At 39.1% G+C, this 142,902-nt stretch overlaps 10 protein-coding genes, 1 long non-coding RNA gene and 1 other non-coding gene across 20 annotated transcripts; 4 read left to right on the top strand and 8 right to left on the bottom strand.

Annotated features, from left to right (window-relative positions):
- The first annotated feature begins 10,290 nt into the window (after window positions 1-10,290).
- On the top strand, window positions 10,291-11,144 carry LOC130101178 (putative N-acetylated-alpha-linked acidic dipeptidase). Its single transcript, XM_056266765.1, has 3 exons — window positions 10,291-10,395; window positions 10,494-10,584; window positions 10,701-11,144. Exons 1-3 carry the CDS (start codon window positions 10,346-10,348, stop codon window positions 11,142-11,144), a joined length of 585 nt encoding a protein of 194 aa, XP_056122740.1. The 5' UTR covers window positions 10,291-10,345.
- Window positions 11,145-16,193: 5,049 nt separating this feature from the next.
- LOC130101182 (NACHT, LRR and PYD domains-containing protein 3-like) lies at window positions 16,194-34,072 on the bottom strand. 5 transcript variants are annotated; one of them, XM_056266772.1, is made up of 11 exons: window positions 33,899-34,071; window positions 33,510-33,603; window positions 33,218-33,328; window positions 32,812-32,925; window positions 30,490-32,286; window positions 29,238-29,408; window positions 21,192-21,362; window positions 20,334-20,504; window positions 18,852-19,022; window positions 17,985-18,163; window positions 16,194-16,699 (listed from the first exon to the last, which is right to left on the bottom strand). In XM_056266772.1, coding segments are annotated over exons 2-11 (2,937 nt in total). In that variant the 5' UTR covers window positions 33,560-33,603; window positions 33,899-34,071; the 3' UTR covers window positions 16,194-16,697. The 5 variants fall into 5 exon arrangements, with proteins under 5 accessions (XP_056122747.1, XP_056122748.1, XP_056122750.1 ...); XM_056266773.1 differs by lacking the exon at window positions 18,852-19,022; XM_056266775.1 differs by lacking the exons at window positions 18,852-19,022; window positions 20,334-20,504 and having other exon boundaries at window positions 33,899-34,072.
- Window positions 34,073-38,820: 4,748 nt separating this feature from the next.
- chordc1a (cysteine and histidine-rich domain (CHORD) containing 1a) lies at window positions 38,821-51,144 on the bottom strand. The gene is made up of 11 exons (XM_056266785.1): window positions 51,000-51,144; window positions 43,793-43,842; window positions 42,609-42,665; window positions 42,166-42,326; window positions 41,963-42,066; window positions 41,793-41,851; window positions 40,801-40,871; window positions 40,617-40,719; window positions 40,409-40,528; window positions 40,219-40,281; window positions 38,821-39,035 (listed from the first exon to the last, which is right to left on the bottom strand). Exons 1-11 carry the CDS (start codon window positions 51,061-51,063, stop codon window positions 38,868-38,870), a joined length of 1,020 nt encoding a protein of 339 aa, XP_056122760.1. The 5' UTR covers window positions 51,064-51,144; the 3' UTR covers window positions 38,821-38,867.
- A 2,478-nt stretch (window positions 51,145-53,622) lies between these two features.
- On the bottom strand, window positions 53,623-62,621 carry nlrc3l (NLR family, CARD domain containing 3-like). Its single transcript, XM_056266783.1, has 6 exons — window positions 62,580-62,621; window positions 61,392-61,493; window positions 60,400-60,540; window positions 60,041-60,320; window positions 58,026-58,272; window positions 53,623-55,287 (listed from the first exon to the last, which is right to left on the bottom strand). The coding sequence occupies exons 1-6, from the start codon at window positions 62,609-62,611 to the stop codon at window positions 53,699-53,701; spliced, it is 2,391 nt and encodes a 796-aa protein (XP_056122758.1). The 5' UTR covers window positions 62,612-62,621; the 3' UTR covers window positions 53,623-53,698.
- A 7,273-nt stretch (window positions 62,622-69,894) lies between these two features.
- LOC130101177 (nuclear mitotic apparatus protein 1-like) lies at window positions 69,895-77,436 on the bottom strand. The gene is made up of 10 exons (XM_056266764.1): window positions 77,282-77,436; window positions 75,784-75,869; window positions 75,289-75,357; window positions 75,116-75,206; window positions 72,429-72,576; window positions 72,184-72,317; window positions 71,995-72,106; window positions 70,349-70,466; window positions 70,124-70,264; window positions 69,895-70,014 (listed from the first exon to the last, which is right to left on the bottom strand). The coding sequence occupies exons 1-10, from the start codon at window positions 77,394-77,396 to the stop codon at window positions 69,895-69,897; spliced, it is 1,134 nt and encodes a 377-aa protein (XP_056122739.1). The 5' UTR covers window positions 77,397-77,436.
- LOC130101190 (small Cajal body-specific RNA 14) lies at window positions 75,921-76,049 on the bottom strand. Its single transcript, XR_008808956.1, has one exon. It is a non-coding gene; the product is annotated as a small Cajal body-specific RNA 14 (non-coding RNA).
- Window positions 77,437-77,688: 252 nt separating the features above from the next.
- On the bottom strand, window positions 77,689-79,333 carry LOC130101189 (uncharacterized). Its single transcript, XR_008808955.1, has 3 exons — window positions 79,268-79,333; window positions 77,913-77,962; window positions 77,689-77,829 (listed from the first exon to the last, which is right to left on the bottom strand). It is a non-coding gene; the product is annotated as an uncharacterized LOC130101189 (long non-coding RNA).
- A 2,748-nt stretch (window positions 79,334-82,081) lies between these two features.
- On the bottom strand, window positions 82,082-104,550 carry numa1 (nuclear mitotic apparatus protein 1). 4 transcript variants are annotated; one of them, XM_056266769.1, is made up of 24 exons: window positions 104,438-104,550; window positions 103,915-103,964; window positions 103,331-103,416; window positions 103,173-103,252; window positions 102,672-102,757; window positions 101,153-101,224; window positions 100,916-101,006; window positions 98,578-98,725; window positions 97,824-97,960; window positions 97,635-97,746; window positions 96,762-96,879; window positions 96,537-96,677; window positions 96,314-96,427; window positions 91,393-95,838; window positions 91,039-91,248; window positions 90,772-90,935; window positions 90,404-90,689; window positions 89,673-89,868; window positions 89,336-89,472; window positions 88,918-89,259; window positions 88,708-88,794; window positions 84,108-84,338; window positions 82,782-82,821; window positions 82,082-82,290 (listed from the first exon to the last, which is right to left on the bottom strand). In XM_056266769.1, the coding sequence occupies exons 2-23, from the start codon at window positions 103,954-103,956 to the stop codon at window positions 82,810-82,812; spliced, it is 7,338 nt and encodes a 2,445-aa protein (XP_056122744.1). In that variant the 5' UTR covers window positions 103,957-103,964; window positions 104,438-104,550; the 3' UTR covers window positions 82,082-82,290; window positions 82,782-82,809. The 4 variants fall into 4 exon arrangements, with proteins under 4 accessions (XP_056122744.1, XP_056122745.1, XP_056122743.1 ...); XM_056266770.1 differs by lacking the exon at window positions 82,782-82,821 and having other exon boundaries at window positions 96,537-96,563; window positions 96,597-96,677; XM_056266768.1 differs by lacking the exon at window positions 82,782-82,821.
- A 374-nt stretch (window positions 104,551-104,924) lies between these two features.
- Window positions 104,925-109,243, top strand: lrrc51 (leucine rich repeat containing 51). The gene is made up of 4 exons (XM_056266786.1): window positions 104,925-105,005; window positions 105,866-106,071; window positions 106,189-106,337; window positions 108,750-109,243. Exons 1-4 carry the CDS (start codon window positions 104,954-104,956, stop codon window positions 108,886-108,888), a joined length of 546 nt encoding a protein of 181 aa, XP_056122761.1. The 5' UTR covers window positions 104,925-104,953; the 3' UTR covers window positions 108,889-109,243.
- Window positions 109,244-110,950: 1,707 nt separating this feature from the next.
- lamtor1 (late endosomal/lysosomal adaptor, MAPK and MTOR activator 1) lies at window positions 110,951-122,275 on the bottom strand. Of its 2 annotated transcripts, none has more exons than XM_056266767.1 (5): window positions 122,084-122,275; window positions 119,821-119,963; window positions 117,965-118,042; window positions 112,341-112,464; window positions 110,951-111,139 (listed from the first exon to the last, which is right to left on the bottom strand). In XM_056266767.1, the coding sequence occupies exons 1-5, from the start codon at window positions 122,123-122,125 to the stop codon at window positions 111,047-111,049; spliced, it is 480 nt and encodes a 159-aa protein (XP_056122742.1). In that variant the 5' UTR covers window positions 122,126-122,275; the 3' UTR covers window positions 110,951-111,046. The 2 variants fall into 2 exon arrangements, with proteins under 2 accessions (XP_056122742.1, XP_056122741.1); XM_056266766.1 differs by having other exon boundaries at window positions 119,821-119,966; window positions 122,084-122,274.
- A 2,076-nt stretch (window positions 122,276-124,351) lies between these two features.
- On the top strand, window positions 124,352-131,142 carry LOC130101139 (zinc finger protein 239-like). Its single transcript, XM_056266725.1, has 3 exons — window positions 124,352-124,473; window positions 125,910-126,158; window positions 130,103-131,142. The coding sequence occupies exons 2-3, from the start codon at window positions 126,074-126,076 to the stop codon at window positions 131,122-131,124; spliced, it is 1,107 nt and encodes a 368-aa protein (XP_056122700.1). The 5' UTR covers window positions 124,352-124,473; window positions 125,910-126,073; the 3' UTR covers window positions 131,125-131,142.
- A 6,296-nt stretch (window positions 131,143-137,438) lies between these two features.
- LOC130101140 (gastrula zinc finger protein XlCGF8.2DB-like) lies at window positions 137,439-138,969 on the top strand. Its single transcript, XM_056266727.1, has 2 exons — window positions 137,439-137,512; window positions 137,769-138,969. Exons 1-2 carry the CDS (start codon window positions 137,458-137,460, stop codon window positions 138,794-138,796), a joined length of 1,083 nt encoding a protein of 360 aa, XP_056122702.1. The 5' UTR covers window positions 137,439-137,457; the 3' UTR covers window positions 138,797-138,969.
- The last annotated feature ends 3,933 nt before the right edge of the window (window positions 138,970-142,902 follow it).

Below are 142,902 nucleotides of genomic sequence, written 5' to 3'. Positions count from 1 at the left end.
GCCTTTGGAATTCGTCTTGGGCTGAGTTGATTCCAAACGGCAGCCTCAGGAACCTGTATCTGCCGAAGGGGGTATTAAATGTCGTTAACAGGGAAGACGTTGTACTCAGCTTTATGGCCCAATAGCCTGATCTGGCGTCGAGGACGCTGAAGTACTGCGCTCCGGCGAGCTTTGTGGTGACATCTTCTAGAGTCGGCAAGGGGTAGTGGGGCCTTTTTATTGCCTTGTTGAGGTCTCTGGGGTCCAGGCAGACTCTCAGCTTGCCAGTCTGGGGTTTTTCGACGACTACGAGGGCGTTAACCCATTCTGTGGGCTCTGTCACTTTGCAAATTACGTTGTTCTCTTCCATCTTGTCGAGCTCTTTTTTCAGTCTGTCTCGCAGAGCGATCGGTACTCTTCGTGGTGGGTATACTACTGGTGTGGCGAGTGGGTCGACATGGAGGTTGCACTCCCCTGGAAACTCTCCTATGCCCTGGAAGACGTCTGTGTATTCTTTAAGGAGGCTGTCTGTGTCTGTACATGGTTTCGCTTCTTCCTCGGCCACAGCCAGTATCAGTTTGATTAACTTGAGGTCTAGACTAGCTCTCATCCCTAGGATGGGAGGTGCTTTGGTGTCTACTATGTAGAATTCGAGCACGATGGAGGTGTTTTTATACTTAAACTTTAGACGACAGGTGCCCTTTACTTTCAGGAACTCACCACCATAGCCGGAGATCTTTTGGGTGGTTGGTTTTACGGCAGTATCTCTAAACAGTCTTTCAAATGTGTGTATGGGAATTGCATTGGTCTGTGCGCCAGAGTCAATTTTGAATTTAACTTTCTGGGTCCGATTTCAATTTCAGCATAAGCTTGTTCGTTACATTTTACTGTGTTTTCACTTGTAAGTCCGTCAATAAAAAGTTCTACCTGCTCATCTTCAGTGTCTTCATCCATGGTGTGAATTACTTTTCTTGTGTGTGTGTTTGTGTGTAGTTTTGACTTACAGACTTTTGCAAAGTGATTGAATTTTTTGCACTTCATGCATTGCTTTCCTTTTGCTGGACAGGCGCCTTCTTTGGTGGTATGCAGGCCGCCACATCTATCACATTCTCTATGAGCTGTGGCGGGCTCTCTCGGCCTGGCTTTGTAACTCGTGCGCGTTTGTCTGTGTTCCGGTCTTCGGGCTATGGCGTGTACTGCGTCGTTGTTGGGGTATTTGCTTCCCACCATCTCTTTGAGTTGGACTTGTGCTAGCTCATGTGATCGCGCAATGTCGATAGCTTGATCTAGCGTTAGCTCCGCGCCGTGGCTGAGTAACTTCTCCCGCACTCGCGGTGAATTTATAGCAAAAACAATGCGGTCTCGCACCATCTCGTCACTGTATCCACAGTCCTTTACTAACAGCTTCAATTCTGTGACAAATTGTTCGAAGGTTTCCCCATCACCTTGCGTTTTCTCGTGGAAACGATATCTTGCGTATATCGGGTTAGACTTTGGTGTGAGATACGCAGTGTACTTATCGTAGTATGTTTGTAGTTTCTTCGCGTCTTCGTCTGTTAGCGTCCATGTGTTGAAAATGTCGCGCCCTTTTTCCCCGATCCATAAGAGGAGATAGCTGCATTTGTCCTGTTCACGTTTTTCCCGTAGAGGTCCGGAGAATATTAGCTCCGCGTGCTGCTTGAAACGTCGCCATGCTTCAGGTAAGTTAGCTGACTCCCAATCCATCTTGGGTGCTGGGACGCCGAAACTATCCATGTTTCTGTGTCGGACGTGGGTGCTAGCCTCTACTCTGACACCATGTAATGTTTGCTCACTGGCTAAATCATATTTTACATATAATAACTGGACCAGACACGGACCACTCGAACTGTGCGCTTTTATTATTATTCCACCACCTTCGACATACAGTCTCGCGAGACTTACCCGAGGGCTACGGTGTCCTTTTTTGGACATATAGTCAGGATGTTACACCCCGGACTTTTCAAACGTCCCTTTAGGTCCGCATTACGTCAGCTTGTATTTGGTCCGCTTTGTAACGTTCATTGACGGACATTCTGAGGACATTCGTCCGGGTCAGTTTGCAAAAGTCTCTATTTATTCGTCCCTCACCTGCGGCAGGGGCGAGTGGCCACAAAGGTGGCACGGGTTGGCCTTTTAAAAAAATAATTAACGCAATTGGATAAATATAAAAAACATGCAATTTCGCAGATGTAAAAGCTAATAGAACACTGATGAGGATATTGCTTTAGAATAAATTATATTTACACCACCAAAAATCATTTCCCCCCCACAGAAAAGTAACTTTTTTACTCGGACAAGTGAATGACCGATTTACTTGTCCAAAGGACAAGCACATGACAAGGCTTAATCAAGAGTATAGAAGAACAAGAGGCGAAACTCTGATGCTTTTTTGGTAACAGCCACTAGGTGGCGCTTCGGTAGCGCGGCCGCCATTTTGGGGTGAAGATTCCAATGGGAGTTACTGGACAACAGTAGCCTGACTTCGTCATACTCATATTCTAGTCAGAGTCTAGTCTAGTCACTCAATTGGATAGACCTACAACCAATCAGAGCAACGCAGTAAGTCAGCTACTAGTTGCATAGCATAGTTTCAACAGAACTCAACTGCACGCATGCTGGAAGAAGTAGTAAAATAATGTGTGTTGCTTCTTTTACTTGGTCCTCCATGAGTGCAAGTGTGCGACCAAAGGAGAAACCACAATGACCACAGGGCTTTCATTGCGTCCCTTCTTCTTAGCGACCATCGGAGCCAGCTGATAAAATAAACTTTTGCCAAATCCCGTAGGAAGGACGGCAAACACATCTTTCCGATTGACAAATGCCTTGATTGCAGTTCTCTGTTCGTCTTTTAAAATGAATGCGCTGTCGATTTCTTTTACAACAGACGCGATAGCGGAATCTCTACATCTCAATTCTCCAGCTGCAGTCATCTCTGAGGGAAACCAGTTCAAGCCAAGCGCTCTTTGATAACGTGATGATTACGTAACTGCAGATCATCTGTCCATCATCGTATAAAGCCCGCCCTGGCAATTTGATTGGCCCGAGTAATTTTGAACCGATCATAATTACTCCTCAATGGATCGAGCCAAGACCGAACTTCTCGACCAAAAAATGTTGTGGGCGGGGTTCGGGCTGGCATCCAGGCTAGGACAACAGCACAGATAACAGTTTTTTTAGGTAGTTTTTTCTTGCATTATTGAGTATTTCCATTTTATGCAACTTTACACATTTACTACTATTATTAGTTACAACTCCACTAGGCCTGAAATATATTTTGTACGTTTTAATCCCCTGGATCATGCTACAAACTTGATGAAACTCGAGAACATGATGCATTGCTGTGTCCACGTTATCCTATAATTGCCACTTTTGTACAGTGACTGTGTTTTTGTTTACATAGTCTTGCTTTAATGGTCATTAATATAAGATAGTACTGCAAAAAAAAGTTTACTGTAAAGCTATTCTATTGCTGTTATATATTTATTGTCCTACATTTACATTTTAGTACAATTACATTTATTTGCTGAATTCATTTATTTGATTGATAACTTATGTTTGTATGTAACGTTATGTGTACCTCCTGGGAAACGGTCTAACATTATTATAATGTTATGAACTCATATCACTTTATTCTTACCTGTCGTACTTAATGTAGAGAGTAATATAATTAATTAAATCCTTGAACTTCCCTGTCTCAAGTTATGTGGGGGAAAAAGCCTGGTTAGCAACTTCTTTTGAACTGCTATAACGTTAACTGTTGTGTGTTAAAATAATCACCTAATTATTTCAACCTAAAAATGACCTCTGCACTGGACTAAATATATGTATAATATATGACTAGCGCTGCTGCTGGGCGCTGGTGTTGCAATGGAACGTTTTATTGGCTTTCACTTCTTGTCAATATACGTTCTTTGGCTTAATGTAATAGTCATCCTTAATGTGTTTTTATGTGACTGTTTCCTGTTTTGTGTGACAGAATATCCAAATGAAGAGGAAGTGAGACAAATATGTATATGATATATAGATATGCCATTTTTTTTCCAAAAATCTAAGAACGAAGCAGGAGAACAGGAGCTAAGAGCTTAGACAAGAGATGATGCAGTGGAGGGACAGAAAGGCACAGTGGAGGGAGGGAAGGATGTGCTGGAAGAAGATGATGATGCAGAAGAAGAGGAAGAACAAAGCAAAGACATTGAATGCAGCATTAGGAAGACAGAAACAGCTTCTGCATGTCCAGTAGGTCCTCAGGGTACGTTCATTGTCAGCAACAGTGTTGTCATAATCTTTCATTTAGGTTAGATCATCGTTATAGTTAACCTAAACATTAAGATGATGTCATCATTTACACACTCTTATGTTGTTCTAATGTATTATGTAGTAGATTAGGGTTTAGAGTTGATTACAGTCAGATCTATTTGTAGCCCTTCAGGAGCAGAGTGAGATAACCTTTTGTAGTGCAATCAAACAAATGCTGATGTAATGAGTGCCCAGCAATTCTTAGTTATTGTATTGTGTTAGGAATTAAAAAACAATATATCTCATTCTTAGATATATCCAGATTCAGAAGTGAGGGGCCCAACCAGCCAAACTTGCAGACATTCCCAAAAACTTTTCAAGGAGCTGCAAAGAGAAGTTTTCACAGTGAGTGGAACAAGGCATACAAAGTCGGATGTCCATGTTAGTGCAATGACTGCCTGGCTTGAGAACAAAAGAATGGGGGAGAACAACTCGTCACTGTTTGCACTGATGGATCATGACCATAAAAAAAAGGTTACTGAAAATCAGAATTATGTGAAAACCTTAGCTGAAGTTCTTCTCCGGACAGCTACACAGAACATTGCCCAGCGAGCCCACAATGAATCAGCTGCTTCATCAAACAGAGGGAATTTTTTAGAGATTTTACATGTAATCGACAAACATGGTGCAAATGTGAACAAGCAATTGACACAACGTGCAAAAAATGCTAAATACACTAGCAACACAATTCAAAATGAAATCCTTGAATGTTTAGCAGGAATAGTGCGTGATGAAATTATTGAAGAGGTAAAGAAGAGTGAACAATTGCTGTTATAGCTGATGAGACAAAGGACCTGAAAAAAAAGAACAGATGGCATATGTGCTGAGGTACTATTATATTGGCATTGTACATGAAAGTTTTTTGGAATTCCAAGAAGTAGAGCAGTTCGATGCTGCGGGATTAACACAAATAATAATTGAAAGTTTAGAGAAATGTGGATTGGAATACAGGAAAAATCTTGTTGGACAAGGGTACGATGGAGCATCTGTCATGAGTGGTCAGCACACAGGAGTACAAGCAAGAATCAGAGAGACGGCCAAACATGCGTTCTATGTACATTGTAGTGCACACTCCGATTTTATCCTCAACTGATCCGCACTGATCCTCAACAACTCGTCTCCATACCGGCGTGATTACTTCGACTTCCAAACAGATGGAAATGGATAAATACTCTAAATGTTCCGATCCAATCTGACTTGTAATGCTGCCCGAATCATACACTGTTCCTTTGTTGGCCAGAGGAGAACTGGCCCTCCGACTGAGTCAAGGTTTTTTTCTCCATTCTGTCTCCTGATGGAGTTTTGGTTCCTTGCCACTGTTGCCTTGGCTTTTGGCTTGCTTAGTTGGGGACATTTAATATTCAATAATATTATTGATCTGCCTTACTTAAGGTGGACATTGACGCAATTTTCTTCTAGAAACAAACTTTGTTGTATTATTCTCATGTTATCACTGTGAAGCTGCTTTGATACAATCTGTATTGTAAAAAGCGCTATATAAATAAAGGTGACTTGACTTGACTTGACACACAGTTTAAACCTTGATCTTGTAGACTGTGTGAAGTCAGTTCCGGATGCTGCACGTTTCTTTTCCTTACTGGAGAGGCTGTATGTTTTCTTTTCCAGTTCATACGTTCACCACAAATGGCTAGAAGTGCAAAGTGAGTTGTTCGAGGGAGCACCAAGAGAACTCCAGAGATTGAGTGATACCAGGTGGGTTTGCAGGTATATAACTTGTCGAAATCTAATGGGTCGATTGTCAGCTGTCAAGAGTGCTTGAGGATATTTCAGAGGAAGGCCTTCCTGATAGGGCTGTAGATGCTAGGGGTTACTTGGTCAGATTGATTTAAATTTCATTTTGTCTGTCTTCAAAAAAGTTCTTGGTAGCACAACATTTTTATCAGGCATGCTTCAGTCTCCCAAGTTAGAGATGTAAAAAGCAGTAGATCTCATTGGAGCACTGAAACAAACCTTTAAAGAGGACCATAGTGAGACTTCCTTCAACAATCTCTGGGATGAGATTATCAAGACATGACAATTGCAGCATTTTCTCTGACTTGCCACTTCCTAAGCAAAAACGACAGTTATCTTGAACACTGCAGGGTTGTGTCATAACATCTACAGTTGGACAGCATGTGGAGATGGACAGTAAGGAAGCCTTTAAATCACGTTTACTACCCAATCATTGACTGTATGATTGGAGAAATAGAGAGGCGTTTCTCAAAATTAAACTGTGGGATCATGAAAGGAATACAAGCACTTAACCCCTCAAACAGCAACTTTTTGGATGAAGAAAGCATTGCACCCTTAGCCAAGGCTTATGATGCAGATATGGAGGACCTAAAACACGAGCTACATCAGACCAGACGAATTTTAAGCAGGAAAAAGTCTGATGGACAGATGATTCCTGTTACTTTGATGGAATTCACCAGGTTTCTTGAACCTTTTAAAGGAGTCTTCTTTGAGCTTTTCCGTCTTGCAAAAATAGCTGTTGTACTACCTGTAAGTAGTGCCTCATGTGAGCGCAGTTTCTCTACGCTGAAACTTGTAAAAACTCACTTGCACTCCACTATGTCATATAATGACATCAGCAATTTGTCAATACTTAGTATTGAGTCTGAGCGTTCAAAGGCAATAGACATGGATGTTTTCATTAAACGTTTTTGTGCACAGCATGGTAACCGGCGAATTCAGCTCTTCTGATTTTTTGGGTTCTCATGTTTGACTATTTGTCTGACTAGTGTAACTAGGTTCACATAATCAGTTACAGTAGTATATCTACTTCTCTGTGTCATATTCTGATTTTTTGTACAGATAATGAGTTAATAGCTGCTGTCTTACATGTTTGACAATTTCATATTTGAGTCTGATACTGGCTTGCCACTTCTGTTTTACTATTTCATATTTGAGTCTGATACTGGCTTGCTACTCTGGTTGCTCTTAGCTTTGCTGCTTTTATTTGTGTTTTATGTGTTGTTATGCAGGTATTATTTTCATATGATTTAGGCTATCTGGTTGTTCTTTAAAGCACTTTGGTCAGGCAAGTGGCTGTTGTAAATTGGCTATATAAATGAAGTGAACTTGAACTTGATGTTTGACTATTTGTCTGACTAGTGTAACGGTGACACTTTACAATACGGGTGTCCTAATAAGCATTAATTCATACTTAACTAATGCACAGATAATCATGATTTAATGTATGACTCATAAAGAACTAAAAAAAGAAGTGTGAAGTCCGCACACTGAAAAGGCTGCTCCAAAGAATTTATTAGCAAGGCTTATAAATTCTTTGGAGCAGCCTTTTCAGTGTGCGGACTTCACACTTCTTTTTTTGTTTGTATTACTCAGTTGTCCTGCACCTGCGCCCAATCTGGGTGTTTGGGATGTGCACACCAGTTGTGTATTTTTTGATTCTTCATAAAGAACTAAACCATTAATTAATTATTACTGCATCAGCAACTAATAAAGAGTCTATATGATTAATAGATTAAGTAATACATGAATTGCTATTAATTAAACGTCTCATCATGTATTAATTCCTTAATAACATATTTTATTAACTAATAGTGTAAATTAATGTGTTAATTACCACAATTAGTCAAAGCTTTGCACTTCAACTACCAGTTGTCTGCTTTAATTAATCATTAGCTAATGATTTGCAAAGGTTCATTATGTTATGACTTTACTTGTTGAGGCACATCATTATTAACTAATTGTTAAGTAATATGTCATTATGGTTATGGGTTTTGTCATCCCCACTAAAGGTCTGTGGAGCAGTTGCACATGCAGTGAGTGTAATGTCAGAGAGTGTTTGAAGGATGGGTAAGTTGGGCCGCACACAAATATCAGCACACCAGAATCTGAAATACTGACGCTATTACACCGTGTTTAAACTGTACGAGACCATTACAGCTGTCTACACTGGACATGACAGACCATTGCAAGTCCATTTGTCCTTCATAACAGAAGTAGCGCAAGAGCTCGGAGTACGTCAGAAATAGAGTGGCATCAGTTTACTGTCGGGGTTTTGTTGTGTCGTGTAGCATTGTGTCGCATCCAGTGTTGTATCATTGATTATAATGGGTTCTAGTTTCTTTGTCCGGTCTAGACAGTGTTATGAAATAGCAGATTCTCAGTGTTCTTCCTTTAAATCCTAGAGCTCAAGTTTAACCTGACACACTCCTGTGCCATGAACTGTTGGACGCGGCGGTTCATCTGTCACACACTGGAATCCCGGTTGTAGAAGGCGGGAAATTGAAATCCATAGTGTCGATGTCAAAACCAAAATTACATATTACTTAACAATTAGTAATAGTCATGTGCCTCAACAAGTAAAGTCATAACATAATGATACCTTTGCAAATCATTAGCTAATGATTAATTAAAGCAGGCAACTGGTAGTTAAAGTGCATAGCGTTGACTAATTGTGGTAATTAACACATTAATTTACACTATTAGTTAATAAAATATGTTAAGGAATTAATACATGATGACACGTTTAATTAATAGCAATTCATGTATTACTTAATTTATTAATCATATAGACTCTTTATTAGTTGCTGATGCAGTAATCATTAATTAATGGTTTAGTTCTTCATGAGTTATACATTAACTCATGATTATCTGTGCATTAGTTAAGTATGAATTAATGCTTATTAGTGCACCCGTATTGTAAAGTGTTACTGTGTAACTAGGTTCACATAATCAGTTACAGTAGTAAACTGCATCTTACAGAATATGCATAATTTATTTTGGGGCTGTTGTGGCTTTTTCTTTCCAACAAACATCATCACTGAGTAAGAGACACTCTGAATCCAATTTAATAGTTTATAAAGTATTTATTCTCTTGCAAGAGAGATCCTCGTCACCAATACACATACATGAGTCAGTGAGGAGAGATAAAGAGAAGCAGTGTCTGTCTTTCTTATATCTTGTGTCCTCCAAGGCCTTATTTCTGCCCTCCCCTCACAGGAGAGATATACTTTGTTTTTTTCCTCTATTTCTCCCTGGCCCTGAGAGGTAAATGCCCCCTTAACCCTTTAGGCTATAACGTACAAATGCACTCAAGATGACCCCTTGACCACCTGCTTTTCCTTACCTCCACTGACTCCCAACCACAGTAAATTATCACAAAGCCCCCTCTCACTACAAGTGAGAGAACAAATGAGGCCATCATTAGGAATCACTGAAATTTAAGTAATAATGGAAAATTCCATAACAGGGCTCAGTATTTCTTGGACTTTTTCCCAAAATGCATTGTTTAATTGTTTGGTAATCAAAATATTCTGGATTCTTTATCTTTTTGATCAATATTAATAAATAAATGCACTTTGAGTACAAATTAAGGAATCAATTTATTCTATTTTAAAAGTATTTGTTTCTACCAGTAATCCCCACTACAGCAAGGGCATTTTTCCATGATTACTCCATTAATATGCTTACACACACATGATCATGCACACACATTATCACACATACAGACATACACACTCTCACACATACTCTCTCTCTCTCTCTCTCTCTCTCTCTCTCTCTCTCTCTCTCTCTCTCTCTCTCTCTCTCTCTCTCTCTCTCTCTCTCTCTCTCTCTCTCTCTCTCTCTCTCTCTCTCTCTCTCTCTCTCTCTCTCTCTCTCTCTCTCTCTCTCTCTCTCTCTCTCTCTCTCTCTCTCACACACACACACACACACAGAGTATCTGAACAAGAGACTTAAATTGTAACACATGAGATTAACACTGCTTCTCCAGAACATAGATACACTCATAATGGTGTGTGTGTGTGTGTGTGTGTGTGTGCGTGTGTGCGTAGGTATGTACACACTGAGGGTCGTCTGCACCCCCTCCCTACACACTCTTGTTTATGACATCACCAAGAAGGTGAGAATCAGTTTAGAAAACTTCATTAAGATCTGTTTAATATTTTACTGTTTTATTTTTCTATCAATATTTCTCACTATATAAATGCAAGTGATGTTAATATGTGATAGTGTAAATAAGTGATGTTTCTGAAGGTTTTGAGTCCAGAGGAAGGAGAGGAGGGCATGAGTCTGTATGAGAGCATGGCACAAGCGAGACAACTCCACAGACAGAGACGCACCATGGTCCTGACGTCATCATCATCATCTATAAGACCATCTGATTGATTATAGATATTGGAGATCCATGACATGCATCTCAAATGTGTGTGTTGTCCCTGCAGGATCAGTAAACTGGGCTCTGGAAGTGATTTTGAAGCGTATTTCATCAGATTAGGGATTGCGTCTGGAAGGGCGAGATACACCAAAAACCGGGTGAGTGTGTTTGTGTGCAACACTGTATTTTTGTAAGTCCTGTCAGTGTTTACATCTACGCAAAATAGATTTTAAATTTGCAGCATTTAAATAGTTTTGTACCACCTTTCCCCCAGAAAACCGAGCGCTACAGCAGTTACCCGGTTTACCACAGCGTGTACGAGACCTATGAGATCGTGGAGCGCTTCTACGACCCGAGTTTCCGGCGGCTGGAGGCGGTGTCCCGTGTTCGAGGTGGACTGATCTTCAGTTTGGCTGATTCTCTGATCTTACCTCTGGACTGTACAGAATACGCCTCGTCTCTCAGCAAATACGCTAACAGCATTCACCAGCTAGCGCTGAAGCATCCTGCCGCCATGCAGCAGTTCGGCATCTCATTCGGTACACACACTATCCATCATTTAATATGCAAGATTAGTATGTTCAAATCATGCACTCTAGCCGCGTTTCCACCGGAATTACCCGGAACAATTTGTCCAAGGAACTTTTTTCCCCCCCGGACCTGTTGCTGTCTGTGTGTCCACCGCGGTCTAGAGTACCGTGAGGATCAGGCAAATTAGTTCGGTGACGTAGGACTTTGCACGACTTTACCGCTCCCGTTGGATTTCATCCTCTGAATTTAAGCTTAATAAAGCCTGAACCTCGTCGTCTGTCCATCGGTTGTATTTTTAAAACTTCAGTGTTGATTCAAATAGCAAACAACTGTTACTGCACGGCACGCACCGCAACAGACTTTTAAAAATGGTGGTTGAAATAAAATGCGGCGTGAACTCAACCAATACGCATGTTCAGCGCCCAAAACCAACCCCTAAAGTTCCCTGAGGGGGAAATAGTCAAGTCAAATATATTTACATAGCGCCGCTTTTCACAACAAAGATTGTATCAAAGCTGCTTCACAGTATCAATCAAAACAACTTAACAGTGTTTGTTTATTACTGGAAAAGACATCCAAGTTTGGTAGAGCCGATCACTGGTATGATGGGTCATTTAATTTGAATATCCCTGGGTAAATATTTACCCAGAACTTTATTTAGACCCTGTTCCTGCAGTCGAAACACACCGACTAACACCCAAAGTCCTCAGTTCCTGGGGAAAGTTCCTGCGCTGGAAACACGGCTTCTGAAAAATAAAGGCTCTTTATTGGCAATGAGTTCCATGAAGCAACTTTAACATCCATGTAATCTTTCCATTACACAAAAGATTCTTTTTAGTGGAAACCGTTTCTTAAGATGATTCAAATGTTATTCACAATCAGAAATATATATATTTTTTATATTATGCTTTTTTCCCCATGTTCATCTTTCTTTAGTGTGTAATAATGCTGTTTGGGCCTGGTTGAGTTAGTTAGTAGTGTGTTGAAACTGGTGGTTATGGTAAAGGGCGGGACATTTCCCAAACACACTTGACCAATCACAACACACTGGTCCTCCAGCCGACCAATCAGAGAACAGTGTGCTTTTCAGAAGGAGGGGCTTCACAGAGACAGCAACTAAACAGAGCGTTACTGACAGACTGAGAAAGAGAGGAGCTGCAACAATGGAGAATATGAGAAAAATATTTTATGAACATTCACACATTAAAAACCTATTTTAGTAGAGCCAAAAACAAAACCAAGAATGTGAAAAGGACATGATAAGTCCCCTTTAAGAACTGATCACTGAAAGTTTCTTTGAAGAACCAAAACTGGTTCTTCTGTGCCATCGCTGCAAAAACAGTCTTCGTTTTATTTTAAGGATCTGAGGTGAATTATTACATTTACATTTATTTATTTGGCAGACGCTTTTATCCAAAGCGACTTGCATTGCATTTCAAGCTACACATTTACATTCTTATCAGTTCTTCTGATTATCCATTCTGTTATCCAGCTGTCAGTGTGTGTATAAAGGTCACCCAAACTGATATTCAAACACTCATTAGACGCTTTTAACATTAAGTAAAGCACATAAACAATACCCGAGATATTTTCATCGTCATGTATATATATATAACTTATCATATATAAAACATTAATGTGACAATGGGATTGTTAATAAACAATTTCCAGAAAAGTTCTTCCTAATAAACCACTGTTTTACAAAAATAAAATATAGAGAATGCATGTAATTTGAAAATTAGATTTAGTAAAATCTCCTGAAGAACATTTGAGAGTACAGTACAATATTTAATGTTTACAGTAACATGATAGAGTCTCAAACATTTGATCCACATTAATATTTCATTCTAGTCTATTTCTATCTTCCAATCCATGACAAGCAAACCTAATCCAAGCTAAATTGAGACTTAAACTCAAACTCAGCTGAGAGGAAGCGAATGTGCATGAATATTAAGGCTGTAAATCATCAGAAACAACATGGAATGATAAAACAACAAAAAGGCAACAACGAGTATATTTGCTTGTGTAAATGTTGACAGCACTAACATAAGAGGAAATATCATAAGTATAGACATAACTTTTTACTTAAATTTTGTTAGATATTTTGATGCGCATTCTTTGGACCCGGCTTAAACCTCGACAGTAAAGCTAGAAGTACTGGACCAAATCTGTTATTGCCATATCGAAATTTTGGAAAGACTTAATATGCCATATTGAATCTGACACCAATGAAAACAAGGCTGTGAGAGATATTAAACTAATTGTTCACCCAATGAAATTAGAATTTCAATAAATTAAGTGAATAAAATATGCAGGGGGGACAAAAAGAAAAAATGATGCTTCATTGATGTTATATTAGAATTACCGTAATTATGAGTTCCTGATTATTAAAACCAAATGGTAACATTACTTGTTGACTGTTGACTGTAATGTCATACAAAAATACCCAAAATTGCAGCAGCTCCAAGAGATATAGTTAGTTAGGTATTTGGATCCATTAGTTTGATATTTACTATATTTTGATAAAGTTTTAATATTATTATAATATTAATATAAAGATGGTGTAAATGTACTTCTATCCCTCACAGCTTCATTTTCATTCACATCTAAACTGATTAGAGTGTAAAGCAAGAACAGTCATGATGTGCTGACTGAAAATGAAATATAAACATTACAATTTTTTACTTATTTTATTTCAGTAATTTCTGCAACATTTTTGTTTAATTTGAAGTACTAAAATATCAAACTAAAACTGAAATAAAAAGTAAACTAATAAAAAAAATCCAAAACTAACAAAAACATTCCTACAAAATTAACTCAAATTAAAATTCAAAATATATAAAAATAAAAGCTAGCTCAAGATATGAATAAATCAATAATGTTATCTCAAAGACACTAAATGTGTTTTAACGCAGATAAACGTTTCTTTTCTTCTGAAGCAGCATGCGTATTTAGACACCATCCAACACAAAAACACATTTATTTGCGTGTAAGATGTTCTGCTGAGATCTGAGAATGAGACACTTACCGCAATACTAAGAGAATCCGAGAAGTCTGTTGTGCGTCTCTTACAACACGACCAACCCTGAAGAAAGCAAGAGATAAAGAAAGAAAGAGGGTTTGTTGGAATGTCTTTTAAAGGAAAAACATGCATTATTGCACCCAGAACAATACAAAAACATTTCTCAGAAGAATGACATCAATAAGTACCAGTAAACAGTAAAAAATAAAAGCGATGTGCACTTAAGTTGCAATTCTGCAATACGGGCACTATAGCCACGTTTACAGCTGGTGTTAAGATGCATTTTGGTCACAAGTGGACAACACTAAATACACGTGTAAACGGGGTTTTGAGCTTGTTCACTTTCGATCACTTCTAGAGGTAGTTGAAAACGCATTTAACCGGATTGCTTTCGTAGTGTAAACATCCATGTGGTCAAATGTGAAAGATCTGAAAAAGCCAATATATTTCCCCCGCCTATAGACCCTCACCTCAAAGACATCAGGACAGAAGTGGTTTAAAGAGGACAAAAGTGACGGATTAAAACATCAGGTGTAAACGGGTGTGTGTCTCCCTCATCCACTTATGATCCGATCGACCAAAACACATCTTAATACCAGATGTAAACAGGGCCTAGAATGAAAAGAATAAATACTTAATATATCCACGATCTTCAGACACTCACCTTCAGAGCATCATGAAACACAGGAACTCCAGGATGGTTCGTACACGCATCTGCAAAACTCATCAGTCATGAAACTCTAGAGGGCGCAGGCTGATGGTCTTTTACATGCAATCTGCAAGCAATCACATCACTACTGCATGGCACAAGCTGATTGGCCTCTGCTGATCCTGCAGCCGATGAGATCGCTTGCTCAACATTTAAAAGTCTGGTTGTTTGTTTGCTGTAAGCTGGTCCTGAAGTTCCTCTGAACCCCTCCTCCTCCCCAGCTCCACCTGTCTAGATCTGCTACAGGATTTATGTATATTATTTATGCAGAAAGAGCATATCTTACATGATCTGTGTATCTATTAGCAGTAGCGAGTCCATACTTGCTCTGTAACAGTAATAATCAACAGCAGTGTAGCAGATCTAATCCACCAAGACCAAATACATTAACATTACCATAATTACATGCTAAAACTATCCAAGAGTTGTCATGATTGAAATTATTTAACACTTTTAAACACTTAATAATGTTACACGTGATTCTATTCAATCAATTATTTTAACGTTTGTAAATGATATAATCATTATTAGTGGCAGTGGTAGCCTAAATTATTGGTAATACATTTTTTACATTATTGTTCTTATTAAATTATTTTTTTCTTTTTCTTTTCATGAATACATTTTTCTTGAATCAGTGTAACTGAAACTGAATGACGGAGCAAAAACCATGTAAAACAATGTTTCAAGGATTTTCTGTAAATTGTTCATTTAAAAGTTCAAGAAAAAGCTCTATTATAATTAGGTGTAAACTTGGGTAACACTTAAAATAATATTAACAAACATTATATGCATGTTTGTCAAGCAGTGTCAGCGTGGCATATGATCACAAATATCAGTTTAATATATTTATTATTATTATTTAATAATAATAATTAATATAAAAATATACAATCTAAATTATTTTAAAGTTAATGCTTCAAGTAAAAAAATAAGGCAAACAAATTAAATTAAATGATGTGACATTTTCCTTTACAAATGCATGATCTTTTATACATTAAATGTTTGATGATCTTTTATTATTAAGGAGGATAGCACATAATTCATTGAGCTCTATAGTATGCAGTGCTGGCCAGTTCACAATAACACACACATGATATTCTACAAAGCAAGCTTATATATTTCTATTAACAACACTGCATATTTCTGACTCTGTTGTGTTTCTTACAGAAACAGAGCCATGCATGCTCTCGTTTGGCCATTGAAATGTAAGAGTAAGAAGGTAAATAATAGATAACAAAATAATAAGTAATATACAAAATACATCGCGATATACAAAATAATAAGTAACACTTTCGATCATGAATAAACTTTGTAACTAGATTAGTGTAACACACACTCACCCTCTGGATTGATTTCTGGATCTAATCGCTGCCCGCTCTCATATCACTGTTTTTAGTTGTTGGTTTGAGAAAAACTTGCCATCAAGAGGAATATGACAGAAATTAACATTGCAATTAGTAATTAACTGTGTTCAGAGACAGGAGGGGAAAAAAACAAGAAACCAGTAAAAGAATGTGAAGATTTATTTGGAAACATTAATAGATCATCATATAAAAAAATAGATTAATAATAAAAAACATATTTGACAGAAATAAATGTTCAGTGAAATTATTTGCATAATCTTTGTCTTCCTCGCTGGTATAATTTACAGTATCTCTTCTGTAGACAGACTCTTGATAAAACTTATAACACTTTTCCCAGCGCTGTCTGTATTGCACAATAAATCTATTGTCTAAGGCTTGTTTTCACTTTAACCGTTTGACACGTATTTTGAGTGTTTCACCTTCTACATTGTAATCAATATCTAATAAACTTGAAACAATTCAAAGCTGCTATTTTCAGCACTCATTTTCATGAGCCATTACTATTATAAAACAAGAAAGTGGTGTGAAGTCACACACACACGTCAGTGTGATCGCTGTGTGTTTCTGTGTCTTCAGTCTCTGTAGCGGCTCTTTATTCACCATCAGCTGATCCTGAGGAAACTGAACTGACGTCTAAACACAGAGTCCTACAATAAAACACACAGACACACACATATGAGTATGAGACATTACTGAGTCACATCACATCTGGAGATCATTTCAGGAAAACAGCCAGAGATATTAGTATATTCATATTACAGCCAGAGATATTAGTATATTCATATTACAGCCAGAGATATTAGTATATTCATATAACAGCCAGAGATATTAGTATATTCATTACAGCCAGAGATATTAGTATATTCATTACAGCCAGAGATATTAGTATATTCATTACAGCCAGAGATATTAGTATATTCATTACAGCCAGAGATATTAGTATATTCATTACAGCCAGAGATATTAGTATATTCAAATTACAGCCAGAGATATTAATGAAAAACTGGAAAAGATTAAGAACATAAAATGATAAACAACTCTCACTTCATCACACACACACACACACACACACACCACGTTTACATGCAAACAAATAATCTGTTAGTAATCAGATTGACGGCTCGGACTGAAAAGTCTTCATGTAAACTCCTTAATCGAATGAGCTCGATCTGAATGAAATCTCGATCTGATTGGGTGTTTTATTCCTTTTCTAATCCGATCGAGAGGACATGTAAACACTTGATCAGATTGAAAACCCAAACTGGAAAGTTCTGTGTGTGTGCAATGGCGTAATGACGTGTGATGCGTACGAGCTGTTGTAGTTGTTGAATGAAGTGTCATGAATGACCAACACAATCTCACGGCCTTCAGTCCTTCTCTCAGACTCTCATCCACAGGCTGTTTCGGGTGCAGGTACGGGTGTTTTTACTGTGTGATAAATATAAGCAGCGCGGCACAACGGTTCATGTGCTCATCGTCTCCTAACGAGGACCTGACTCGTAATATATTAATATTAAGTCTGCTGTTTAAAACAAACAAAGTAGGAGAATAGTATGTGCAAACAGTGGGAAATATTCGTGCAGTGTGTGTATGTCAAAAACTCAATTTGAACCTTGTGACATAAACACACACATCAACCCGATCACTTTATTTATCGTTCATGTAAACACTACGCTTGGATTCATCAATCAGAATGAATTAATTCCAATTTAAACAAAAGTTGTGCATGTAAACATGTAAGGGATGAAAATATTCATATAGACCTAGCCTATTCATAGATCATATTCACATCACAGAATTAAACTCTTATTAAAAACAGTTTACAGAGACTAAAGTGGAGCTGAATTATTATCTTATATTCTCCAGTTTCACACATATGAGACCTGTTACTGAGATTGGGTTAATTTAAAGACTTGGAGAAAATATACTCACAGTAGAGTAATGTCTTCAGTTTATAATGTGGATCATCCTTCAGTTCAGAGAGCAGCTTCAGTCCTGAATGTCCAATATTATTCCCAGTCAGATCCAGTTCTCTCAGGTGTTCAGGGTTTGATCTCAGAGCTGAAGTCAGAGCAGCAAAACCTTCATCTGTGACGCCACAATCCCACAACCTGTAGAGAACAACGACACACACTTCACTCTCTCAGTTCAGATCAGATCAGTTTAGCAGTGAATCCATTATTAAAGAGAAAGTTCAAACTTAAAGCACAAATTAATATGTTTGATGGATCATTAGATTGAGATCTAAAATGTCACAGAACATGATCATAAAACATCTAAAGTATTATTCAATCAGGAAAAATAATCTCTTATTTGCACTATATTAAAATTCGGTCTTGTCTTCAATTTGCTTTAATAAATGAGACTATTCACTACATAGGTCAGTTTTACTGTTACTAGATCTGTACTATGTAATATGCATGGAGTGTCAATTAGTGTGTGTGTGTGTGCGTGTGTGTTTTCATTTTACAAAATTAAAAACAATACTTTAGAAAGAGTCGATGCAGAAAGATGAACATAATTAACAGCAAGAATGAATCCAGCATGTTCTTCATCTCTCAGTTCTGACGGTGTTGAGCTCGAGTCTGTTTAAAGTCAAGAGACTGAAATGTTGATTGTGTGTGAAAGTGTGTATTTCAGTGTGACTCTCAGTCCTGCAGTTTCATGTTATTGAGGATCAGCTCATGTGTTCAATCATTTACAGCTCAATAATCTGAACTCACAGCAGCAGAAAGAGGCTGAACACTTCAAATATACTTTACATTGTGATTCATGTGTGAGAGTCAAATATGATCTTACCACAGTTTCTCCAGTTTACAGTGAGGATTCTGTAGTACACCAGACAGCAGATTCACTGATTCTCCTATTTTATTAAATGACAGATCCAGTTCTCTCAGGTGTTCAGGGTTTGATCTCAGAGCTGAAGTCAGAGCAGCAAAACCTTCATCTGTGACGCCACAATTCCTCAACCTGTAGAGAACAATGACACACACTTCACTCTCTCAGTTCAGATCAGATCAGTTTAGCAGTGAATCCATTATTAAAGAGAAAGTTCAAACTTAAAGCACAAATTAATATGTTTGATGGATCATTAGATTGAGATCTAAAATGTCACAAAACATGATCATACAACATCTAAAGTATCATTCAATCAGGAAAAATAATCTCTTATTTGCACTATATTAAAATTAATTCTTATGCAAAATCTGCTTTAATAAATGACACTTTTCACTACATAGGTTAGTTTTACTGTTAAGCCGACTGCACACTGTGTGATTTTGGCCGTCTGAGACAAATTTTGCAAATCCTAAAAGTTTCCTCTGATCTTAGGCCAAACCTGAAGTGTTTGATGGTTAGTTTGATATTAGAGCTGCACGACTGATCGAAATGAAACCGCACGCGATCTGGTAAAGGCTGTGATTATTTTATGCACAGTTTGTCAGTGAAGTACGGCTCTGTGATCGGTAGTAAATGCTGCTCGATCTGAAAGCCAGAGGGCGTCTCACACACACACACACACACACACACACACACACTATTCCCCACCGCAGAAGAACGATAACACACATCATTCCAGGAAACCCCTATGGGCATCATACTATCTGTAGCTGAATAAACAGAAGATTGAAACGCTTTGATTGATTTATTAAATGTTGTCTTTTGTTGGACTAAAGGTTCATAAAAGCTTCTCATGTTTGGAAAGATGTTTGATGTGTGTTGCTTTTTCAAATGCACATTAAAAGTGACTCAAACTCGCAGTGCTTTCAGATGGAGCAGCGTTTACTCCTGATCAGAGCCGTACGTCACTGACACGCTGCACATAATAAATAATCAAGCTTTTGTGATTTCATAATAGCGATAAGCAAAATCGGTTTAAGTGCGATTTCATGTTAATTGTGATTAATCGTGCAGCTCTATTTGATATGTTCACCGACAGCCGATTAATGACCGTTGCGTTCATATTTTACCTCGACGAGATTCTGGCAGTGTCAGAAGATTTGACTCAGTCCTGCAGTGTGAATTCTCCAACGACAACCGTCAAAATGTCTTTGTTTTTCTAGACAAGCCATGACCAAAATAAACAGAGATTTCTATCTAGCGACCATTTCAATCTCTCGTGTAACGCAGCTCACATCACCAAACGTGTCACTGATTGATGATGTAAAACGTGTTCAATCATTTACAGCTCAATAATCTGAACTCACAGCAGCAGAAAGAGGCTGAACACTTCAAATATACTTTACATTGTGATTCATGAGTGAGAGTCTAATATGATCTTACCACAGTATCTCCAGTTTACAGTGAGGATTCTGTAGGACATCAGACAGCAGATTCACTGATTCTCCTATTTTATTAAATGACAGATTCAGATCTCTCAGGTGTTCAGGGTTTGATCTCAGAGCTGAAGTCAGAGCAGCAAAACCTTCATCTGTGACGCCACAATTCCTCAACCTGTAGAGAACAACGACACACACTTCACTCTCTCAGTTCAGATCAGATCAGTTTAGCAGTGAATCCATGATTAAAGAGAAAATTCAAACTTAAAGCACAAATTAATATGTTTGATGGATCATTAGATTGAGATCTAAAATGTCACAAAACATGATCATACAACATCTAAAGTATCATTCAATCAGGAAATATAATCTCTTATTTGCACTATATTAAAATTCAGTCTTGAACAAAATCTGCTTTAATAAATGACACTATTCACTACATAGGTTAGTTTTACTGTTACTTAGATCTGTACTATGTAATATACATGGAGTGTGAATTAGTGTGTGTGTGTGTGTGTGTGTTTTCATTTTACAAAATTAAAAACAATACTTTAGAAAGTGTCAATGCAGAAAGATGAACATAATTAACAGTAAGAATGAATCCAGCATGTTCTTCATTTCTCAGTTCTGACGGCGTTGAGCTCGAGTCTGTTTAAAGTCAAGAGACTGAAATGTTGATTGTGTGTGAAAGTGTGTATTTCAGTGTGACTCTCAGTCCTGCAGTTTCATGTTATTGAGGATCAGCTCATGTGTTCAATCATTTACAGCTCAATAATCTGAACTCACAGCAGCAGAAAGAGGCTGAACACTTCAAATATACTTTACATTGTGATTCATGTGTGAGAGTCAAATATGATCTTACCACAGTTTCTCCAGTTTACAGTGAGGATTCTGTAGTACATCAGACAGCAGATTCACTGATTCTCCTATTTTATTCCATGACAGATTCAGTTCTCTCAGGTGTTCAGGGTTTGATCTCAGAGCTGAAGTCAGAGCAGCAAAACCTTCATCTGTGAGATAACAATCCCATAACCTGTAGAGAACAATGACACACACTTCACTCTCTCAGTTCAGATCAGATCAGTTTAGCAGTGAATCCATTATTAAAGAGAAAGTTCAAACTTAAAGCCCAAATTAATATGTTTGAGGGATCATTAGATTGAGATCTAAAATGTCACAAAACATGATCATACAACATCTAAAGTATCATTCAATCAGGAAAAATAATCTCTTATTTGCACTATATTAACAGGGTAGTAGCAGCACTACTGAATTTCAGTCAAATGTAAGGCTTTTTAAGACCTGAAGAAATCAAATTAATACCGTACATTAGGGGTTACGCAATATTGACAAAATTATATATTGATATTTTCAAAGTTTTGTTGATAATAATTAGATGATATTTTACTGATTGTGTTTTTGTACTGGTACCATGGCTGGTTTAGGCCTTTTGTTGACAGCTGACTCACAAAGATATTCATATTTTTCATATTCTATGCAGTGGTCAGTTCACAGCAGTGACAGAATTTTTTATTTTTTTATTAAGGGGGAATATTTGCCACTTTAAATTGATTTCCAGGGGCCTTTTCACCAATGTATGTACATGTTTTTCTAAACATATTAGAGGTAGGTATGCATCACCTGTTATGTCAAAATCTAACATTTAAATTAAATTCTATTAGAATAATAACACAGTCCAACGGTTACCAGTCAAATAAAATTATTAAATCAAAATCCATCTTTGCAGTGCAGAGGCGACACAGAAACTGCATCAAAACTGCCATTAATATATTTACATTACATTTACAATTGCATAAATACAGCTATGAGATTTTTTTATGCAGTATTTAAATATAAAATAATTTATCATTTTAATTAAAGGGTAGACTACTTTTAAATGTGTAACTAAAACCGTCAGTATGTGGCGGCAAGTGTCTTAAGTGAGTTGAGGGAGTCATTCATTCAACCGATTCGTTCAAACGGCTGATTCATTTGGGAAAGAAGCAAGTGACTGTTCATTGAATCATTAAAGTGATTCGTTCAAGACGCGCCCTGCTGAATTTCAGTCAAAAAAAATCATCGCTGTCTGTTGCATTGAGACTCTGCCACCGTTTCATTTCGAAATTTTCGTCGGCGAAATAAATGGAAAACAAACCATATTGAAAAGATTGTGTCTAAAAAGTAACTCACAATGTTAATTGTTAATTTAACGGTAACAGTATCACATTTGCAATTGTGCACAGGAAAACGGCACTCATATGATATATTTTAATATAACATAGGCTTATGATATAAATATAAGACAAAAACACATTGGGGACAGCTGGCTACCTATAACTGCACAGATCACGCTGTGAAAGCACAGGAGACAAAAGCGATGTCAGCTCGCAAGTGCTTCGTACATAGTTAAAACAATGATTACAATATCATCATAGACAATACGAATAGCTCACCCTTATGCACATAAAGAATGAACTTATTGAACATTACTAATTTTCTACGCCTTCTCTCCTCCTTTCGCGTGCAGGAGACATACGTAATATGCTGCCGCGAATGACAAATTGTCACGTGAACTAGCAAATCCACAAGAAAAAATATATATGTATGTGTTACGACCCTATGGTTTGTATTTTGTTATCTCTGTTGTTTTGTCAGTCTCTCAGTGTGTCTGTTTAGGAACGTCATCTGATTGGTTCCTGCAGGATGATTGGAACGCCCATCTGATGATTGCTGCTCGATCCTGATTGGTGCAGCGTGTTTTAAAAAGAGACATCACTTCCTTTACAGGAAGTCAGGAAATATTGGCCGTTTCTCAATATGCGTTCTTGTCTGTACTTGTGTTCTTGGGGACTTGTGAAACGTCATCAGTCACTGCCCAAGTACTGTTCCAATTCAAAGTTCACATCTAGCCAAGTCCAGTTCAAATCCCCGGATGTGTTCTTGATCCGCCCCGTTTACCGAGGATGCATCGAGAGGTGACTTGTGCGGACTTGAGACAGCCAGGTATCCCAGAATGCATCTCGCACCAACCAGCAAGCGTCAATAGCAGAGGAGAAAACCCGCGTAATATCAAAATACTACTGTTATTGTGTCATGAAATGTAATTTTAAGAGTGTTTCAGGCGAGAATGTGGTTATTTAAAACTCAAATCTGTGGTTTATTTATAAAGATAGCGCCTATTTGAAAAATGTCTCTGACGTTTTCGGAGTTGTGACATCCAGGCGTTCACCGGGTGTTCAACGCTCATCAACCCCGACTGGAACAGCTTTTCCTCGGCTAGTGCTTGACGTTTGCCGCTGGCTCTGATGTCTCTAGTCTAGTGGATAAACTTGACGTATAATTCGTCTTGTGTATAAGTCGATCTTCGGTCTCATTAAACTATTGTTTGTTCCTTGGCAAAAAATCGTTTTGGCTGAGGGCAAAGTGAAGTTTCATAACTTTATATATAGGCTATTTAACTTTAACTTTGTAGCCTATTAGAGGGCTTAGTTATGTTTTGAATTGTTTGCCTTATTTATCATTGTAGATATTATTAATCATTAAAACTGACATTTAACAAAAAGAGACAGGGTTGTGTAATTTTATTTTATATACTTTAAAATATATATATTTTTAAATTTATTTTAACATTCTCTTCACTATATGTACAATAAAATAAAATTACACAACCCTGTCTCTGTTTGTTAAATGTCAATAAAATAAATAATGTTTCATATTTTTAAACTGAAAACAAAAAGATCATGTTCATGTTTGCAGTGAAGGTAATACGCGTTACCTGAACCACATGGTCATTAGGCTACTATGTTTAAGATTTTTAAATGAAAAGAGACAGAGTGGTGTTTTATAACATATTTCGTTTTATTGTTGACGAAAAGAGGCAGAGTTGTAGCATTTCGTTTTATTGTTGCCTAAAATATACATAAAGAGATAACCGGAGTAGCCAGAGCGAGCTGAGTGACGCGATCAAGAACGCACTGTTCCATTTGCAGAATAACTGGACTCGCGTCCTCTCGTCCTCGGGAGTTCGTTCTCCTGAGTCGAACTTGGCAAGTCCGAACTACCAAGGACGCAAGTTCGAGGTTTGCGTACTTGGTATTGAGAAACGGCCATTGTGTTTTGAGCAGAGAGATTGTGATTTGAGTGTTAAGAGTTTTGAGACTGAGTAGCCTTTTTGTTTGTTTGTTTGTTTGTTTTGAAAGAGAGAGTTTGTGATTTGAGACTGTTAAAAGTATTTGAGTGTTAAGAGTATTGAGACTGTGAGTACTGTTTGTTTATTTGTTTTGAAAGCTGTTTGTATCTGAATATCCTCATTGGTATATTTGACCCTTTGCCTGTTTTCTGACACTGATTTGGTCTGCCCTTTTCAGTTTGTTTGCCTGGCTGTATATATTGTAAATACTGATTGATTTTTGGGAAAGTAGGGAGCTCGACGCCATGTAAACTGTTTAATCTCTGTTTTTGGTTAGGGAGATATGGTTTATTGATTGTATCTTCATTTTCTTTTCTTTTGGGTTAAGGTTTAGGAAAGAGGTTTAAATTTAAGGTTGTTTTGTTTGTTATTTTGGCTTTGTCAGCTCCTGAATCGTAAGTCCCAAACATAGACTGTAAAAAATATGGACAAAGCGTCTGTGACGTCACCCATAGACTTTCTGAAGAACGGTTTTGAGGCTGTTTATGGGTGGTATGGGCGGTGCCATCTTGGAAAATCTTACGATATTTCAAATACAAATGTTCATAAAGGATACAGAGGTGGTATGATGTGTTGTGTCAGATCATGGCCGAGACGTCAAATTTCAGGAATTCCACTCGGCGCTGCCCGTTATCAGCTGTCAATCACGCGCTTATTTGTCATACATTTTATATCTAAATACGATCTAAACTAACGAGTTAGAAAAAAATTCACCCCCCTCACAGTTGTCAGGCACTCGGTACCTATCGAAAAATACAATAAAAGTCCATGGGACCAACCTGTAAAAACATGAATTTATGCTGTGAAAACTGACATTTTAACATGCGGGTCTATGGAGATTTGCTCCCTTTTGGGACCTCCCTCGGGGGTTTTCGATGTATTGCAGTTTTTCGCACTTCCGGGTAGGCTTCATTTTTCAGATTAGAATGTTGCCGCTTAGTCCCAAATTAAGAAAATAAATAACTTCCAATTCCTCGCTTTTCGTTGACTCTTTCATGTTGCCCCTTTCCCCCTAGACCAGTGGTTCTCAACCTTTTTTTTCAGTGGGCCACACTATGTCTAAGTTCAAGTTTCACGGGCCGCATATCATTTACATTTGGCGTCACCAATGCAAACTAAGATATTGAGCATTAAGGTATCTAAATGATTACAGTTAGATTTATTATTATTATTAGAGAGTATAATTCTACTTACCATTAATGAGACACCTGATGTTGTCGGGAGCAGACCAATTTGGTGAAATTTGGCTCAAAAGGAGTAACAGCACAATGAAGTTGTGACTGTAAGTTGCAGTCTGTAAGACGTGCACGGAAACGTGACTTGATGCGCGTCATTGCAGAAAATGTGCGTTCGCAAATGTATGTCGACCCAAATATGGAAAGCACTTTTGAACTTAATAATCTGAGGTTTTGTCCAGAGATGTTTCGCCACATTTCTGTAACTGAGGATGACTGTTGCGCGGTATGGCTGTGTCCTCTTGCCTGAACATCCATCAGTTCATCTTCGAGTGCGCGGCGGGACAAACCGAAAGTTGCAGCCAAGTCCTTGATTTTTTCCACAGGGAAAGTCAATGGCTCTCTGATGAAATGTCCTGCAGATTTTATTTTCTCAAAATCAGAAAAACGTGAGGTGAATTTTTCCTGCATTTGACTGAGAGTTTTAACGAATCGTTCTTTCTGTTGTATGTCCAGTACACCCTCACACACGTCATTCAGAAGTGGAAAGTGAGTTAAATCATCATCTTTGAGTTGTGCCGTGTACAGCCCTAGCTTCATTTTGAAACTCTCAACACAGCTCAACAGGTCATCAACATGTTTTTCTTCACCTTGAAGTTGTAAGTTCAGCTTGTTTAGGTGAGCTGTGACGTCTGAAAGAAAAGCAACGTTTGTTTTCCACTCATTGTCTCTCAAGACTGGAAATCTTTCTCCCTCGCCAATGTCATTAAGAAAGTTTACTATCTCGGGGAGAACAGCCAGAAAGCGATGCAAGACTTTTCCACGACTTAGCCATCTCACTTCACTGTGCAGAATGAGGTCTCCGTAAGCACTGTCCAGTTCGCCCAACAACGTAATAAAACGGCGGTGCATAAGAGGCCGCGCTCGAATGAAATTGACCACCTTGACCACAGTGTTCATAACCTCCACGAAGTATCCATCAACGAGCTTGCTGCATAGTGCTTGTTGATGCACAATACAGTGAAATGCCAACAAGTCAGGGGAGATTTTTCGCATTTCAGCTACGAGACCCTTGTGTTTTCCCGTCATTGAGGGCGCACCGTCAGTAGTGATGGAGACAACTGAGGATTCCGGTACGTTCATGTCTTTGCATGCTTCACTAAGTGCTCTATAAATGTCCTCGCCCCTTGTTCGTTCATGTAGCGATTTCAATGCCAATAAATCTTCTGTAACCTCAAAAGTCTCAGAATTCACGCATCTCACCCAAATGCAAAGCTGAGCAACATCTCCGATGTCTGTCGATTCATCCGCAGCCAAACTGAGTGCTGAAGCAGTGGCTAGCTTAGTTTTTAGTTGTTCTGTCAAATTCTCAGACATTTCAGAAATTCGACGAGTAACTGTGTCATTGCTGAGCTGTAAACTTTTTATCCTGCGAATTATCTCGCTCTTGTTGCTCAGGTCATCAAACAGACATTGTGATTCCAGAAAACAGTTCTTAACTAGCTCTCCATCACTGAATGGTTTGCCGTGTTTGGCAAGGAGCCAGGAAATTTTGAACGTTGCTAATGTCACGGCCTGAGACACTTTTAAGCTAGCTCGCATTGTATTCTGTTCAACAATGGCATTTTTTTCAAGACTAGTTATCTTGAAAGCTCTTTCCTGAGATCCAGGTGGATATTTCGTGTCAAAAGTTGCATGGGTGGTATCAAAATGCCTTTTGACATTGTAAGTTTTACATACGCCCAGTATTTTATTACAGAGCAAGCAGAAAGGCTGTCCATCTCGCTCGTTGACAGCAAACTGATTCTTCCATTCTTCAAGCACTTTCCTACCTTCACTGCTGATGCTACGACTCTTCTTGTTTGCACGTGTTCCTTTATCAGTATTTTCCTCGCATCTTTTTTCTCCTCTAATAACAAATTTGTCCATTTTGATCGTTAATTGATGCGTTTAAAATCTGCCAGAGCGCGCGCTTGCAATTGTGTGCGTTAACTGTGTTATTGTGAGTTCATAGTTGCGTCAGTACTGCGCATATGTGAAACCAGTAGCCTACATGATCACCAAAATTATTTTGACAAAAAAATAAATATTGTTCAAACTTATATTGGTTTAATAAATAAAATAAAAACAATAATGAAATATGAATTGTAAAACAATACGTTTTTTTTTTTTTTTTTTTTTTCGTGATCAGCATCATGGGCCGCATCAGCATTTGCGACGGGCCGCATGCGGCCCGCGGGCCGCGGGTTGAGAACCACTGCCCTAGACGGTGTGTAACAGTATGCTAGTTAGAGAGTTTTAATTTAGATACGTCAAAGTGTCATCTAACATTTAAGACATTTCATAAGTAAAAATAAGACTTTAAGACTTTATGGCCTTAAATTTGAAAAATCTAATTTAAAACTTTTTAACGATCCGTGGGGACCCTGAATAAAGTAACACTAAGTAGTTTTTCAACCTTCATAATATATTTCCAAGACCCTTGTGATGGTACATCGACTTAAAATAAGTTAAATGACACGTCTGCCATAGCCTGACGTGGTCTGTATCGCTTTTACTGGCACTATGTAACTTCGGGTTTCGGGTAGGAACCCGTGCACAAAAAGAACTACAAAATTCGACTGCTTTACGGCATACGTCACTTCCTCCACCACTTCCTCAAATTGTCTGTGGCTATTGCAGACATCCCAAGTCTACCGGGAGTCTCCCGCATATTGATAGCGTCTCCCTGATGCCCGAAAATTAGTTCAAATCTGCCGGAATCTAGAGCGCGCATGCGAGACAAAACATACTGCGCGCATAACATACAGCAGAGAGGGAGGGAGCGAGAGACCTTGCGAGTGTGCCTCACGAAAGCTAGTCAACCCGCCACCCGTCGCCCCCCCCCCCCTCCCCCGTCAACAATCCAGTCACCAAGATAGACCTCACTGAAATGACTTCTTGCAGGTTGGGATGTCTGCCATTGTTGATTCCAAAGCCGGTGCTGGATAAACAGCGAGCGTGCGTTGCGACAGTAGGCTGCGGTAGGCTAAATTATTTACGACAGCGGTAATGGACAATACCGCTTCCAACCTGTAGGGCGACCGCAGAGGAAAAGTTCCTTGGTGTTGCTTTAAAAGTCAGTCTTGTGCAAAATCTGCTTTAACGAATGAGACTATTCACTAAATAGGTTAGTTTTACTGTTACTTACTAAATCTTACTAGTGTTTTCATTTTACAAAATTAAAAACGATACTTTAGAAAGAGTCAATGCAGAAAGATGAACATAATTAACAGCAAGAATGAATCCAGCATGTTCTTCATCTCTCAGATCTGACGGTGTTGAGCTCGAGTGTTTAAAGTCAAGAGACTGAAATGTTGATTGTGTGTGAAAGTGTGTATTTCAGTGTGACTCTCAGTCCTGCAGTTTCATGTTATTGAGGATCAGCTCATGTGTTCAATCATTTACAGCTCAATAATCTGAACTCACAGCAGCAGAAAGAGGCTGAACACTTCACATATACTTTACATTGTGATTCATGTGTGAGAGTCAAATATGATCTTACCACAGTTTCTCCAGTTTACAGTGAGGATTCTGTAGTACATCAGACAGCAGATTCACTGATTCTCCTATTTTATTCCATGTCAGATCCAGTTCTCTCAGGTGTTCAGGGTTTGATCTCAGAGCTGAAGTCAGAGCAGCAAAACCTTCATCTGTGAGATAACAATCCCACAAACTGTAGAGAGATGAAAATCAAATAGCATAATTTAAACACTATCAAATAGCTTTCCAATAAATTCCAATTCCAATATAATTTAACAAATGTAAAATTCTTATCCAAGGTTCATGGTCAAATGTTTCTATTTACAATGTGTTTTTTCAGCGGTAAGAAATGTAGCCAATCACAGACATGTTTGCTGATCTCTTTTTTGTTCAGTGCCGAGTTCTTCACGCTCACGAATCCTCTCATTAACAAAAAGACAGATTTTATTTTTCTATTGTTTATAATGTAACTTTGTGAGATTGTGAACTGAGATGAGTGACAGCTTTATAATGATTGTAAAGGGAGCGCTCTTCCGAGGTTATACATAATCCATTGAATAAAAGTTGTGTTTTTCTTGCTGCTGAGAGGACCGATGGCCAATTACACGCTGCAAAACGGCACGTCAAAATAGATACGCACAACAAATTAATAGATATATAGAAAAATATTCATATCAATATATTTTTGAAATTCCATTTCAAATATTTGTAAAAGTATTGACTTGTAAATAATCTTAAATGACTCATTGTACATTGCTATTCTTGTTATGTAAGAGTCGTTGCTACACATTAAATCTGCACTTTACTAGAGAACCATCACTAATTTCACACACTCAGTGATTTGATTCTTAATTGTCAATCTCACAGTAAAATTAAAATGTGAAGTTTGTCAACTTTAAGCTAAACATCAAGTTAATGTTTAATTGTCCATCTAATAGTCAAATATAAATGTATGACTCTGCTATGTAAACCTTACATCAAATGTTTTTTAGGAGATTTGAGCTACTTGATAAATGAGTTTCTCCAGTTGTTTACTTGGTCTTCATTTCTTTTATCATTTATTTTAAATATTTAAATTCTTTCTTTATGTGCAAGAACATTCAACTAGTAAACCTGAATTTATTTGCCTGAAGGAATTTTACATTGTCACGGTTTAAGAAACACATCAAATACTGACCACTGAACTCTACACAACATCTGCAGCACTGAAGATTTATGAACTTTTATTTTCCTAATGTTTTAACAGTGAACTGATTGTTCTGATTGATACTTACTGAACTGATCTGGATTCTTTAATCACAGGAAGCAGCTTCTGAAGAACCTTTAGTTTTTCAGTTTCATTGTCTATTCCAACAAAATCATTAATATCAAACTTGTCCAGCTTCTCCTCTGATGTCAACAACACAAAGACTACAGCTGACCACTGAGATGAAGAGAGTTTGGCTTTCTTTATTCTTCCAGATTTCAGATACTGTTGTATTTCCTCCACTAGTGAACGATCACCCAGTTCATTCAGACAGTGGAACAGATTGATGGATTTCTCTGGAGAGTCGATGGTCCTGATCTTCTTCTTGATGTACTCAACTGTTTCCTCATTGCTGTCAGATCTGCTTCTTGTCTGTTTCATTAGTGTTTGTAGAAGAATCTGATGAGACTCCACTGACAGACCCAGAAGAAACCGCAGGAAAAGATCCAGATGTCCATTTTTACTCTGTAGAGCCTCATCCACAGCTCTCTGATGCAGCGCAGATAATGACACATGTTTAAACATGAGCTGAAACCAGTCCTTAACTTTAGACAGTAAACTCTGTTTAGTGATTGAGTCAAACACATTTCTGTTGTTGATTGTACAGGAGAGATGCACATATAGAGCCGCTAGATGTTCCTGAACACTCAGATGAACAAAGCAGAAGACTTTCCCCTGATACCAGCCAGACTCCTCTCTGAAGATCTGAGTGCACAATCCTGAGTACACTGATGCTTCTGTCACATCAATGCCACACTCTCTCAGGTCTTCCTCATAGAAGATCACATTACCTTTCACAAGCTGCTGAAAAGCCAGTTTCCCCAGTTTGAGGATCATGTCATCTGTCACGTTCTTCTCATAGTCCTTCTCATGTGTGATGTTGGTCTGAAGGATCAGGAAGTGTGTGTACATCTGAGTGAGAGTCTTGGGAATCTCTCCTCTCTCTGCTTTGCTCAACATCTTCTCCAGAACAGCGGCTGAGATCCAGCAGAACACTGGGATGTGGCACATGATGTAGAGGCTCCTTGAGGACTTCAGGTGTGTGATGATTGTATTGGCCAGACTCTGATCACTGACTCTCTTCCTGAAGTATTCCTCCTTCTGTGGATCATTGAAGCCTCGTACCTCTGTCACTCGATGGACACACTCAGACGGGACGAGATCGGCTGCTGCTGGTCTGGAGGTGATCCAGATGAGAGCAGAGGGAAGCAGATTCCCCACAATGAGGTTTGTTAGCAGCACGTCCACTGATGTCTCTTTGCTCTGATCCCGTAGAGTCTCATTGTTGTGAAAGTTTAAGGGAAGACGACACTCATCCAGACCATCAAAGATGAACAACACTTCATATTTGTCACTGGATATTTCTTTAGTTTCAGGGAAAAAGACATGAAGAAGCTCTGAAAGACTGAGTGTTTTGTCCTTCATCAGATTGATCTCTCTGAAAGGAAGTGGAAATATGAGCTGGATGTCCTGATTCTCTCTCTCTTCAGCCCAGTCCAGGATGAACTTCTGCACAGAGACTGTTTTTCCAATGCCAGCGACTCCCTTTGTCAGCACAGTTCTGATGGGTTTGTCTTGTCCAGGTAAAGGTCTAAAGATGTCATTGCATTTGATCGGTGTGTCCTCTGTTGCTGCTCTCCTGGATTGTGTCTCAATCTGTCTCACCTCATGTTCATTACTGATGTCTCCACTCTCAGTCTCTGTGATGTAGAGCTCAGTGTAGATCTCATTCAGGAGTGTTGGGTTTCCCCGCTGTGCTGTTCCCTCATACAGACACTCAAACTTCTTCATCAGATTTGATCTAAACCTGTTGAGGACTTCATGGCTGTAAAATCAAAATACCACAGTATTAATAAGCACAATGTCTTTTTTTAATCATATATTTTGTTTTCAATGTAATACCTGAATGTATTTCCAATCTTAAAATCTACTGGCCGAATCATAGACCCGTCAATCCTCATAGACACACAGCTGGGCTCTGGTTCTGATCTCTTCTGATGAACTGAACTATAACAGTTTAAAGTTAAACATATTTGCCATTTTCAACATATTACATATTTATTTATCAATAAAACAATCACTTTTCATGATTATTTAATTTATTTAATTAAATTATTTAATTATTACAAAAATTGTACATTGATTATTTAATTATTACAAAAATTGTACATTGAAATGAGTTCTTTCACAGATGTGTCTCTGTGTGAGCAACACTATACTGTATGCATTAAAATATTACATTAAAACATTCTTCTTGTACATTTTTTATATCTTGTAGAATATATTACCAATAATGTTCTGATAATATAAAATGCCATACTATAATCATATTTTTATAGAAATGAAATACCTGAGATCAGTCTGTGTATCTTCACTCTTAAACTGTACTATATGATCCATAGACGCGTCACTCCTCATAGACACACAGCTGGGCTCTGGTTCTGATCTCTTCTGACGAACTGAACTATAACATAAATAGATTAAAGTTAATACATTGAATTGCTGTATTTAAAAATCACATATTCATTTATCCTTAACAATGTTGATAAAACAACCTGTAAAATGAAGTAAGTGCTCTCATATCCGTCTCTCATGAGTGAGTAACACTACATACATTAAAATATTAGCTACACATAATAAAATCACTGTAAGCAATGTACAAAAAAAACTCTCATATCTTGTAGAATATATTACTGATTATATTCTGATAATATAAAATGTCATACTATAATCATATTTGTATAGAAATCTAATACCTGAGATCAGTCTGTGTATCTTCACTCTTAAAATGTATTATAATATCCATAGACGCGTCACTCCTCATAGACACACAGCTGGGCTCTGGTTCTGATCTCTGATGAACTGAACTATAACAAAACAAAAAAATTATCATTGGTGATACAATTTTAATATAAGTTCTTAAAAGGTATTTTAATTAAAGGAGTGGCTGGTCTAATTGTTTTCAATCAAATTAAGTTTTTAACTTAATAAAAACATCTTCTTGACTATAATTTAAAGAGGATTTAATCTGTAGTTTATTCAAAATACCTGCATCCTGGATACAAATCTCCATCTCTGGATGTTTGAGTCTCATCCATGATGAAGCTGAACAGTTGAAACAGAATCTGATCTTCACCACTGACTCTGAATGGAAATGACAAACAAACACAATAATTCACAATAATTCAGCAGAACGGATCCTGAGATTCAGAAACAGGATCATGAGACAGTTCACTCAAATACACACCGTTAGTCGTATATTAACACAAATGCTAAATAAATCACAGACAACACGAAACAATGAAAGCATGTTTTACTCTAAAATGAAAAATATAAAACACATATAAAATAACTAGCATGTCCTTTAGGGGAAATAGGCTAATATTGGCCTAAATGCGGAAGTCACCTGTAAAACGTCTCGAGACCGGAACACTCACCTTGTTTATCACATTCAGATTCACAAAATCCACCGCCGTTTCTATCAAGCAGTTACACGTAAATTCGTGTATTATCTTTTGCGAAGGTTTCCATGAAACACTTTGGATTTGATACGCAGTAGAGAATTGATTCTGGATGTTCAAATGGCGAAACATCAACTCTGATAATGTCCTTTCACTTGCGCAAAAACAATGATGGTGTCAGTTTTATTTGTAGCTGTCAGTGTGTCTAAAGGTCACCCAAAATGATATTCACACACTCATTAGACGCTTTTAACATTAAGTTAAGCACATAAACACCTGAGATTTTCATTGTCATACTTTGTAAGTTTATATTCCAGCCGCGAGTTAGATCCGTCGACTTCGCAGAAATCGAAACCGAAAAAAAAAAAGAATCGTCACGTGGTCGCGGCATGATGCACGTGTTGCGGCGTCGTGTCTGGTTTGAACACAGTGTAAAAACTGACAGTCAATGTAGAATGAATGTAAAAATTGTTGATAAAACATTAATGTGATGGAATGGTTTTATATTTAAAAAAATTCTAGAGAAATTTTCCCTAATAAAGCACTATATTTTACACAAATAAAATCTCTAGAGAATGCATGCTCAAATGATTAAGCAAGTAAAATCTCCCGAAGTAAGACTGAAAGTCAAATTTGAGAGTACAGTACAATAATTTAATGTTTACAGTAACAGTTCATTAATAAAAAAACCAACTGGTAAAATTACTAGTTGACTGTTGTAATGTCAAACAAAAATAACCAAAATTGCAGCAGCTCCAACAGTTAAATATAGGCCTAGTTAGTTAGGTATTTGGATGCATTCGTTTGATATTTACTTTCTTTTGATAAAGTTTTAATATTATTATAATATTAATATAAAGAATGTTTTATAGGCTACTTCTATCCCTCACAGCTTCATTTTCATTCACATCTAAACTGATTAAAGTGTAAAGCAAGAACAGTCATGATGTGCTCTTCCTACACAATCTATATTATGAGATTATGAACTCCAATAAAATAAATCAATAATCTCACTGATTTGCCAGATCATACAGCGGGTGAGGATGCAGGTTTAGTTGATCACTGCTGTCTGAGAGCCTGAGCGAGTCGGCGGGAGTCAAGAGATAACTTTCTCTTGGTCTGGATTCTCTTTCTTCTCATTGGTCGGTTGAGACACGGTGTAAAAACTGACAATGTAGAATGAATGTAAAAATAGTTGATAAAACATTCATCTGATGGAATGGTTTTATAAAAAAAAATCCAGAGAAATTCTTCCTAATAAAGCACTATGTTTTACAAAAATAAAATTTGAGAATGAATGCTATTTGAGCATTTGGCAAGTACAATCTCCTGAAGTTAGACTGAATGATCAGACAGAAAGACAAATTTGAGAGTACAGTACAATCATTTAATGGGTGGTTCTTCAACAGGCACTTTTGGCCTTGTGAACTTGAGGGGGAAAAAAGTGTTCAAATCAAAATTGTTACAGTCTCAGTTAAAGGAGCTGTATGTAAGATTGTGGCCAAAACGGTACTGCAATCACTTTCAAATTACTGTAGAGCGGTGTATCCCCTCCCCCTCCCCCCTGACTCGAGGTTGCCAGATCGGCTGCATTTTTTTATCCGACACGTGTGTAGCTGCAGCTGTGGTAACTAGAGCAGAGCTGGCAACCCGGATGGCGCAACACTACTGACTTTGTGAATGGTCGATAGGTGGAGGGTGTAGCAACAGACCAAAACACAACATGACAACATCAACATCAGTTGAGGGCTGCAACTTCACTTTTTGAATGACAATATCCTGGCCGGACTACTGTTGTCAGTGATATAAGTATTTGAAATGAACATGATTTCTCAATGTCTAGTGACATATCAGGGCCATTTTATGATTAATTCAAATAAATTTCTTACATACAGCTCCTTTAAATATAACTAGTCTAGTTTAATGATCCATAAGCGAACGCACTTACATTATAAGACAAATTGGTGTTTTTTGACATATTTTCCGATCCGCACTGAACAAATGTCATTTCCATCACATGTAAATATTTGATTATTATTTTAAAATATTATGATATAGATAATTTCTTAACAGTGTAAGACCACTTTCACACATAGTATTACCAGTTTATACCTATATTGCAATTACCATAGATTTGTGGATTAAGTAAATTAATTGTCATGAAGCCCAAACACAAAGCTTACATCCACCACAACTTGAAATATAATATTGGATTGGTTAGATACATTTTAAAAAAATAACTACTAGTGTTATTACATTAAGTGGACCATTATCCCATAAACTATGCTGAAGTTTTTAATGAGTGATTAGAATTGTGTATATATTTTTTAAAAAGTTATGAGGGGGTGGAAATGACTGGTTGTTGTGGAAATGACAATGAATGGACGTCCATGTAGAAAAACAGAAGACTTTTATTTGAAACTTTCTGAAACAGACAATTCCATTTAACAAATCATTAATCTCATTAGTCATTAGTTTGTTTGGTTCTGTTTTGGTATAGGACTGAGACCTTTCTGCAGTTGACTTCCGCGGCATCTTAAAAATAGATGAAAAGGCATTTCAACAAATATATATTTGAATAAATACATTAGCATTGTACATTTCAATAAATAAAATATACATATGTAGCCCCACAATCTATGAATTGCACCTTGTAAGCATAAATGTCATTTCCACCTCACCTTTGTCATTTCCACCCAAGAAGGAATGTGTTGGAAATGACAGCGGTGGAAATGACAATCCTGCAGTATTTTGGAAAAAAATCCAAGCTAGTATTACAGATTAGCTATGAATTGGTAGCTAGCATTGCATGCACGCAAAATACATCTATTTATGTTAAAAAATCTATTTATTTATAAACTCAATTGATCTTACGCCATGTTTGGAAATGACATACAATAAAAATATTTTCATTTCAAGCAATATTTACCTTGAGTTTTCTTCTCCAAGTTGGTGAATAAATTAAAAGTCTCCTCCATGTCAGACATGTGCTGTGATGTCATTGTTCATCTCCATAGAAACTACCCAAACAATCTTTCAAAAAAGCCTTTTAAAAGGGACATTACATCGTTGTGGTGGAAATGACGGCAATACTGTGGGACAACTACATTTTGTATATAAAATCACATTAATAGTTGTCTGACCTTAAATACCACAATTATGTTTTGATTATTTTACTGATACTTTATACAGTCATATAAAAAAAAAACAGATAAATCATTTTTTTTACACTTCTTTTTCATTATTGAAGATCAGAAGTCTGGGTGTGGGACAAGCACAAAACAGCAATATTTGCATCTATAATGATATTTAAAAAGGTGAAAAAATCATCGTAGACTACCGGTAAAAAGTTTCTAAAGTACTTTCATTGTAAAGTTAACTGAAAGTGTGAATTTTTCAAAATTAAATGTTTTTTATAAAATATGATCAAAGGACATGAAAGTGCCCATAGTCTAAGAATTGCCCGTTTACAGTAACATGAGTCTCATTAACTCCATCAGATGCACATAAACACGTTTATATTTCATTCTAGTTTTCAGTGATTTACTGCAGTTTATTTCTAGAAAGCCAAACCCGAGTAAAGCCCCGTTCACACTACACGCGACCAAGCGACGCGATACCATTCATTTCAATGGTGAGTGGGCGACTTCCGGCGACACGCGCGACAGCGTCCGTTGGCGACCGGATGGGGCGTGTCTGGCGACGTGACAAAGTTGAGATCTGTTTAACTTTATGCAAATGGGGAGCGACTTTCGGGAGCGAAAACCAATAGGAGCGGAGCGCGTATAATCCTTCTCCACATCATTGGATGTCATTCATAAAGGCAACCAGTAGTGGGAACTCCCACTAGCGACCTCATCGCCAGCCACTGGCGACATGCAGCGACAAAGTCGCTTGTAGTGTGAACGGGGCTTAAGAGTCTGAAGGTGATTTATTTTCCTGTCGACTACATTCATGACACGACATTAACGAAAGATCCCAATCCATGACACAAGCAAACCTAATCCAAGCTGAATTAAGACTGTTAAACTTATACTCAGCTAAGACTGTTGTTTAGGAAGTGAATGTGCATGAATATTAAGGCTGTAAATCATCAAAACAACATTTAATGATAAAACAACAAAAAGGCAACAAATATATTTGCTTGTATAAATGTTGACAGCACTAACATAACAGAGGAAATAACCAAAATACAGATTTAATTTTTTTCATTTTGTTTGATATTTTGATGCGCATTAATGGGACTCATCTTACCCTCACCTCTACAGGAAAGCTATAATAAAAAAAAAAATCTGTTTTATTGCTATATTGAAATTTTATAATTCAGTGAAATCATTTTAGAAAGACTTTAGATGCCATATTGAATCTGACACCAATGAAAACAAGACTGTGAGAGATATTAAACGAATTGTTCACCCAATAAAATTAGCATTTCCACAAATTAAGTGGAAAAAATGTGCAGGGGGAGAAAAACAAACAAAAAGTGATGCTTCATTGATGTCATGTTAAAATTACCGTAATTAAGAGTTCCTGATTAATAAAACCATCTAGTTAAATGTGTTATTACCTGTTGACTGTTGTGATGTGATATAAAAATAACTGCAATTGCAGCAGCTCCAACAGTTAAATATAGTTAGTTAGGTATCGGTATGCATTAGTTTGATATTTACTATATTTTGATAAAGATTTAATATTACTATAATATTTATATAAAGATTGTTTAAACTTTCATCCCGGACCCTCACAGCTTCGTTTTCATTCACATCTAAACTGATTAGAGTGTAAAGCAAGAACAGTCATGATGTGCTCTTCCTACACAATCTATATTATCAGATTATTAAATCAATAAATCAATAATCTCACTGATTTGCCAGATCATACAGCGGGTGAAGATGCAGGTTTAGTTGATCACTGCTGTCTGAGAGCCTGAGCGAGTCGGTGGGAGTCAAGCGGTCATTTTCTCTTGGTCTGGATTGTCTTTCTTCTCATTGGTCGGTTGAGGCTTTGGAGGGGGCGTGTCCAGCCGCGCCCAGGTTATAGGCTCCGCCTTCTTCATGACCACCTCCACTTTAGAGGCCATCATGTTAACAACACTCTTACTGATGTCAATCACCTGTCAAACACACAATATATCAACAAAACGACACAAATACACTGCAAAATCATGAACTTTGAATTCTTCTTTTGTGATTAATATACAGGGACAAAACCATTCAATGGATTATGTCTAATAAACACACAGGTATTGTGCTTTTCCTCTTTTTTGTGCTGTAACGCTCATCTAATGGATGAAACTCACACTATAAATCATTGACTTGAAAGTGTTAAGTCTCTTTTTCTCACTTTTTAGTACTAATGTAATCCAATCAAATATGGCATAAATAAATGGAAGTATGAGAATTACATACAAATGAATACAAACAAATGTAATATTATAAGTAATTTATTTAATATATATATATTAAAATGTCACCTTTGAAAACAAGTTTGTATGTAGGCACAATTTATATTTGTCTACCAGTGTTGTTTATTATTTAAATACTATTATAGTATATTCATTATTTTGAATTAGGTTAAAAAAAAATATTTTCAGCTTTCATTTTAATTTCACTTTTAGTATCTTTGCTTTTTGTAATTTTTATTTATTTTAAACTTTAATATATTTTTATTTCAGCTTTAGTAATTTCAGCGCTTCAACTTTGAAATGATTTCTCACTTTTTTTTTTTACTTTTCATCTAATATTTAAATTTCATTTTATTTCAGCTTTATTTCAATAACACTGTTGTCCACAAAGTCATTTCATGCAGTTAAGATGATTTTAGAATAAAAGTTTAGGATCATAAATTCAAACTTTTCAATACAAAAGTGTAAAAAAAAAGAAAAAAAAAAAGTTGATCAAATTATCTGAACAAATAGTGTTATTATAGTTAACTAAAAGTAAAAAAAAAACCTTTTGTTACTTTAAATAAAATAAAACATCAACTGAAATAAAATGAAATATAAACATTACAAACATTTTTTTGACTTATTGTAGTTTGACTTATTCAGCCGTTTGCCAAGGTGACATTTTAGTTTAATTTGAAGTACTAAAATGTCAAACTAAAACTGAAATAAAAAGTAAACTAATAAAAAAAAAAATCAAAAACTAACAAAAACATACCTACAAAAAAAACTCAAATTAAAATTCAAAATATAAAAAATAAAAGCTAGTTCAAGATATGAATAAATCAATAATGTTATCTCAAAGACACTAAATGTGTTTTGACGCAGATAATGGATGGATACTGAAACTCACCCCCCACAGGCTCATCTTCAGCTCAAACTCTTTTTCTCCCTCAAAGATCAGACGGATTTTCAGCTGCCAAAAAAATCATTCATCAGACAACAAAAGTACAGACAATTAATAAATAACATCACCACACTGGACAATGGCAAAAACACATATATTGCACAGTATATCACTTTAAACAGTCGAACTCCCTCACCGAGATGCTGTTTGCTTCCACAGAACAAAGCTCAGGATTCGAGTTCTTTGCATAGATAGACATGGTCACATGACTTCCTGTCTGGTGCCAATCAAATCGACATGGAGCCACTTTGTTACCCTGCAGGCACAGAAAACACACGCGTTTGAGAATCATAGTAAATCATGTGATATTGACCTGATGGATGTGAAGCCATTGCTCGGCTCACCGTGTGTTTCCTCCACTGGTGTGATCCTTTATTACAGCCGTCCTGAGACAGGAATGAGTTAAAATCAGACGTCTTCCTCTTACAGCAGCTCCAGTACTTCATCCTGAAACCATGCATGCGCATAAAATACCATCTAAAAAGATGAAATAGTCGCTTTTCAGAGTCAGTTATAAACTCTCCTCACCCCTCGTGAAAGATGGGCACTCCGGGATGATATGAACACGTTTCTGCATCAGTCTTTGGTCCGTTGTATGTCTGATAATCATAATGGCATAATATTAGCACACATATTTCATAAAAAAAAAAAGGTTAATACTACGGAATACAATAAGGTTCCATCTGTTAACATTAAGTATATTAGTAAACTTGAACTAACACTGAAAAATACTTCTAAACAATTTATTAATCTTCATTTTAAAATATACTTATAGATAAAATAGATAAAATCTAAAATTTTACCTGTTAATATTATGTAATGGGCCTGAGCTGACATTAACTACCATTGAACAGTTGTATTTTTTTATTGACAAAGATTAAAAAATACTGTGACAGATGTATCACTCAGTGTTAGTTAATGCATTTAATGATGTTTAAGAGGCCATATTATGTCTTGATTTTGTTTTTGGGCTCTACAAGAATAGGTTTTCATGCTTTCATGTTCAAAAAACACATTATTTTCCCCATATTCTCCATTGTTGCAGCTCCTCTCTTCCCAGTCTGTCAGTAACGCTCTGTTTAGTTCCTGTCTCTGTGAAGCCCCTCCTTCTGAAAGCACAATGTGCTCTGATTGGTCGGCTGGATCAGTGTGTTGTGATTGGTCAAGGGCTTCGAGTGTGTTTGGGAAATGTCCCGCCCCTTACCATAACCTCAAGTTTCAACACACTACTAACTAACTCAACAGGCTCCGCCCCTTTATTCTGCGTATTAATTATTTAAATGAGGAATATTGTGAAGTGTTTGTTCCCAGAAGAAACTCAAGACTACAATGGAGGCGTTTCAGGGAGTTCAGAAACACTGACCCTGATATAGAGAATAACTTTCATGTTTTAACAGCTGCATGAAACAGATGAACATGGAACATCAACAGATGAATATGGAAAAAAGCATAATAGGTCCTCTTTAAACTAACAGGAGTTTATTGTAAAGTGTTACCATACAGAAGAAATGTTTTCTAACCTTCGAGCAGCCTCCATTTTTACACGCCGTCCCAAATTTGACCTCACTTCCTTCCTCTTCTGAAGGTCAAAAAGATGCACATTTCAGGTTTTGCATGAGATGGTCATGTGACTAAATAAAACGAGAATTAATCTAGAACCTCCTGCAAGTTTATAATGATGTAACGTCACCTTTCTCTTGGAGCGGAGCGGCGTCTGCGAGTCTGAGTTTCTCGAGCGTCTGGTTCAGAGACGAGGAGACTTTCCTCTGCAGCTTCACCAGCGGCTCCTCAGCGCTGAAACAACATTTATAAACCGCTTTATACAATACAGATCCTACAAAAGCAGCTTTAGCAGCCATTATAATGATGATGATGAAGATGAGGAAGAGTTACCTGGGTCTCTGGATGAACTCCAGTGGTTTGGGGGCCTGGATGATATACTCATTAAACCTGGGTTTCAGATCCTCCAGCTCTTTCTTCTCTCCTGAGACCTTCACGTCTGGTTTCACGGGTTCAAGCGGCTTCTCGCTGTTATGAGGACCTTTAGTGCAGCCCTGACAGAGAACCAGCCAGAAAACAGGAGACATGTGCATGCATTCGCTTTATCTTAGTGACAGAATTCAGGGATATCGAAGAGATAAAGGAATCTTACATGGTTGTGATATCGGTTAGTAACTGACAGTTTGAGAATTAAAGCACATCAATGCAAAATAGAAAATAGTTGTTCTGTTTCTTTTCTTCTGAAGCAGCAGGCTGTATTTAGACACCATCCAACACAAAAACACATTTATTTGCGTGTAAGATGTTCTGCTGAGATCTGAGAATGAGACACTTACCGCAATACTAAGAAAATCCGAGAAGTCTGTTGTCCGTCTCTTACAACACGACCAACCCTGAAGAAAGTGATAAAGAAAGAAAGAGGGTTTGTTGGAATGTCTTTTAAAGGAAAAACATGCATTATTGCAACCAGAACAATACAAAAACATTTCTCAGAAGAATGACATCAATAAGTACCAGCAAACAGTAAAAAATAAAAGCAATGTTCCTTTATTTGCAAAACGGCCCCGTGTACGCCTGGTGTTAAGATGCATTTTGGTCACAAGAAGACGAGGATGAATACAGGTGTAAACGGGTCTAAAACGCTTTGAGCTTGTCAACTTTTGACCACTTCCAGAGAGTTGAAAACACATTCAACCGGATTGTTTTAATAGTGTAAACGCTCATGTCGTTGAATGTTTTTCGAACACAAATAACGCCTATACTCTCCACCTTCTGACCGAACGTGTAAACATTATGGGAAAAGCTCTAGTCAGACGGGGTTTAAACTTTGTCAGCTGAAGACCCAAGTTTATGGAGGACCAGCTCTACCATATTTAAAAATAAATACAGAAATAAATAAATGCTCAATAAATAAATAAGGTAATTATTACAAAGATGAATAAATAAAGAAGCTAATTAAAAGAGATATATACATTTATGTCTCACTGTATAATTTAATTTCTACCTACATTTATTTGTTTATTGTATTTTTTGGGGTGATTAATTGTTTGCTTATTTATTTATTGAGCATTTATTTATTTCTGTATTTATTTTTAAATATGGTAGAGTTGGTCCTCCATACAAGTTTGGTTTGAAGATGAAAAACTCAAGTACAATGTCACCATTCCTGGTTTCTATCACACACTCACAGTGTTCGGCTGATCTTGAGTCTGTCAGATCAGAAACTAAAGCTGATGTTCTACGTATGTTTTCCCGTCATCTCCTGTCGCGTTCATATGTAAATTGTGTGAGCTTATTTTGTCCATTAGTTTGAAATATCTGAAAAAACCCATCCATAGACCCTCCCTTCGAAGAAATCAGGACAGAAGTGGTTTAAAGTGGACAAAAGTGACGGATTAAAACGGGAATGTGTCTCTCTCTTCTACTTGTGATCAGATCGACCAAAACACATCTTAATACCAGCTGTAAACGGCCTAGAATGAAAAGAATAAATACATATCCACGATCTTCAGGCACTCACCTTCAGAGCATCATGAAAAACAGGAACTCCAGGATGGTACGTACACGCATCTGCAAAACAGATCAGTCATGAAACTCTAGAGGGCGCAGCCAATGAGATCGCTTGCTCAACATTTAAATAGTCTGGTTCCCTTTCGAACGGTCACTTCGTATTGCGTAGCTATACGCATTGGGGAAACTCCTTTTCCTCGATTTACTGAAGCCTATATGTAAAACGCATTTGCAGCTGCACAGCTAGCACACTGAGCGTCTGGAACGCTCATAGGCTGTGCTGCAGCAACTGCACATCCAATGGCGCAGGCGACTCTGAAGCGCGACCAATGAGCTAGCCCAACGTCGCCGTCGAACAAGCCTTTTAGCCTGAGCGTGCTTCTCTTCAGCAGACTTCGCCTGCACGTCTATTGTCTCCTGACGCCGTCTCACCTGTGGCTATCCGGCGACAGCCTATATCCTTTTACAAGCATTGTGATTATTTTCAGATGCCTCGTTCATCCTGCGCCACGTGCGGAGGCCGTCTGCACGAGGCAGACCAACACCCGAGCTGCATTTCCTGCCTGGGGATCGACCACACGGAGAATGCACTCTCTGCCGGCGGATGTGCGGCCTGCAAAAGCATGCCTATCTCCGTGCTGCCCAATCGGCTAGCTCTCTCCCGAGACGGCAATGCCGCTTCAACTACGCTTTCTGTTCCAAGGAAGAAGAAGCGTCGCAGCCTTAGGCAACCGGAGGGTTTGGAAGTCAGTGAATGCACGCCGGACGCGTCCCCGCGTGCTTCACTTTCTCCTACTCACACGCCATCACCGGTCCTGTTCGTAGGAGACCAGCGCCCCCCCCCTCCCACGTGGCAGGCCTCGTCTCTTTCGGCGGGTCTCTCAAACGCGACGACAGCCTGTCCATTGCCGCTTCTGAGGATGAGTGGCCGGGCTCTCTCGACCCCGTCACCGCTTCTCAGTCTGTGGCCAGTGGTTTAGCGACCAGGACAAACTCCGATGCCGAAATGCTTCGGATCCTGACGAAGGCCGTCGCGGACCTCGAGCTAGAGTGGGCCACGCCCGAGGAGCCGCCTCGTAGTCGGCTGGATGGATGGTTCCTGTCGGGGCGCCAGCAGGCCCCTCGGCGAGTTTGGTCGTGCTCGAGCGCCATCTTTGGCTCAACCTCACCGAGATCAAGGAAGCCGACAGGACTAGATTCCTCGACGCCCCGGTTTCCAGCTCCGGTCTCTTCGGCCTGGCGGTGAAAGGATTCTCGGAGAGGTACACAGAGGCACAGAAAGCGTCCCAGGCTATGCGACACTTCTTGCCGAAACGCTCGAGCTCTTCGACCAGCAAGCCCAAACCACCGCCTTCGCCTCATCCAGCCAAACCGGTGAAGCAGGCCTCTCAGCCCCGCCCTGCGGCCGCTGATAGCCACCGCCAGTCAAGGCTCGCGAAGCGCTACCCGCTCCCCCGGCGTCAAGGCCCGTGAGCCAGCGTCGTGATTGACCAGGTACCACCGAAGTCGTCCTAGCAACAAGCGGGAAGAGAGAGGGCTCGTGTCTCGCACTAGCCGGACCACCCTCAAAAAAGCCAGCAAAACTTCTCACAGCTCCCTGTTCAGTTCAGGCGGCTGGGGATTTAATTATTGTAAACAGGCCCGCAGCAGTGAGCGCGTCTTTGCAAACAAACGCCGTTTTCACGGCGACCCAAATAAAGCACAAAAAGAGCATGTTTCACAATCACAACACACGGGTTCACGGTCCCCCTTCTCTAGGTGGCCCCCTCCTGTTGTAACACTGACCTTACCCCGGGCAAAAGCCTGTATAGTCAGTCAAACACTCAGTATGTGCACAAATCACATTATAAGGGTATCAGGTCCCCCTAAGTTAGGCGGCCCGTCCCATTCAGTGTGTCAAGCCCTAGCGTGTGGTCATGGCCTGGCAAGCTATCCCCGGTGTGTCGAGTTGGGTCATAAACACTCTAAAGCGAGGCTACTCACTCCAATTCGCTCGCAGACCCCCCAAATTCCAGGCGGTTATCGAGACGTCGGTGAGAAGCAGCATGGGTCACGTGCTTCGCACCGAAGTTCAGAATTTATTAGCAAAAGGAGCGATAGAATCAGTCCCTCCCGCGCTAATGTATTCAGGGTTCTACAGCCGCTATTTTCTAGTCCCAAAGAAAGACGGCGGACTCAGACCCATACTAGATCTGAGACATTTGAACAAGGCTCTCATGAGACGGCCTTTCAAAATGTTAACACTCAAACAAATTCTCGCGCAAGTTCGCCCGGGCGATTGGTTTCTTACAATGGATCTGAAGGATGCATATTTTCATATTCAGATCGACCCTCGTTACAGGCCATTCTTGAGATTCGCGTTCAAGGGAAGGGCATATCAATACACCGTCCTGCGGTTCGGTCTGTCCCTGGCACCCCGCACATTCACGAAATGTATGGATGCAGCGCTCTCCCCACTGAAGGAAGTGCGCGTGCTGAATTATCTCGACGACTGGCTGGTGCTGGCGCAGTCGAGAGACGAACTGATAGTTCACAGGGATTTGATTCTCGGCCATCTAAAATGCCTGGGGCTCACAATCAATGTTACCAAGAGCAAACTGACCCCCAGCCAGACTGTAGTCTTTCTGGGCACGGTTTTAGACTCGGTAACAATGAAAGCGTGGCTCACTCAAGAGCGCGCGCTCTCTGTACAGACACTGGCAGCTGCGTTCAGAAACTACTTGGTCTAATGGCAGCTGCATCATCAGTACTCCGCTTGGGATTACTGCGCATGCGCCCGCTGCAGCACTGGCTGAAACGCCGTGTGCCAACCCATGCATGGCAGTCAGGCAGCCTGCGCATTATGGTGAATCACGGGTGTTTAAGAACACTGATTCCCTGGCGGGCTCAGGACCAGACTGATCTCATGAAATGGCGTATGTATGACACGCCAATTCGTATTTCCATTTTTGGCGTGCTATCAACACGCATAATCGCTTTTCAGCGTGTTTATCAACGCCTTTGACTTAACGTTATATTACTGTATTATGTATATATAAATATATGACCTACCCCAACCCCGTCCCTAAACCTACCCGTCACTGGGGTTAATACCATTTATGAGTCTTCTCCTACCATCCTAGGAAAAGAAATATCGCTCCACAGATGTAGATATAGATTTTGCTTCGTTTCGCTCGGACATTTAACGGCGTACACATACACGCAGAATCACTCGGACATTTAATGGCGTAGACATACACGCAAAAGATTTCGGCGTGGACATACACACGGATAGCTCAAAATGCGTATAGATAACACGCCACTTGAATTGAAAGTGGCGTGTATGTTTACGCAAAGTCATGATGTCATGTTGTGGTACCACAATGGGGTGACCATGGGGGTAGTTTCCAGAAGGAAGGTGGTTTTTACAGACGCCTCCAACCTGGGTTGGGGAACGCTGCACAAGGGCAAGCCTGCCTCCGGCCTCTGGTCAAGCACGGAGCAAAGCTTACATATAAACTGTCTGGAAATGAAAGCAGTTGGTTTGGCCCTGAAAGCTTTTACGTCAAACCTAAGGGGTCACCACGTCCTGGTCCGTACGGACAGCATGTCGGTGGTGGCCTACTTAAATCGCCAGGGCGGCATCAGGTCAGGCAACCTGTATGCTATGGCGAGGGACCTCCTCCTGTGGGCACAGGCCAATCTGAGCTCGCTGAGAGCAGCGCACATCCCGGGCGTCCAAAATGTGGGCGCGGATATGCTCTCACGGGGCAACACTCCCCTAGGCGAGTGGTCCCTGAACCCTCAGACGGTCAGTCTGATATGGGAGATGTTCGGCGAGGCCGAAGTCGACCTTTTCGCATCGAGAGCCAACACCCACTGCAGGGTGTTCTTCTCGAAAAACAGGGACGCGCTGGCTCATCCCTGGCCCAGCTGCCCCCTTTATGCTTTTCCCCCCGTCTCGATGATCCCACAAGTCATCGAACGGGTCAGGGAGAGCGGATGCCCAGTCCTTCTGGTGGCTCCTCTCTGGAAATCCAGACCATGGTTTCCGGAACTGGTTCAGTTGTCAGACACGATCCCCTGGCCTGTTCCTATGAGGAAGGATCTCCTCACGCAGGCCAACGGAACGATATGGCATCCCCGACCCGATTTATGGGCCCTCCATGTGTGGCCCCTGAACGGGTACCCGGGGACCTTCCTGACAGGGTCTTAAACACTATCTCTGAAGCAAGGGCCCTGTCTACTCGGCGCCTTTATGCTTTAAAGTGGTCGGGTTTTTCCAGCTGGTGCTCGAAAAATCTTATTGACCCAGAGTCATGTGAGGTTTCTGTGGTGCTCTATTTCCTGCAGGAGCTACTGGACGCGGGCCGCACCCCGTCCACGCTCAAAGTGTATGTGGCAGCCATCACAGCGCATCATGCTTTGGTGGCTGGCCAATCACTAGGAAGGAATGACCTGGTGGTAAAGTTTCTGAAAGGTGCTAGGAGGATTAACCCCTCCAGGCCCCCTTCGGTGCCGCCTTGGGACCTCTCCACGGTCCTTAGGGCCCTGAAGGGACCGCCTTTTGAGCCGCTCCAGTCAGTGCATCTAAAACCACTCTCGCTAAAGACTGCTCTCCTGTTGGCATTGGCATCTATCAAGCGAGTGGGAGATCTGCAGGCCCTCTCTGTGAGTCCTGCATGTTTGGAGTTTGGAACGGATGACTCCAGAGTCATTCTCAAACCCAGGCATGGTTACGTACCCAAGGTGCTCTCAACGCCGTTTAGAGCACAAGTTATTATGCTGTTAGCCCTTCCCCCTTCTGCCGGGGATGGGGAGGTTAATCTTCTCTGCCCTATTAGGGCAATGAGAATTTATCTGGAGCGTTCTGCGTCTTTTAGACAGTCAGAACAGCTGTTTGTCTGCTTTGGTGGCCGATCTAAGGGTGATCCAGTCACTAAGCAAAGACTGTCTAGATGGATAGTGGATGCCATTTCTTTGGCCTACACCTCAGTGGGTCAGGTTTGCCCCATAGGTTTCAAGGCCCATTCGACCAGAGGCATGGCCTCGTCGTGGGCTTGGTCATCTGGTTTTCCCATTCAAGATATTTGTGATGCGGCAGGCTGGTGCTCGCCTTCCACATTTATGAAGTTCTATAATATGGAGGTACCTTCCCTGCAGGCGAAGGTGCTTTCGGTATGATTGAGACCTGACGGTGTCTGGTCTTGTCTACAAGATTACTGTGCATAATCACATACATATTTATATAAACCCGCTTCGGCCGGTTATAAAGTTATCCTAATAATCCCGACGGTGTCTGGTTTTGTTAATATATTCTGTTAGTTGTTACTGACTTATATATATTATTCAGACCCGACAGTGTCTGGTCTGTTATATATATACGTATATGCATATATTATTGGGTTCTGGCTTGTTCTGTTAACTCAGGGGTCCTGAGTTGCAGTGCAACCAGTTACTTAGGGTGCGGCGTTTTGCATGGCGTCCCCACTGCGTATAGCTACGCAATACGAAGTGACCGTTCGAAAGGGAACTACTCGGTTACTATCGTAACCTCAGTTCCCTGAGAGAGGGAACGAGTATTGTGTAGCCGGCCGCACTATAGTAACTGGTGAAGTTGTCGCTTCAGTCGTATAAACCTGCTATAATGGCGGTTTCGGGGGTCTATATAGGCTGGGCCACACCCCCTCGGCAGGCCCTGACGTTGGGTTAGCTCATTGGTCGCGCGTCAGAGTCGTCAGCGCCATTGGATGTGCAGTTGCTGCAGCACAGCCTATGAGCGTTCCAGACGCTCAGTGTGCTAGCTGTGCAGCTGCAAATGCGTTTTACATATAGGCTTCAGTAAATCGAGGAAAAGGAGTTTCCCCAATGCGTATAGCTACGCAATACTCGTTCCCTCTCTCAGGGAATTGAGGTTACGATAGTAACTGAGTAGTTCAGTGTTTGCTGTAAGAGCGCTATTAGAGTTCCTCTGAACTTCCTGTCCTCCCTGGTTACCCTCTTTTGTTTGCTTCCCTATTTAATCTCCTTGTTTTCAGTCCTGTGCTGGTTCATCGTCTAACCTTGTCTGTCGACGCCTCTTGTTTCTTGTTCCTGCCAAGTCCAGTGAAGTCTTGAGTCCTGTCTTGTTTTTCCCCACAGGGTAGTTTTCATTTGTATTTTGTTTTAGTTTTATTATTAAAATAATACTTGCTCTGTAACAGTAATAATCAACAGCAGTGTAGCAGATCTAATCCACCAAGACCAAATACATTAACAGTGCCATATTCAATAACATGCTAAAACTATCTGAGAGTTGTCATGATAGAAATGATTTTCCACTTAAAACACTTAGAATCACGTGTATTTTATCCAATCACTTATTTTAACTTTTGTGAATAATATAATCATTAGCAGTGGCAGTAGTGTATTATTGTTAATATTTTTTTTACATTACTGTTTTTAATTAAATTTATATTTTTAAAAATTCATATTTGTAATAATTGTAATAATTGAATATTTTTCTTAAATACAATTTTGATTGAATCAGAGTAGCTGAACCGGAATGAGGGACAAAAATCAATGTAAAACAATGTTTAAAAGATTTTCTGTAAAAAATAAAATAATTTTTCATCAGGAAAAAAGCTCTTTAATATAATTAGACGTAAACTTGGGTAACACTTGAAATAATATTAACAAACATTATATGCATGTTCGTCAAGCAGTGTGGCATGTGATTACAAATATCAGCTTATTATATGGATAATTATACCATATTAATAATAATAATAAAGATAATTCATATAAAAATATTAAATCTAAAATGATTTGTAAGCTTATGCTTAAACTATGTAATGTTTCAGGAAAATAATGATATGGCAAATATGAAGTTATGTGGCATTTTCTCTTTACAAACTATTGATCTTAAATACAATACATAATGTTTGGTGATGATTTATTAAAATGTAAGAGCCCTTGTTACGGACAGCACATAATTCATTGAGCTCTAGTAGTATGCAGTGTAGTCCAGTTCACAATAACACACTTATATGCATTATTCTACGAAGCAAGCCTTATATATTTCTATTAACAACACTGCATATTTCTGACAGAAACCTGAGCCATGCATGCTCTCGTTAGGTCATTGAAGAGTATGAAGGTAAATAACAGATAACGCGGTACACAAAAATAATAAGTAACACTTTAGATTATGAATAAACTTTTGTAACTACATTACCGGTAGTGTAACAACCACTCACCCTCTGAATTGATTTCTGGATCAAACCGCTGCCCGCAGCCTTTATTATAACACAGCACAGACATTACGGACGGTTCAGGATACTGATTAAGTATTCACAACCCGTAATAACAGTTTTTTATTATTATTATTGCACTGAATGTTCGGTTTTGATGTCCCTCGCGCTGGATCCGGAAACTCGCGACGCGTTCGGGAAAATTCGCGAACTTTTCTGACACCCGACCGCAGAAACGGAAATAAGAAGGTAGAACGGCGGTCAGTATGAATTTACATGTGATAAATATGGTGGGTCTATTAATTAGATTTTTATATTATGACGATTCACTGTCTGTTTTTAATTTAATGTCTTTTATGGTTTCTCGCTTAAATTATGGCAGCGACTCGCTGCCATAATTTAATGTAAATTATTGTCCTACTGAGCGCTGCGGAAATAGGTGTTGTCACGTGGTAGCGGCTACTATTCTCAGCGCTCGTCAGGATGAGCCAATCACAGTCGATTACCATTACTAGATGAGGTGTTCTATAAAATGAATTTTCTAAAAAAATTGCTGTGACGGATTTACATTTCTATCACAGATACCAATTCTTGGAAATCAAATACATTAAAACTTTTAAGCTGTCTAGTGTACAGGTGTCTTCAATAAAGGCAACAAATGTCTTGAGATTTGAATGTTTGGATGGAGGATTCGCCTTTCTGAGCCGTCAAACGCCCCCTGGAGGAAAATCATTTTATGTCCAACGAGAAACCATTATTACCTCGAGAATTTTCCGCGATACACCCGAACCAGCACATGGCAGGGACTCGTGCAAAATCGGCAAAGATCGGAAAAACGGTCTCTAGATTTGGTTCAGGCTACCCTTTCTATGTAAGTCTTACCAAGGACCAACAATATGTGTATATTTTATTTAAGTGCAAATTAGGTTTTTTTTCGTATTATAAATATATATATTATGAATGCATCACAAATAAGCTAATATGCATATGCTCACATGTGATAAGCTGGAAAAGCTCTTGTAAAATTATTTTTAAAAAACTATATAATGAATACATCACTTTATGTAATTAAATGCACCCTATCACTACAAATAAGCTATTATGCTCCTTTACATGTGATAAAGCTGGTAAAGCTTTTTTTAAATAAGAAAAAAAACAAAGATCGGCATGATTTAAAAATCATGAGCAAATAAGCCTCGACATTTTTTTGTGGCAATGAAAACATTAGAGACATATTTTGTCTATAAAAAAAACACCTGCATTTATATTTTTTCCCCTTAAACGTTACCTTATGTTATATCTTATACACACATACATATGCCTAATGCTGTATAACCTTTACATTACTTAGATATTTTGATAAATTTACCATGATAAGAAACACCACTACTCCATCACTACAAGAAACATTTTTATTATACGTTACTCAGACACAATGGTAATAAAGGCACATAAATCAACGTAGATCAACAACCCTTGGCTTTCCAACCCAGATTTAATCACACTACCCTTAAAAAAAAAAAAGCCAAATTAAATACTATTGTTGCTCAAATTCATTCATATGTCAGTGTATGCAAGCAGACTGGACTTTTTGAACATATTCTGGATCGATCTAGCCTGGTTAAAACCAGACCATTCTCAGTTGTAACTGAGTTATGGTCTGGCAAAGCGTCATAGACAAATCATTTCCAGAGGGGCGTCACCAACGAACGTCGCGGATAGACCTAAACCAATCAGAGCGATGAAGGAGATGACGTATGCAGAGCGGCGGAGAAACATCTCCGAGTGTTGTTCTTTGCTCGGTTTTTAACAAAAAGGAAACGTTCAAATCGCTTAAAACAGACGCGATAGCTGATTGGAACGAGTGATGTTCGACGGCGGCATCCATCTTTGTAATGTAGGCTACAAAATCTGCTTCAAAATCCCAGCGCAATCCCAACGTTTCTGATTGGTGCCTCGATTTCGGCGGATTGGAAATGGGCTTGAATGAGCTCTTTGCCAGACTAACTTTCAGAGCAAATCTAAATTTGCCGGAAGTTGTCTGGGTTTTCCCAGGCTAGGATCGATCGGTAAATACATGATTACTTATGCTTCAGATTTAGACTTGCGTAAGTAAAATTATTATTTTGTGATTACAAACCTGAAAAAACCCAAACGCACATACCAGAAACATGAATAAAAATAAACACCAGAACAGTCTAGTCAGGATAATAAATTCTAGTTATGCATGTTACACACAGATCACTGAATAACGTGTTTACTAGAGTCTGCGTTGGGTCCTGGACTGGTGATTCTGCAAACCAGCCGTTGTTGATAAACTGCACGTCCAGTTCTTCAGCCCCTTCAAAGCACTGTGTGCACTTTAATGATAGTAGTGCTATTATCTGTTCTCATCAGACTGACACAAACAAGCAAACTAATGTTCTCTGCTCAGCACCTAAAAAGGAGTAACAGCTCACCCAACAAAAACAGGTTTAGTCACCTGAATTTGCAAAAGTCATTCTAACCCATGCTTTTTTACCTCAGAAACAAAAAAGTGAAGTGCTTTATCGCTGTTATCCCGTTTAATGAAAGCAGCAGTGACGATCTGTACACAGGTTTGGGTGAACTATCCCTTTTACAGATTGATTTGTGCGGGACGCTGCTGTTAGTTTAGTGTTCCACAGTCCCGCTCGAGAGATTAATCCATTTTCTACTATTTCCGCTCATCTTTCCTCTTTGCCTTCCTCCAGCTCCACCAGACACAACTCCAGGTTTCTGCGCCTGTCGGGGTGGAGGTTTTCCTTCATCTTTTTGTTGATGTATTTGACCACGTCCTCCGTGCCTTTGGCTTTGGGATGATAGTGATTGAGCAGGTATCCACGGAGGTTATCCTCAGTTCCTGGGGTCACCAATCCGATCAAAAAGCGGAGAAACATGTCCAGATGTCCGTTCGGAGAAGCCAGCATGCGGTCGATGGCGGGACGGTACATCTCTATCATGGGGCGATCCTTGCTTGTTGTACCCTGTAACCAAGATTTTTGGCTCGATATAAACACGTTTTTCGCGTGTTTCCTAAACGCCACGTACACGTACATGGCGGCCATGTACTCTTGTATGGTAACGTGGACGAACTTGAAGACCCACGTCTCTACGTCTTCGCTCGCCCGCTTGACTTCGGTGGTTAACTCATCCCGAGTGTGCAAATCATCATAGGTCAGGTTAACGTTTCTCAAATCAGCCATGTTAAACCAGTCCCGTCCCTCTTGAATCATCCGATACGCCATCTTCCCCATCATCTCTAGAAACGTCTTATCTTCATCCCTCCACTTTTGATCCTCCACGTTACAGCCGCGATACTTCTCGAACGAGCGGTTCATTTGGACGACGATGTACTGCGAATAAAACGCTGTGATGCCGGGTGGATGTTTGCCGTAATCAGGATCTCGAAACGCCCGTTCGAAGATAAACGCCACCATCCAGCTGAAGAGAGGAAGATGGCAGATGATTTCAAGAGCTTTGGAGCGTTTCATTTGGTTGTAAACCTTCCTACCGAGCTCAGGTTCGGTCGTTCTCTTGGTAAAGTACTCCTCCTTGCCTGCATCCGTGAATCCTCTCAACTCTACAAACCTGTCGATTAAATTGGCAGGGATTTTGTAGGCGTCGCTGACGTGGCTGGTGAGCCAAACACAGGCGTTAGGAAGCAACGTGCCTTTGATTAGGCTGGTGAGAATGGCATCAAGTGGTGCTTTCTTCCTGGCACTCGTTACGATTTCATTGTTTTCGAAGTCCAGTTTATGACGGCAAACTTCTATCCCATCAATAATGAAGAGACTCAAGCAATCTTCCTTCTCGAGGAATCCGATTTCTTCAGCTTCAGCGAAATAGTTTGAGAGCGTCTCTAGGAAGCTCAGATCTCCACCTTTCTCAATGTGCAACTCCTTCGCTGGGATTGGGAACACTAATTGAAAATCCTGATTGTTTTTTTCCTCCATCCAATCCATGATGAACTTATTGACGGCCACCGTTAGACCGCAGGCAGGGATCCCCGTCATCATGACCGTACGGATTGGTTTATGGTCGGTGGGAAGCGGGCGGAAGATGTCGGCGGCCCTGATTGCCGTCTCCTCGATCGTGTACGGGATCCGCTGGACCTCGTTCTCAGGGTTGACGGGGTCTCTGCTGCCCCTGATGACGGTTACGGGTTCGACGTAGACGTCACTGATGTAGCGCTGCTGACCTGGACGGCATCGGCCCTCGTAAAGAGAGTAATAGCGCCTGTCGAAGGCTACTTTCAGATCATACCGTAACAAGGCTGCGAAGAAACAAAACAGAAAAATCAGACTGAAGGAATTTATTATGCTTTTTTACGTGCAAGGTTATTCTATACATTATATACACTGAACTAATTAGCCATATTCAAAAATTAAAGGAACAGTTCACTCAAAAGTTATAATTCATTGTGAACGATGAACTGATTACTCTTTTCTGTACATATCAATATCGTGAGTCAGACGTCAAACATTTTTACACTACATGTCAAAAGTTGTCAGTGTGATTTTTTCCCCCCCAAAGAAACAAATACTGTTATTCAGCAAGGATGCATTAAACTGATCAGAAGTGACAGTAAAGACATTTATTATGTTACAAAAGATTTCCATTTCAAATAAGTGCTGTTCTTTTGAACTTTCTAATCAATCCTGAAATGTTTTTATCAGTTTCCGCTGCTTCAAACTTTTTTCAACATTGATGATGGAAATGTTTCTTGAGCAGCAAATCATCATCATATTAGACTGATTTCTGAAGGTTCATGTGACACTGAAGACTGGAGTAATGATTAAAGGAAGATTCTCACAAAACTGTATTCTCTGCAAGGTTTTTTCAAGGTAAATTTCCTAAAAAGGACACGTGGGGACTCCGAAATGACAACACATAACCAAACTATATAAGGAGTCCATATAATTCAGAAATGTATGCACATGAAAGAAAAATTAGCATGTGTACAGTGCAACAGCAAAGACCTTATTTAATGTTAGATAGGTCATGTTGTGATACAGAACAAGACCACAGGCCAAAAAAAAAACTAAACCAACCTCCTTGACCTGACTGCATAAATACCTACAGTATAAGAATCGATTCAGAATTACTAAACACAGCAACACACACACAACAAATCAAATGTTTATCCTGAATGTGTGTGAAAGCAATAGGGCTTGACCCGGATATTCGAATATTCGTTCGGTGTGTTGGTATTCGATTTGAAAATGTGACATTCGAATATTCTTTTTTTTGCACACCTGGCATCCCCATCGAAACGGTTCTCATTCGCGCTTGAATATGTTTTACACTATAAAATCTGGTGAAATATAATACTTAACATATAACTTCGTTATATCTACTTAATAAATATATTTGCTTCTTCTTGGACTACTAAACGTGTTCCTGCAACGGGAGTATTCTCTGGCTAGAGCGCAGAACAGCGGAGTTTGTATGGACAGAAGTGCATGCCTGAGCTTGTATTTTGGGTTAAGCTGCGTTGCTTTGACATTGTGGAACATAGAATAATAGAAATAATGTATTATCCTTTTTAGCCTTATCAATCTAAATTAATCTACAGCTAAGTATAGGAGACTTTGAGATTTTACTGGGACGTCACGTTTATTTTTCGTTTTTCTTTATTTAAATTTTGTTTTTCTTTATTTAAATTTCGTTTTTCTATATTTAAATTTCGTTTTTATTTATTTAAATTTCGTTTTTATTTATTTAAATTTCGTTTTTATTTATTGAAATCTACCCTACTTTGTCAGTGAGAAAAATATTATAAGACTACCTTATTAAAAATATTGCTTAATTTAAAAGACGTGTGTGTGTTTTATATCACTGTAGTGTCCGTTCTCGGAGCCTTATAAGCCCTGCTTGAGTGAGGCGCGCAGCTTCTTTATTTAAATCTACCCTACTTTGTCAGTAATTTGTTAGTGGGAAAAATATTAAATTACCTTATTAAAAATATTGCTTAAGTTAACAGACCTGTGTGTGTGTTTTATATCACTAGTGCAGTGTCCGTTCTTGCAGCATATAAACTCTTCCCGCTCGCGCTGTTCTGTAGTTTATTAAAAGTTTATTCATTCTGAACGTGTCGCGTCTCGCCTGTCTATCTATATTGTACCAAATACGACACTGCACTCCCTTGTGAAGTCGTTTGGATGAACGGTTCTCGAAATAATCAAAATGCAAACGAACGGACAGACAGACATATAGAGATTCCGAAGCTTCGAATATTCGATGTTCATTACTACCGAAGCTTCGAAGCTCAAAAAATGGTATTCGGACCAGCCCTAGAAAGCAACGAACATGTACTGAAATTTGACTCAGCATAAACAATATATATCAGTGTCGAGAATGCACAAACTGTTTGTATGCGCATTAATATAAAGGATTTATGTGTTCTTACTATACGACACCGCAATCATCTTTACCTTGATAACAATCCTCATCAAAACATTACTAGCAAGATGCTGGATTGTTTTATCCAGCAAGGAAACGTAAAATAATGGATTATTTTCTTCAGCAGAGACCCTTCAGATGCGCACAGTTCGCCATAAAGGTTTTGAATTGCTTGAAATATAATTGGAATCAATTCAAAAAGGTTACATAAAATCGTAATCAGGCTCTTAAATTATATAAAAATGAGGTTTATCGGCCAATATATCGGGTTTCAAATATAAAGATTATCGGTTATCTGTATTGGTCAATTCATATTAGAGCATCCCAACTAACTGCGTGATATAAATTACGTTGATGGTGCAAATTTCACATGCTTCAATAATTTATTTGCATTAAACGAATGCATTAAGGATTTTGAATTGTGTTAACATTGACAGCCCTAAATTACTTTTTTACTGTTTTGATTATATATATAAAATAAAATGATCAATATAAATAAAATGTTTGAATACACCTAAAGCGCTAAAGTTTGAATATCAATGAAAGTTTTCTTTTTTGGGGCAACTGTTCCTTGAGCATCTATCAGGTGATGTGTTAAATCTGCTGTACCTCTTCTACAGGTCTTCCTCAGGGTTTTGGACAATTCGTTCCTTCCGATGTTTTGGAGGTTTCGTACAGTGAGATGCAGAGCCTCTCCCAGCTTACAGATCTCGATCATTTTATCAGCCACATCCAGCGCGTCAGTAAGATCCGCGATCACCGGGTAGTTCTTCTTGAATTTGTAGTTACTGCTCAGACAACGCTTATAAAATGACATCTCTGATGGATGGATCTGACTAAGACTTTTCACCATGGCCTGAATGAGACAAAGACAGAAACATCTGTAATATTTATCTAACAATAGTGAAAGAGAAAAGTTTAACCCCTGCGCATCAATTTAAAAAAAAGTTACTCTGAGGTCTTCAGAAAACTCAAGTTTGATCTACTTTTAAAGACCCTTTAGTAAAACAAAAAAGTATAAAAAGTGAAACAAAAGTTATAAATGTTGAGAAGTTGAATGGTTTTGTCCCTGTATATTAATGACACAAGACTGGAGAAGAATGATTTTGCAGTGTATTTGGATAGTTTTCGCTGAAAAAATAAATAAATAAAGAGGAAGCAGCTAAAGGAGAAAATGAACTAGGCTAGGCTTGGCAAGACAATTTTGCAAATGGAGATTGAGCCAAGTAGTTTTAAATTTTAGCACCATGTTGAATTGATCAATACACCATTTTATGTTGCATTTTTGATGTTTAGTCAGTAGACGAAAGGTCGTAGCAGCAAACACACTGAGATGATCATGATAAATGATGGAAAGCGATCGCAGGCCATCTTTGGTTGCAAGACCGTGACAACAGCCGTCTTTGAACCTCTCACTGAGCGACGTAGGACCACCATTTAAGAGTAGAGCTGCACAATTAATCGCAATTTACATGTAATCGCACTTAAACCGAGTTGGCTTATCACGATTTTGAAATCGCAAAGGCTGCGATTATTTTTTATGCGCAGCTTGTCATTGATATACGGCTCTTAAACGCTGCTCCATCTGATAGCACTGAGTTTGAGTCACTTATAACGTGCATTTGAAAAAGCAACAAGCGTCAAACATATTTCCAAACATAAGCATTTATGAACCTCTTGTCCAACAAAAGACAACATTTAAAGCAGCACTAAGTAGGAATTCCGTTTTTGTCAAACAGCGACCCCTAGAGTCGCTGTGGAGTACTTGTACTGTCGTGAATAGCACTCACGCAGAGATGGCTCGCACTCACGGCCTGATCCCCTCCCCCTGTACACCGGTACCTGTTCAGTAGGATGGAGGCTGTAACGAGTGGAAATAAGGTATGGCCCCTTTAAGAGCTGCGCGCGCCCTGCGTCTCGAACACCACATGTATACGGCGCCGGGTTATTTCTGTTTGATGCTCATTTTATCAGATCTGTTTTTTGCCGTAAAGCAATTCGTTACATCGCGAGACCTGATATCACGTGACACTTCCTGATGCTGCGGCCGGCAGGCCGCCGGCTCAAAGTTGCAAGAGTGATTTTTCCGCTCACATGCGATAGGGGGGTGCGAGACGACCACCATTCAACCCGAAAAGAGTAATATAACCATTCCAATGACTCCGAAGCTGTTCGGTTGAGGTAAAAAAACCCTGCATAGTTCACCTTTAATAACATGCCTTTACTCCAAACTCACTTCATAACGACAGCTGAGCTCATCCTTCTGTGAGATGATGTGGCTTCTTATACAGAATAAGGCAGTCGTGTGTTTATTAGTCAGGTTTAATCAAAGCGTTTCAATCTTCTGTTTATTCAGCTACAGATAGTATGATGCTCAAAGGGATTTCCTGGAATGATGTGTGTTATCGTTCTTCTGCGGTGGGGAATATTTGGCGTGTGTGTGAGACACCCTCTGGCTTTCAGATAGAGCAGCATTTACTACCGATCACAGAGCCGTACTTCACTGACAAACTGCGCATAAAATAATCACAGCCTTTACCAGATTGCATGCAGTTTCATTGCGATTAATTGTACAGCCCTATTTAGTATGAAACAAAACAGCAGCATCAAAAACAGCTACTGACCGTTAGCACATGGCGCAGGGTGAGAGAGCTGTGAGTGTGCCGAAACTGCAGACCGGCGCCCTCTGGAGGCGGCGGCGGAGGCTCCTTCGGGTCCTCATAATGTACAACAATTTCATCGAAATCATAAACCGGCTCCTTGTTCTGCTCCTCCATCGCAGCACTTTCATTGGGCTGTTCCGGCAGGTTGGTCTCACGCATCTCTCGGTCATCCGGCTCTTCATTCAGCGCTCGGTCTGTCCATTCAGATTGCACATCAGATTGCTCCACGGTCATGGGCTCCCTGTTAATGACAATGAAGTGAGTCTTTGGGCATAGGTAAACTATTCATTTAGATACATGTGTGTTGTGGATGTAGTTACTCGTGTCTTGAATGAGAGGGTTCTTTGTGAACGATGGACTGCTGTCGCAGAAACGGTCCATCTTGGTATATGCTGGACTGGTTTGTGTGTGTTCGTCCAGTAATCGCAGTCTCTGGTGATCCTGAGCGGTAAAGCCTGACCCTGTACAACATATAAATGTGATTAAATACATAAATGGACTATGAAATGATTCACACATGTCCACAACATTATAAGCACACTAAAATTAAACATACAGTACTGCTCAAAAGTCTGGAAACATTAACGTTTTTGAAAGAACTCTAATGCTCAAGGCCTGCATTTATTTGATTAAAAAATACAGTAAAAACAGTAATATTGTGAAATATTACTACAATTTAAAATAACTGTTTTCTATTTTAATATAAATTAAAATGTAATTTATTCCTGTGATCAAAGCTGAATTTCCAGCATCATTACTCCAGTCTTCAGTGTCACATGATCCTTCAGAAATCACTCTAATATGATGATTTGTCAATGTTGTGCTCTTTAATATTTTTTTTTATAACCTGTGATACTTTAACTTTTATTCATCAATGAATCCTGAAAAAAAAAAAACAGCATTTATTCAAAATGGAAACCTTTTCGAACAATATAAATCTTTACTATCACTTTTTATCAAGAAGGATCATGTGACACTGAAGACTGGAGTAATGATGCTGAAAATTTAATCAGGATCATTTATTCCCCCGTCACATCCATTTACCTCAAAACAAGAATGAACCATCAATTTAAAATGTTAAAATTAAAAAGTGACATGTTTTCTTGTACCATGTTCAAAAGTTGACAAGATCAAACCTTATTTAATATAAATAACTTGTAGTTTCTATCAGTTTTGACATGATTAATCAAGCAAGCATCATATTCACTCCATCACATACAACTGTTTTATTACTATTATTCATAGAATGCTATGATGCTTTTTGTTTTGCTCAAATTGTTTTTTGTGATGGTTAAGTTGTATATTACTGTACTTTGTTTCTGCATGTTTGACCGGAGGTTCAAAGTCATCTTCATCCTCATCATCATCGCTATGCATGGAGCCATAACTGCTGGGCGGCCGGCCTGTCATGACCCTTAAAAACAAATGTTCATATCAACGTTAAAACAAACAAAATGACAGCAGCTGAAACGCCGGGCAGGTGAGAAGTCATCGTAAAAAGCTCCACAGCATAATTTTGCACATAAATAACCGATACCTGTAATTCAGATGCCAAAATTAAAAGCATAATTAAAACACTAATGGCTGAACCTTTTCTGTAATTAAATGTACTTAAAAATCAAAGCAACTCATGAGTGAACCGACCTGACTGTCCACGAAATGTCTGAACCCGCAAAGACTCTGCTTTAAATGCAGATTGTATTTCAAGCATATATATATATTTTTTGCTGACAGAAACAGGTTCTCTTTCCAACTAAGTGGCTTGTTATTTGATCAGTCAGGTTAGGGGTCTAATACACATCCTGATGATCTTTGAACAGATAAACATCAGGTGAGAAAAAGCATCTTCTTATATTTCCAATTCCCAACAATAAACAAGTTTGCTTGTCAGTTTTTAAAGGAAATACACAATTTGCCCCAAAATGTCAAGATATAAAATGTGAGAATACTGTTTGAAAGATGAAATACAGAAACAAGTGTAGACAACTAAAACAAAAATCATATTGATCAACAACTACTAGCTCAGATTAAACTCACCTGTCCTGATATGACATTAAAGATCTCTGCAGTTGTGTTACGATTTCAGATGCAATCCATTACACCCCATTTACAGATGGATTTATTAATGTAAAGTGTCACTTATCACCCAGGGGTCAGTTTGCATAAACATACTGTAGCTGCTATGTTAAGACATGGTAATCTTAAATAACTATTCGGACCAACTAGGAGTTAGACAAGCTGGAATCACTTACTTTACGGTTCACATACCTTTTTATATAGGTGACTTAAAAGCATAAAAAGTTAAGGACAACAATTGATCACTAACTTTATGATTGTAGGTTATTATTCGTCCGTTAAATGCTCTGCAAATCAGGTCTGACTACTAACGTTAGAGTGACGAGTTACCAAACTAAAGCTGGTTTGGCAGAACTAAGAAACACAGGCCGGTAGAACCGGACTGAATTGAGGAAAGCTAAACATTGTTTTTTTTTTTACTTACCCTTCCACTTCAGAATCACCATATTCACTCATGATGGTCCTTATAAAGTCCTTACAAACGATTACAGCACAGCTCCTGCTTCAAAAACAGCACATGGAAACTCTTTTATAGCCGAAAAAGGAAATCATTCTTCGCCATATTTTGGAGTTCTACAATTCAAATAAAGCGACAACACTTACCAAAAAGATTTATGAAGCGACAAACACGTACTCGAAACATTAAAGAAGCGATCGAGGTTAAAGTGAAGTCATGTAGTTGATCATTTCGCTGTCAAAATTAGTTTGAAACTTCGACAGAAACGTCTTCCGTTTAAGACACGGCCTCGCGCATATCTTCCGCATTTCCTGTCGGTGACGTCATTCACTTTGGGTTCTATGGTTTCGCGTGAACGCGCTGTAATACACCGTATATATGCGCATCAACCGAGGAAAACCATAATGACGAGAACAGCTCATTTCTGCATAGTCTTTAAAGAGGATTTATTTAACAATAAAAAAGTTACACATTTTAGTTGAATGTTTATTATAATAAACTTTATAAAAAAAAAAAGTGCTATTGCAGTGTGATACAGTGATCAACCTATCATAACATTACACAGATATATACCAGCATGCTTTTAAATAGCTGCAATTTAATTGTAACTTACACTTATGCATGTAAAATGCAGGACACAGAAAGACAGAAAGATCAAGACAAAAAAAAAAAAAAAGAGAAAGAGAAAGAGACATAAAAGACAAACATAGACAGACAGGGACAGAAAGACAGATGCTTTAAAACCCGTTTTTAAACCCTTAAAAACACCACTACAAAATAAATGTAATAAAAATATTTTATTTCAAACACATTTCAAAACAGTAAATTCAAATCTATAAAGTGAACATAAGACAAACAAACAAGAAAATGGCCAATAAAAATAAATCGAGGATTTGTACACAAATTATCCTGGAGTTCACCTGTGGAGAGAGAAGTGGTTTCAGAAAGTTCATTAAATACAATACAAAGTGGTATTGCCTCATAACAGCAGCAGATACATACAGTCAAACGCTTCAGGAAAGACGGTCGGCACAGTTACTTCTATTGCTCTCCCTAAATACACATAAAATACTTTTCTTAACCTACACTTAAATATTGTGCCTATTAACCATGCATTAGTCTAAGGGGCCGTTTACACGACACCGTTTTCAACTAAAAACGTGAAAAATTATGCTTTTTGCCCATTTGTTTACACGACATCTGCGTTTTGGGGTGCCTGGAAAAGCAAAGTTTTGAAAACGGGTTTCAAATTGCAAGTTTTTGAAAATGGTCTCCGTGTAAACAGCAAAAAACACGAATCTCTGAAGACGATGACGTCATGCACATGCGTATTACACGTTCAGTCTATAGCAGGGGTCTCCAAACTTTTTTCATTTGAGAGCTACTTTTTAAAAAAGAAAGTGGCCGAGGGCTACTCATGTAATACTTAAAATCTCTTACATAATGTCTCATAACTCATAACAACTATCCAAACAACGAAAACTTGTCTGTACATGGAAAAACTTCTCCGTTTTAAGCATATCGTTGTCATGTAAACGTACCCAGAATCTAATCAAACAAGAGCTCCCAGCTCAACTGAAGTCTCGTGAACAATTCTCCCCAACTCTAGTGGTTTGTACCAGTTTGGCATTGGAGGTTGTGGAAGGCTTGTTGCGGGGACGTTTTCTCAGGCCCCCACTGGCCCTTGGGGGGGTTTTGCAGGCGTCTTCATGGAGCCTGAGGCCTCGCCGAAGCAAACTACCTCCACCGCTGCTCTTCGGCGTATTAGGAATCATGAACACCACGGACTGCCTTTGCTTAGACTAGAGATGAATACAGTTAGGTGCATGTGTGTGTGCACAATCAGTGAAGATATTTAGTACATTTCCTACCGTAAATGTATAAAAAAAAAATATATTTTTGTGAGTAAATGCAGCACAACCGCGAACATAAATGGACAACTTTAAAGGCTTTTTCTGAACGTTTAGATTTTTTTTGCACCTTCAGATTCCAGATTTTCAAATATGTCGCCCAAAATATTGTCCTATCCCAACAAACCATACACCAATGGAAAGCTTATTTATTATTGATGTATAACTCAATTTCACAAAAATGTACCCTTGTGACTGGTTTTGTGGTCCAGGGTCACATATACACGTACGTGTGTGTGTGTGTGTGTGTGTGTGTACACATCTATAAGTTACCTTACCTGAGAGTTTGAAAGTCTGTTGGCATGCCTGCTCTTAATTGTTGCTTTCCGAGAGATGCAGTTCACCGACTTCTTCAGCAGCAACAGAACATGGATTGCACATTCAGAATAGACTTCCTTAAAGCCTGACATTTGTAAAACAAATTCTTTTTTTTTTTTTTTTTTTTTTAAATGGCACAGTTTATTAAACCTTTAGACAATAAGTTTGCATATGCATTTTTTGGTGAGAATCATATTTGATGCATCAGGATCATATAGTATGAGAATATGGAGGGAAAAACACCTCAGTTTTATTCAGTTTGGAGCAGATGCTGATATTTATATGGACAAAAAGTAAGATGAAATTATAATGCTTGTAATGTAACCCAGACACCAACATGGTTTTGGCCCAGATCCGGCTCACATCTGGTACGCGAAGAATCCACATGTACCAGATGTGGCCCGGATCTGGGCCGACACTATGTTGCTGTCTGGGAAATCAATCAGATCTTTATAACAGTATAGCAGATATTTACATAAAATTCATATAAATATCAGTCGTCACTCTACATCTGCATAATTCAATACGATGATCATTGAGAGATGAACAAATAAACCTTCCTCAAAAGCCTGATGATCATATTTGACAAGTAAACCCAAGTTGCTTCAGTCCAGTAAGTGTTGATCTTGAAATATTACTGACAATATCAAACTTACTGTTACGTTTACTTTATAAAAATCTCACAGCAAAAAGACTCGTAAATCACGAGCTGGACGTTTTACAGTTATGACAAAAGGCTTTTTACACTGTAAAAAAACTAAACTCATTATTTTGTGTTATCTTTTTGCATGTTTTTTTTTTTTAGTTTAACTAACTTATTTCGATAAGTTGAGGACAAGAAAACTTAATTTCTTGTTGTCTGGACAATCTAGTTCTCTACACACACAAAAAAAGTTGAAATAACTAAATTGCTAAAATATTTTTTACAGTGTACTTGCTAAAAAATATGAACTATCAAACTACCTATCAGACGACAGAAGGCATGTAGTAGACCGGTTTCTCAGCAAAGTTGATCATGTTCAGGCCTTAGAACTGTGTGTATCAAATATGATACAGTCGGCTTTATAGTGTTAAAGAAAGCGCATTCAATTTACCTTTAAAATTCAACAAATGAACCTATCCTATAAAATAAATCACCATATGTACATATTCTCGTTCTGTCGTACCTCAGGTGTGTCCGGGACATGCAGATGAAATCCTGGCCTCTTCCGAACCTGTGGGAGCGAGAGTTTTGTGATTCACGCAAAAGTAAATCGCCACTGTAACCATTACATACTGTATACTGGAAGTGATCTACATCAGAACTTAGGGTTAACTATCCCTTTAACTATAACAACTCAAAAACCCCAGTATTTTTTAATTAAGTTAGTATTGTGGCTTCATGTATGGTCAGACACATGCATGCATGTACAATTTATATACTTTTAGACTTTCTCTGCATCTCGCGTCCTCATTGTCGTCGATCATCTTCCTCCACTCTTGCAGACGCTTCTTAGCCAAGTCCACCTGAAACAAACAGCGTTGCATGTTAAACTATACTGAACATTACTCAAAACAGGATTCAGTGTAAACCACAGTTTGGAGATTTTCACTTCAGCTTTGGCCTGGTCTCGTTCCATCTGAAGAGTCTGGTTTTTACTGCTGCAATGCTGTAATCGTCTGAATACTATCTTCAGCTTGTCCAGGAGCTCCATATTCTGCAGCTCCCATTGTCCAGCAAGATTTTTCAGAGCGAGAACGGAGGCGTTTTGTTTTTCCAGCTTCAGCTCCAGTTGAGCTCTAAGCCGATCAGCTCTCAGCTGTCGGTCCTTCATCGTGGTTTTAAGAGCACTTATTTGAGCGTCCCTCTCCGAGGAAAGAGTTGAGATCTCAGCCTGAAGGTCCCTCACGATCTTCTCAAGCTCCTGAGCTTTTTCTTGGAGGGTTTCCTGATGGCAAAGCTCATGTCGAAGCAAGTCCTTCACCTCAGCCAGCTGGTTCAGAAAAGAGGTCAGGTTTTTCTGCAACACGTTGTGTTTGGTCTCTAAAACAGACATTTCTTGTCGTTTCTGCACTTCATTTTCACTGTAACGGCAGATCTGCTCTTTAAGAGAGGTTACCTCTGCTGACAGAACCAGCATTTCCTCTTGTTTTTCTGATGCGGCTGAAGAAGCAGAGTGAAGCTCTTGCTGAAGTTTTTTAACCGTCTCCTCATGCTCTTTGCGATTTGATTTGATCAATTCGTTTATATCAATATTTTGTTCCTTCACAAGCTTCAGCTCGTGGTCAACAGAGTCGTACTCGTTCCTCAGATTTCTGATTTCTTCATCTTTTAGGGAAATCTGCTCGGACAGTTCCAGAATGTGAGTTTGGAGGCTTTCGATTTTGTTCAAAACCTGAGAAGAGACAAGTTTGCAAATTAATACAATTTTTTATTTTTTTTTGCATTTTAGCGTTTTATACAATAAACGCAATGAAGTGAGATTCACTCAGACTAGTAAATAGAGCAAAATTTAAATTTAAACTGAAGAGCAATCCATCTCACAAATGGACAATTTATTTTTAATGTACATCATTTATTATTTAATGGTTTATAGAACTAGATTTTAAATTGTGAATTAAATGTTTTAAATATGTTCATTTAATTTTAATGTAATAAAACAAATGAATAAATCACTTAAATAAAATTTACATTTAATTTTATTTCATCAAATAAAACAAATTAAAACTTTCTTAACATTTTAAAGGCACACCGGGGAACTTTTGGCCACTAGTGGCGCTCGACCTGTAACTTTCACGTCTAGCGTCCCTAGAGGCCACAAGCTCCGCAGCACTGTCGCAAAAGTCAACAGGTCAGCCCATAGACAGTGGGTCAGCCTCCCGTGTCTTTAGATTGTGTGTGCTTGCAGTGTTTGAGGCGGGCAGCCTTGCCGCGCTCGATTCCCTTATAGCAGTCTGCTGAGAGAGAGCGAGCGGGGCGAGCCCCGTGGGGCTTAGTGCTAACATGTCTGTGAGTGAATGTGGGCGCGGGACGGCGGGCACATTTACTGCACTAAAAACACCGTCGGCCTGAGCTGACTGTAACTTATGTGTGTTGGTTTCGTTTTACAGAACCGTGGGACATGTTGTGTGTAGTGTTTGTGGGCACTGAGTCGTGGGAACGTTCACTACATTTAATGTACATTTGACATGAGTCGATTTTATTTGTGCGAGCCCTGCACTGTGGCGGGCTGTGTTTGTGTGTAGAAATGAACAATGGGCTGTGGGCATTTTATTACACTCATAACACCATCGCCTGTGGCCGAAATACCAGAAAATACTACACTACTTATATGATTTATCTGGGTCACCTTGGAAACGGCATTTGTGTGCAGGCAAGCGTCAGCATCGGTCGGGCACCCCTCCTCCTCCTGTAGCTCACGCCAGCGAGCGAACGCTGGACCAATGGTGATCCTCATCCTGGCTTTTCATTTGTCACTATGCCTTTTTCTTTTTTTTTGTGTCCTCTGACAAAACCTTTGCCTTCTTCCTTGTAGCTGTTGGTTCGGCCATGACGAAAACATACAGACAGCAATCAAACGCGAGTTGAGCACTCACGTCAGAATCTGAGGAAGTTGTGGGTGGTGGGGGAAGTGACGTATGCCGTAAAGCGGTTGAATTTTGTAGTTCTTTTTGTGCTCGGGTTCCTACCCGAAACCCGAAGTTACATAGTGCTAGTAAAAGCGATACAGACACCTTCAAGCCTTGTTTATACTCGACGCGTCCGCACGAGCGCGAGTCTCCGCTGACTGCGCGCGCACCTCTCCAAACGGACGAGGCGTTTATACTTGACGCGCTCGCCGTTGTGCTATTCTGTGAAACGACAGGGGGCGACTCGGAGTAATTCTCCTCTAAACCACCAGGAATCAGCAGTGAAGAAGTAGTTTGCCGGTTTATTAATAGCTGATTCATATTAAAAGAGTAATAAATGCAGTTGGTGTATTGTACTTTCTTGTACAAACTCGTTAAACAACTGAAGCCTTATTGAAGAGCGTTTAAACCTTAATTTCATCAGCAGGGCTTACTTCTGCTATTGTAGGCTTATTTTGTAAATATAAGCAGTTTAGACAAGTGCAAACTGGGTGCTTAATGCAAATGTGTTCCTATTCACAAAATGAGAGGCTTTTATGGTCGCCCATCAATGCAAATGTCTCTGTGTATAGAAGGATCATAAACATGCTGGTACAGACATACCAGTTCGGCCTGATTCGGCTCGAAGTCGTTCATCTTCGGATGCGGCGCCGCGCGCGATGTTACAAAAAGTGCCGTGCACACCGCCAGGCGAAATGGGGTCTTGCGCACCCAACCCGCACGACCGCCCACACCGCAATTACGTCATTTTGCCGTGCGCACCTTCGCGCTCTTGCGGACGCGTCGAGTATAAACAAGGCTTCAGGCTTCGGCAGACGTGTCATTCAACCTATAGTAAGTCGATGTACCATCTCAATGGGTTTTGGTAATATATTATAAAGGTTGAAAAGTCCCACAGGTTGCCTTTAAAACAAATTTTAAAAAAAGTCAAAACATTTTAAAATGGGAAAATACATTTTAAACTGTTAATTTAATTAATGTTATAACGTTGTTAAAATAAGAAAATAAAATAAGAAAACAATAAACAAAAACAAATCAATAAAACCATTTTATTTAACTAGATTTTAAAGCGATGCGAAAGGTAAATTTAATAATACTAATTTATTGTTTAATTAAATTAACATTTAAAACCGTTTATTTGATGGGTTTAAAAATATATATAACAAAAATCAACATTTTTAAACATGAATAAAAAATAAAATAAAAAAAATCCAATTTAATAAAAAGAAAAATAGAATAAATAGACATTTAAAACTGCTTATTTGATTCAGGTTTTAAAATGTAATTATTAAATAGAAAACAATTGTTTAACAGTTTAAAGAATTAATTCAACAGTTTTAAATAAAATGTTTTTCGATTTGTCCATTTATGAACTGATTTATTTCCATTTTTATGTCTGAACTATTAATTTGATAACTAACTCCTTTTATTTTTAAGCATCACTCCTAGTCCACCATACTCGCCTCCATGATGGGTCCCAAAACCTCTCCTCTCTCCTGAGACTGAGCATCCTCCAGAACGGAGATCTTTCCCTGAAGGATCTGCACTTGCTCACTCAGACACTCCTGAACGAGGAGAACAGGAGGAAGAAAACAATACAGATTAATAAATACCAGTCAGGTTGAGTACAAAGCAAAGAAACACAACATGATTCATTTAATTGAAATGCTCTACCCTGTGTGTGACGGCCTCTTTCAACTCGTGCTCGAGAAACTCCTTTCTGCTCCTCCACTCAGCCAGTGACGATTCATGAGCCAACGTGAGTTTTGTAACTTCCTCCTCGGCTCTCGCCAGCTGAGCGAAGGTGTTTCGCACCTGATGAGTCCAGTGTGAGAGAGAAATTAGTTTTAAACAGGTCTGCAAGACAGAACGGATGAAAAAAAAAATTAAGCATCTCACCTGATCAGCGAAACTTCGGTTCTTCTCCATTAGTTCATGCATTTTCTTCTCTTTCTGATAATTTTCATTTTTTAACTCTTGGCACTGCTTCAAGACCTCATGCACTCTGCAGAGAAGACTGTACAAGAAAGAAAAGTAACATTTTACAATAAGGTCTCATTTGTTAACATTAATTAAAGCATTGACTAACAAAGAGCAATATATTTTATAATTCATAGGACTTCCTTTAATGTGTGATGTTGCCGTTTGAGCATGAAAAATTCAGTACATTTCCAGCACAAAGTTCCCCCAGCAGGAGTTATCCTCTATTATCAGTGTAGTCCTCCTTAATAGAAATACATGTAATGCGCGATATTCGCCTACGTTTAACGCCTCGTGACTAAACAAAGGGCGCCAATGTGAGTGTGCACACCGATGTGAAACACGCCACGCGTAAAAGCGTAATTTTTTAAAAAACGCCTCAGGTTCGTTTTTTTAGTTTGACGCGCCACGTCAAAAACCATCCGACCAATGAGATTGGCGCTTTTGCTCACGTTTCTGGAGCTTCTGAAGTTACAGTAAAACACGACTTGGGGGCGCTCAAACACAAAACGGTCTTGCCGAGCACACATACGTAACGGCGAAGAAGATGTCCGCCAAGTAGCGTCTACACCATAGACAGGTCTACACTGCCGGGAAGAAATAAGACGAGGAAGATGCAAGGCTGGTCTCATTGGTGTCGGAACAAAGAACTATATGACAAATGCGACAGCGACTACAAAAATCTTGATAAAGAGAAATTGTATGGAGTGGTATTGCAGAGCAAATGGGCGCCATCTAATGTCAGGGAATGAATTGGCATGTTCACTCGGCTCATCGTCAGCGAAAATCGCTTGGGTGTGAACTAAAAAAAAACGCGTTGTAAAACGCTGGCGAATAACGCGCGCCGATATTCGTCCCGGTGTGTACTAGCCTTTAGAGTGCATTAATGTTTTGTTAACAGATACTGACCTCTAACAGAAGCTAAACTCTGCAGGCAGACTGATCTCATGAAATGGCGTATGTATGACACGCCAATTCGTATTTCCATTTTTGGCGTGCTATCAACACGCATAATCGCTTTTCAGCGTGTTTATCAACGCCTTTGACTTAACGTTATATTACTGTATTATGCATATATAAATATATGACCTACCCCAACCCCGTCCCTAAACCTACCCGTCACTGGGGTTAATACCATTTATGAGTCTTCTCCTACCATCCTAGGAAAAGAAATATCGCTCCACAGATGTAGATATAGATTTTGCTTCGTTTCGCTCGGACATTTAACGGCGTAGACATACACGCGGAATCACTCGGACATTTAATGGCGTAGACATACACGCAAAAGATTTCGGCGTGGACATACACGCGGATATTTCAAAATGCGTATAGATAACACGCCACTTGAATTGAAAGTGGCGTGTATGTTTACGCAAAGTCATGATGTCATGTTGCTGCAGGAGTTCTCTCTCTAAGACCGACGTTACTCATCCCTGGTATAATACATTATCTGGGGGGTATTTTGAGACACATTCTGGGGACACCTAAGACATGTAGAGTAACATGTAATATAATATAACATCTTTTAAAGAAGGGGCAGAATAGCTCCCCTTCTTGCGCCTCACCTCTCATTCTTCTCCTGCAGCTCCAGAAGAGCAGCTTCATGGTCTTTCTCCAGCTCTCGTTGTTCTCTCAGCATTCGGTCCACCCTGTGCTGCAGCTGGACTATCAGACCCTCTGTGTGCAAAAGAGAGAGAAATTCAGCCAAATTCTTCACACCAGAGTTAATTCTCTCGAGGTAGCACAAATGAAACCTTTCACTGAGATGATGTTGATCTGATCGGCCAGTTCTTTCTCCAGCTCGTCTCTCACATCTGCCCCATGCGCCAATTCTTTCCGGAGTCTCTTCAACAATTGTGGCGTGCTCACTTTATCCGGCACTGAAGAGCTGGAGATCAAGAATGTGAGTCAAGTCCCTTTCACAAGGAGCACGACGTGATATAAAGCTAAGCGAATCGCCAAACATGATGCAATGAAGCAAGAAGGGCCCCTACTGTACCTGCCCGAGCTGCCGGCCACCGTGACCAGCTCTAGAAACTGAACTCTGGGTTTTTGGAAGCGGCTGGTGAACGGAGACTCGTCATCATCGGTGTATGAAGGCGAACCGCAGCTGCTCCCACTGCTGGAGGTGGAGAAGGTCATGACAGCTACAGAGTGAAAGAGAAGGAAGGTTAACACACCTGTCAGGATACAATACAACCATTAACGCCTACCTCACTCAATTGTACGGTTGGAAATCGAAAATCTTGAGGTCAGGAATCAGATACTTGTTATACAATTTATTTTGTTTCCTATTTTCGATTCCTTTGTGAGCATTTCAATATGACTTTAAACCATTCAAGCACGAGACGACTCGCACACGGTTTATTGGATCCGTGCAGCTCTTAAAGACCCACTCCGATGAAAATAATGTTTTTCAAGGTGTTAACATGTTCTTGTGGCATTTTTCTTATGTTAGAGGACATATCTTGAGAAAAATAAGCTCAAAGTTGTATTTCTGAGTATTTCTACATTCAAATGGCTGTGAATCAGTAGCAGACGCTAAAATGCCGTTTAAAATAGACTGGAGTTGTGACGTAGTAACTCCACTGGGCGGGGCCACAAGCTCATACTCCCCGCCACGCCCGCTCAGGTTCTGAGGAGTAGAGAAGACAATGGCGGATCAACACCTATGTGCGGTAGTGGGTTGCAATGCTAAGAGGAGAGATAGTGGTATTAGCTTTCATGCTTTACCAAAACATGTTGCTGTGAGAGATAGATGGTTTACGTTCCTTGGTCACGGCAATGTTAAAAACCACACATCGGTTTGCGGTCAGCACTTTACAGAAGAACTTTAAACTTTAGACTTAGGTTTTCAATGTGCTCTATAAGTAAACTTAAATTTAAACTTGATTCTGCAGCACTATGATTTAGTCTTTGTGTGATAGCTATGAAAACTTCAAAAAGGTTAATCTGACTAAATGTTTGGAGCATGTCCACAAACATATTTATTTACTAACATGTTATTAGGAGTTATTGGCCTGAAATAGTCAATTCAACAGATTACAAAAACAATACCATTCTGATATATCCACTTGTAGACGACTAGATCTATGTACGTCCTCTTGTTCCTCGTCCGAGCTGGCATCTGGCTCAAAACTGTACGGCTGGATAGCTCCAATATTGTTCTCCATTTTTGTTGCACCGGTATTGACAGGTTGGGGATGTAAGCTAGCGGGAGAGACAGAGCTCTCAGCAACGGGGAGGGGGAGGGTCGTCTCCGTGCCAACGGCTCCGCCCACAACGCAGAGGCGAATTTCTAATGAGCTACTGCCGCTCTGCTGAAGCGAAGCCCCAGAAAAGGGGCACAGGTTTTGTGATTTTGGCTAAAAATGGCATGATCATAATTTAAAGACCACTGGGAATGTTTAAAAATAGCTCAAAAATATGATCGGAGTGGGACTTTAAAGTGACAGTATTCCTGCTGCAGTCTCTATAATAACACTAATCAAACAACAAGTCAGAGAAAATTCACTCGTTCTTGACTGGATAACTTGTGTAACTATATTTGTAATGTACATTTTATTTATAAAGTGCAGTGTTATTTTACATTTGATTCGTTTCTGTACATAAAATCTAAAAACACTATTTTAAATCGTATCTTTGTTCAGTTGTATCCATGTTGCGATTGCTAATTTTTTATTTGTTGTTTTGTAATTAAGTTAAACCTATGGAAGCTTGTTTCCGCCACTGAATAAAAAAATAAATACAAATAATTGCGACTTTTTATATCTCATAATTCTGAGAAAAGATGTCAGAATTTCGAGATATAAAGTCGCAATTGTGAGAAAAAAAGTCAGAATTGTGAGATAAAAAGTCTCAATTCTGTCTTTTTTCTCGCAATTGCGACTTTATTTCTCACAATTCTCACTTCATATCTCGCAATTGTGAGAAATAAAGTCGCAATTGCGAGAAAAAAAAAGACAGAATTGCGACTTTTTATCTCACAATTCTGACTTTTTTTCTCACAATTGCGACTTTATATCTCGAAATTCTGACATCTTTTCTCAGAATTATGAGATATAAATTTGCAATTGCGAGTTATCAGGCCAATTCTAAGGGGAAAAAAAGACTAACTTTTTCCCCCACAGAATAGTTTTTATTTCGCAATTCAGACTTTATATCTCGCAATTCTGACTTTATATCTCGCAATTCTGAGAAATAAAGTCAGAATTGCGAGATGTAAACTCGCAATGGTGAGAAAAAAAAGTCAGAATTGCGAGATAAAAACTCACAATTACCTTTTTTGTTTTTCATTCTGTGGCGGAAACAAGCTTCCATATAAACCACAGCCAAACGTTCCTCGCGTAAGTGTTCTTTAGCCAGTTGATTTTGTTTTATTCAGCTACAATACAAAAAAATTGCAATAAGACTAAATGTGAATTATATCTTAGATTTTTTTTTTTTTTACCTTATTGGAATCGAAATCGTTCAAATTAAAATGATACCCAAACCTACTGATTTGTTAATGCCATGCTAGCATCTAAAACCAAGTTCTTGGTGACAAACAGATTAAAACAAAGCACAAAACATTTGAAGGGTAGTGTATAAGAAAAAAACAAACACATTTCTTCAAAAGATTAACATCACTACAATTCGATAAGATGTACTTTCCCTTAGCAAATGTGATAATGTGGCTCTACTTACAGGCTTTGGTGAGGAATTTATTTAGGTCATCATCTAAACACAGACCATCAGCATCATCTTCAACAAAATGAAACATGGATGCGATCATCAACTGATACAGAAAGACAGAGCAAGAGGGTGAGTTCAGAAAGTTCACAGACGTCACAAACTGTCGGTCAGTATTGAGCACTCACCCCTGTCTTGGTGTCCAAAGGTACAATGTTGTACTTTTTAAAACCGCAGTAACACAGAACAAGCACCACCTAAGCACACACACACAGCACATGGAAAAATAATTTTCAGTGTTTAGGTAAAAAAAATACCTAACTTTAGAGTTAATGGCTTTCATGTTTTTGAATAAAACACTTATATGAATAAGAAAAGTTATGTCAAGAATACATCATAATTTTATTAAAAGTTTCCAAATGAAGGTAAAAGAATTAAACATCATGAGGAGTTCTTGGGATTTATAATATTTAAGACTTTAACACTTTTGATTTGCCACAAAAAAAAAGGGGTAAAAAAAATTCAGAAACTGACACCATGTTCATTTGTGATTTGCATTTTTAATGCATTATAATATTAAACGTATTTTTATGTATTATAAAGTGTCATATCATTGACAAAATCATAAACAAAGAACATGAGTTTCTTATTCAGAGCAAAAACCAACAGAAACAGACACACACCTTTGCAATCTGAAGCTCCAGCTCGATTCCCTGACTGATCTTCTGGAACATGAGGGATGCCTGTCTCGGGCTGAACTGAAAGTCATCTGCATGTAGAAGGGAATAAAGGTAAGCAGTAGTTTATGCAAACGCACATGTGTGTGTGGAACCATCGCACAGGGAGCCCGATCACTCGACAGGCCCTGTCGGCAGGAACCAGCATCTCTCTGTGTGGCGTCCGGGACTGCGGCACTGCTCGGCTCTGCAGACACACTGGGACAAACCACAGTCTGAACATTAATGGTGATGGGACCTGGGATCGAACCTGCGACCTTCCCGTCCACAGTCCAACTCCTTATCTATTAAGCCACTGCTACTGTTACACTTTAGCTGTCGTATGAGTCATTCTCTATATCAGTGTCTGTTTCTGAACTTTGAAACGCCTCCATTGTAGTCACTCCTTGGAAAGGAAACACTTCACAATATTCCTCATTTAAATAATTCCCACCCAAGGCATATGCTAATTAAAGGGGCGGGGCCTGATTGAGTTAGTAGTGTGTTGAAACTGGTGGTGATGATAAGGGGCGGGACATTCCCCAAACACTTGAAGCGCTTGACCAATCACAACACACTGATCCAGCCGACCAATCAGAGCACAGTGTGCTTTTAAGAAGGAGGGGAATCACAGAGACAGGAACTAAACAGGGGTGAGTTTCACAAAAGCATCGTTAGCCAACTATGGTTGCAAGGTCGTAAATCACCATAGTTCAACGAGTCGGTGTTTCCTGAAACCATCGTTCCAACGAGCATTCGCAAACAGCATCGCAAAGTTGTGTGTTTGGAATGACAGCTCTCGAGCTGTGGTGAGAAGCAGAGTTTCTAGATTGCATGACATGTGGACTTAATAAATCCTTAACTTGAGCAAAATAAGCAAGCTGACATTCAATACAACCTGCGTCTTTTATTTAGAATACATACAAATGTCATTTACATCTTTGAGTTTGTCAAGAGATTTAAAGCACCGTTTTTGAAGACTGCGCATGTGTGAACGAGCTCTAGTGTGTAAGAATGAGCCTATGATTGAATCTGGAAATAAAGCGAAATAACTGAGAAAAATTTGAAAATATTCCTCAGATGCATGTCTGTAATTTACATCAAAACATCTAGCGTTGATTTGATCTCAAACAGTTTCATTAAAATAAGTTATTACTCCACCACGTCCGTGACATCATAAACCAACGTGGTTGAACGAGCACTTTGCGACAATATGGTTTCGGGAAACAGTCGCGTCTAGTTGATTTCTTCAACGATGCCTCGTACTGTGGTAGTGAAGCAGCGAGTTACGTCTTTGTACGGGAAACGCACCCCTGAGCTTTGCTGACAGACTGGGAAGAGAGGAGCTGCAACTATGGAGAATTATTTTTCTCATTTAAGCATGAAAACCTGTTCTAGTAGACCTAAAGGGCATAATATGTCCTCTTTAAAAGACTGGACTGACAAGTTTGGATTTGCTACTCACCCTGCAGTACGCTGAAGAGCATTTCCACCATACTAGCAGCTGGTGACACAAATAAATCATCACAGGACTCTTTCCCTCGTCTACAGAACAAGATGACACACATTAACCAATACATTTATTCATTTAACAGATGCTTCTATCCAAAGTGACTTCCAGAATGAGGAACACTACAAGTAATCTCATGTTTCCTTTCCAGCAATATTCACAGTATTAGTAAAACCAAAAATTGACTAGTAAACCAGCTAGAACAGAAATAAAAGTATTTATTTTAATAAAGGAGTCAAATAGTGACTACTAGTGATATTTAAATATCCTCTCAACAGGTTTTTAAAACGGATATGAATTTAGTTTGCATCTGATTTGCAACATCAACATATATATAGCATCAGAAACCCCTCAAATCAAAGAAAGTAACCAACTAAGTAACAAAAAGGCATTCCTATTGTAACCATCACAGCTCACACTCTGTAGGCAAGCGTAAGGAGTCGATGACCGTCCATCATCTGGGTGATTTTGTTAATGGGCTCCTCAGGACAGACACTGTTGATCTGTCAGAAGAACATTAGTCACTGTAAACATGTCTTCAAATGTCATGTGGTGCGACAATTTAAATATGACGAAGTCAACTTACCCATGACAAAAGTGCTGCTTCCTTAATGCCATTTAACTCCATGATGGACACTACAAATAGACAACTACATTCATTACACAGAATGTGGATTTATGTAAATAGATACATCTACGGTGGCCAATAGAGCTCACATGCAAATAGAAAAAACAACAGCAAATTAAGAAAACATCTTCATCAGTTTGACAACATGTGCTGCAAATACGTGAGGTTTTTTGTTTTGTTTATTTCAACATCCTGATCATATGTGCGCTGTGAGTATTTGCATCACGTGTCTGTATTTGGTTGCGTTGAGAGTATTTTTTGCACATGTGTTGTCAAACTGATGAAAATGTCTTCTTAATTAGCTGGTGTTTTTTTCTATTTGCTTGAGTTTTCAGTTGCAGCACGTTGAGCTCTCTCGGCCACCGTATATCCACTGCAGTCAAAAGTTTTGGATCGGTAAGATTATCATAATGTTTTTTAAAGTCTCTTCTGCTCTCCAAGGCTGCATTTATTTGATAAAAAAAAACAGTAATATAGTTAAATATTATGACAATTTAAAATGACTATTTTCCATTTTTTAATACATTTTAAAATGTAATTCATTCCTGAGATCAAAGCTGATTTTTTAGCATCATTACGCCAGTCTTCAGTGTCATTCAAATCATTTTGATTTGATGCTCAAAAAACATTCATTATTATTATCAATGTTGAAAACAGTTGTGTACAAAATTCAGGATTCTTTGATGAATAGAAAGTTCAAAAGAACAACATATTTGAAATAGAATCTTTCCTTTTGATCAATTAAATACATGCGTGATGAATAAAAGTATTGATTTCTATCATTTCTTTTCCCCCAAAAATAAAATAATTCTTACTGACCCCAAACTTTTGAACGGTAGTCTTTAATGTTACAAAAGCTTTCTATTTCAGATAAATGCTGTTCTTTTAAACTTTCTATCCATCAAAGAATCCTGTAATAAAAATGTAAATAACTGTTTTCAACATTGATAATAATGAGAAATGTTTCTTGAGAATCAAATCATCATGTGACACTGAAGAGGTGTTTTAAATTGTAATAATATTTCACTATATATATATATATACATATACACACACGTGTGTGTGTGTGTGTATTTTTAATCAAATGAATGCAGCCTTGATGAGCAGAAGATGCTTTTAAAAATAATACAAATCTTACCGATCAAAACCTTTTGACTGGAAGTGTAACGTTAACGTTACATCCATAGTCAAACGAAAAGCAGCAGTGTTCTGAAAAGTAACTGAAATTACTCGATAAATTAAACTCGATCTGTTGTTACAAAAAATAGTTTAGATGAAACTCTAAATATGTTGGGTATTTTAAAACGTTGTACCTCCTTAAAATGTGAAGCAAACTTCAGACACGCGCAGACAGACGGTTGGTGTATCCCTGATGTTTCTACAATGCCAGAAAAAATGTCAATCATGAACTAATCAATACAGGTGGGCATAATTATTTGAATCAATCAATGAGAGATGTTTTACCGCATTTGTTTCACTGAAACGACCACAACTTTTTTACAAAACTAATACAGAGCAGCAGGGCGTTCACTGGTCATTTAAATATATGATGACGCATTACTCCATCCTCTATGTTCATTGGCTATCATAAATTACGTAGCCAATGGAAACACTCCTCTTTCCGAAACGGCACAAGTGGTCGTAGTAATCAACGCAACTAAAGTTTATCTATTCATATTTAAATTTGAATGAACAAAACAATTATAAACCAGACAAAGGATAATATAGAAACCTCAATTTAATTGTGATAACCTCAAATTTGGGACAACTTGGTTTGATATAGTTTGAACTTCTAGCAAGTGCAACCCATTTAAAATGTTTCATGCATGCATTTTTATGCTTAAATGTTTAAAGTTGTAAGTTTTAATTTCTTACACTAAATGTTGTTTCTAATATTATAATCTTCCAAATAAAGTCGCATTCTTTAGTTTAAAATAACAAAATCACCAAATTAGAGAAACTACACATTTAAAACACCTGATATGTGTAACTTAGCTGACTTGTGTAACGCTAGTTCATATTCAATGATTTGTTATCGTCAGGTTTGAACGCAATCCTCCGAGAATCAAGAGCTTGCTTATTAAAACTAGAGTTTGACAGGTATATTACCACAAATGAAAACACAATGGCAACTGAAACTTTCCATAAATTTAGATTGTGAATCCAGTCCTAGGGACAATCACAGGGAGAAATACTTTTGCTGAACATGGTGTTAATTCATTGTTTGAAGATTCAATGCAGTCAGAAATGTTATATTTTATTTAATATATCTAATATGGAACATTTCTGCAGTCATAATTTTAAATAAAACATTGTACATTTATAGAAGTTAATTCAGTCTTTATAAAACTTGATTTATTCACTGTAGCTTAAAAAAAAATCTGAATTAAACCATTTCCTAACCACTGAACAACACAGAATAGCAAAATAACTGTTTCCAAACAGATTCTGCAAACACGCCTAATGTACAGGTCCTTCTAAAAAAATTAGCATATTGTGATGAAGTTCATTATTTTCCATACTGTAATGATAAAAATTAAACTTTCATATATTTTAGATTCATTGCACACCAACTGAAATATTTCAGGTCTTTTATTGTTTTAATACTGATGATTTTGGCATACAGCTCATGAAAACCCAAAATTCCTATCTCAAAAAATTAGCATATCATGAAAAGGGTCTCTAAACGAGCTATTAAACTAATCATCTGAATCAACTAATTAACTCTAAACACCTGCAAAAGATTCCTGAGGCTTTTAAAAACTCCCAGCCTGTTTCATTACTCAAAACCGCAATCATGGGTAAGACTGCCGACCTGACTGCTGTCCAGAAGGCCATCATTGACACCCTCAAGCAAGAGGGTAAGACAGAAAGAAATTTCTGAACAAATAGGCTGTTCCCAGAGTGCTGTATCAAGGCACCTCAGTGGGAAGTCTGTGGGAAGGAAAACGTGTGGCAAAAAACACTGCACAACGAGAAGAGGTGACCGGACCCTGAGGAAGATTGTGGAGAAGGACCGATTCCAGACCTTGGGGGACCTGCGGAAGCAGTGGACTGAGTCTGGAGTAGAAACATCCAGAGCCACCGTGCACAGGCGTGTGCAGGAAATGGGCTACAGGTGCCGCATTCCCCAGGTCAAGCCACTTTTGAACCAGAAACAGTGGCAGAAGCGCCTGACCTGGGCTACAGAGAAGCAGCACTGGACTGTTGCTCAGTGGATGAAAGCAAATTTTGCATGTCATTCGGAAATCAAGGTGCCAGAGTCTGGAGGAAGACTGGGGAGAAGGAAATGCCAAAAGGCCTGAAGTCCAGTGTCAAGTACCCACAGTCAGTGATGGTCTGGGGTGCCATGTCAGCTGCTGGTGTTGGTGCACTGTGTTTTATCAAGGGCAGGGTCAATGCAGCTAGCTATCAGGAGATTTTGGAGCACTTCATGCTTCCATCTGCTGAAAAGCTTTATGGAGATGAAGATTTCATTTTTCAGCACGACCTGGCACCTGCTCACAGTGCCAAAACCACTGGTAAATGGTTTACTGACCATGGTATTACTGTGCTCAATTGGCCTGCCAACTCTCCTGACCTGAACCCCATAGAGAATCTGTGGGATATTGTGAAGAGAAAGTTGAGAGACGCAAGACCCAACACTCTGGATGAGCTTAAGGCCGCTATCGAAGCATCCTGGGCCTCCATAACACCTCAGCAGTGCCACAGGCTGATTGCCTCCATACCACGCCGCATTGAAGCAGTCATTTCTGCAAAAGGATTCCCGACCAAGTATTGAGTGCATAACTGAACATAATTATTTGAAGGTTGACTTTTTTTTTTAATTAAAAACACTTCTTTTATTGGTCGGATGAAATATGCTAATTTTTTGAGACAGGAATTTTGGGTTTTCATGAGCTGTATGCCAAAATCATCAGTATTAAAACAATAAAAGACCTGAAATATTTCAGTTGGTGTGCAATGAATCTAAAATATATGAAAGTTTAATTTTTATCATTACATTATGGAAAATAATTAACTTTATCACAATACGCTAATTTTTTGAGAAGGCCCTGTATATGGCCTTTCGACAAGGCTTTGCCACATTCATACACTGCTATTTACCAATGGCTGACAAAACGGTCAATGATTTGATAGAGATATTTTATTATCAAAGAACAAGGAATACATTTAAATATAATACACAAACAACCAATTAGATAAACAGGACAGTAATTAAGATCACTGCATCCCATAATGAAAAATAACTTATTTGCAAAGAGAAAAGATAAGAAAAGGGAATCATTGGCATGTGTTGAATCCTCTAAATTTACACCTTAATCCTGAACCTCATCTGTGGAGAGAGAGAGAGAGAGAGAGAGAGAGAGAGAGGCGTCAGATGATGCATTCAAATCCATATGAGAGTGCAATATAGAAATTGCAATTAAAAAATGACATTTTGAAAGTGAGACTCTAGTAGTTACTCTAGAATAGATCTGGACGGAGAGCAACTGAATAACACCAACATCAGGTGAAATGATCAGAAAAACAGTGACACCACCACCATAATTTGTTCAAAAGTAAAACTTTTTTTTTAATTAAAAAAAATCTAAATGTCATTAAAAACATATGTAAAGTTGTGCATTTACGTAATTAACAAAAAAATTTGAATTACTAAATTTTAAACCATTCTGCTAAATTTCAGGACATAAAATGAGGTCACACCGGCCACCAAACTCCCGAAGCCAGTGTGTTAGAGCACATGACCAGCAGAGCGAGAGTGAAACGAGCACACAGAGGAGAAACACCTGCAGGTTTAAAGCAATGACTACAGTCCACACGTACAGTTCAATACTTAGATCAGCGCAGCGACTCACTGGATTCCCTAAACACACACACACAGCAAATACTTCAACACACCTGCAATTTATAAACATTAATATTGGAATTTAAAGAAATAAAACATACTTTCCTATGCATTATATTTAGTGATGCACCGAAAGTTATTTTCTACCAAAACAGCGATTAACATTTTCATTTAGACGAAAACCGAAACCTGAAATAAAGTTTATTGAACAATCAATTAAATCACATCCATTTAATAATCAACACTAAAAGTTGCAGTTGCGGTATTTAAATAGCACTTAAAGCTTAAACTTTTAATTATATAATTTAACTTGTACTCCAATTCATTGTTAAAATAAACATTTAAACCATTGCAATAAACAGAAAAAAATTCTTGACAGATTTTTCCAGACATACATTAAAAAAGACAACAGGTGAAGTAAAAATATATGCAATAGTGCATATAAAAATGCTCCTCTCCTTGCTAGTTATTTTTTTCTAGCCAACTAAAAAATTATGGACATTGAATAGTTTTTCTGAGGTAAATAAAACAACATGGCACGTTCACAAGCTGTTTTATTGACATCTTTCCGCAGTTAAAACACTGATTGTGCGATTTCATGAAACATGATACTAGTTTAGTAAGAGATACTAATTTTACTAAGTTGTACTGTATCTTTCAACATAACTTCAGATGTTCATTCATGTTTATTTGGTGCTATAACTAGTAGTAAAGAGAAAGAGATTATCTGTTTATTGATTGAATTTTGTGAGAAAATTGACAGAATTTGAAACATCAGACTGTATTTCATATCAAAAGTAACTAAGCACAAAGCTTACTGGGATCATTGCACTACATTACATCATGTTTATCAAAGTTTTCCCTCATTCATGAGCCAAGATCTTTTAATCTGTGCCGTTTGCAGTTCATCAAAATGAAAACCCATTAAAAACGAGAAATCAATATTGCCCACCCAGCATATCCATGTGCAGGAAAGACACGTGCAATCAATTAAACAATCGTTTCGGTAAATTATTTTGATCTTCTAAAACTGAAAACCTATTTTTCGGCCGCAGAAATTTCAATGCATCACTAATTTAATGTGCTCTGGATCCTCATACCAGATAGGAACAACAGTAGTCAACATTTGAAGTGGATCAAAACCTTTCATCAAAGTTACACATGAATTTTAAACAATACCCGTTCTTATCTTAGGACAACTTTGATGAACTTGTTTGATCCACTTCAAATGTTGACTACTGTACATGGTTTTGTGTTCATGTCTACAGAGAGAGCGTTTTCTTAAACAGAAGTGTTTATTGTACCTTTTTGGCGTTGGAGGATTTGGGGGACTTGATCCTGGGAGACTTCCTGAGCGTGGAGTCGAGAGGAGACCTGGCGCTCACGGCTGAACGCAGGGCACGACTGGCCACGCCGGGAGACTTGCGGGCGCTGTTACGCAACTTGTTGAGGCCGCGCTGAAGCCTGCTGTCCCCTCGGCCGCTGGTCTTCGGGGTGTTTACAACAGTGAACACCACAGATTGCCTTCGCTCGGCCTACAGATGAAAGAGTGACCACACAGACATATTAATACTGTATAATCAAACCCCTTTACCTAGCCATCTAAATTAGGACATACAATATGCTTCTAAAGAGCTGAGAACCAAAAAACATTTAGCATTTGTGAGGGACATTTTTCAGTTTTTAATGAGTTTGTAGAATAGCACTACTGTAATAATATTTAAAAAAGGCATAATATTGCATAATCATTGCAACTTTATTTTCGTAAAAGGCGTATTATGAAATTATTTACATTATTGTTTTATTTATTTAGGCTCTAAAATGCTACTATTTGAGGTGTTGGGTCTTTATTATATACAGTAGCAGCCTACGGTAATGTTCAGCCTAGGAAAATTCAGCAAGTTCAGCCTATCAAAATATAAATTATTTATTTTTTAAGCATACACTCACCTAAAGGATTATTAGGAACACCATACTAATACTGTGTTTGACCCCCTTTCGCCTTCAGAACTGCCTTAATTCTACGTGGCATTGATTCAACAAGGTGCTGAAAGCATTCTTTAGAAATGTTGGCCCATATTGATAGGATAGCATCTTGCAGTTGATGGAGATTTGTGGGATGCACATCCAGGGTACGGAGCTCCCGTTCCACCACATCCCAAAGATGCTCTATTGGGTTGAGATCTGGTGACTGTGGGGGCCATTTTAGTACAGTGAACTCATTGTCATGTTCAAAAAACCAATTTGAAATGATTCGAGCTTTGTGACATGGTGCATTATCCTGCTGGAAGTAGCCACCAGAGGATGGGTACATGGTGGCCATAAAGGGATGGACATGGTCAGAAACAATGCTCAGGTAGGCCGTGGCATTTAAACGATGCCCAATTGGCACTAAGGGTGTACTCACACTAGGCACGGTTGCCATGAACCGGGCCCGAGTACGATTGTCCCCCCTCCCCACTCCCCCTCTGGCCTGCACTCACATAGGGTTTCAGCATTCGTGCCGGAGCACGCTTACGTCATTATGGTGCGTGCGACGGTTTCGGGATAAACAAGAAGAGCGGCGCTCTCTGAACACAATGAAGTCCATCGCTCTGTTTTCTTTGTGGATAATTTTGTGTCGTTTGGTCCACGGTGGTCCACAGCCTGTTGTTAAACAGATGCGTCGCCTTAGTGGCGCGAAAATTTTCACGTAATCGTGCTGCTCGTATGAGGAGGTTTGCAAGGTACCAGCTGAAGTGCAGCAAGGACTTTGCAGCTTTGATTACGGACTGTGTTGGTTTTGGAGCGTCGCAAAACCATGACGCCACGCGTCCTGTTCCGTGCCCCAGCACGGTTAGCGCTCACACTGCATGCGAACCGCACCCGAGTCCAACTGAACCGTGCTCTGGCCCACCTCTTCCAAGCGGGCCAGGGCCGGCTAATCGAGCCGCGCCCGGGCACGGTTCGGAGCACTCACACTAGTCAAACGAACCGCGCTTTGGTGGTCAAACGCACTCGGGCACGGTTCAAACTGGCTAGTGTGAGTACACCCTAAGGGGTCTAAAGTGTGCCAAGAAAACATCCCCCACACCATTACACCACCACCACCAGCCTGCACAGTGGTAACAAGGCATGATGGATCCATGTTCTCATTCTGTTTTTGCCAAATTCTGACTCTACCATCTGAATGTCTCAACAGAAATCGAGACTCATCAGACCAGGCAACATTTTTCCAGTCTTCAACTGTCCAATTTTGGTGAGCTCTTGCAAATTGTAGCCTCTTTTTCCTATTTGTAGTGGAGATGAGTGGTACCCGGTGGGGTCTTCTGCTGTTGTAGCCCATCCGCCTCAAGGTTGTGTGTGTTGTGGCTTCACAAATGCTTTGCTGCATACCTCGGTTGTAACGAGTGGTTATTTCAGTCAAAGTTGCTCTTCTATCAGCTTGAATCAGTCGGCCCATTCTCATCTGACCTCTAGCATCAACAAAGCATTTTCGCCCACAGGACTGCCGCATACTGGATGTTTTTCCCTTTTCACACCATTCTTTGTAAACCCTAGAAATGGTTGTGCGTGAAAATCCCAGTAACTGAGCAGATTGTGAAATACTCAGACCGGCCCGTCTGGCACCAACAACCATGCCACGCTCAAAATTGCTTAAATCACCTTTCTTTCCCATTCTGACATTCAGTTTGGAGTTCAGGAGATTGTCTTGACCAGGACCACACCCCTAAATGCATTGAAGCAACTGCCATGTGATTGGTTGATTAGATAATTGCATTAATGAGAAATTGAACAGGTGTTCCTAATAATCCTTTAGGTGAGTGTTTATTGCGTAGTTCACTTTGAGTCAATTTTATGTATTTGTGATAACGCAATGAAACATGCCAAATTGTGCTGATATTACTCTTTTGGCCAGGCTGTCATACAAACATGTGAAAACGAGAGGAAAAATAAAATATTAATAACTGACTATTATTTTGTTTTTCTATGCATTTCTTATTTGCATAGTAAAATAAAACCTCTAGCTGTAGATCTTTGCCAAATAATTGTCAAGTTTAGTGTTTTGTTCTTTCCTCATATTTTGGTTTAATTGAACTTGTAGGGTAATTAAAAACAAATACACCCTCCGGACATCACTTTTGGCCACTACTGTATATATTTTTTTAAATAAGGTCTGAAATATAATATACTTCCTCATTTTGCTTTACAACACAAAATTACACACAGCAATTACTACAAAAAAATGAAAGTACATACATTAGACAAACGTTGTAGCCTTTATGCAGCAACGTTTTAGTTGCCGTTTTAAAAAACCCTTTCAAGGGAACACATGGCAAATTATCTTTCAAAGTAGGGGTGCACGATATTGACAAAAAGGTGATATTGCGATATCGATAAGGAATATTGCGATATCTATAATAATTTCGATATTTTTAAACATTTGTAAAACTACAAAAGTTATGGGAAAACGCATCAAAAAAGATTAATAAATAAAACAAGTTCTTACAACATAAGGTTTATTCAGTCATATTGGACTGGTACGACATGAATAAATAAATAACCATTTCTACAGAACAGGACATGTTTTACTGGTTGTATGTACACTACAGTGTAAAAAACAATAAATAAAGAGCAAGTCTACAGAACACACCTGGCCACTTTATTCGTTTTCTGTGATCGGATAGCTATCTGATCGTGAAAAGGACCAGGTGTAAATGCCCTCCGAAACGCGTTCGAGACGGATTTGAATTCGATCGCTGAAACCACTTCAGGAGGAGGTCTGAGCCGCATTCCTAACGAAACTGGACAAGTGTAAAATGCATCTCGTTGTTGAAACCACATATGTAAAATTACTCCTCCCAAAAACGCTAAAAATGAGAACGTGTTACAGGCTACATGTCATGTTATGGGCAGATATGACGACGCGCGCAACTGCAACACGCATCACCGCAGATGAGCAGCTCTTCATCAAGCCAACGCGCAAACTATCGCAAATCAAAGTGAGAGTAAGTCACAGACGCTTTACACACAATTATCTTCATTAAAAGTAAATAAACGAAATGATCTTAACAGGGCTGTTGCCGTTCTCTCTTACTGCGTTATTTGATTTTGACATTTTAGCTGATGATCGTAAAATGCAGATCATAACTGTTGCTTTCGGTGACGTGCACTCCATTAAATCTGCATATAACGCGGGAATTGAAGATCGGATTTATATCCGTTTTGCAAAAACACATTTATGTGACCAGGTGTAAAAGGAATATCGTTTTGATAAATCAGATAAGTATCCGATCAGTGAAAACGCACAAAGTTGCCAGGTGGCCTGATACTTGTGCGCTGGTGTGTGCGTCGAGCCAGCAAGTGTGTGTGTGTGTGTGGGGACTGTGTGGTAGTAGAGCAAGGGAGAAGTGAGAGAGTGACGGCGATTAGCTTTGGAGCGAGTAGCGACTCAGTCATATTGAGAAAAACAAAGTGTCTCCCCTGTTCTTTCTGACCACTGTGGGAAATCTGTAGCATGAAAAGTTAACCCTCTTCTTGATTTCATGTTGTTTATGGAGAAGGATAATCAGGAAATGAGTCGGGGGAAATGCAACGGTGCATGTCGGACCGGACGCATCATAAACACAATATATATCGCGAGATTTTCGATATTGATATCGAGCAACGTGATATCGCGATAACGATATTGATTCGATATATCGTGCACCCCTATTTCAAAGTTGGCCTAAAATATTCCTATTGTTTTTAAATAAAGCTGATTGTAATAACGCCAATCACAAACTCTAAAAGTTTAGTCTAAAACTCTTTAGCTGTTTTATAAACTACTAGTAGCAGGGTGTCCAGAGATATTTAACAGCAATTTTGTCCTCAAATAAAGTCTAGGTTAGTAGTAACCACATGTGTTTAACAAATGTACTTCACCGGAGAGTTTGGAGGTCTGTTTTGACTGTTTCCGAACCTGCCTTTAGGTGTCATTGGTCGCGGGAAGCAACTTGCCAATTTCTTTGCCTGTGGAAACAACAACATCTGTAACTAACAGTCTTGCATTTAAGTAAGGTTTCTTATCCAAAGAAAATTCTTAAACATTTATCAAGTGAGATCAACATTTGCCCCTTCATATCGATCTCGTACCTCAGGTGTGTCTGGGCCTTGCAGTTGGGATCCAGGACGTTTGGGAGCCAGCGGGCTGCGTTTATTTTCTGAAGCACGTAGGTGTGAGCTTGTTTTCGTGAGCTGAGAAGCCCGGTGAGCAGCAGTGCTGGACCGGATCTGACCCGGCAACATGGTGGCGCGCTGAGGCTGGGAGAGCGCAGGACCCTGGGTCGAACTCGCTCCGGGCGCAAGGGAGAAGCGGCGAGAGTTCAGGGTCTCTAGTATTTGACTCGGAGCCATGGAAGCACGTCGGATCGTCTCATCCGGGTCACCCGTGCGCAGGTCATCGTCGGTTACGGTGAACGAGGGTCCCAGACTGGGCTACGGAGGCAGAACAATACGTTTGATTCTAGTTTTATACAAACAACGCAGCTAAAGCTAACCATTACAAGCTTACCCTGGACTCCAACGGGTAGCTGCTCTTCAGGTGGGGCAGACAGACTTTGTTTCGTGCCTGCAATTCGGCGATTCGCATCCAATCATCAGAAGCATGTTCGGGTTCATTCTCCGCTCCGATACAGAACGTACTGGTGGCTACACAACACACACTATAAGTTAGTACTACTTATGTATGACTGCAAATTGGTAGTTTCCCTGATAAAAAATGCTGACTGATTTAAAACACAATAAAAAAATTCCAGGTTTACTATGCTTATTTTTAGAGCTGCACAATTCGGCCATAAAGTATTGTGCAAAGTAACTAAAAGCAATGAGGTCTAAGGACAAAATTTCACCTCTTGGTGGGGCGATGGTATGGACGGCACTTCTGCGATACCCAGGCAGATTTTGAAGGGTGTCTGTTTTTGATGAACTTTCCTCTGAGAGGTCCATGGAGATCGGTCGTGAGTGATGGACTGCCAAGTTGGGCTGAGATCGGGCAGAGTGCAGACTAGAAAACGACTCCTCACCTTCAGCGCTTCCTGGTGTTTTCTAAACAAGAAAGAATAAAACAAACCCTTTATAACCTTTGCAACCCAAGAAGCCATGAAGAGTAATATTACTAGTCAATGTCTATTTAAAGGCAAATCAGCTGGCCATCTTGAAGCTATTTTCAGTCATGCAAGTACAGCTATCTATTCTCTTGTATGTGGAAATAGCGAAATCTGCTTGCCAAACTTACAACTAAATAACATTTAAAAGCAATAACATCTGACGTAAAACGTCTCAAATGCAGTTTCTTGCGCACAAATAGAATTAAAATAGTGGATATTTCAGGTTGGTCCAACCAATGCACGAGCAGCCATAACCGTGAGCAACAGCATTGCAGTAATGTGTGAAAATTATGCTAAAAACTGTATATATGTATCGTGTTGGTCCAGTCAAAGTTTTATGTAAAGACCTGGCTGATTTTACTGATTGGCTCTTTAATGTTGAAGGGGGAACTGACTTTACGATAGCCAACTCAAACTTTTTTTTTTAACCCAATGAAATGTAGAAGGCAAAAAGACATTTGTGCATTTCCTACCTTAGCAAGTGTGATGTTGATAACTTGTGTAGTACGCCGCCTGCGAGCCGAAGCGGTCAACTTCTTTGCAGAGTCAACCACAAGATCGCCAATGGAAGTGATGCTGGACTCTAGTTTGCGATCAAAGGCATCGTTGTGATCTGCTTTACGTTTATTGCCTTGTTGACCCATTGGCGTGAAGTAGAGAGTCTCCAGGGATTCGGCCCCCAAGGCACGGCGTTTAGCAGCCAAGCGCTCAGAACTGCGTACTAGCGGAGTGCTGGATTCACCCGGTACTGCTGAACGACTGGGAAAAGAGGACAATGACACTGCATAAGTTACCTGGAATACTATGTGAGAAACCTGTGCAATTGTGCTGGTTTAGCTACCTGTCAGGGTTGAGCGAATCGTTCAGCTCAAACTCCAAGCTGTCGGTGCTGGTGTCCTGACGTTTCTCTGGGACTCTGATGTACTGACTTTCTCTATGTCTCATGTGCTCAATGTCATCAGTCATCTTCCGAGGCTCTCGCAGTTGCCTATCAGCAAAGTCAACCTGAGATCAACACACAATCAAGCATGAAATTCAACAGGAAACTCAAACATTTCAAAACTTGTTTCATTTTCACATTATTGAAACATTAAGAACGTAAACTAACTTGTGCCTCCAAGTTTTTCACTTTGGCCGCAAGGTTCTTCTCTTTGGCGTTTGCCTGGTCTAGCTCCATGCGCGCTAGCTTCAGTTCTACCTCCAGAGCTTTAACTTCACTCTTACTGGCCTCAAGTGATTGCTCGAAATTTTTGTTCAGTTCCTGAGCCTCCACCAGCAGCTGCTTTTTACCGTTGTAGTGATTCTTGGCTTTCTCCACCTGAGGAAGAACCATAAGACAGCCATTGAGCTTTTAAATAAGCGCAGGTGATATCAAACTGGAGCAATTCAGTTGTGCAATGAGGATTCTTCAAAACAACAAAATGCATGAAAGAAACATAGCAAGATTTAACTCAACACAGACCTGTGATTTGTAGTGCTCTACTGCTTCCGACTTTGTCTTCAGCTGTTCCAGGAGTTCCTGATTCTGTTCCTCCCACTGTCGGGAAGCCTTTTTAAGAGCAAGGATGGAACCGTTTTTCTCCTCAACCTTCAACTCTAGCTCAGCTCGAATCTTCTGGGAGGCGTCACACTCCCTCTGGAGAGACTGGCTGAGAGAAGTCAAATGGCTCCTTTCTTGCCTCAGCATCTCCAAATTCTGCTGGTAGCCATCCAGTTGATGTTTGTCGGCATGAAGCTCAACAATCCTCTTCTCCAGTTCCTCCTTTGCCTGATGCATCTCAGTGACATCTTTTTCCTTTTGTTGGCACAGCACTTCCGTCTGCCTCAGCTTTTGATCCAAAGACTCCAAAAGATGTTTTTTGTCAGTGACCTCACAATTGGCAGTGTCTAGTTGTCTCTGTAGTGTTTCAACCTTCTCTTCAAGCGCTGTGCGGAGATCATCTTCAGACTGTTTGGCCCTTAATTGTTGATCATTCATTTCATTTTGAAGATAACTTATTTGAGCTTCCCTCTCAGAGGCGAGAGCGGAGACCTCCTGTATTTTAGCCTGAAGTTCACTTACGTCCTTCTCGAGGTCCTGAGCCTTTTCTCGCAGTTTCTTTTGTTCGCAAGACTCCTTTTGAAGCAACAGAAGCTCAGATTCCTTCTGAGAAGCTGCAGTTGTCAGCTCTGCCACTTGCATCTTAAGAGCAGCAAAGTTCTCCATTAATGTGTTGTGTTTACCCTCTAAAACAGACATCTCCTGTTGCTTCTGCACTTCACTTTCCTGGTAACTGCGGATTTTATCATTGAGAGATGTTACTTCAGTTGAGAGATGCTCTCTTTCTTTCCTCACCATCTCCAAATTCTGCTGGTGCCCCTCCAGTTGTTGTTTCTCAACAACAAGCTCATCAATCCTCTTCTCGAAGTCCTCCTTTACCTGATGCATATCAAGAACATCTTTCTCCTTTTGTTGGCACAACAGTTGCGTCTGATTCAGCTTCTGATACAAAGTCTGCAGGAGTTGGTCTTTGTTTGTGACTTCAAGAGTGGCTGTTTCCAATTGTCGCTGAAGGGTTTCTATCTTCTCCTCTAGCTCTCCGCGTAGACCATCTTCAGACTGTTTGGCCCTCAACTGATCCTCCAACTCATTTTGATGAGACGCCTCCCTCTCAGAGGCGAGAGTGGAGACTTGTTGGATTTTAGCTTGAAGTTCACTCACTGTTCTCTCAAGTTCCTCACGCTTGGCAGTCTCAAGCTCATGAGCCTTTTCTCTAATACATTCTTGTTGGAGAAGCTCATTTTGAAGCAAGAGAAGCTCAGAATTTTTCTGTGAAGCTGTAGTTGCCTCCTCTAATAACTTCTTCTCAAGGGTAGCCATGTTTTCTTTTAACCGGTTGCATTCTACCTCTAAAACAGACATCGCCTGTTGCTTCTGCACTTCAGTGTCCTGGTAACTGCAGATTTTATCACTGAGAGATGTTACTTCAATTGACAGGTGGTCTCTTTCCTTTATCACCATCTCCCATTTCTGCTGGTACTCCTCCAGTTGTTGTTTCTCATCAACAAGCCTCTTCTCCAGATCCTCCTTTGCCTGATGCATCTCAAGGATATCTTTCTCCTTTTGAAGGAAAAGCCCTTCCATCTCCTTCAGCTTTTGATCTAAAGAGCCCAACTGATTGTCTTTGTCTACAGCACAACGATTGACCGCATCTAATTCTCCTTGTAAGTTGGCAATCTTCTCCTCTAGCTCTCTGCGGAGATCATCTTCAGCCTGTTTGGCCCTCAATTGATCCTTCAACTCATTTTGAAGAGAAGCCTCTCTCTCAGAGGCGAGAGTGGAGACCTCTAGGATTTTAGCTTGAAGTTCACTCACTGTTCTCTCAAGTTCCTCACGCTTGGCAGTCTCAATCTCCTGAGCCTTTTCTATAATACGTTCTTGTTGGTGAAGCTCATTTTGAAGCAAGAGAAGCTCAGAATTATTCTGTGAAGCTGTAGTTGTCTCCTCTAATAACTTCTTCTCAAGGGTAACCATGTTTTCTTTTAACAGGTTGCATTCTACCTTTAAAACAGACATCTCCTGTTGCTTTTGCACTTCGGTGTCCTGGTAACTGTGTATCTTATCATTGAGAGAGGTTACTTCAGTTGACAGGTGGTCTTTTTCCCTCCTTACCATCTCCAAATTCTGCTGGTACTCCTCCAGTTGTTGTTGTTCCTCAACAACAAGCTCATGAATCCTCTTCTCCAGATCCTCCTTTGCCTGATGCAATTCCAGGACATCTTTCTCCTTTTGAAGGAAAAGCCCTTCCATCTCCTTCAGCTTTTGATCTAAAGACCCCAGCAGACTGTCTTTGTCTGCAGCACAACGATTGACCGCATCTAATTCTCCTTTTAGGGTTTCCACCTTCTCCTCTAGCTCTCTGCGGAGATCATCTTCGGACTGTTTGGCCCTCAATTGATCCTTCAACTCATTTTGAAGAGAAGCCTCTCTCTCAGAGGCGAGAGTGGAGACTTGTTGGATTTTAGCTTGAAGTTCACTCACTGTTCTCTCAAGTTCCTCACGTTTGGCAGTCTCAAGCTCATGAGCCTTTTCTCTAATACGTTCTTGTTGGAGAAGCTCATTTTGAAGCAAGAGAAGCTCAGAATTTTTCTGTGAAGCTGTAGTTGCCTCCTCTAATAACTTCTTCTCAAGGGTAGCCATGTTTTCTTTTAACTGGTTGCATTCTACCTCTAAAACAGACATCGCCTGTTGCTTCTGCACTTCAATGTCCTGGTAACTGCAGATTTTATCACTGAGAGATGTTACTTCAATTGACAGGTGGTCTCTTTCCTTTATCACCATCTCCCATTTCTGCTGGTACTCCTCCAGTTGTTGTTTCTCATCAACAAGCCTCTTCTCCAGATCCTCCTTTGCCTGATGCATCTCAAGGATATCTTTCTCCTTTTGAAGGAAAAGCCCTTCCATCTCCTTCAGCTTTTGATCTAAAGACCCCAGCTGATTGTCTTTGTCTGCAGCACAACGATTGACCACATCTAATTCTCCTTGTAGGTTGCCAACCTTCTCCTCTAGCTCTCTGCGGAGATCATCTTCAGCCTGTTTGGCCCTTAATTGTTGATCTTTCATCTCATCTTGAAGAGAAATTACTTGAGCATCTCTCTCAGAGGTAAGAGTGGAGACCTGTAGGATTTTAGCTTGAAGTTCACTCACTGTTCTTTCAAGTTCCTCACGCTTGGCAGTCTCAAGCTCCTGAGCCTTTTTTCTAAGGCTTTTTTGTTGGTGAATCTCATTTTGAACCAAGAGAAGCTCAGAATCTTTATGTGAAGCTGTAGCTGTCGCCTCAGCCAACTGGTTCAGAAGAGAGGTCAGGTTTTCCTGCAACACGTTGTGTTTGGTCTCTAAAACAGACATTTCTTGTTGTTTCTGCACTTCATTTTCACTGTAACGGCAGATCTGCTCTTTAAGAGAGGTTACCTCTGCTGACAGAACCAGCATTTCCTCTTGTTTTTCTGATGCGGCTGAAGAAGCAGAGTGAAGCTCTTGCTGAAGTTTTTTAACCGTCTCCTCATGCTCTTTGCGATTTGATTTGATCAATTCGTTTATTTCAATATTTTGTTCCTTCACAAGCTTCAGCTCGTGGTCAACAGAGTCGTACTCGTTCCTCAGATTTCTGATTTCTTCATCTTTTAGGGAAATCTGTTCGGACAGTTCCAGAATGTGAGTTTGGAGGCTTTCAATTTTAGTCAAAGCCTGACTAACCTGGTTCTCTCCTTCAGTTTTCTCCTGTCTAAGAACATTTATTTGCCCCTGAAGGTCTCCAATGGCCTGCAGATGCTCATCAAGCTCCTGCTGCAATGTGCATGCCTCCTTTTTCAAAGAAACATTCTCTGCTACCACTTTTTGATGCTCTTCCAGCTTCTTCTCATATTCCTGAACTGTGTTCTTGGCGCTTTGCAACTCAATAATCAGGGCATTCAGGACGTCCTGCTGTGATGCTCTCTCCACTTCCAAACCCTGGATCTCAGCATGCAAAGCATGAACCATCTTGTCTAAAGAGACAACCTTCCCCTCCAGCTCTTCTCTTTGTTGGCGAAGGTCCGCAGAGATTTTGATCTCTGCTGTCAGCTGCACTTCCACTTGCTGCAGACGAGAAACATCACTTTCCAGAGCTGATATCTGCGCAGTGAGCATTTCTTTCTGACTCCGTAATGCCTCCTCCAGTGTTTCTCTCTCCAAACAGATGCTGATGACTGACTGCTCCAGATCGAACACAACCATCTGTAGTCTTCTGGTTTCCTTTTCAAAAGAGGCTCTCTCCTCAGCCAACAAAGCCTCAACTTCCGTCTTCTCCTTCTCAAGACGGGAAATAGTGTCCTGAAGCACAGCGAGTTTAAGAGTCAGATCTGCCAGCTCCTGTTTAAGCTTTTCCCACTGAGAAAAACAAAAAGAGATTAAAAATGTTAGTCAACATTGGTCAATTCTATGAAGATGTTTCCAGCTCAGTAAGAACTAAGTTGTTTCTTACAATATTTTAACAGTCAATGCATGTACTGAAAGAACATGAAATGAGCTTTAGACTCTGATTAACCCTGATTACTCTGATTATTTTAGATTAAAGATAATGTTGTGTATCATCATGATAAATAATTAGATTTCAATCTGCATATGTGATGGACATCAGTCATGCTAATATTTAGTAGCTCCTTTGAAGGCACCTTGAATAAAACAGCTAAATATTTAGCAAAGCACATACAAAAGACCTGAACCGGAAGCCATGCAATATGTTTGCAAGTTCGTTGAACATAACATTTTAGACATACTGACCAAATTATAAGAATCTTTCCATCAGAAAACAAAATATAACCCTGTGTAAACATTATTATGACGGAAAGACAGAATATCTCACCTCCATGATGGGTCCCAAAACCTCTCCTCTCTCCTGAGACTGAGCTTTCAGGAGTTCATCCTCCAGAACGGAGATCTTTCCCTGAAGGATCTGCACTTGCTCACTCAGACACTCCTGAACGAGGAGAACAGGAGGAAGAAAACAATACAGATTAATAAATACCAGTCAGGTTGAGTACAAAGCAAAGAAACACAACATGATTCATTTGATTGAAATGCTCTACCCTGTGTGTGACGGCCTCGTTCAACTCGTGCTCGAGAAGCTCCTTTCTGCTCCTCCACTCAGCCAGTGACGATTCATGAGCCAATGTGAGTTTTGTAACTTCCTCCTCGGCTCTCGCCAGCTGAGCGAAGGTGTTTCGCACCTGATGAGTCCAGTGTGAGAAAGAAATTAGTTTTAAACAGGTTAGGAAGACAGAAAGGAAGTGGGGGAAATAAAAGTGTCTCACCTGAGCAGCGAAAGTTTGGTTCTCCTCTGTTAGTTCATCAATCTTTTTGTCCTTCTGTGAGTTTTCGGTTTTTAAATCATGGCACTGCTTCACAACTTCGTGCACTCTGCGGAGAAGACTGTACAAGAAAAAACAGCTTTACAATAAGTCTTATTTCTTAGAATTAGCTAATGCATTAACTAACATGAACTAGCAATATATTTCATAGTATTTATTAACACTTTTCCGTGCATTATTAATGTTTATCAAAAATAAAATAGAAAATCTCTCACTGCTCTTCACTGTATCACTTTTGTAATTTTAATAAGAATAAATGTATATTTAATTTACACAGTGTAGGATTTGCCGTGTTTTAATACATTTGATTACTTTTCCATTTATTTAGTATTTCTTATTTCTAGTGCTTGAAGTTTTTCAGGTAGGCCTATTTCACTTGTGTCTTTGTTCTATTGTAGTTTGTTTTCCTGTATGCTTGTAATTCAAGCACAATGTTCTCTCACCATTCCTGATTTCTAACACACTAACACATAGCATTTGGCGAAATCTTGCGTCTATCAGAGCAGAAACAAAAGCAGAGACAAAAGATCTCTGTTTTTCTGTCGTCTCCGGTGGTGTGTTCACATGTAAATTGCGTGAGATTATATCATCCATTAGATCGAAAGATCTGAAAAAAAAAAAAACCCCAACCATATATTTACCATAGACCCTCCCCTCGAATAAATCAGGACAGAAGTGGTCAAAAAAGGACAAAAGAGACGGATTAAAACACCAGGTGTAAACGGGGATGTATCTCCCTCGTCTACTTGTGATCCGATCGACCAAAGTGCATCTTAAAACAGGGCCATAGTCCACCTTCCCCTTCTTGCGCCTCACCTCTCGTTCTTCTCCTGCAGCTCCAGTAGAGCAGCTTTATGGTCTTTCTCCAGCTCTCGTTGTTCTCTCAGCATTCGGTCCACCCTGTGCTGCAGCTGGACTATCAGACCCTCTGTGTGCAAAAGAGAGAGAAATTCAGCCAAATTCACACCAGTTCACTTCATTCACTCCAGACGGCATATAGGATACCTTTTTCTGAGATGATGTTGATCTGATCAGTCAGTTCTTTCTCCAGCTCGTCTCTCACATCTCCCTCATGTGCCAATTCTTTCCGGAGTCTCTTCAACTGGAAATGTGGTGTGCTCATTAAATCCGGCACTGGAGAGCTGGAGATCAGGGATGCATGGGTATTATTTGGGGATTTATCATTCAGTAAATTATCATTTCCAAATCTATAATTTTCCAACATCAAGCAATATCTTTATGAAAGGAAAATGCTGCGAAGCAACACATCAGTACATCTTTGATGCTTAAAGAACTATTCTGTCGTTGAGTTAAGCTTAATCTACGACATTTGAAGTGTAATGTTTATTACCACAAAAAATAGTTTTGACTCGTCCCTCATTTTCTTAAAAAGGAAGGCACCTTTAATGGAAGCGAATGGGACCCATTTTTGGAGGATTTAAAATCAGAAAATTAAGTTTTTTTAATTTTTAAGATCACTTACATAAATTCTTCTGTTACAAATGTATGAATTCATTGAGCTGTAAACTAATTTTTATAGTCGTTTTAGGGTTTTTGGATTTATGGCATTGTGCTGTCGTGGCGAAAAAGTTGTACAATTTGTATATAACTTTGTATAGATACAGTTAGTGAGCCATTTTTCACAATAAAACCATGTTAACATGGGAGGCAAAAAAAAAAAAAAAGGAAATAAAAATGATGCCACAAATGTGTTGATTGAGATTAACGTGTACTGAACATTTCATTCAAAGGCACTGACCTGTCTGAGCTGGAAGCCACTGTGCAAAGCTCTTGAAACTGAACTCTGGGAAGCCGTTGGAACCGGCTGAAGAACGGAGACTCGTCGTCAGTGTACGATAACGAGCTGCCGCTGCTCCCACCGCTGGAGTTCACAACAGTCGTAACAGCTAGAGATGAGCAAAGATTACATTTGGTGTAAATATTACAGATATCACCATACTTTTCCAGTTGAATGATCACATTAAGAATGATCACTTTTTTCTATTACAGGTTACCAGAAATGTTATGTTTAAGTAAGCAAATAAGACATTATCTAATTAGATATGCACCAATTTTCATTATTTCCAGAACAGAAATCCAAACACTGGATAAAGCCAGGTTTAAAATATTCCTTTTGTTGACATAAAAGTTAAAGGTTTTTCCAGTGGGGATTTTGATCTTTTTTTAATCACTCAAATCAGAAAATACTGTCAACAGCCAGAAAAACAACAACAACACATTTTCACAATGTTTTTAGGAATAAAATAAAATGAAGGTAATGATGTGTGAATAAACCCCTCTGTAGGAATACAACTGTAAATGTTGGTGTTTTTATAAAGCTGCTGAAGTGGAGATTTCTGACTCCGTGAATGAGGAAAAAGCCTTTAAAGATATGTTGTAATTGAAATCTACAGATACAAATAGATAAAGTGCACGTTTTGGGCATGTTTCCTTTCCACTAGTCTGAAACAAAATGTTATGAAAACCCAAATAGCCCAATGTAGTGCGTTGCCTTCATTTACTTAAAGGGGTCATATAATGGTACATGCACTTTTACAAGTTGATTGTACTGAAATGTGTGTTGGCAGTGCCTGTGCACAAACATCATAAAATGATAAAAATCCATCCAGTGTTTTTGTTTTAATCTCCTTATATGTTTTCCCCTGCCTCAAATTGAGCCGTTCGTTTTTGTGACGTCAATAAAACGGACGCCCCTCCCGCGATTGTTGATTGACAGCAGTGATTCAACACAGACCCGCCCTCGCTCGTCCTGTCAATCATAGTCCGCGCGGATCGGCGCGGTCATTGTTGATATGCTGGAGCACTGTCTATGAGCAGAATGGCGTCTAAGCGATTGTGGTTTTCTGTTCTTGGGTGTAATAACGAACACAGTCATTTTAATGTTCCTAAATCCGAACCGCTGAAGACGCAGTGGTTGAGTTTGTTTTCGAAGGGAATATTCCCCACGAGCAACGTCAATGCTTTCATGTTTGCCGAATCATTTCTCAGTGGACTGCTTTATAAACGAGGATCAGTGTAAAGCTGGTTTTGCTGAGAAGCTGCACCTGAATAAAGGATCGGAACCTATTCGTCTTCCTGCTGAACCTTCAGAAGAACTAAAGTGAGTGTAACGTTTTATTAATCTTTATATTAATATTTATATTAATCTTTGCAAATCGCCAGCTGCACGCTTCACGATGAATGCATCGGTTTACACTCAGGGTACATTACAGCATGTTTTCTATGTACAACGTTCTCAATATAATTCATAATCCCACGTTTATAATGAACAACGCGTTATGGTATTGTGTTATTGTGTTACAAACGGTGTATGCGCAGAACAGAGAGGCGGGGTGAGCAAAGCTCATTATCATTTAAAGTCATATGCACTAAAACGGCGTGCTGAAAACAGCTGTTTTTGACCAGGTAAAATAAGTGTTTTCTTACAATACTAATGAGAATTTTTAATTAAAGTATATTACAAACTTTTAATTTAGACCCTAAAGAATCATATTAGCTTGTACAAAAATGGCATTATATGACCCCTTTAAACATTATCCGTATCTCATGAAATGGCGTATGTATGACACGCCAATTCGTATTTCCATTTTTGGCGTGCTCTCAACACGCATAATGGCTTTTCAGCGTGTTTATCAACGCCGTTGACTTAACGTTATTACTGTATATAAATATATGACCTACCCCAACCCCGTCCCTAAACCTACCCGCCACTGGGGTTAATACCATTTATGAGTCTTCCCCTACCATCCTAGGAAAAAAAATATCGCTCCCCAGATGTAGATCTACATTTTGCTTCGTTTCGCTCGTACATTTAACGGCGTACACATACACGCGGAATCACTCGGACATTTAACGGCGTAGACATACACGCAAAAGATGACGGTTCGTTTCGGCGTGGACATACACGCGGCCTGCTCAAAATGCGTATAGATAACACGCCACTTGACTTGAAAGCGGCGTGTATGTTTACGCAAAGTCATGATGTCATGTTGTATCTCTTTTGAAAACACTAATGCACAGTCCATAATGCTGAATAATGAAAATGTGTTAAAACACGTAATCACATGACTACTTACGGTCTTGGTCTAGAAACTGATCCAAACCTTCATCTAACGACAAACCATCAAGATCAACTTTAACAAAACGAAACATGGATGTAATCTCCGGCTGACACAGACAGACAGAGAAAGAAACACACAAAAGAACCTTAGTTAAAGAGTGACAATTTCAAAATGAGCCAAAACATTTAATATGTATTGCAGTAAAACTAGATATACAGAGAGCGAAGCATCTAGCGGTCGTTAAAGACTCACCAACTCTGTTCTTGAATCCAAGGGTATTAGGTTGCCCTTTTTAAAACTGCAGTAGCAAAGCAGAAGCATCACCTGTGCACAGATAAATGCACAACATTTAACCTGCATATCATTAAAGGAACAATTCAACCCGAAATTATAATACATGCCTTCCATCTATAATTTTCAGAAGGAGGGGCTTTGTATAAATCAGTGCGTTCCAGACTGACTGTGAATAGAGGAGCTGCTATGGACATTAAAACATGTTATTAACGTATTCTATTACACACAATAAACAAAATAATGAACTTTTAAAATACCAGCATATGACCCCTTTAAAAGTGAGTACATTATGGCTCGATTTATTTGTTTGTTATGCAAACCACTATGATATATTAAAATATTTCAACATTTTAGATGCTACAGACCACCAATATGATCATTTTCATGTTCAAGGGGCCACATCCTAAAATTTTAAAAGACAGCTATATATTCTCATGTATAAAGCCTCAACTCAATTTAAACTAATTTAAATTGGCATAATACACTAGTATAGAGACTATAGTTTCTATTAAAGTGCCCTCTTTAATGCAGTGAATAATATAATTTGTGAATGTAAAATGTCTGCAAAGTTTTAAAGATCAAAGTGCACAAGAGATAAAGTTATTGTCTTCTAAAAGAAAAAAAATCGATTCTGAACTGCCTGAAACGAGTCGTCAGTAATTCCAGTCTCACTTCCTGTTACAAACCCAAGTAACAAATTTGCATAATTCCAGCCTATGGTCTTCATTGGCTGCCTGTGAAAAATGGTTTAAAAATGCCCTCAAATACTTTAGTTGTAGCTGAGACTGTAGTTTGTTTCGTGTTGTCGTCGACATGTCGAGAAAACGCTGTTTTCTGCGCTGCGAATCCACTTCAAAAGATTGAGGACTCACTCGCGCAGGAATTGATACAATAAAACCGACACTATCGTGACTGTTTGTAACGCTGTGTATATACAGTAAGTGCTGAGGAAGATCCGGAGCTAAAATTCTGATATTGTGACGGCTGTTTCATTTTCCGACATGTGCTGCAAGCGGTAAACCAATCACAACAGACTGAGCCATCTGACCAATCAGAGCAGAGCAGGCCCTCAGATGGGAGGAGTTAAGAGACTGAACCTTCGAACAAACCATTTTCAGACTCTTTGAGAAATGAGGTGATGTACAATGTATATTATGAGAAAATTGATTGTGTTTTTTGACCTTTGATGCATGTACGGTAAATCTATTGAAATTAGGAGCCTTTAAAATAACACAATAGGGACATTTTCAGTTACATTTTATTAGGTATTTTCTTCTACACAGTATAGTACAGTATTGTTAGATGTAGTATTTATCATAATCTAATTGTTTACTTTAATTACATTTTATTAGATAATATTTTAATCAATATCTAATATTTATTTTAATCAATTTATTGTCATCTATTTAATATAATAATACATTTTATTATTTTTTATTCATTTAGTTTGAAACCTCCTGATTTAGAGCACAAATACCTTGGCCAGCTGGAGCTCCAGGTCAATCCCATGATTGATTTTCTGTAAGATGAGGAAACTTTGTCTTTTGGTGAGGTAAAATTTATCTGCATATGGAAAAGAGAAAGTTTTAAACAAGTTCTTCTTACCTTAAATTCTAAATGCTTGGAAATTTTTTTTTAGTTTTTTAAATAAATGAAAAAACATTTGTGCACATCAATCTGGCAAACATTACAGTTATGACCGATGTTGAGATTTAAAAATTTAAATAGCCCAAATTACTTTTAATGTAAGTGCCGTACCACAACCACATTTTTATAAATGAGTGACAAGTAAAAGCATTTTCTGCGTTAACCAACATTTTTGACACAAATACTGGTAATAGAGCATAATGTCACTACTAATAAAATAAAATGTTTCTCATTAATTTCTCAATGTCTACGATAAATCAACTAAAACTACAGATGTGGTACAAGCATGAAATTGTAGAAAGAAAGACACGAGCACTGATTTAAAACTCACCATGCAAATCACTGAAGATGATTTTCAATTTCTCATCCAGGGATAAAGTCTTTAAAACCTCAATGTTCTCCTCCCCGTTTCTACAGTAATGGATGAGGCAAATTATGTCGCAAATTATCATGGCATTTCCATATGACCATCTCAAAATGACAACTCACAGTTTGCCGAAGATCTCCAGGAGTCGGACCCCATCTCTCATATGAGCGAACTCCCAGATTGGCTTCTCAGGAAACATGGCATTCATCTGTCAAAAGGACAACCGTCAATATTAAGATCTCTTGAAACTTTACAGAGGAAACATTTTAGTTGTTAAAACTATAAAACAGACATTACAACGTTAAACATGACAATAGATTCAAATAACTACCCAGACAGCAACATAGTGTCGGCTCACATCAGGGTCCGATTTCACAAAGATAGACTTTGACTATGTTTGTTGTGAAACCGGGCCCTGGTATGCGTGGAATCCACATGTGCCAGATGTGGCCCGGATCTGGGCTGACACCATGTTGCTGTCTGTCATTATTCTCTCAATTTTTTCTTGAGTAAAGAAACCAAAATGATATATGTAAGTTCTGTACATCTGTGGATGACACACAGTAGAATTTAAGCAATACTTTGTGAGTTTTTTTTTTTAATCACTTTTAAACAAAAAATATTACTTAAAATTCTGTATGAAATCCAAAAGAAACACATTTGTGTGTTTGTGTCAACATGCATTAAAATGAGAGAACTGTCTTACCCATATCAAAAGTGGTCCCGCCTTGTTCCTATTGAACTTCATGGTGGACTCTATAAAACATTTAAAATCCGTTGTAATGAAACCAGCAAGATGTCATACAGATTACGAAGTGTGCGTGCTTGATGTTTACACTTATGTTGTTAAATCTACTTCTGTGTAACAGATACTGTAACAGCACAAAGAGAAAAATTTTTCAAGGACATAGCATGACATTTGATTATTTTAATCATAATAAACAAAACTCAAACCTTTGATACATAACGTTATCCGTAAACTTTAGTGCACATAACAGCCTTAATATGACATGCAGTGCAATTAAACACGAATATAATTAACGTTAGCATTACAGTATAATTATGTTCAACCAGTAAGTTCTTGCTTTGTTTGTTTGTTTACCCTGCAGCGTTTTGTCCGCGTACATTACCAATGTTTAAACAACACATCGACCGTGGCAGAAATACTGTCCTCATCAAACAACCAAAAAGCTGAATAAACTTGTATATTAATGAATTGTGTGTTTTACCGTGATTTCGGGTTAAGTCGAAGCAAAGACGCACATCGAATCCTTCACTGAAACATTTTCAAATTCAAAACTCACAACGTCGAACTGTATCTGAACAGCTATTGGTCATCACGTGATGACGCAAATCAAAGTAGCCAATGAAAGCGCAGCTTCTTCCGCAACGCCCTTGTAGGAAGTCTTTCAAAATGTTCCATTTCAGAATGAAATACATCTCCCAGAATGCAATACTACACGCGTTGTTTCCATGGTAACTTTGTTGCGGTCCGCCCATGCTGGCGTGACCCTAACTTGCTATGATTAAAGAACACCTAAAATTACGACAACGGTGACGACAATTTAGAAAATTATTCGTTTATTATGTGTTTACATTTTAATTGTAACTCTATGTAAATCCTTTTTTTTGCTTCATGCACTTAAACTTCGTTTCAAGATCAATCAGTGTTTGTAACGTTACTCTTCCATCTGATTGGTATTTGTAGTTTTTAATCTTGTTTTCTGAAGCCTGGGGGTTTGAACATGTTTGGATCTCCGGTGGACTTTTCTTTTAAAGAGATCAACACAATTCCAGGTGTGTTTCTACGGTACATACTTTTATATATTTGTATGAAAGTTTTGCTTATATCACACTTATTAGTTTTTAGGTCAGAATTCATTTTCTGCTGATTCAACATTATAAATGCATTTTATTTCCCGAAATGGGGAACGTTTTCGAGTGAAACAAAATAGAACAGAAAGTTCAGAAAACAAAAATATGCAATAACGAGTCCTTCCTTTGAGTCGGATCTTTCCAATGAATCGGTTCAACCGGTTCACAGAATCGGTCCGAGCGGTTTTGACTGATGGTGGGAAACCTCACACATTAAAAACAAAATAGTTTTAAAAAATATATAATTTTACATATAACATTATATACATGGGCTGTATATATATAACATTACAAAATATTTATATTTCATATAAATGCAGTTCTTAGGAAACTTTCTATTCATCAAAGAATCCTGGGGGGATTTTTTTTTTTACATTAATTGTAATCAGAAATGTTTCGTGAGCAGCAAATCATCATATTAGACTGATTTCTGAAGGATCACGTGACACTGGAGTAATGATGCTGAAATGAATCACTAGAATAAAAATAATTAAAAAAAAGTATTCAAATAGAAAACAGTTATTTTAAATCCTAATGATATTTCACAATATTACTGTTTTTGGATCAAATAAATGCAGCCTTGGGAAGCAGAAGAGACTTCTTTCAAAAACTTTATATGGAAATGTGAAGAGGTTAAAGTAATTTATTACTCCTCCTCAGAAAGAACATGTATACACAAATTATTATCAGTCTGCATCTATGTGCACAATTATTGATTGCAGTGTGTTGCGTTTCCTCTAAAGCATTATTAACTTTCTTTCTTTCCATCCCTTTTTCTTCAGACATTCTTTCTGATGTGCCGAATCCAGGCGCTCTTCGGCTGAAGCGCGACTCAGAGCAGAAGTTCCTCAGCCGGACGCTCAGACTCAACAACAACTTCATCTCAGGCTTGTCGGGTCTGACGGACACGATCTCTGCTCTGTTTGCTGAGCCGACACGTCTGGCCTGGCTCGACCTCTCCTTCAACGACATTGAACACATTGACCCAGTACGCACTTACCCACCTGTGTCTAGCAGAACCGTTTGTGTGTAACTGAGGCGTGCAGATTGTGTACTGTATACTAGAGGATCTACGTTCACATGTCATTCTCTCTCTTTCCGTCAGGTCCTCACTCAACTTAAAGAGTTGCGTTTGTTGTATCTCCATGGAAATCGTATTTGTAAGTTGTTGGAAGTGGATAAACTTACTGTGCTGCCGTCCCTCCATACCATCACTCTGCACGGCAACCCCATAGTGACCGAGCCTGACTACAGGTATGGTTCAAGGTCAAAGGGCAGTTAGATGCACAATCAGGGCCTAAAACTAACTTTTTGCCACACCTGCCAATGGCCAAGAAAATGTACCAGGCATAAATATTTTTTTACCGGTCATGAAAATGTTTTTGCTAAAACAGGCAGTAATTACACCAAAATTTTAGATACCAGTGAAAATTCGCAATTCTCTATTCTAACTTCGATACCACAGCTTAAAGTACTAGCCTTACTAATATAAATGTAAAACATTATTAAAGACAAGTAAACAATCAGTAATAAAATAAGACAAATAATCATATTACAAGCAAAAGCACAAATAAATACAATGTAACAAAGATGTTGTAGGTCTAGCAGTAGTTTTTAGCTAGCGAAATGTAATAAAGTGATCAAATGTAAGATAACACTGCATAGTCTTCACTGTATGAATTAAACATCCTTATTAATGCAATGCTTATTAAAGTTACAAAGGTAATTCAGTCAAGAGCAGTGAGTGATTTTTTTCTTTGTCCAACATTAAAAACACACAGGAATATTAGGCTGCTGTCACTTTAAGAGTGAATGCACGGATCCAATATGCTGATACACATGCGTTTACTTTCTCAACTGTTAACGTTCACTTAAGACATAACCGACTATGTTATAGAATACTCGCTATCTTTTGACATAATTGTGTGTGAAATTGTCCGCTCAAGTGCAAGAAGACGTGAAAGAGCTCAGTTTAGTATTCACACTCTCTCAGAGACGCGGCTTTCTGAGCGAGCGCTTCGGATGTGTGCGCACAAAACTTTCCACACAGCGCGCGAATAACGAAATGAGCTCCCTTCGCGTCTTCTTGGGCTTGAATATTTAAATTGTCAAGGCTTAAACTTTCGTGATGATGCAGCGCGGGCCCGTCAACTGTACCGAGCGTCATTCACATTTGTTAATGTTCATGCATTGTTAGAATTCATAAAGATGTTACCGGCAAACTGGTGAGTGACACCGTTTCATACTCGCCAATGCTGTCTTTTACTCGCATTTGGCGAGTGTTCATTTTAGGCCCTGTGCAATTCAGGGAGCAAAAATGAAAAATTCTGTCCTCATTTTTCACCCTCAAGTCGTTCCAAATCTGTTTGACTTATTTTGTTCTGTGCAACTCAAAAGTTCAAAAGAAAGCAAGCAGCATGACACGACTGATGGCGAGTTGATAAGAGCTCAGTACAGCGTTCATGCAGTAAACACATCTTGCTGTATCTGAACTGTGATTTTCCACTGTGGATCTCTGTACAACAGGTGCTAAAATGCGGTTAGTATCCAGTTACAAACGTCTGCTGTCCTGTGCACAGCAACAGCAATCACAAATAGTTCTGATACACACGCGGCATGTGTTAAGAGTAAGACCTTTCCCAGCCCATGGTCTATAATCAAGGACATGTCCAGGTCTGGTCTCACCTCACAATCAAATAGAAAGAAATAAGACCATATATGTTGCACAACAAAGCCTATTTTATGCACCTTGCATTGAAAGTATGTTTTAACGTCAAGCACATGTAACATTACCGTAATGCGAAAACAAAATATTTATACATCATGGATTTATTTGTTGTACTTCCATTAATTAATGAAAAATGTAATTAAAAACAAGTGTAATGAAACTGTTAAAATCTTGATTTTGGGGTCAAATTCGTGGGACCGTGGTGGTGTTCGTTTATAGACTTTTTACTTCAGGCGACTGCATTTAAGCTTCAAAATTCATAAACGTTGTGTTCATCTGTGATAATTATCTTGATGGACAAAACGTGAAAGTATCATAAACTTTTGTTGATCACAGAGCTTGTTTTTAGCGATAATCCAACAGCCTATGGGAAAATCCTATGGGTTTTTGTCGAGTGATGCTAACTGTCGATTGGCTTAAAGGTATAGCGGAGGATTTTCTTTTTCCGGGTGGATCATCAAGACTATTGGTCCTCCTAGTTGTCAATCATTCTGGTGATATTCATGGTTATGAAAAAGCTGTCTGAGGATAAGCTGGTTTTACTACTTAAGTGAAAAAAACAGCATTTAAGGGAAATCTTAAATGTTTTAGACGTTTCACTTAAAGAAACCCTTAAGTAATAATTTTTGTAAAAATTGGAGAGGGCGGGTCTTCTCTAAAATTCGGAAAGATCCTCCGCTATACCTTTAAGTCACTCACTTCAGTGAGTCTTAAGTCTTCAGTTCACTTAATGGCCACCGGTGTCGCTAATAACAAGGGCTTCTGAATTCTACACACAGACCCTTTAACAAAGGTGGTTTACAAACGGGACCTTATTGTAAAGTGTTACCAATTTCTCAGTGTTGAATTGCTCAGAATTGTGTATAAAATCACAGACAAATGTTCAGTATATATTTAGTGATTATTCCACTAAGTTGCTTTTCTGCCTCTCTTCCTAGGGCACATTTGATCGCCACCCTTCCTCATGTGAAGATGATTGATTTCAGTGCAGTGACCAAACAGGAACGAGAGTTGACTTCAGTTTGGCAAAAGAGCAGAAACCCGCGCAAATTCACGAGTCAAAGCAAAGTGGACTGAGCCTTCCTCCTCCGACACCCTGTCATGTTACAGACGGCTTGGCTTTATGTCTAATAAACATGAATGTTTATTAGCAACAGTTTGATCTACCACAGTTAAGTTGCCTTTACTATAACCTCGTCCTGAACCGTATAATGGTTGCAGGGCTGGAGTTACTTTAGTCAACTAGAGTGTTTCTTCATTAGTTGATGATGAAGCCACATGGATAAGTGGTGAAACATCTTAAGCAACAGAGAAACGTCCACTAAACAAAGCAATCTAGAAGCGTTGCATGCAAGACAGTGAATGAACAAAATATTCTCATTGTACTCGCCACCAATGTATGTCTGCACATTCAATAAAATAATACTTTACAATTTTGAAAGTCTTTAATGCATAATTTCATTCAACAAAACAGTATTAACAGAATATTGAGATTAAATTTTTGGTACTAGCCTAAGAAACGAGATCTCTGTAAATCAGGTAGTATTCCACATTTAGGATAACAAACAAACAAACTTGAACACTTATTAGTTCACTGCAAAAAAAAAGAAGAAAAAAAGAAGCCATCTTGAGTTTTGCAGCGTATTTTATCCCTTTAAAAACCTCAAAGAAAGAGAAATGTGCCTTGCGACGATCTAGAGAGCCAATGGTGCCACACCGTCTGTATGCGTGCAAAAATACATAAAATCAAAAATAAATAATTACACAAACATACTGTGTGGCATTTCAAACTCGGTCAAGAAAGAATGGCAGTTCACTAGTGCTTTCCTCGGTATTCGGCACAACAGAAAAAAAACAAACAGTTTGACTATGTTAAAGCAACTGCATAATATATTTTTAATTGTTTTTATTACATTAAAAGTGGAACAGGCAAGGTAAAAGTGTCCCTGTTTGCTTAGCTAAAAACAAGCCACTGATCGAGAAGCCTTACAACTAAGGCATAATACAGCCAGGGGGCGCCGTAGAGCCGTTTACGCTTCCCGCTAATCATTCTTCTTGAATCATTTTACACTTTGTACATTAAAGGCATTGACACAAAAACTGCCGTCCCACCGGAACCATTCAAACCCACCGCCCCATCCAAACCTCTCCGATTCGACGGCATGTTTATTTGTTAGACGGGCCTCACTGCCCTGGCTCGGTTTAACCAGCGCCCGTAGTTTCTGATATGACTGCCGGACAGTAAAAGAAACCCTTTCTCCTTTCCCTTCAGTCACAGAAGCGCCGCTTTAAAGGATTCAAAACCTCGCCGCAAATTAACCGGTGTTATTGATATGACATGGCGCGGCACGTCACTTGTTCTGTTATATTTACACTCCGCCATGACATGGCAAATGGAGAAAAATAATGCTGACTACTTAAAAATGCGAATTAACCAGGTCTAAAGTTGCAGGACATCCCATACTTTGAGTAGGTAACAGTAATAGACTCAACCGGTAATCAATTTGATTGACTTTTAAGAAAATCATTCACACAAAACAAGAGCGTTCTGCTTCCAATGAAGAATTAAAATAAAAAGTAAAAGGGTTACGTGTGTTACTCTGGTTAGACAGAGGAATTATTTACGCATGTTGCCCATATTCATCAGCATCCTTGAAACACAGTGCATACATTTATGGGATTTAATTAGGATTAATGAACTCTAAACCACAGTGATTCCAGAATCATACAGGCGAACGAATGTATTACGTGCAGAATGATGCTGAACCACAGCATGTGTGTTAAGACGACCCAGCCGAACTGAGTAAAACTAGTACAAGTATAAGAATAATTGTGAAGTCTGGATGTGCTATTGGTTTAGTAATGTCTTACCAACTGAAAATCCAACAGAAAAAGCAACAAGAAGAACAGATTAAACTAAAATATGCAATCGTAGCAGCTTGACACGACTGTCGAGTTGTAAAACGTTTGATTAATGCATGAACACACCTGAAGATCTACCGGTAACTGATCAAACTCGTCACAGAAACCGCTGGGATCAGACGGTTTCCCCCTCTCGGATCTGAGCTGCGGCCCTGAAGGATCTCGGGTGACGGATTTACACAAAGAGCTCTGGTTGGGGTGAATTGTATTTATCTGCATATCAAGAAGTTTGGGAGGAGAACAGAGGAGTGAAAAGGGCCAGAAAGAGAGACAGAAACAGAGAATTTGGGGAGGACAGGGTCCATTTTTTGAATCATGGTATAGCAAACTGCACCACCAGCTCTTCCTTGGCATCTACTTTGATTTGTGAGATGGCGCTGTAGGCGTACGCAGCGATCTTAGAGACCTGAGGAGGAAAGAGCACAGTAAATCACACAAAACACTGAACAAAACATGTACAGTGAATTCCAGTGCATTAATGTGCAATTAATGTTCTTAAATTCTTCATTTATATACACACTATTGTGAATATAAATACAGCAGTGTGACCCTGTATGGTCAGAAAGAGTTTTATTCAGCAAGGATGCATTACATTGATAAAAAGTGACATTTATAATGTTACAAAAGATTTCACTTTCAAATAACTGCTGTTCTTTTGATTCATCAGAGAATCCCGAACAAAAATGTATCACCGTTTCCACAAAAATATGAAGCAGCACAACTGTTTTAAACACTTTCTTGAGCAGCAAATCAGCATATTATGATGATTTATGAAGGATCATGTGACACTGAAGTGCCTTCCAAGGAATGTCTTTGTATATTTGCATATAATATACTTGTAAGGCTAGTCTTAGCGGTTTATGCAACTGGAGGCCAGTTGCATAAACCGCTTAAGGCCTGTTCACACCGGGACGAATTTCGCACGCGATATTCGCCAACGTTTAACGCCTCGTGACTAAACAAAGGGCGCCAATGTGAGTGTGCACACCGACACGAAAAACGCCACGCGTAAAAGCGTCATTTAAAAAAAAAACGCCTCGGGTTCGTTTTTTTGGTTTGACGCGCCGCGTACAAAACTATCCGACCAATGAGATTGGCGCTTTTGCTCACGTGTCTGGAGCTTCTGAAGTTACAGTAAAACACAACTTGGGGGCGCTCAAACACAAAACGGTCTTGCCGAGCACACATACGTAACGGCGAAGAAGATGTCCGCCAAGTAGCGTCTACACCATAGACAGGTCTACACTGCCGGGAAGAAATAAGACGAGGAAGATGCAAGGCAAGATGAATGTAGAGCTGCTGGTCTCGTTGGTGTCGGAACATAAAGAACTATATGACAAACGCCACAGCGACTACAAAATAGGACTATTTCTGTTTTACATTAAGCGCCATCTAATGTCAGGTAATGAATTTGCATGTTCACTCGGCTCATCGTCAGCGAAAATCGCTTGGGTGTGAACACAAAAAACGCGTTGAAAAACGCTGACGAATAACGCGCGCCGATATTCGTCCCGGTGTGTACGGGGCTTAAGACTAGCCTTACAAGTTAAGCATCAGTTGTTTGTATGTCATCAGGTGATAGGGTGATTTGATAACGTGAATCTGACCTGCTGTACATCTGCGTAGGGCACCAGGTCAGCGGCGAGCACCTGGTGAGGTTGGCTGGTCAATGACGGGAGAGGAACCGGCTTCTTCTGAGACAGCGTTCTGCTCAACACCTCCAGCTTTGTGCTTTAACATAAACACACACCATTTAAAATGCACTACTCAGGAAACTTTAACAAATGGTTAACAGTAGCGGCGGTTTCACACATACTCTGTGTTGTGGTGCGTTTGCGGCGCTATTCTGCTTCACACGTGCTGCGTTTGCAGTGCGCAACTGATCTACGGCTGTACCAAACACAACATTTATCCTCTATTTCTTATTTTAAATCACTATTTTTATGATCAGCGTCTTTTATAAAATAATATTAAAAAGTTACAGCATATAGCTTTCACATTTAAAAAAATGTATTAATGCATTAGGCCTACTTCTATATAGATTTGTGCGTTCAGTTGCTCAAGCAAGTGGCAAAACATTTAAACATGTACCTATGTTAACATCGCAAACATTTAAAATGAAAACTAAATGAATACAATTGACAAAAACAGCTCTCTCTCATACCTTTTCTTTTGTATTTAAATCTTTTTTTACAAGAAATATTGTGGGTCACAAAGAACTTGTTTTTCCACCTCCACGAAGAGACGTCCATTATGTCACGTTGTTGAGGTACTGTGTAGTTTTCCTTGCTTTAATTACCTCGGGCTTAAAGGGATAGTTCACTTTGAAATGAATTTTTGGTATGTTTTAGCTTACCTCAAGGGCATCCAAGATGTAGGTGTCTTTGTTTCCGCAGTAGTTTCAATTTTGATATTTTTAGGTCAAACCGTTCTTGTCTGTCAGTCATATAATGCAGGTCTATGGTCACCTTTATGGTCACCTATGCACCTTTCCGCAAGCGCCGGAAAGGTGACCATAGACCTGCATTATATGACTGACAGACAAGAGCGGTTTGACCTAAAAATATCAAAATTGAAACTACTGCGGAAACAAAGACACCTACATCTTGGATGCCCTTGAGGTAACCTAAAACATACCAAAAATTCATTTCAAAGTGAACTATCCCTTTAAAGTTTTTTTAAAAAAAAATGACTGTGAAAAATAGTAGTATAATTTAATTAAATGCATTTATGGTGAGATTACTATATTTTAATGTCAATCCGTGTTCATTTAGACCACGAACCACGATCTCAGCACTGCTGTATCCGCACCACTCCTGGAACGCATCCGCACTGCAAACGCAGTATGTGTGAAACAGGCGTTACAGTATTTTCCCTTGTTAAAGGGACAGTTCACCCAAAAATGAAAATTCTGTCATTCATTTCTCACCCTCATGTCGTTCCAAACCCGTGAGATAGATAGATAGATTGTTTTATTTAATGTCATGTCAGCATCTAAGGCTATTTTAATAGCAAAAATTCAATTACAAAAATACAAATATCATATAAATACAATAAAACCAAGCTAACAACACAAGTCATTTTATATATATTTTTTAATTAACATATGATAAAAAAAATCCAAAACCTTTTCAGGCATAATCTTACTAAATAAGTGAAATAACTTCATAAAAGAGCATTCTACTTGTATTATGCCCAGGACAGTCCAATAAAATGTTTAACAGAGAGGAGAATCCTACAAAACATGCAAAAAGTTGTGTCTTCCCCTTTAAGTCAAACTTGTATGGCCTTTATGACATCTGGTGAATACCACTCGATCAGATCTAGTTTTAAGAGGAATTAAAAAGTCTGTTTTCCAAACCTGTAAGACTTTCGTTCATCTTCGTAACACAAATGAAGATCTTTTTGATGAAATCTGAGCCATTTCTGTCCCTCCATTGACAGCTACGCAACTACCACTTTCAAGCCCCAGAAAGGTAGTAAAGATATCAAAGTAATCCATGCGACTCCAGTGGTTTGACCTCAATTTTATGAAGCAACATGAGCGCTTTTGTTTGTGCAAAAAATCTTAATTTACCACTTTATTTACTAAATTCTCTCCAATCTCCAATGCGAGTTCATGCAACAACATCTGCTCTCATGTTAACGCAATACACATGCGCCAAAATTATGACTTTGATAGGATACTCGACTAAAATACCTTGATGCAGATACCAAACCGATACCACGGCAAAAAAACTAAAACAGTAAAACTATTTCAATAATATGGCAGAACTTAAAATTCATTGTTTTATAAATTAATTTAAAAAACTAACTTGACCTGCCCTGCTTTTAGACCATTCTCTCCTCTTAGTATGAACGTCCTTACAGAGATGTTTGCAAAGTTTACATTATTAACATTCGCAAAACTTTCACAGTAATAAAAAAAAAAAATTATAATCAAAATATACACTCACCGGCCACTTTATTAGGTACACCTGTCCAACTGCTCGTTAACACTTAATTTCTAAGCAGCCAATCACATGGCGGCAACTCAGTGCATTTAGGCATGTAGACATGGTCAAGACAATCTCCTGCAGTTCAAACCGAGCATCAGTATGGGGAAGAAAGTTGATTTGAGTGACTTTGAACGTGGCATGATTGTTGGTGCCAGAAGGGCTGGTCTGAGTATTTCAGAAACTGCTAATCTACTGGGATTTTCACGCACAACCATCTCTAGGGTTTACAGAGAATGGACCGAAAAAGAAAAAACATCCAGTGAGCGGCAGTTCTGTGGGCGGAAATGCCTTGTTGATGCCAGAGGTCAGAGGAGAATGGCCAGACTGGTTCGAGCTGATAGAAGGGCAACAGTGACTGAAATAACCACTCGTTACAACCGAGGTATGCAGCAAAGCATTTGTGAAGCCACAACACGCACAACCTTGAGGCGGATGGGCTACAACAGCAGAAGACTCCACCGGGTACCACTCATCTCCACTACAAATAGGAAAAAGAGGCTACAATTTGCAAGAGCTCACCAAAATTGAACAGTTGAAGACTGGAAAAATGTTGCCTGGTCTGATGAGTCTCGATTTCTGTTGAGACATTCAGATGTTAGAGTCAGAATTTGGCGTAAACAGAATGAGAACATGGAACCATCATGCCTCGTTACCACTGTGCAGGCTGGTGGTGGTGGTGTAATGGTGTGGGGGATGTTTTCCTGGCACACTTTAGGCCCCTTAGTGCCAATTGGGCATCGTTTAAATTCCACGGCCTACCTGAGCATTGTTTCTGACCATGTCCATCCCTTTATGGCCACCATGTACCCATCCTCTGATGGCTACTTCCACCATGTCACAAAGCTCTAATCATTTCAAATTGGTTTCTTGAACATGACAATGAGTTCACTGTACTAAAATGGCCTCCACAGTCACCAGATCTCAACCCAATAGAGCATCTTTGGGATGTGGTGGAACGGGAGATTCGCATCATGGATGTGCAGCCGACAAATCTGCGGCAACTGTGTGATGCCATCATGTCAATATGGACCAAACTCCATGAGGAATGCTTCCAGCACCTTGTTGAATCTATGCCACGAAGAATTGAGGCAGTTCTGAAGGCAAAAGGGGGTCCGACCCGTTACTAGCATGGGGTACCTAATAAAGTGGCCGGTGAGTGTAGTTATTCATTTTAACTTTATCTTTGTTGTTAAAACTAAGCAAAAGTGCAAATTACAAACAACATGACATACGTTGTGGAAATTACGGTTCGCGTACCAACCCCGAAGTGATAAAATAAAATACTGTATCAAAATGTATAGGCAAGAGAAGTAGTTTGTTTAGGCATGGTTTGTAGGGAATTACAAACCTGCGCACACATATTCAAACGCACATAACTATACGATCAATTCTTAATGCGAATGTGAACGCCGTCAGCGATCATCTTAGCGGCCCCTAATTTAATAACAAATGATCATTTCAACAGAAGTGAATCAATCAAAACTAACTTTAGCTGGAAAATAACATTATTCAAGAACCGCTATAAAACCAAACCAATCTGTTACCTTAAATTATATGTTTATCTCTGTAAAGCTGCTTTGAGACAATCTACATTGTTAAAAGCGCTATATAAATGAGAATGACTTGACTACTATATAAGAAAGACACAAATGAGATAAACAGTGCATTTACAGATTAAACAGATTTAACAGTAGCATTTAAGAAATTAAATCAAATGTGAAAAAAAAAGAAAAAAAAACACACTGGAAACTCTTCACTCTATAAATTAACTATACGCTGAATCATAATAAATATATTCAAGTTATTCAGTCAAGCATTGAGTGTTTTTATTTCTATTCTTGTTTCTTTTTTGATAAACATTCTTCACACAGACAGAATAGCATGCTGTCATTCTTAAAGTATCGGTACTAGTAACAATTTGTATCGTACCGTTTTTAATAGCAGGGTATCGTAATTGTACAAAACACACATGCGTCGTGCTTCTCTCGTGAACGAGCGTTGCATATTAATATTTTGTAAATAAAGTGGTAAATTGTGTTTTTTGCACAAAGCATTAATGCCGCTTCATAAAATTTAGGTTAAACCACTGGAGTCACATGGATCACTTTAATGACGTCTTTACTACCGTTCTGGGGCTTGAAAGTGGTAGTTGTGTAGCTGTCAATAGAGGGACAGAAATCTCTCAGATTTCATCAAAAAGATCTTCATTTGTGTTACGTTGATTTTTGGCTGAAGTAACCCTGTAATTTATTTCAATTTGAACCTAAAACACTGATGTTGTTAAGAAAGTTGGTTACACTTTATTTCGATAGTCCACTTTAGGTTTCCTACTAACTAGAAGTACACTGCAAAAATGTTTTCTTACTTACTATTTTTGTCTTGATTCCAGTCCAAATATCAAAAAATTCTTACATCAAGATGTATTTACTAGATGAGTAAAATGCCATAAGATATTATGTCCGGTTTTTCCGGGGAATTAATCAAAAATAAGTGAGTTTTTGCTTTAAAAAAAAAGCAAAATGATCTGCCAATGGGGTAAGAAAGACAGTGTTAATTCAAACAGAAACTAGATTTTTCTTACCCCATTGGCAGATCATTTAGCTTGTTTTTAAGCAAAAACTCACTTAATTTTGATTCATTTCCCCAGAAAACAAGACTTATCTTATGTCATTTTTCTACTTTAGAAAATGCATCTTGATTTAAGAATTGTTAGATATTTGGACTGGAAACATAAGAAAAATACTAAGTAAGAAAAGCATTTTTTGCAGTGTACCTTTGCAACTACGTGTCAACTAACTCTCATTAGAGTATTCGTAGACTGTTAGGGTTTGAGTTAGTAGGATAAGTTGACATGTACTTGCAAAGTTACTTCTAGTCAGTACTTATACTTATAGTCACTGACAGTCTGTTGTGGGAGCAATAAATTAAAGTGTTAGCAGATATTAGGCAGACAGTCTACTAATACTCTAATGCCTGCATGTACGGTAGTTGCAAAGTTACTTATAGTTAATAGAAGTGGACATTTGAAATAAAGTTTTACCAAAAAAGATGTTCCACATCTAGCGTTGCAAGGTTATTTAGGTAACAAACAATCTTGAACACTGTTAGTACACCGTAATAGAAAACATCTAGCGTATTTCATCCCTATAAAACACTCAAAGAAGAGAAACGTGACTTGTGCTGATCTAGAGTCTACTGTACATCAATGGCATTTGAGAACAGCAAACACGCACCTGTACTGTCTGGCTTTGTCCATGTATTCATGTTGCTCCATGCCTTGAGAATCCACAGCCGACACGTCAATTATGTTCCTACCCAAGAGAAAAAGAAAAGGTTTTCATCTACCAACAGCCCTAACTGCAAAAAAAAAAAGCTGTGCACTGCAAAACATGCTTTTCTTACTTAGTATTTTTGTCTTGTTTCCAGTCCAAATATCGAAAAATGAAGATGCATTTACTAAAGTAGTAAAAGGCCATAAGATATTATGTCTTGTTTTCTAGGGAAATAAATCAAAATGAAGAGAGTTTTTAAGCCTGGGAAAACCCAGACAACTTCCGGCAAATTTAGATTTGCTCTGAAAGTTAGTCTGGCAAAGAGCTCATTCAAGCCCATTTCCAATCCGCCGAAATCGCGGCACCAATCAGAAACGTTGGGGCGGGCTTTACACGATGACGACAGCGCTGGGATTTTGAAGCAGATTTTGTAGCCTACATTACAAAGATGGATGCCGCCGTCGAACATCACTCGTTCCAATCAGCTATCGCGTCTGTTTTAAGCGATTTGAACGTTTCCTTTTAGTTAAAAACCGAGCAAAGAACAACACTCGGAGATGTTTCTCCGCCGCTCTGCATACGTCATCTCCTTCATCGCTCTGATTGGTTTTAGGTCTATCCACGACGTCCGTTGGTGACGCCCCTCTGGAAATGATTTGTCTATGACGCTTTGCCAGACCATAACTCAGTTACAACTGAGAATGGTCTGGTTTTAAAGGTCCCATTCTTCGTGATTCCATTTTTCAAACTTTAGTTAGTGTGTAATGTAGCTGTTAGAGCATAAATAATACCTGTAAAATTATAAAGCTCCAAGTTCAATGCCTAGCGAGATATTTTATTTAACAGAAGTCCACTTTCAAAGCCTACAGCGAACGGCCGGTTTGGACTACATCCCTCTACTTCCGTTTTTAATGACGTAACTAAAACAGTTTTTTGAATAACTAAAACAGTTTTTTGAATAATCTCTGCCCACGGGAATACACAAAAAAGGGGGCGTTGTCTTGTTGCGCTCCACGGTGAAGAGGAAGAGTTTCGTTTGTAGAGTGTGTTTGTCGCCATGTCGTCGAGACACTGTTATTTTCATGCCGGAGTCAATTCACCTGTGTCTGGCCTTCCCAGGGACGCTGTGCTTAGAGATCAATGGTTACAATTTATGTTAAACTCGGTTCCCGAAAATGTGCGCATGCATCTCCACGTTATGGTAAGAGGCGTGACCTTTCCGGGCAACGTGCGCTAAGCTGCTGTCGAATCACAACACAGGAACCGCTGGCCCAATCAGAACTCGTGACGTGTTTCTGAAGGAGGGACTTCATAGAGCAAGGAAGTCATCAGCCCGTTTTTTGGACAGTGAAAACAGCGGTATACAGATAAGTAAATTGTGTGAAAAATACTGTGTTTTTTTACATGCGAAACATGACCACATGTTATATTGCATACTGTAAACACAATCAAAGCTTCAAAAAACATGAAGAACGGGACCTTTAACCAGGCTAGAGAGTTTTCGCTTAAAACAAGCAAATTTATCTGCCATTGGGGTAAGAAAAATAATCCTAATTCAAACAGAAACAAGATCACAAGAAACAAGATTCTTACCCCATTGGTAGATAATTTTGCTTGTTTTAAGTAAAAACTCACTTCATTTTGATTTATTTCCCTAGAAAACAAGACATAATAACTTATAGCCTTTTACTACTTTAGTAAATGCATCTTGATTTAAGAATTTTTCGATATTTGGACTGGAAACAAGACAAGCCAGAAGTCAGAAGAGCATGTTTTGCAGTGTGCGCTACATGAGGACAGTGTGTAGTGTGTCGTACAGGGCTGTGCGCTGCAGGATGACCGTGAGCAAGGCCTGCTCATCTGTGCGGTTGGACGAGAGGCTGTCTGCGTTTCGCTCCGAGCCATTGGTGGGTTTTCGGTCCAGGTTTGGGTCAGGAATCAATGGCCTCACCTCGTCATTCTTCTGCACAAAAGAGTCAAGAGGTCAAAAGCATGATCACTGAAAGACCACTTTTTAAAGGCGGCAACACTATGTGATGATAGTAATGTCAGTGCCAATATGTCTGCAGCTTTTGATTCCATTTAACATTTCAATGATATTTATGAATCTTACTCTAAAACCTAAATGCTGCAAGGTTTTCAAAATAAAGGGATGTTTAACGACATCAAATGTTTTGTAAAAATCAACAATAAAAAATTAGAAACCTACTCCCTTGAACCACATCACTATGATCGAGTGATAACATGTCACCCGTCAGCAAGTTTTTACATTTAGAAGTGAAACAAAATTGACTTGACTTTAATCCCAGGGTGCTTCAGGTATGACTGAACCTGTCATACGTATACTGTAAGTTACTCTGGATAACAATATCTGCTAAATTACTTCCTCCATCATATTCCCAGACTCTCCAACTACTTACATCACGTAACCAAACTCAAACCCGCCCAGAAATGATTGATTTATACAAAGAATACATTTCCAGTTTCCACTGCTTGTTAGGGAATCATGTATAAAGATCAGAGGTGTAAAAAGTACCTGAAAACCACTTGAGTAAAAGCACAGATACCTTACAGCGACTCATTACAAGTCACCGATTTCAATACACCTTTAGTAAATGTCTTAAAGTAGTACCTGGTATTTACTTAAGTATTTACCCATACTAAATGTAGGCTCAAAGATGCACTAGTCCTCAACACCTGAGAGACTTACCAGTGAAAAACAAGAAACTGTTGGTTTGTGAGGAGAGCAATCACATGTTTATTTTCTAAAATCAAAATAAAACTGAACACCTTGAAATTGCAATAAATCAAGGTCGACACAACAGCCTCTTAAACGCCAACACAGGCTCAATCTCAGTTAAGATCAAGTGCTTAAAAAGGGCATAGAAATACAATGTCTCTTCGATATGACAGATACATAAAACAATGCTGAGTAAAATTAAATAGTCAAAGCCCACTTGCACTGGACAAGCTGGTTTTGGCCTCAGCTCATATGTGAAAACCCTGTGATTCAGAAACTACCAGCTAATGCACTCGCAGTCGTGTAAAGCAGCTTTGTTGACAAGTTTGGGTAAGTAAAGGCGAAACACACACGATCTCGTACCTTCAGTGGCCGGTAGAGTTCGATATCGCTTCTTTATAGCAGAAATAAACTGCTGCAGAAAAAGTTTGGTGCCATGCAAAATGTACCAAGTTAAACTGCATTACTCATTACAAATGCAATTAAATAAAGAGTACATATACTTATTTAAAAATGTAGTCAAGTCGAGAGTAAAAGTTGCTAATACCTTTGATACTCAGTTAAACTATAAAGTAGCCAAAAAGATACTTGCGTACTGTAACTAATTACATTTGCTCAAATACTTTACACCTCTGACAAAGATCATTTTATAGAGATTTGGCTACAAAAAAACAAGTCTATGAAATATTTTATGGCTTAAAAACAAGTAGAAAAAACACAGTGTGGTCCAAAGTACAAATCAATTGTAAACAATGTGCTTTAAACGTTTGATATAATAATATTACAAATTGTATTGTAAGAATTTAGAGAAAATTATAATAAGAATATTATTTGTATTTGGCATTTGTATTAAACGGTTCAAAATCATGAATCACAATTTTTTCAATGTAACGTTACTCTATGACATTTGCTCAATAATTAGATAAATTTCCTGGCCTGGATTTGAAAACCGACTGATATTAATATCACACTTTCCATGACATTGGGAACCCTGAATACATAATTTCCTCATACATGACCACATCACATGTCAGATCTAGGGGTCAGATCCACACATACTCTCAGTTTATGATATTTCCTCTGTCTAATCATAATGGATTCAGCAGTGAAACCAATAACTCTGATTAGAAAAACAATCAAATGGCATTAGAGTAAGTTTGGTGTTAGTTTTGAAACACACACACACAGTATTGGCCTGCTTGTGTAGCCAGAACTACAAACACACACCAGTAATAATAAATGTGTGCTGTATGTTGTTGTTGCAGGAATACAAACGCCACATTCAGCAGTATTTTACAGTTGTTATAACGTTATGTGTGTTTTGATCAAATCTCCTTTACCTGCTCCGACGTCTCGCTGTCGCTGCTGAAACAGCACCCCATGATACACGTTCAGCAGGTTCAGTCTCTCTTCTTTGTGAGTTTTTCGTCTCCTGCGCGGTTTTTATTATTTTGTTTGTTGGCTGTGAAGAGCTTCGTTGCAAACGCAGGGACCATCACATGACAGCACTCCTAGCCGTGTCACGTGACTTCCGTTTTCACACACAACTACCCTGTCACGTCATTTCCGCTCGTCGCGTGACCGCGTAGAGCCGTTATGTTCGTTTTCGACTGATAAAAAAAATTGTTTTCAATCAATACATTAATAAAGGCGTCGTAAGAGATTTCAGTGTTTTACTCTTATTAGTTTCTAAATTAAACAAAAACATGTCATCCTACGCGATTGTTTCTCATTGGCTTAATTTCAGGTGATATTTTGTAAAACACTTTTGTTGGAAGAAAATATTGACAAATATAACGTTATTAATAAAATAGCCTATTAATGTAATTATAATGAACATATTGGCTTCGTAAAAGTTTAGCTCCCTATATAACTATTTTCTTATATTAAAACATCGGTAGCAATGTTTGCATTTCTACCAATTATAAAACGGTTGTGGGATGATTATGGGATTAAGTAACTTTACCAAAATGACCATATTTCTAAATAAATAATTAAATGCTGCACAATATAAAGTCACATTTCTCTCATCATTTGACTTAGATTATTAAATTAATGTCTATGTGAATTTTATTGGTGTAAACAGACTAAAAAAAATACAGGATCATCTCTTTATGTGATAATTACTTACTGATGTATTTTTGTTTAATGTTTTTTTTTCCCTCGGGTTAAATACATGACAGAAAACAAACACACTCCATCTTAATTTTGTCATTAGAGCATAGGAGATGGTTTTGTGTTTTGCTTAGGCTATGCAAATGTTGTTTCATGGATTAATAGCTTAGTGTTATAGCTTTTGTGTATACAGTTCAGCTGCTTTATAGCCTACGTATTGCAAAAAAAGTAAAACAATACTGTAACTGTAATTGAGTGAAGTTCAATATAATATATTATTATTAATTATTATGATAGTTAATTATTATTATGAAGCAAAAGTTGATTTGCTTATTGTTTATTTGTGGGTAGGTCTAATTGTTAGACAGTAATCTTTTCCTTTTTTTTATTTCAACTGTATCAAAATCTTTAAGAATGTATTTCCGTCTTATATAGGGTTTGGGTAATAAGCCTGCAAAATAGAATTTCTAATGACTTTATTTGTAAATGTTTTAATCACAAAGAATCGCAAACGTCTTAAGAGAGCTGCCTCGGTTCTGAGGAGACTTTGGAGTACAAAATATCTTCTTTTACCATTAATCTTAAAGGAATTGGGATGGCTTTGATAATTATATTATAAATATTGACAGTACACTGCAGTTGGAATTTCTCACAAAACTCTTTAAACAGTAACAAATTTCCATGTTCAAGAAATAAGCAACCGTTACAGCACAAATCCCTTTGGATTTTCTTTCCTGAAGACATACAGACTTTCTGCCCAACTTTATAGTTCTATTATTATTCCAAACTGGAGTGTTGTAAAGCGTGAAGTTATGTTTGAACAATAGTTTTCAATAGACCAGCACTTGCTGATGGAAGGCTGAGAGTTTCACTGGTAACGAGGACCATTCAAAGTCACAACGTAGTAGAAAAAAGTTCATTTTTTTGGAAACAATGCTGTGTCGTCAGCAAACTGACTTATAATTATTTGCCTATAAAACACTGTTAAAGCTTCAAAACCCCTATTTTTAATCAATATAGATAATAGCTCTGCAACCATTATAGATAACAATGGTGATGCTGGACGAATCCCCCTTTTAATGGTAAATCTTGTGCAGAGCTACGGAGCTATTGAAATAACATTTCAATAAATGTTATGAATCTTACTCCAAAACCAAAATGCTGCAAGTTTTTCATAATAAAGGGATGCTCAATGACATCAAATGCTTTGTAAAAAATAAAAATAAGAAACCTACTCCATTGAACCACATCACTAATTGAGTAAATCTAAAACCAATCTAATATTATTATGGATTGAATAAAATTCTGAAACACTGATTATAGAAAAAAAAAATATATAGGAGAAAGCTGGAGGATATATAGTTTAGAATAGAACTGAAATACTTGCTCTATAACAGTGCGGAGTTGTGGTTTACTGAATGCGGCCCCTTTAAGAAATATGACACCGCGCGCATGCGCAGAAGAGGAGAAACGAGATACACACGAGACGAGAGACGAGACGAGAAGAGCGCTAAAACTTTCACCAGTTGAAGCTAAAAGTGACGCTGTTAACGATCGTGAATGAAGTACAAATGTGGAATATTTTCTTCGGATGTCGTATATTTCCAGTCTGCAGGTGAGATATGTTATATTTGTCATGTAGCCTAATAATTGACGTTTGTGTTGCCTAAATGTACATTGTTCGTAGTGTAACGTGCAGAGAATTAAATAGTTATTAATTTTGATCAGCCTCTTATTCAGTTTGTAGAAATTGTGTATAATTTCTGTTATCTTAGTTATATTTTTGTTTAATTCATATATTAATTTAAGAATGTATCCTGTGTTGTTTCATCCACATTAAATCTGGAGTCACATGAAAATGAACAACCTTACAATAGAGCCGTTTTAAATGCGACTAATACATAACCATGCATATCAAAATGCTCTGTTTCAAAAATCAAGTCTAAAATCATATGATAATTTAATTTAAGAAGTGTAGTGCTAATTATCACAGTATTTCTTTATGAACGCAGTGACCTTAAATTTGACAGATCTGGTGTCCCGACCCTCACAACAATTCACCAAATAAGAAAGCTTCAGTTCAATAGATTAGCCGTAGGCTACTGTACTAATGTGGAGAGAGTTTGAATGAGCAATGTCTATCCATTCAACCAGTTAGTTTATTTTCAAGTACATTATTGGTAAGACAAATATTTGTACATTTGTTTTGTCAAAGTAATTTATTGAAAGTAATAACGTTTAACTGAGCTGCTAAGCATCTTTATCTCATTCAATAGTCCCTGTTTTTACCTCATTCATTATGGTGATGTTTGAGATTAATGTTTTACCCTTCATGTTAAAGTTAATGACTAAAATACTATTAAAGGGACATTGTGTAGGAATTTCTCCCATCTAGCGGTGAAATTGTTTTTTGCATTCAAACGAATTGTGCTCTCCTCGCTTTTTCAAATGCGTGTTGCATCTACGGTAGCCGTTATGTACCAAAAAGCTATGACAGGATGTCTTCTAATAGCACTTCGTCGAGTTTTCCTTTGGGTGAACAGGTTGCAAGAACAATCATATGGTCTATTAAAATATATTCTTATCGAATTTCTAGGTTACAAAAAGTAGGCCTAAACTTACGAGAGAGAATTTGCATTTTCATTCAGCCTGTCTGCCCTTAAGATAATTAACATTACATACATAATAATTTATTAGGCTCAAATGTGAGGTTAACCATTTTTTAACATTGTTTTATTTAGAAACAAAGTTTTTTAAATTGTATATTGTTATGTTACAGTTTATGATGTTACCAGACATTGACATTGATTCAAAACAACTTTGTGACCTAAACATGTTTGTTCTAATATCAGAACTTTAAAAAAATTATTTCACAATTTTTAGAAGAACTTACAACACTTGTTACTTACAAAAACGAGCAACTTAGAGCTGTTTTTTACACTACTAATATGTAACTCAATATTTAAGCTAAATATATTTGAAGCACCACGTGTGTTTTGCTGTTAAAGTAATCCAGTATAAATTCAGTAACTTATCTTTTGATTTTTCCAGATCTGGTCCTGTGGGCGTCAGTATCACACAGTGATCACAGTTCACACCTGCAGTGAAGCCCCTCCCACAACAATTCACCAATAAATACTGGGAATATTCCCATCATCCTACAAGAGAAGCACAAACTCCAGGAGTAGCAGCTGAAATCTGTGTGACTGTTAAAGATGGAGTTTATTAAAGTGGAGATTGAAGACATGAGTGATCCAGAACCATCCAGAATAAAACATGAAGATACTGAGGAACAAACAGGTTGGTGTCCATTCTTGATTCTTCATTGTTGACTGCTTTCGTAGCTTTGAAATAATAATTAGTATATGGATGACAAATGATAAGACAAATGCATCTAAATAATCATAACCCCGTTTTAATCGTATTAACAAGTGAATGACAGAACTGGCCTTTGCCCATCAAAGATACTTTGGTAACACTTTACAATAAGGTCTCATTCAACATTAATTAATGTATTAACTAACATACTAACAATGAGCAATACATTTATTACAGTATTTATTAATCTAACAAATGTTAAGGGGTTGGTTGATTATGATTTCACTTTTCTAACTTTAGTTAGTGTGTAATGTTGCTGTTTGAGGATAAACAACAACTGCAAAGTTACAACTCTCAAAGTGCAAAGCAAAGGGAGATATTTTCCTTTACAGAAATCGCTTTTTAAGGACTACAACAAACGGCTGATTGGGACTACAAGAGCTCCCTCTCGGGTTAGTGACATCACAAACCCTAAAATTGACATAAACCCCGTCCCTGGGAACATGCAGTCCAGAAGAGGAATAGTTGTTGTAGTAAATGTAATAGTATTTCACTCTGTTGGCATCTTACAACAATTCCAATCAATGAATATACTAATAAATGACTAGAAGATAGTTAACCCCACACCAGCAACATAAATTCATCAACTAACCATTCAGAGATGTCCTGATGCATTTTACATGTTGTCACTTCTTCTTGAGTCTCTCCATTATTGTCCCACTCCAATTTAAACATAAAAGGCAGACCAGTGTGTCTGTCTGTGTGAGGTAATTGGAGCTGCCTTTTAGTGTGTCTTCAAGCTGCTAACACTAGATGTCTCATCTGCGCTGCTGGCCAATGGAGGTCGACGTCCGCACCTGGCGGCCATCTTGTCACAGGCAGCTCGCTCACTCGCAACATTGTGTTTTAACGGTGCATGTACTTTTTAAATAACCATAACTTGCTCAATTTTCTACCGATTTTCAAACAGTTTGGTTTGTTATAAACGTCAGAGATGTATTTATGACACTGCAAACTTATGCATAATAAGTGTATCAATAAATAATCATCCAGAATTATAGCCACGTTAGTAACGTTTGTAAGAAACCAAATCGTTTGTAAATCCGTCAAGATTTCGACGAGATAAGAGTATTTGTGTTCATGCTGATCACTCATCTTACATCAGGCACCACAGAGCCCGCCAGAAAGCTTGCCTGTGACAAGATGGCCCCCGGTGATGACGATAGAGACTCCGCCGAGACTCCGCCGTAAGACATCTAGCCTTTATTAGGGATATCTATGGCTAACACACCCTTGTAGCTCCACCCTCTTATTGTAAGGGAGCAGCAGCTCATTTGCATTTAAAGGGACACACAAAACAACATGTTTTTGCTCACCCTCAAAAAGGGACAATTTTAACATGCTATAAAACTTATCTGTGGGGTATTTTGAGCTAAAACTTCACATAAAGACTCTGGGGACGACAGAGACTTATTTTACATCTTGTAAAAAGTGCCATTATACCACCCCTTTAACAAATACAACTTTTGATTTTAATAATGTATTATAGGGGTGGGCGGTATGACCAAAATTCTATTTCAGGGTATGACTAATTTTATTTCACGGTAACGATATATTTCACGATATAGTTATTTATATATGTAGTTATTCTCGAAAAATCGACAAAAAGGGCTTTGTATAATAAATAAACCCAAATACTTTAGAAATGAAAAGATTGTCCTTCACATGGTTTTCTTTTTCTCTTATTTGGTCAATTATTTCATATTAAATTAGTTACTTCCTTTTAATTTTTTAGGATAGTAATACTACCGTATTTTCCGCACTATAAGGCGCACTTAAAAGCCTTTAATTTTCTCAAAAAACGACAGTGCGCCTTATAATCCGGAGCGCCTTATATTTGGATGGTGAACACACGTTCACCAAGACGGGGAGACAGCGCCGGGCGACTTACGCCACTATCTGCCAATGGATCGTGGATGCCTGGGCTGATATATCAGTCACAACTGTGATCCGAGCTTTCACGAAGGCAGGAATAAATAATTCAGCCAGCTCACATACCCGTATTTACTTCCTGTTTTCGGCCGAAGTCCACAGTAGTTGATTGTCGAGTTCGCGCGCGCGCGATCAAACCTCCTCCGTGTGTTCAACATCTGATTCGGATGAACTATCCATTTGAGCTGATATTCTCAGAACACCACACAGCACCGTCATCGGCTGACAGTCTGAGTCTCCACTGTTGCTTAGTTACCAATGATTGCGCGCGCGCACTCGACAATCGCCTACTGTGGACTTCGACCGAAAACAGGAAGAAAATACGGGTATGTGAGCTGACTGAATGAACATCATTTTTATTCATATCTTTCACATTAACTGCAGTCAGATTCACCGTGTTCACTCACATGGCTGTGCACTTGTAATGACACATTAAGGTTGTTAAGAGGCTAAAAGCAGGTTTAAAACTTGTCCCGTTTAAGTCAACAGGGTGCACATTTTAAAAAGAGGATAACACGGTGTAGGCAACACCGGTTTTTGGCGTTGTTATCTGTACTGACAGCACTCCAAATTTACAAAAAATGAGCTCAATGTTAAAATTGACCGGAGTTTTCCTTTAACGTTTGAACAACGTTACCATGGGAGTGAACGGAGTTGTCAGAAGGCTTAATAAAGTTTGACTTTATCTGACTGTTTTGTTGACATCTAGTGGATGCATAACGTAAACCCAGTCAAACGTTTGACTGCAGTATCTTATGCGCCTTATAATTCGGTGCGCCCTATATATGAAAAATGTTCTAAAATAGGTCATTCATTGAAGGTGCGCCGTATAGTGCGGAAAATACGTAGTTATGTTTAAATGTGTTACCCGGTACATTTTTGCCATGTCTGCTTATACACTGCGTTTTTAAGGGGATTGTTTTGATCTTTTTGTTATATCTGGCAACCCATCATCTTGTAACTGCGTCATTATTTGACCACAGCCCGGTGAACACTGACACACCGCGCTCCCTTTCAGTGCGTGTGCACGCGCGCGTCTTTTGCATCAGTAAAATGCGATCGGTTAATTTGAGTGTCAAGTTGTAATCACGTAGCGAATCAAAGGAAGATTTTATCAGCTGGTTCAGTGGCCAATTGTTTGGAGTTAGAAATATAGCTATAACTCGCGCTGCATATTTATTAATTTTGCCTTAGATACAGGATTATACATTCACTTTAACAAGCAGGTTGTTCATTACCACGGCAACCGTTTGCGTCATGCTGAATGCGATGATTTTCGTGTTTAAAAACTATACATAAGAGACGGAAAGATGCAGATAACTATACATTATTTAAAGTTATTTCTATTCGTTACGATATTGATATATGACCTGTTGTTTTCAATTAATGCTTTCCCCGTTGCGAGCGTGCACTCCTCTAAACTGTAGCTATGGGTGCTGCACTGCTCTAGTCGACTGCTGCGCTTTCCCCCCCGAAAATATCACGTTAACAACAACCCTTTAGAAAATGTAATTCCTTTGTGGATCATCTTGATCTGCTTTCTCCATGTTTCTTTGACAATTCACTGTGTTTCAGTCTCACGCACGCTGCACGCGAGTTAACCACGCCCACTTATTTGCATGTTGCGGTATACACGTAATAAAAAAATCTGTTACGGTTGACATTTTCTACCGCGGTAACGATATATACCGTCATACCGCCCAGCCCTAATGTATTAGTAAATGTTGAAATTACAACAACTAAGATTAATAAATGCTGCAGAAGTAGTATTCATTGTTAGTTTATGTTAACTACATGAGTTAACTAAGGAAGCCTTATTGTAAAGTGTCACTGATACTTAATACACAGACAGATGTCTTGTTTTTGCTGTGTTTTTAATTTTCACATTTAACCTCATTGAACTGATTCTAACTGATTAATACATTTTATTTTAGTCCAGATGGAAGTGAAGGAGCAAATACAGAAACTAAATGACGTGAAGAAACACTATGACTTCAAAACTCACGGAACAAAAGTCAATAAGCTGCACTCCTGCTCTCAGTGTGGAAAGAGTTTCCAGAATAAAGGAAACCTTAACAAACACATAAGAATTCACACTGGAGAGAAACCGTATCCATGCACTCAGTGTGAGAAGAGTTTCAGAGATGCAACAGGTTTAAAAATTCATCTGCACATTCACTCCGGAGAAAAACCATTCAAGTGTGATCAGTGTGGTAAAGGTTTTAATTCATCATCAAATCTAATACAACACCTCAAAGTTCATTCAGATGAGAAGCCTCACTTGTGTTCTTTCTGTGGAAAGAGTTTTTCACGGATGGACAGTTTTAAACTTCACCAGAAAATACATACCGGTGTGAGAGATCATGTTTGTTGTGACTGTGGGAAGAGCTTTACTGCATCCTGTGAACTGAAACGGCACCAAAGAATTCACACTGGAGAGAAACCGTATACATGCACTCAGTGTGGAAAGAGTTTTTCTCAAGCATCAGGTCTCAGTGTTCATCTGCTCCGTCACTCTGGAAAAAAAACTTTTAACTGCGTTCAGTGTGGTAAATATTTTATTTTGTCATCAGATCTAAAAGACCACCTGAAAGTTCATTCAGATGAGAAGCCTTATGCGTGTTCTCTCTGTGGAAAGAGTTTTCCACGGATGAAGAGTTTTAAACAACACCAGAAAACACATGATGAAGTGAGAGATCATGTGTGTTGTGAATGTGGGAAGAGATTTACTAGAGCTGATTGTCTGAAACGTCACCAACAAACTCATACTGGAGAAAAACCTTACAAGTGCTCATACTGTGACAAGAGTTTTGCTCGGTTGGGACGTCTAAAATCACATGAGCGAATTCATACTGGAGAGAAGCCGTATATCTGTACTCTGTGTGAGAAGAGTTTCAAAGATGCAACCGGTTTAAAAAAGCATACGTTTATTCACACTAGGAAAAAAACGATTTAACTGTGATCAGTGAGGTAAAAATTTTTATTTGTCATCAAGTCTAAAACAACACCTTGTAGGAAACTCAGAAGCGAAGACCAGGAGACTTGGTTGTAACTTTATCAGGATTCTTTGTTGAGGACACGAGCTGTCGGTAGATGCAGTCATCAAGTCTAAGGCAGTGTTGTAGTTTATATACTTTTAGAGGGCAGTGCTTAGAAATGGAGACAAAGCACCTGGGTGACTTAAACATGTTTAGGAACCCACCATAGACTCTAGACTAGAGTGTTACCAATCCTAATCCAATCAGCATAACTATTCAAAGACTGGGACAGGGGCTCTGAGAGCCATTTAATACAAAGGGGAGAGTCTCAGTAATTTAACTTTTTAAAAACAGGACTGGCAGAAATCTATTGCTGTAAACTTTGCTTAACAGCTGACATCATCATCAGAACCTCAAATGCTAAATTCAATGTACTCTACCCAACATGACATCATGACTTTGCGTAAACATACACGCCACTTTCAATTCAAGTGGCGTGTTATCTATACGCATTTTGAGCTATCCGCGTGTATGTCCACGCCGAAATCTTTTGCGTGTATGTCTACGCCATTAAATGTCCGAGTGATTCCGCGTGTATGTGTACGCCGTTAAATGTCCGAGCGAAATGAAGCAAAATCTATATCTACATCTGTGGAGCGATATTTCTTTTCCTAGGATGGTAGGAGAAGACTCATAAATGGTATTAACCCCAGTGACGGGTAGGTTTAGGGACGGGGTTGGGGTAGGTCATATATTTATATATACATTAGACATGTGCCGGTATTCGGTAATGCGATAAATCGCGGTAATGAATATGCACGATATTGTTATCGCGGGGACTTCGAAATACCGTAAAAAAAAATAGATCCGAATTTAGATTTTTAGAACGCGCATTAGCTTATTTTCCATCAACCGCTTAAAAAACAATGCGTATATGCTGCGCAAAACACATGTGCACTTTGATGTAAACAATCCCCACATCACATGTATAAGCACTGTGTGCATGCAGTGCGCACTCTAGTCTAATGTAAACAATCCTCACGTGGAGAAGAAACACGGCGGAAGGAGGAACGCTGCCGACTATTTATCCCCCGCATGGCTGCCAACTCTCACGCATTCAGCTTGAGACTCACGCAATTGACACTTTCACACGGTCTCGCGCCACACATCCATTTTCTCACGCAGAGAAAAATCGCGGAGCAAAGAGGACACTGACACCGACAGACTAGACAGAGCAGGTTACTTTTGATATGAAAAAAATATCAGCTCTCAGGTTTTATAACGAAATTCAGACAATAAATACTGTTTTGGTGCTTGTAAATGTGACGTGACAGATCGCGCGCCTCAGATCAAGTAAACCGATCATCTGTTACTTTTTATTAAAGATACAGTACAACCCACCGAAAGGTACGTACTTTCGATCAATCAGTGTTTTTCAACCACGGAAAGAGGTCAATAACACTGCAGGAGAACAATTATGTCACAGAACGTTACATTTACCTCAGGAAAGCCATTTAATGTTAGTTGACTATAAGAAAATAGCTATAGAGAGGAGTATTTTGCTAAATATGTGCACTATATTACATATTTTAATATATGTACTTGTCATTATATAATTGTTATTATAATGAAAATTACGGCATATTACATTTTTATATTTATATTATTATTATATTTATATTGTATGCATTATATTTAATTTCTTTCTGTATGTTTACAGCATTATGTGAGATATATTTTTTCTTGAGAAACATTTAAATGCAGGCTATCTACTGTAGCCTACCTAATATTTATCCAAATGAGTCAATATTGAAACAAGATTGAAATTAAATCCAAGAATTTAATTGAAATCATGAAAATTGTGTTAAGCAATAATACAAACAGTAGCCTCAGTAACCATGTAAACATTATAACATGTTGTCACTAAAAAATAAAATTAATGTTTTGACAATCACAATTACACATTGTGATGCAAGTTTTTTTTAGATACCCCCAATCCGTCTGTTTCTCTTGTGCAATTAAAATATCGTGATGATACCGTATACCGTGATAAAAGCTCAATCAATTAATCGCAGCATGAAAATTTGATACCGGCACATGCCTAATATACATAATACAGTAATATAACGTTAAGTCAAAGGCGTTGATAAACACGCTGAAAAGCGATTATGCGTGTTGATAGCACGCCAGAAATGGAAATACGAATTGGCGTGTCATACATACGCCATTTCATGAGATCAGTCTGACTCTACCATAGTTTTTCATGTTATGTTATGTAAGGATATAAGATCAGCAGATCTTAAACAGATTCTTAAATTTGTAATTCCACAGCCTGTAAGTTTGTTCAGATGACAGGCCTTATGTGTGTTCTCTTTGTGGAAAGAGTTTTTCATGGCTAAAGAGTTTTAAACTACACCAGAAAACACATAATCAAGTGAAAGATTATGTGTGTTGTAACTGTGGAAAGAGCTTTACTACATCTAGGCTAATTGACTGAAATGGCTCCAAAGAATTCATACTGGAGAAAGACCTTACAAGTGGTCATATTGCTCATATTTTCTACATTGTAATCATTATGTTAACAACTTGTAATAATTACTTGAATGTGCAAATTTATTGATTCTGCGGAAGAATCAGAATTTCTGCCGTAATACATTGTTAGCTAACTGCGTGATTTGTATATGTACATTTCTGAAATACATAACTTGGACACAGTCACCTCTGATAACAGATCATTCTAAATTATAATCTAAACAAATGCATTTTCTGTAAAGCTGCTTTGAAATGATATGTATTGTGAAATGCGCTATGCAAATAAATGTGAATTTAATTAAATTTAATTGTGACGAGTTTTACTAAGTCTGGAACCCTGAAATCACATGAGCGGCATACTGGAGAGAAGCCGTACTACTGTACTCAGTGTGAGAAGAGTTTTACACGTTTATCAAGCCTTCTCACTCATTTAAAAAAATATTGCAAGTGAGCAAAATTAGTTTTTTAATGTCATATAGTAAATACTGTGAGATAAAATATGGAACTGATTCCTTCGCTCCACCTTGGCCTGCCGACCTGGCTCCTCGCACCCTCGGTTCCACTCTAGACCCTCGTCTCTCCGGCTTTACCAGAGACCTTCGTCCCTCCGGCTCGACCATAGACCCTCGTCTCTTCGGCTCCACCCGAGACCTTCGTCCCTCCGGCTCCACCAGAGACCCTCGTCCCTCCGGCTCCACCAGAGACCTTATTCCCTCCAACTCCACCAGAGACCCTCGTCCCTCCGGCTCCACCTAATACCCTCGTCCCTCCGGCTCCACCAGAGACTCTGCCTGTGCCATGGACTTATAAGTTTTACTCCGGCTCCACCAGAGACCCTTATCCCTCCGGCTCCACCAAAGACCCTCGTCCCTCTGGCTCCTCAAGAGACCCTGCCTGTGCCGCGGACTTACAGTGAGCAGCAGTGGCTCAGTGTTTCATATAGGTTGTCTACAAACCGGAAGGTTCAATCCCCGGTTCCACCTTACCAAGTGTCGAGGTGTCCATGAGCAGGACACCTAACCCCAGCTGCTTCCGACGAGCTGAATGGTGCCTTGCATGGCTGACACCACCGTCGGTGTATGAATGAGTGAGTGAATGTGAGGCAATATGTAAAGCGCTTTGGTGGCCATTGGGTCTGTGAAAGCGCTATATAAATGCAGTCCATTTACCATTTACAAATTATACTCCGGCTCCACCAGAGACCCTTGTCCCTCCAGCTCCACGAAAGACCCTCATCCCTCCGGCTCCACCATGACCTTCATCCTTCTGGCTCCACAAGAGACCCTGCCTGCGCCGCGGACTTACAAGTTATACTCCGGCTCCACCTCAGTCCTCTGGCCATCAGGTTCCACCTTGGATGCTAGTCGCCGTGGCTTCACGTTGGGCGCCAGTTCCAGTGGTGTTGCTCAAGTCCATCGGTTCTCCGTCTACGCCCTGGGATCCCCTGACATAGGTTCCCACTCTGTCAGTCGTCCACCGGAAGTCAAGTCAAAGTCAAGTCAAAGCGTTTATTGTCATATGCACAGTGAGGAAAACAAGTTTTCCCTGTACAATGAAATTCTTTCTTTGCTGTCCACAGTGAATGCCAAGACTAGTGCAAAGTACTTTAAAAAAAAGAAGAAAACACACACACACACAAACAAAAATAAAAATGCTGTAGAATAAGAATTTGAACGTATTAAAACATTTAAATATAGTACATCTATGTAAGCAAATGTGCAATATTGACTATGTGCAATACAATAATACATTAAAGTGCAATTGAGTGCAGCTCCATGATAATAGCAACAACATTAACAGATGTGCAATCGATGCAACAATTAGTCCAAATATTCTATAAGATGTGACTAATCCACTGGCTATTTGTTTAAGAGTCTGATAGCTGAGGGGTAGAACGAGTTCCTAAATCTGGAAGTCCTCCATTTCACACTGCTATATCTCCATCCCGAGGGTAGAAGTGTGAACAGTCCATGCTGGGGGTGGGTAGGGTCCTTAATGATGGACGCAGCTCTCCTGTGGACTCTGCGATGGTAGATGGCCTGCAGAGAAGGCAGTGTTGGAAGGAATGTTGTCTGGCCCTGCTGCCTTACAGGGGTTAATCCTCCTCAGTGCTTTGTGCACCACAGCTGATGAGACAGTTAAAGGGGGGGAGGAGGGTTAGGTGGTCCAAATGTGTGAATAACTCCTCTCTGTATTGGCGCTGGGGGTCTCAAAGCAAGCAAAAAGGTGTTTAAGTTATCCGGTAGGCTGTCTGAGGAGCTGCTAGTCCTTATGATGTTCCTGAAGTCGGTGACGTGCTGCAGGCCCTGCCACATTCGCCCGGCATCAGCAGTAGAGTAGAAACTGTCCAGCTTCTCTCTATACTGTCCCTTGGCCGCTGTTATGGCTCTTCTTAGTTCATACTTTGCAGCTTTGTACTCTGTCCCATTGCCAGATGCAAATGCAAAAGATCGAGCACACAGCATGTCGCGTACCTGACTGTTTATCCAGGGCTTCTGATTGGGGAACTTCCTGACTTTTATGATGGGTATGATGTTATCAACACAAGTGCTAATATACCTTGTCACATATTCAGTATAGTCCTGAATGTTGACAGAAAAGTCCTCCTGAGTGGCTGCAACTTTGAACACATCCCAGTCTGTTAGAGCAAAACAGTCCTGCAAAATGACCTCAGTCTTTGGGGTCCAATGCTTATCCTGATTAATGACAGGATTTGTTTGTTTGAGTCTTTGTCTGTAAACCGAGTACAGAAACAAAGAAATGTTGTCTGAGAGTCCAAAATGGGGGCGGGGTGCAGCCCTATATGCACCACGTATGTTACTGTAAACATTGTCTAGTGTGTTTTTATTTTTATTTCATTTTTGAGCGGGAACATCAAAAGTGTGGCCATGTGCCATTTTTTACAAAAACAACATGAGGAAAACCCACATTCCTAACAGAAAACATATGTTAATTTAATTTAAATGTAATTAAACCTAATCCAGTATCAATTCAGTAACTTATCTTTTATTTTTCCAGATCTGGTCCTGTGGGCGTCAGTATCACACAGTGATCACAGTTCATACCTGCTGTGAAGCCCCTCCCACAACAATTCACCAATAAATACTGGGAATACTCGCATCATCCTACAAGAGAAGGACAAACTCCAGGAGTAGCAGCTGAAATCTGTGTGACTGTTAACCCTCTGGGCTTCTTTGTTTAGGGGTTACACTTGGCTTCCTTTCGGTCAAAAAAGACCGAAGCCTTAAAATGTAACTTTTTTTTTCCCCCAGGAAAACCATTCAAATATATTTTTGTTCAATAATATTTTCTTATTATTATTTAGAATTTTTAAAGATTTTTATGATGCTTTGCTATTTTTATATAGTTTGTGTCTTATAGGGTGTCTTATTTGCACTCTTGATGTTTTAGAGTGTCACCCCTTCATTGCTGTACACTTTTTTTCTGCACAGTGGCTGATCTGTAGTTTGTACCACCAAAAGTTTCTCTGAGTTTTCCTATTTTTTTTCGTATTTCCCATTCATTTCCTATGTCGGTCATTTTTGACCGAAAGGAAGCTAAGTGTGACTATTTTTTTTACGACCCTTTAACATATCCGAATCATCTCCTTGATTTTTTTGTGTGTTCACATAGGTAATACAACAAAAGTCACCAAGTTTCATCCCCCTCCGATGAAGCAAAAAAATTAAACATTTCAAAACGTATACTGTTTCGGTCATTTTTGAACGAAGAAGCCCAGAGGGTTAAAGATGGAGTATATTAAAGAGGAGATTGAAGACATGAGTGATCCAGAACCATCCAGAATAAAACATGAAGATACTGAGGAACAAATAGGTTGGTGTCCATTTTTGATTCTTCATTGTTGACTGCTTTCGTAGCTCTAAAATATGGATTACAAATGATAGAGAAATGAATACTAATGATCAGAAGCCACTTTTAATCGCATTAACAAGTGAATGATAGAACCAAACTTTGCACATTAAAGATACTTTATACTGACAGGTGTCTTGTTTTCTGCTTGTTAAGTGTTTTAAATTCTCACATTTAACCTCATTGAACTGATTCTAACTGATTAATACATTTATTTTAGACCAGATGGAAGTGAAGGAGCAAATACAGAAACTAAATGAAATGAAGAAACTCTGCGACTTCAAAACTCAAGGAACAAAAGCCAAAAAGTTGCACTCCTGCTCTCAGTGTGGAAAGAGTCTCCAAAAGAAAATAAACCTTACGATACACATGAGAATTCACACTGGAGAGAAACCGTATACATGCACTCAGTGTGGAAAGAGTTTTACTCAAGCATCAAATCTCAGTAAACATCTACACATTCACTCTGGAGAAAAACCATTCAAGTGTGATCAGTGTGGTAAAGGTTTTAATTCATCATCAAATCTAATACAACACCTCAAAGTTCATTCAGATGAGAAGCCTCACTTGTGTTCTTTCTGTGGAAAGAGTTTTTCACGGATGGACAGTTTTAAACTTCACCAGAAAATACATACCGGTGTGAGAGATTATGTGTGTTGCGACTGTGGGAAGAGCTTTACTGCATCCTGTGAACTGAAACGGCACCAAAGGTTTCACACTGGAGAGAAACCGTATACATGCACTCAGTGTGGAAAGAGTTTTTCTCGAGCATCAGGTCTCAGTGTTCATCTGCTCCGTCACTCTGGAAAAAAAACTTTTAACTGCGTTCAGTGTGGTAAATATTTTATTTTGTCATCAGATCTAAAAGACCACCTGAAAGTTCATTCAGATGAGAAGCCTTATGCGTGTTCTCTCTGTGGAAAGAGTTTTCCACGGCTGAAGAGTTTTAAACAACACCAGAAAACACATGATGAAGTGAGAGATCATGTGTGTTGTGAATGTGGGAAGAGATTTACTAGAGCTGATTGTCTGAAACGTCACCAACAAACTCATACTGGAGAAAAACCTTACAAGTGCTCATATTGTGACAAGAGTTTTGCTCGGTTGGGACGTCTAAAATCACATGAGCGAATTCATACTGGAGAGAAGCCGTATATCTGTACTCTGTGTGAGAAGAGTTTCAAAGATGCAACAGGTTTAAAAAAGCATACGTTTATTCACACTGGGAAAAAAACTATTTTACTGTGATCAGTGAGGTAAAAATTTGTCATCAAGTCTAAAACAACACCTTGTAGGAAACTCAGAAGCGAAGACCAGGAGACTTGGTTGTAACTTTATCAGGATTCTTTATTGAGGACACGAGCTGTCGGTAGATGCAGTCATCAAGTCTAAGGCAGTGTTGTAGTTTATATACTTTTAGAGGGGAGTGCTTAGAAATGGAGACAAAGCACCTGGGTTACGACCTTAAACATGCTTAGGAACCCACCATAGACTCTAGACTAGAGTGTTACCAATCCTAATCCAATCAGCATAAGTATTCAAAGACTGGGACAGGGGCTCCGAGAGCCATTAAAGACAAATGGTCAGAGTCTCAGTAATTGACTCATTTAACTTACAATAGAGAGAACAGGAATGGCAGGAATCTCTTGCAGGAAACTTTGCTTAACAGCTAATATCATCATCAGATCCTCAAATGCTGAATTCAATGTACTCTACCTTAGTTTTTCATGTTATGTTATGTAAGGACATAAGATCAGCAGATCTTTAACAGATTCTTAAATTTGTATTTCCACAACCTGAAAGTTTGTTCAGATGACAGGCCTTATAGTGTTCTCTCTGTGGAAAGAGTTTTTCATGGCTAAAGAGTTTTAAACTGCACCAGAAAACACATAATCAAGTGAAAGATCATGTGTGTTGTAACAGTGGGAAGAGCTTTACTACATCTAGGCTAATTGACTGAAACAGCTTCAAATATTTCATACGGGAGAAAGACCTTACAAGTGCTCATATTGTTCATATTTTTTATATTGTAATCATTATGTTGACAATTTGTAATAATTACCTCAATGAGCAAATGTATTGATTCTGCTGCATAATCAGAATTTCTGCCTTAATACATTGTTTGCTAACTGCGTGATTTGTATGTACATTTCTGAAATACATAACTTGGACAGTCACCTCTGATAACAAAATCACTCTAAATTGTAATCTAAACCTGCATTTTCTGAAAAACGCTATACAAATAAATGTGAATTGAATTAAATTGTGACAAGAGTTTTACTAAGTCTGGAACCCTGAAATCACATGTGCGACTTCATTCTGGCGAGAATCCGCGCTACTGTACTCAGTGTGAGAAGAGTTTTACACGTTTATCAAGCCTTCTCACTCATGTAAATAAAATTTGCAAGTGAACAAAATTTGTTTTCTAATGATTAAGAGTAAATACTGTGAGATAAAATATGAAGCTGATCCCTTTGCTCCACCTCTGCCAGCCGACCTGTCGGCGCCGCCTTGGCTCGTCGCACCCTCGGCTCCACCAGATACCTTCGTCCCTCCGGCTCCACCAGAGACCTTCGTCCCTCCTGCTCGACCATAGACCCTCGTCCCTCTGGCTCCACCAGAGACCTTCATCCTTCACCTGCTTCACCTGCTGTTAGCATTACATTGACTCCTATTCATTTTGGCGTCACTTTGACAGCGAATAACTTTACATCTGAGGCTTTTAAAGACTCCATTTGTCCATTGTTTATTTCTAAAGAAACACGACAATGTATAAATGCTACCTCCTACCCGGCTCCACTCAGTGGCTGGTCAACCTTTGCTGCTGCCTCCTGTCCTGCTCCTCCAAGGGGCTGTTCCACCTCTGCTGCTGCCTCCTGTCCTGTTCCACCCAGCGGCTGTTCCACATTTGCGGCTGTCTCCTGCCCTGTTCCACCCAGCGGCTGTTCCACATTTGCGGCTGCCCCCTGCCCAGCTCCACCCTGCGGCTGTTCCATCTCTGCTGTTCCACCCAGCGACTGGTCCACCTCTGCTGCTGCCTTCTACCCTGTTCCACCCAGCGACTGTTCTATCTTTGCTGCTACCTCCTGTCCTGCTCCTCCATGTGGCTGTTCCACCTCTGCTGCTGCCTCCTGTCCTGCTCCATCCAGCGGCTGTTCCACCTTTGCTGCTGTCTCCTGCCTTGCTCCATCCAGCAGCTGGTCCACCTCTGCTGCTGTCTCCTGCCCTGTTCCACCCAGCGGCTGCTCCACATTTGCGGCTGCCTCCTGCCCAGGCCCACCCTGTGACTGTTACATCTCTGCTGTTCCACCCAGCGACTGGTCCACCTCTGCTGCTGCCTCCTGCCCTGTTCCACTCAGTGGCTGGTCCACCTCTGCTGCTGCCTTCTGCTCTGACCCACTCAGCGACTGTTCCATCTTTGCTGCTGCCTCCTGCCCTGTTCCACTCAGTGACTGTTCCACCTTTGCTGTTACTCCCGACCCTGCTCCACTCAGTGGCTGTTCCACCTCTGCTGCTGCCTTCTGCTCTGTTACACCGAGTGGCTGTTCCACCTCTACTGCTACCTCCTACCCTGCTTCACTCAGCGGCTGTTCCATCGCTGCTGCTGCCTCAGGCCTGGCTGAAGTACCCATTGGTGCTTATTTTAGCATGGAGGATGTGAGGGCGGAGCTCAGAAGATTGAGCCCTGGCAAGTCAGCAGGACCGGATGGAAAACCCCCGAGGCTGCTGAAGGACTGTGCGGCAGAGCTGGTGGCTCCTTTGCACATACTCTTTAATTGGAGTCTCCAGAAGAGTTATGTGCCGAAGCAGTGGAAAACATCCTGCATTGTGCCAGTGCCTAAGGGTGGGAGACCTTCCAGGGTCAAGGATTACAGACCAGTGGCCTTGACTTCTGTGAATATGAAGACCCTCGAAAGGCTACTACTCCGGCTCCTGGGCCCACAACTACAGCAGGCACTTGACCCCATGCAGTTTGCCTATCGAGCGAACATGGGAGTGGAGGATGCTGTCCTCTACTTGCTTCATCGAGCCCTCTTTTATCTTGATGGTACAGGAGGGCATGTGAGGCTGATGTTTTTTTATTTTACGAGTACATTTAATACCATCCTGCCTCAGATTCTGAGAGGGAAACTTGAGAACTTGAGAATGGAGCCTGCTCTCATCAAGTGGATCATCAGTTACCTTACAGAGCGGCCACAATATGTCAGATTGGGGAACATGGTGTCAGACACTGTGGAAACAAGCATTGGAGCCCCCCAGGGTACTGTGCTATCCCCTTTCCTCTTCACCCTATATACATCAGACTTTTCATACAGAACATCATCATGCCATATACAGAAATATTCTGATGACACTGTGGTGGCGGCTTGTGTAAGGGGAGGAGACGAGGAGGAATACAGGAGGGTCATCTCGGAGTTTGTGACAGTGTTAATTTCGTTGACGAAGACTATGACGAAAATTATTCGTCAACAAACCTTTTTCACAGACGAAAACTAAATAAAAACTAAATAAAAAGTCAGATATGATGACGAAAAATGTGACGAAATATAACTGACACTTTAATCAACGAATAAAAACGAGACGAAAATATTAGGGAGGGACGAATGGAGAAGAGATCCAATCATAACTACTCTTTTTGTGGGACAAATGGGAAGAAATCCAATCAGAGCGAATCTTTGAGGGTAGGTTGATCTATGCAGAAGCAGCAGCCATTTTAAAAAGCCGCGGCAAATGCAGGAGTTTACACGGGAGGAGAACAAAAGACGAGTTGAGTTTGCAGAACGTTTTCACAACAGTTAGGTTGTTTAATTACATTACATTTAGCAGTGTTTAGTTGCACAGTCTTGGACTTAGTTACACAGGTTTGGCTGATTTCAGTTGGCTTTCCTCGTTACCAACACGCTAACGTTTTTCATGAACAATAGAAATGTCAGAGCTAGGTCTAGGACGAAAACGCAGAATTGACGTCTGGTCACACTTCACATATGACAACAAGGACAACAAGTCCGCGTGTAAACCGTGTGGAGCAAAAATCGCTGGGAAAAACACCACCAACTTGAAGCGACATTTACAGACGACTCATCCAGAAATACATGCGAAGGTAAGCAGACACGCTAAGTTTATTTTATCAGATAAACCACCGTGTTTCCGCTAAACTTGGAATAAAATATAAGCTAAAGGAAACCACCTCGGAACTGTATTGATTAGACGATTGTCTCGCTGAATTAATATGAGTATAAATATTAAATGTCCTCAAATTAAATCAAATGTGTACTATTATAGTAGATGTTGTGGTGTTGTAATGTATATGACTGGACAAAGGGTGTGTGTGTGTGTGTGTGTGTGTGTGTGAG

This window comes from Rhinichthys klamathensis, unplaced genomic scaffold (genome assembly GCF_029890125.1).
Source record: "Rhinichthys klamathensis goyatoka isolate OS25496 unplaced genomic scaffold, OSU_Roscu_1.1 h1tg000253l_1, whole genome shotgun sequence".
NCBI lineage: Eukaryota > Metazoa > Chordata > Actinopteri > Cypriniformes > Leuciscidae > Rhinichthys > Rhinichthys klamathensis.
Note: the sequence above shows the minus strand (reverse complement) of the source record. Positions and strands in the feature narration are given on the sequence as shown.

Excerpts from the sequence above, each read along its gene's own strand:
- lrrc51 (XM_056266786.1), top strand. The coding sequence starts at position 104,954 with ATGTTTGGATCTCCGGTGGACTTTTCTTTTAAAGAGATCAACACAATT. Across the intron at positions 105,006-105,865 it reads AGAGATCAACACAATTCCAG|ACATTCTTTCTGATGTGCCG; the intron begins GTGTGTTTCTAC and ends CTTTTTCTTCAG. Across the intron at positions 106,338-108,749 it reads GTGACCGAGCCTGACTACAG|GGCACATTTGATCGCCACCC; the intron begins GTATGGTTCAAG and ends CTCTCTTCCTAG.
- LOC130101182 (XM_056266772.1), bottom strand. The coding sequence starts at position 33,559 with ATGGATGAGACTCAAACATCCAGAGATGGAGATTTGTATCCAGGATGC. Across the intron at positions 29,409-30,489 it reads AAAGAATCCAGATCAGTTCA|TTTGTGGGATTGTTATCTCA; the intron begins GTAAGTATCAAT and ends ATCTCTCTACAG. Across the intron at positions 20,505-21,191 it reads TGTAAACTGGAGAAACTGTG|GTTGAGGAATTGTGGCGTCA; the intron begins GTAAGATCATAT and ends TGTTCTCTACAG.
- chordc1a (XM_056266785.1), bottom strand. The coding sequence starts at position 51,063 with ATGTCTGTGCTGTGTTATAATAAAGGCTGCGGGCAGCGGTTTGATCCA. Across the intron at positions 41,852-41,962 it reads CGCTCCGCTCCAAGAGAAAG|AAGAGGAAGGAAGTGAGGTC; the intron begins GTGACGTTACAT and ends TTTGACCTTCAG. Across the intron at positions 40,720-40,800 it reads GTGCCCATCTTTCACGAGGG|GATGAAGTACTGGAGCTGCT; the intron begins GTGAGGAGAGTT and ends GCATGGTTTCAG.
- numa1 (XM_056266768.1), bottom strand. The coding sequence starts at position 103,956 with ATGAAGTTCAATAGGAACAAGGCGGGACCACTTTTGATATGG. Across the intron at positions 101,007-101,152 it reads TGGATTCAAGAACAGAGTTG|CCGGAGATTACATCCATGTT; the intron begins GTGAGTCTTTAA and ends TGTCTGTGTCAG. Across the intron at positions 96,428-96,536 it reads ACGAGGCCGTCACACACAGG|GAGTGTCTGAGTGAGCAAGT; the intron begins GTAGAGCATTTC and ends CTCCTCGTTCAG.
- lamtor1 (XM_056266766.1), bottom strand. The coding sequence starts at position 122,125 with ATGGGGTGCTGTTTCAGCAGCGACAGCGAGACGTCGGAGCAG. Across the intron at positions 118,043-119,820 it reads ATCCTGCAGCGCACAGCCCT|GAACATAATTGACGTGTCGG; the intron begins GTACGACACACT and ends TCTCTTGGGTAG. Across the intron at positions 111,140-112,340 it reads CCTACGCAGATGTACAGCAG|GTCTCTAAGATCGCTGCGTA; the intron begins GTCAGATTCACG and ends TTTCCTCCTCAG.
- LOC130101178 (XM_056266765.1), top strand. The coding sequence starts at position 10,346 with ATGAGAGCATGGCACAAGCGAGACAACTCCACAGACAGAGACGCACCA. Across the intron at positions 10,396-10,493 it reads ACAGACAGAGACGCACCATG|GATCAGTAAACTGGGCTCTG; the intron begins GTCCTGACGTCA and ends TTGTCCCTGCAG. Across the intron at positions 10,585-10,700 it reads CGAGATACACCAAAAACCGG|AAAACCGAGCGCTACAGCAG; the intron begins GTGAGTGTGTTT and ends CCTTTCCCCCAG.
- LOC130101140 (XM_056266727.1), top strand. The coding sequence starts at position 137,458 with ATGAGTGATCCAGAACCATCCAGAATAAAACATGAAGATACTGAGGAA. Across the intron at positions 137,513-137,768 it reads AGATACTGAGGAACAAATAG|ACCAGATGGAAGTGAAGGAG; the intron begins GTTGGTGTCCAT and ends CATTTATTTTAG.
- nlrc3l (XM_056266783.1), bottom strand. The coding sequence starts at position 62,611 with ATGAGTGAATATGGTGATTCTGAAGTGGAAGG. Across the intron at positions 61,494-62,579 it reads GGTGATTCTGAAGTGGAAGG|GGTCATGACAGGCCGGCCGC; the intron begins GTAAGTAAAAAA and ends TTTGTTTTTAAG. Across the intron at positions 60,541-61,391 it reads GTCAAACATGCAGAAACAAA|GGTCAGGCTTTACCGCTCAG; the intron begins GTACAGTAATAT and ends TATGTTGTACAG.
- LOC130101177 (XM_056266764.1), bottom strand. The coding sequence starts at position 77,396 with ATGTATTGGTTAATGTGTGTCATCTTGTTCTGTAGACGAGGGAAAGAG. Across the intron at positions 72,107-72,183 it reads CAACATCATCTCAGTGAAAG|AGGGTCTGATAGTCCAGCTG; the intron begins GTTTCATTTGTG and ends TTTTGCACACAG. Across the intron at positions 70,015-70,123 it reads AAGAGGCCGTCACACACAGG|GAGTGTCTGAGTGAGCAAGT; the intron begins GTAGAGCATTTC and ends CTCCTCGTTCAG.
- LOC130101139 (XM_056266725.1), top strand. The coding sequence starts at position 126,074 with ATGGAGTTTATTAAAGTGGAGATTGAAGACATGAGTGATCCAGAACCA. Across the intron at positions 126,159-130,102 it reads AGATACTGAGGAACAAACAG|TCCAGATGGAAGTGAAGGAG; the intron begins GTTGGTGTCCAT and ends ATTTTATTTTAG.